The sequence below is a fragment of the Miniopterus schreibersii genome (genome assembly GCF_964146895.1).
Source record: "Miniopterus schreibersii genome assembly, chromosome: 4".
In the NCBI taxonomy this organism is placed as follows: Eukaryota; Metazoa; Chordata; class Mammalia; order Chiroptera; family Miniopteridae; genus Miniopterus; species Miniopterus schreibersii.
The window spans coordinates 87,073,812-87,217,990 of record NC_138105.1 but is presented as its reverse complement, the minus strand read 5'-3'; the positions used below and the strand labels follow the sequence as shown (position 1 = coordinate 87,217,990).

Sequence of the window (144,179 nt, the reverse complement as noted above, 5' to 3'; positions counted from 1 at the left end):
AGCAGAGAGCTGAGAAACATAGGATCCAGTTCAAGCGTTTACTCTACCTCTTCCTAGAGGGGTGCTTGAACCTGGGTTCTCCCTCAAAGAAACGAGCGGTAATCCTAAGAGTTTTGTGTACCCACTCCCAGCACACATATGCTTGGTCCTAACAGGGGGATGTGAAGGACACATGCACCCACATTCACACACACGCACCCACATGTGCACACACTCCTTCATACATGCACCCACATTCACACACACTCCTTCACACATGCACCCACATGCACACACACTTCTTCATACATGCCCCCACATGCACACACAGTCCTTCATACATGACCCCACATTCACACACACTCCTTCACACATGCCCCCATATTCACACACACATACTCCTTCATACATGCTCCCACATTCACACACACACACTCCTTCATACATGCTCCCACATTCATATACACTCCTTCACACATGCACCTACATTCACACATACCCCTTCATACATATACCCACACTCACACACCCTCCTTCACACATGCACCCACATGTGCACATACTCCTTCATATATACACCTACATTCACATACTCCTTCATATGTACATGTACCCATTCATACATATTCTTTCATACATGCACTCACATTCACACACACTCCTTCACACATGCTCCCACACTCCTTCATACATGCTCCCACTTTCACACATGCACCCACACTCACACACTCCTTCATACATGCACCCACATTCACACACACTCCTTCATATATGGCCCATATTCACACATGCTTCTTCATACATGTACCCACATGCGCACACACTCCATACATAGCAGCTTGAGGCTATCTGCTCTACATATCAGACTTCTGGGTAAGATCTTATTTGGTGTTTGGCCTAAAAAACAAAATTGGAAACTGCCAAGATAGATAGCATTGGAGTTCAGGCCAGCTCTAACTCTCGGATTCTTCCTTCCATACTGCCATTTGTGCGGAAGGCACTAGAAAAAACGGTGGCTATTGTGAGCACTGCAGAAGTGAACACGCAGTTATCAAGAGCTGCTGGAATTAAGCCTCTCTCTGCAAGATCCCTCACAACTCTGCACATGTTTAAGATTGAAGACGCGCAGCCTAGTTAGCAGAGAAAAATGAAAAATAAAATTGGCGTTGCCTTCAAATTGCATTCCCATTTGAAAATTTTACCACCGGCTTTTCTTCAGATGCGTTTGACATTTTATTTCCCCATTAAGGGCTAAGCTCAATAAAAATAAGAGAGAGAGAGAGGAGGAGAGAGAAAAAAATGAAAGAACCAAACGAGCAGCCATGTAGGAAGACAGAGAACAGCTTGATAAAGATCACGGGAGACCGCTGCCTCCAGAAAGTCAGGAGCCTTGCAATAAATAACCCTGTAGAACTCTAAAGAGGTTTGGAATGTTTAACTAGTTTTTAAACGTGAGCTAATACACATACACACAGCAGTCTAATATGCTTTAGCTTCATATCCTGAGCACAATAAAAACGTCCTATTATTGGTGTTCGCAACAATTTAACAGCTTGGATAGATTTTATTCCTTAGGGACAGAAGGCAGCTGCAATGCAAGGTTCAAGTTCCTGAAGTTCAGATAGTTTTAGGACATTAAAAAAGTTTCCCATAGGAAGAATTAATTTCTCTCCAGCGAAAAACAAGGAGTGAGAATTTCTTCAATTAATCCTGTATTTTGGACAGAGGCAATGGAAATTCTCAGTTTCATAGGTGACTTTGCGGAAAGGCTTCAACCAGCATTTTCCCAGGAGGCCGTAGGCGGGTCGGTTAGAAGCATATAAGCATGAAAACATGTAGGAAATTTGCATATCCAATGCACCAAATTTACAGAAACAAGGTCTACACAGTGGACTCTCGGGTTCACATTTTATTGCCGCTCCCTTGAAGTTAGTCAGTGTGGAAGTTCACGCATCCCTTCTTACTCAGCTGATATTACTGTCTTGGGTCCCTGAGGGGGGACATTACTTAATTCACGGAATCAGAGGTAGGATTACGAGATGTGAGAGCTGAAAGGGTTTTGTTCTCTGCCTCTCTGACATACAGAGTTAGGGACATGATGGCAAGGTCATCTGAGCTTTTCCTATGGCCCCTCGGAGCTGATGAACCAGTGGGAAAACATTGACCTAAAGCGGGAAAATGCACAGAAACCCACCGAAGACTCAGAGGATGGGATTTGGGGTCAAACAGGAATGTGTCTTTGTCCCAGCTCTGCTTCTCCCTCACTAAAACTTGGCAAGTTATTGAACTTTCGGAGGCTTTATTTTCTCATCTGTAAAATGGGGATTATATTAAAGACTGTTTCATAGGGTTTTTATAAAGGACATGCCTGTAAAGTGTTTACTGTAATGCTTAGACTTCATTCATTAGTGTTTTAGAATCATTAACTCATAATGGACCAAGTCTTTTTTTTTTTTTGCTGCATGACTTTGAAGTTTAATAGCATCGAAAGGTACCTACAGATAAAGAATGTCTCATAACGAAACGAACTCCCACAACAAAACCTTTCATGTTCCACATCGGCACAAAAACTAAGATTATTCATGGAGTCATATACCCTAAAGAAAAAACATAACTTTTCTGTAAACTAAGGTTATAGGCTATTAAATCGGTAGCCAGGTCACCAGCACACCCCCCCCCCAATATTCTTCAACAGTGAACTAAGGTCACCAGGCCTTTCTTTGCCACCTCTGAGCCCCCCAGTATTGTTCATGGTCATTATCTTTATCTGTACCCACTTTTTAAAAAGAACCACATGGTTCTGAGTCATTTCAGGAACAAGGGTACAATTAGGCATTATTTTCCCCCTTTCAGCTCTTCCCTGTGATAGAGAGGAAATAAAGAAGCAAAACTCAGCAGCTAGGAGGGGAGAGGATGTTGGACCCAGCCCTGGGCTGATTTTAATTTGAGGCATTTCAGCATGGTTATTTCTCAGAGTCACTGAGGACTAATGGTGCAATCCGACTTTGCCTGGATGAATTTCCCATGACAAACGATATTGGCTCATCATTTGTGGTCGTGACTGAGTGCCAGTATTTTTCTTCCGCCAAAGCTTGGGTAGGACAGCATGGAGCTCTTATGTTCCTTGGGACATTTGTTTCCAATTTTGCAAACACTGTGAATGTGCTTATTTTTGTAGCTCTGTTAGGAAAGTGCATGGCATTTAGTTTTTCTTGTTGGAGTTAATTATAAATCATTAGGGTTCCAGTGCCCACAACAAAGTCCTTGGACCTTGAAGCTCAATCACTGGTGATTGCAACAGTCCTGCCCACAGCCCCCCACCCCACCTCTTGCTAAATTCTCCATTCCTCGTTAGAAAGCAGGAGGAGGAGGGGGCGTTATTTTAAGATGTTTTTATTGGCTTCTAAATGTGAAGCTTTGGTTCCAAGGTCGTCTTTTTTCCCAGAGCAAGATAAACTTTTTTGGGTTGTAAATCATGGGACTTTTGCATCACTTGACAGGGTCCATGTTTAAAAGTCACTCTAATCGCCTCTCTGATGACTTAGGAAGCCGAGAGATTTGCCCACGCATCATGAAAAGGACCCTTTCAGTAGCACTGGGCCTAAGCCCAGATCTGTTGCTTTAAGACGATAAATCATTTCTAAGTTCACCCCCTCCCCGCTTCCATTCCCTGTTTTTAGAAAACAGCATTGTGACCTTAAGGATATCTTTAGGACAAGCCACTGGCAAGAGTGGGGGGCCCCTCCTCCACCTCTGAACTGACCCCCTCTTCCTGGCCCCAGCCAGGCACCCACATCCTTGGGCTGCCCCAAGTCCCCTGCTGTAAGTACCTGGCCCATCTCACTCTCCAGGGCAATACCCAAGTCCCAAGTGTTTCTCATTAAAATGTCCCTACCCTGATTGTCATTTTCCCATGGGTCTCTGTTTCCTGCTAAGCAAATGTATAATCTAATTTTTTAAAAAAACACCTGCATTCGTGTATCAATAAGTGCCGAATGGATAACACAGTGAGGAGGAGAGTTGTTTTCTGCCTTTTTTAAACTTCCAAACCCTCTCGTCATTCAAGGCCTTCTTTGGTTGAATCAGAGTGCTGACCTCCATCCCCAGCGCCGGAGCAGTACCCAGCAGGCTTGGAGAACTATTTGATGAATGAACGAGGGCCCATCCTACTGCTCGTCCTTCCTCTTCCTCCCTCCCCCACCCCCCAGCAGGTCCTGGGGAGGCCCTTGGAACATCCCACTCCGGAATGTCCCTCCCCTCCTCTTTACCCCAAGAATCCCCACAAGCTGGAGACACAATCATGACAGCCAGCTTGAGAGCAAAGACGTAGAGCTTAGAGATGGTCTTTGTGTGGCTTCCGCTCAAAAGCAGACTCCATAAGGATTTCAGGACACAGTCATGAAGGTGAGCCCAGGAGGCACTGTGAGGAAATGAGGGACCAAATAGGCAGAGAAGGGAGGAAAGCCAATTAAGGACTTCTTAATGTGCAGGTTCCCACTAAAGGCCAGTGGGGCCCCCGCCCCCTGGGAACCCTCCGAGAGGCTGTGTGAACACATCTCAGAAGGCCCAGCTGAAGAATGAGGGGCTCGGGCACCCGTCTTCCAGCTGCTGTCCCACATCAGTAGAAAGCCAGGAAGAGGTGTTAACTGTCCCGCGCTCCTGGCCGGCGCCCGTCGTCTCTGCAGTCAGAGCCCGTGCAGGCAGGAACACTGCTTACTCACTTCTGTGCTGCCAGCACCTACCACAAAGCCTGACATAGAAGGTGCTGAATAAATGTCTATAGTACGTGTCTTTGTAGCTTGAATTTAACGTAGCTTGACTGTGGATTGTACTCGTTTATGTGAATTAACTGAATTCTGCCTCCTGGCTTATTTTTACCTGTTTATACTTGGTCTACAAAGCTTCCTCTGTGGGTGGTGGGCGAGGCTGCTTCTCGTAGAATCTTGAGTCAGTAAAAACTCAGGTGAGAGGATCTCATCGAGTTTCATTAAAGGAAATTTGCTAAAGCTTCCTCCCTCTAACCTCCTTACTGTCAGGGCCCATTTATAAAGCGCAGGGTTACAACTATAAAAGACTTAATCAAGTTTCTGCTTTTCCTGAGGATGAAAATTGAGCTCCCTTATACAGTAAGCTGCACGATGTTATCACTGCCTATTCTGGGAAGCACAAGCCTCTTCCACTTAATGGCCAGCCTTTTCTCTGGATTTTATTTTCCTGGAGCCTTTCACGGCAGCAGGAAACAGCCATGGGGAGGGGAAAGGCAGACCAGCTGCCCCAGACATAGTGAGTGGAGGGAGAAGGGGCGGCAGAAATGGAGAAGAGCATGAGTCACTCTGAGGGGACCATTCTCTGATACTCTGCCACCTGTTTGGGTCAAGGTGAGTAACAGTAACTCGCTCGTACTAACTCAAGTAAAGGGTGGAGGTGGCTACTGTGAGGATCGAGAAAGGCCTTGTGAGAAAGCTGGAAAATCTGAACCACCAGGACTCAGGAGACAACACACAAAGCATCTTTGGGGTTTGGCCTTTTAACATCCCCCCCTTCGCTCTCCATTCCCTCTCTCTAACAACCAGTTTGTTTCTGCGCTCCTCTCTTCACACACTTCAGCATTTTAATTCTAGCTCCTACCACTAACTGAGAACTGGCTCTTTGTTTCTCAATTCCATAGCCCCAAAAGAGGAATCTGACCTGCCCTGTTTGAATTGGGACAAACTCCAATAGTAAGTCATAGGGTATTGATAAGCCTACAGACAGTGCTAACTTTGAGACAAGTTTGGACTCTGGCCCAACGGGTGTGGCAGGAATGAGAATGGAAGGAGAGAATTCCAGGCATAGAATGTAGACATGCCCACTCAGGTGAGGCTGAAGGCAGACTTTCCTAAGAAAGGAGTGTAGATGGCACAAATAACCCAAAATATTAACTGCCCTGCTCCTCTCCCAACAGGGGGCAGTGGATAGCTGGTGGTGGGAATTTAAATCTTTTTAAGACAGTTGTACGAGAGCCTCTCCCCTCCTGTTCCTGTGCAGGCTGACCACTTCCAACAACAAGCACCTGTGACTCTCCGCCTGGGGCTTTCGCTACTCATAGGTGCATGCTCAGGACAAGCCAGAGGAGCCTGCAGCTGATGGCACCAGAAGCAGCATTCAATCAATGACAAGTGGGAGTTGGTAAACGTGGCCTTCAAGTCTGAAGCATGTCCTACACTTTCTCCCAGGGGTCCAGACTGTTATTGAGCCACAGCTGCCCACAGAGCTGCTCAATAACATAAAATTTTCCAAACTAACAGCTGAACCAACACTTTCTCTAGATCTATGCTCCAGATCTTGTTCCTCTCTCTTTCATGGTCTCCTTGCTCCTAATCTGTGAAGCAATCGCCACAAAATACTTAGGGACAGCAAGACAATGGCAAGATTCACACAAATATCATTTCCTATATAGTAAGGTGGGCTTGCTCTGTGGATCGTTACACAAGTTAAGTGGTTAGCTCCCAGAGCTTCTGAACTTGTGGAACACATTGTCTCAGCAATAAAACAATCATTCATAACAGCTTAAGAAATGAACTGAGTGGGCCCGTCTTGGAAATCTGTCATAGTCGGAAAAAAGCAGTCAACAACCAAAAAAAAATTTAAAAACAACACAAGTTCTTCAAATGGAAAGGTATATGCTTTCCATGATTACAAACTCAACATCATAAAGATGTCAGTTCTGCCAAGTTAATATATAAATTTAATGCAATCCAAATAAAAATTATCAGCAGTATTTTTAATCTATTTTCATATGGAAAAACAAACAAGCAAAACCAGCCAGAAAAATCCTATTTAAAAAAAAGTAATGAAGGTAAATTAGCCCTGTCAGATGTTAAAATGTGATATAAAGCTACATTAATTAAAGCAACATAACACGGGCCCATAAATAGGCATTTCAATGGAATATTCCAGTAATAGACCCAAAAACATAAAGGAAATTAATATATGATAAAGATGTATTATTAAAGAAATGGTGTGTACGCAATGGGCAGCCATTTAGGAAAAAAAATTGATTCCATTCCTCTAAGATTAAAACAAAAGAAATTACAGATGGTGCAAACACTTTAATATAAAAACTGGAAACCACAAAATCATTAGGAAAAAATTGAAGACATTTTTGTACAATCTCAGAGTAGAGAAGGCCTTCTCAACCTATGTAAATCAGGAGTCATGGAAGAAAAAACTGTTAAATTTGACTACACGAAAACAAAAAAATTTTGCACAGCAGAAACCTATAAGCAAAGTCAAAGAATACATTTAAAATGGGATAGATCTGTGCAATTAATATCATAAATGGCTCAGTTCCCTAGCATGTAAAAATCTCCTCGAAATTACGCAAAATCAACAACTCAATATTTTTCAATAGACGTGCAAAGAATAGTAGACATACAGTCCATAGAAAAGGAAGTACAAATAGTCCTAAAATATGATTTGTTTCCATCATAAGTCTAAAGGGGGGGCACCTGTATGCCTCTCCTTTACTCTCACAATACTCTAATATACTTAACTTCTGACACCAGATCTGTTTGTTTCCCACACACCAAGCAATTCCTCAGCCCCAGCTGGGTGTCCTACAAAATAATTCAGTTCTAACACTTTCTACCTGGAGATATCATCAGATCCCACAAAGTAAGGGTTCAGTCCTACAAGACTTCAGATACCACCTCATCACTTCAGATGCCAATCACAAGTCCAGGTTGTCATCTGTGCTTCTGACCTACTGGCTGCAAACCAGAGGTTCTCATGACTCCCACCTTGGGTTGGATTAAACTGCTAGAGCAGCTCACGGAATTCAGTCAAACAGTTTACCTTCTACATTACCACTTTATTAATCCAAGGATGTAACTCAGGGACAGCCAGGGGGAAGAGATGCGTAGTGCAAAGCAGAGAAAAAGGAGTGTGGAGCATCCACGCTGTCTCTCCCAGCACCTCCATGTGCTCACCAACCCAGCTCTCCAAACCCATTTTGGGATTCAATTAAGGCATTATGATGGAGGTATGATTGATTGAGTCAACCTCTGAACCCTCTCCACTCCAAGGTGGGGTTGGGGGAAACGGAAAGTTCCAATGCTCTAATCCTGGTTGTTTTTCCTGGCAACTGGTCCCATCCATCCTTAGGGGCTTCCCAAAAGTCACCTCATTAGCATAAATTCAGGTGTGGTTGAAAGGGGTTTGTTATGAATATTGAAAGACACTTCTATCACTCAGGAAATTCCACTGGTTTTAGGAGCTCTGTGCCAGGCACCAGGGGCAAAAATCAAATATAGATTATATTATGCCCAATACCTAATAGTCAATCTTACTAATTATAAGTGCAATTAAAATTATAGTGAAATACCACTTTCACCTATCAAATTGGCCACAGGAATAAGCATGATATCACTTCCTGTTGGTGAGGATACTGGGGAACAGACAATCTCATACATTGCTAGTGAAGGGCAGTATCTACTGAAATTTTAAGTGCATGCACCCTTTAATCCATCAATTCCACTTTTGTGGCAATTCAGAACCCTCTGAATTTTGTGGGAGTCAGCAAACTTTTTCTATAAGGGGCCAAATAGTAAATATTTTAGTCTCTGGGCCACGTGGTCTTTGTTTCAACAACTCAACTCTGTGGCTATAGCATGAAATGAGCCAAAGATGTTAAATAAATATGGCTGTGTTCCAATAAAACTTTATTTACAAAACAGCTGTGGGGGGGATTTGGCCTTTGGGTCATACTTTGCCATCTCCTGCTCCAGGAGGCAGTAGGACACCCTCACTGTGGCAGAGACCACTGCTGTCCCCAAACCCCATTTCTTCCCCATAATACGAGATCTACAGCCAGGAAGGACTTGGATGCCCAATCAGGGACTGTATTTTTCAGCCCTCTTTGCAGTTTGATGGCCATGTAACTAAGCTCTCAATGATGTAAGCAGAAATTGTTTCCACCCTCTGGCTCATTTGCTGAAGCACGATTTCTTTAAGAAGAAATATTTAAGTGAAATAAGCCAGGCAGCGAAAGACAAATATCACATGATCTCGCTTATACGTGGAATCTAAAGAACTTAATAATCTGATGAATAGAATAGATGCAATGACATGGAAGCATAGATGAGACTGATGAATGTCAGAGGGATGGAGGAGGGCGGGTGGGTGGAGGGGGAGAGAGTAACCAAAGAATTTATGTGCGTATATGCAGAACCCAAGGACGCAGACAATGGTGGGGAGAGGGACTGGGGAGGGGGAAGGGACAGGGTGGAACGGGTCATTGGGGAGAAAAAGGGACATCTGTAATATTTTAAACAAAAATAAAATTAAAAAAAAAAAAAAGAAATATTTCTTATTCTCCCTCTTCTCACTGGCTGATGACAACGACCAGAATGATGTTAAAGCCATATACTGAAAATGGCAAAGCTGCCATCAGCCCTGAAATGCTGGATGTGGTAGAGTGGCCCACAGTTTCATACATAAGACAAATTATTCCAAACCTGGTCTGGGAAGAACATATTTGCTTTCACAACCTCTTTCTGAGAAGTTAGCATTCCTGATAAAATGCTTAAGCAATTTTCTGTGAACTTTAATGGGATTAAGGTTTGCTGTAGGAAACCAATTACCCACATGCCCAATTACCCACACACTCAGTTGCCAACTGTCAATCAAGGGTCTAGTGACCTTTAACCAGGCTTTCTTTTCTTTTTAGTCTAACAATGATTAACTGAATTCTTTCCAATCAAATGTCCCTGCCAAAAGTGAAATTGGGAAGTGGTCTTCTAGGGTCCATTTCCCTTCTGTGCATGATCATAATAAAACTTTGATGCATGCTCATAGCTAAATTGTCTGAAAGTTTCCTTTAACACTTGGAACACTCGCCTGATGCTGTAACATGAGTGAGAAATAAATTTTTCTTTGAGCCATTAAAGTTTGATCTCCAGTGCAGTTGCCTAATCTACCCTAATAAGTTCACACTTTATAAATTTGCTTAAATTTACTAAATGCTTACTTTGTACCAGAGATGATACTAAGCACTTTACATGCATCATGTGGCACTGAACTCTGTTTCTTCCCCAAAGTAAAGATCTGCAGCTAGAATTGGATGCCAGGCCAGGGACCACCACCACTAAGACACATTCCTGACTGCAAGGCTCAGCACAGTCGTCTTGGTTGGGGGAGATACAGAGAAAATGAAGCTCCTCTTAAACAGATATGACTCCCCTGGAGTATATCAGCATCACTGGGTCAGGACTGGTGGGGGAACTTTTTTAATGCTTTCCAAAAAGAGACATTTTTATAGGCTGAGGAGCACCACACGCTCTTCCAAGGCAAAGCTTGGAAGGTGCTCTTCAAGACTTGTATTCTAAGTACCCATTCCTTTGGGAGAGAGAAATCATCTCATATTGCCCCAAAAAAAACTGGCTCGGCTTTAAACCAACCTCAAATATAGGCATCACACGTTACATCACCATCATTCATTAACACCTTTCAAGTGTCACAGCAAGAGGGAGGGTGAAGAAATCCTGGACAGGGAGGGGATCTAGGACAGCGCTTCCAGGGACAATAATACTGGGTGTGGGAAGGGGGTTGCCAAGGGGCTGAGGAAAATGAACACACAACTTCCACTTGGTGCAGTGGAAAGACTCTCTTGAAGACAGGACCAGCAGGCAGCAGGGTCGTCAGTGAGGGACTGAGTGGTGCCTGGTGTTGGACTATGTAACCAACTCCTCATGTGCATCTTCCCATGTAGCAGAACCTCTTCATGGTTCACAGTCATTTTTGGAAGTAGGCAGGGTATATATACCTTATGTAACAATATGGAAGAAAAAATTGTCTTTACTCAGAAGGAGACCTCACCCACCCAAAAGTCATTTAATTGGATGAATAACTAAATTAAAAGCCTCGATGGTGGAAGAGGCCTCCAAGAGGTGCTTGATGACCACTATGGGGCTAATACCAGGGTTTGGTTTGGCTGAAGGGGGTCTATAAATTGGGGACACAAGCTAAATAGCCTGGATAATAAAGGAGTCGTAAGAGGCTGTTTGGAGTAAGAAAGGGGGGAAGGCAAGGTCGCTGGCAGAAGACAGAACAGGGCTGAGAGCTTTATGAGTTCTCTGTGTGGTCTGTGATGCAAGTCAGCTTCCTGTGTCCTTATGAAATCTTCAGTGAGACGTCCACTCTGGGTTCTGCGTTATGGAGCTGGGGTTCACCAAAAACCTCAGGGAATAGCATAAGCCCCAGCCATGCACAAGTGGTCTGCCACATCTGAGTTCCACTTAGGAATATTTAAAGAACCCGAGTTGTACAGGGCCCAATGCCTGGAGCCTGCTGCTTAATGCAGGGTTAAGGTTTGGAGATGGGATTTTTTAAATCGTTGTGAAAAGGTCTGGGTATTCAAAATACAGTGTTTTGTTGAGGCATCCTAATCAGCATTCTCCACTCAAAACCAGGTCCCTTCTTTCCAAAAATGAATGTGCCTAATCTTCAAGGCTAGGGGAACATAGTAGATATAATTTCCCCATTTTCAGGAGAGATGTCATTCTAGCAAGACTAGAGAACCCCCACCAAGGCCACTTTTCCTGATTATGGCACGAACCAGAGAACCTGGCTCTCCACTGAGAAAGAAACATAACCTATAGGGCTTGGGAACCACATCTGAGCCCAGAGATTCACGAAGCTAATTTCCTAAAATTAAATTCCACTTTCTTCTCGGTCAGAAGGCTGCAGAGATACCATTGGGTGGCACTATTGCTTATATTTTAAAATCTCTGGCTGTCAAGTGGAGTCACATTTCAGAGCCAGCAGTAGAAAGAAGAGCAGAGCTTTCTCCACCACATCGGAGAAGATAGCTTCCCACCGTCGCCAAGACAGTTCAGCTATAGGAGGTTCGACATAAGCAAAATATGACTTCTTTGAAAATAACACAACTCGCATAAAAGACACAGCCTACCAGACTCAATGAGCATTAGCAGCCCCGTTACCATTTTGGTGCAATTTGACATCCTAATGAGCTCTAGGCTGGGTGCAGGATGGACTGCCAGCAATTGCCACTCACTTCTGCCCAGGGCTAATGGGGGAAGGCACACTGTTTTGTGGCTTTTCCTTTCCGCAAACATGCTTAAGCCTCGGTCACTCGATTACCCCCATGACTCCTATAGCCATTTACAGTAACTTCTATTAAGGAAAGCTCCACCTCTTGCACTAATGGGAGCTTTGATGACCATCTCAAGGTCCCCAGCTACTATGTTTAGCTACTATCCCTGCTCAGACTTCCAAGACCTTTCTTAGCACTATAGAAAAATGGACCTTTGATGAGTGTAATGATTCTCATTACTCCTCCTAACACAACCACTTCACTAGCAGACGGAAATCGGCCTGGGTGACAGCCAGCAGATCAATGCTGGGGACAATTGTTACAGTTGTCACTGCCTGGCATGACACACGCAGTGAAATTTTATTCAACAGGGCGACCCTATATTAATTATATTTTTCATTGTTAATACTTTTTCACTGGTTTAAATAGCTCCTTCCATGGTGCTGCCCTAGAGTAAAGCCAGATATGTCCACTGCTAATTGCATTACAGTGAAAGAGTCCATTGTCGCAATGAATTAGATATGGCACCTTTTTTCAGTGTCACGGTCCCAGCTTATGACAGCCAGAAGGACAACAGGGGGGAGGAAGAACCAAAAGCATAACTCAAATGTAAAATGGGAGGGAAAAGATAATAAAGACAAAGTTTAATGCCATGGATATGACTGGTGGCGAGAGCCCTCCCCATTCAAGCCTGGCTTCTAGAAAAATGAGAAGAAAAAGCCCCAAGACAGAGGTTTTGAACAGAGTCTTCTCCTGGCTACTCAAAAGGTAGGGTCACAGAGCAGCAAGCAGCATGGCATCGCCTGAGAGCTTATCAGAAATGCAGAATCGCAGGCTCTAGCCGGACACGCTAGGTCACGTTCTGCACTTTAACGAACAGACAGGAGCTGGAGAAGGGCTGCTTAGCTCTCTGGGGTACGAGAAACAAGGGCGTCCTAGGGAGGGAGGGCCAGTTCTTACAGTTTGACTAGAATAAACCTAGTAGAAAAGGTTAAGAAAGAAAATAAAGTTTTGTTTTCAATATGTTACAGCACCTCTTGTTCGCGGATTTTGAGACGCAGTCAACTGGACAATGTGTTGACTTTGACAAGTCATTTTTAATGTCACTTTCTGCCTGTACTCCGGACACACCGTTTTCCAGTTGAAGTACTTGTAAGTTGAAATGTGACATAAAAATCTGTTTTATTGGCTACTCTGTCCTTTTACATGATGTTTTAAGTTCTATTGCTTTTAAATCTAGCCTGTTGTATCCATATCTCTTATCATTGTGATAGATATTAAATAAGTGAAATTTAAAATAGAATTTTCAAAATTGAAATCATAAAAATATAGGAACTCCATGAGAAAATACCTCAAAGCTCATGTAGAATTGGTGGATCTTCTTGTTCCTTTAAGGACCAATGCATGGCCTGGCCGGGTGTGGCTCAGCAGTTGAGCGTCGACCTAGGATCCAGGCGATCGGGGTTCGATTCCTGGTCAGGGCACATGCCCGGGTTGCGGGCTGCAGCCGATCAATGACTCTCTCATCACTGATGTTTCTATCTCTCTCTCTCCCTCTCCTTTTCTCTCTCTGAAATCAATAAAGATATATATATATATATATTAAAAAAAAAAAAAAAGGACCAATGTGTGATGCTCAGAGATGCTGCCTTTGTTGGCAAACCCTCTTCGTACGTGAAAGAAAAATCGGTAAGACTGTGAGCAAAGCAGTTACTATCTATACTTAAGTTCAGGGCTGATGCTCAGTGACACACACCAATAGAACCACACCAGTTGTTTACAGCTGGTGACCAATCTGATAGGTCAGTGCCTATGGTACCAACTGTTCAATATTTTAAATACCACCCCTTCCTATATTCTAGTTAGCGGCATAGACCCAAGAGTGTCCAGAGAGTGGAGAACCATGGTCATGCAACAAAGCACAGGGAAGAGAGTTCCCTTGCCCTTCATCAAGCACAAGCAGGACCCCCTTCCTTTCACATAGAGGCAGAGAGTAAGCAGAGTCTGGTTTGAGGACACCTGGCCCTGTTTTATTTGCCCTCTGTGTTATTTGAGTCCCCATCAAAATCTCCATTTTGAACCTACCTGTTCCCCTATTTACCAGAAGGGTTTTATTTATTTTATTTATTTATTTATTTATTTTATTTATTTATTTATTTATTTATTTTTATTATTTTTTTTTTTTTTACATATCTTTATTGATTTCAGAGAGAGGAAGGGAGAGGGGGAGAGAGAAACATCAGTGACGAGTCACTGATCGTCTGCCTCCTGCACACACCCCGCTGGGGATCGAGAAGCCCACAACCATGGCATGTGCCCTGACTGGGAATGGAACCCCAACCCCCTGGATCCTAGGTTGATGCTCAACCGCTGAGCCATGTTGGGCTGGGCGCAGGAAGGGTTTTAAATGATAAGAATAATAAGCATCAGAGAAGAATGAGAGGCCCAGATAAATCCGATCCATTCATTCACTCTCCTATATTTATTGGCCCTCCACTATGTGATAAGCAGGGTCCTAAGTGCTCTCAGTTAACAAAACAGACAAAATGACCTGCTTTCCTGGAGCTTACATTCTCCCCAGGGGAGACACAATGAGTAACAAGCATTAACAACAAATCACGTGGTGTTTTAGAGGGCAATAAGTGTTATGGAAAATAATAGGAAAGGCAGAGCAATGGGGGCAATGGAAAAGGCTTGCAGTTTAAAATGAGAAGGTGAAGGTGGGTCTCCTATGAGCAAAGGCTTGTAGGAAAAGGAGGAGACATGCAGGTTTCTGAGAGAGGCACCCCAGGCATGACTGGCGTTTTGAGGAAAAGAGGGGTAGTTTATGTGTCAGGAGCGGAACAATCAAGCAGAAAAGCGGAGGAAAATAAAGTCGGCCAGGTCAGGGGGCATGACCTAAGTAAGGCCTTCCAGAATTCTGTAAAAACTTAAGCTTTTACTCCGTCAGATGGGACGTTTTTGAACAGAAGAGTGGCATGGTCTAATGTGTTTCAACAGGATGGCTCTGGCTGCCATTTGAGAATAGGATAGTGAGTATTGTAATAATGCTGCAATGATGGTAGGGGTGCATATATTCTTTTGAATTAGTGTTTCGGGTTCCTTAGGAAATATATCCAGACGTGGGATCACTGGGTCAAAAGGCAGTTCCATTTTTAATTTTTTGAGGAAACTCCACGCTGCTTTCCACAGTGGCTGCACCAGTCTGCATTCCCACCAGCAGTGCACAAAGGTTCCCTTTCCACACTTGTTTGCTGATTTGTTGATGATATTCATTCTGACAGGTGTGAGGTGATACCTCATTGTGGTTTTAATTTGCATCTTTCTGATGATTAGTGACATTGAGCTTTTTTCCTATGTCTATTGGCCACCAGCATGTCCTCTTTGGAGAAGTCTATTCAGGTCCTTTGCCTATTTTTTAATTGGATTGTTTGTCTTCCTGGTGTTGAGTTGTATAAGTTCTTGATGCAGTGTGCAGATGATGGTTTATTGAGTTGCACATATGAAACCTGTATTTTTTTGCAAACAAATGTAACCCCAATAAATTCAATTAAAATAATAAAAAATTTAAAAATAAAATATAAATATATAAATTTAATTTCATTTAAAAATAGACTACTAGGGTAAAGCAACAATGGAAGCATGGAGACCAGTTGACAGGTTTCTGCAATACAGGTCAGTGGTGATAGGAGCTTGGACTAAGGGTAGCAGTGGAAGTGGTGAGAAGTGGTCAGATACTGGATATGTTTTGAAAGTAGTGCCAACAAGATTTGCTGATGCTTTGGATGTGGAGTGTGAGATTAAAAAAGAAAATAAATCAAGGATGATACCAAAGCAATTGGAAGACTGGGGAAGACGTGAGTGGACCAAGTTTGTGGGAGGGAGACCAAGAGCTCATTTTGAACATGTTGGGTTTAAGATTTCTCTTAGACAATGAGGTGAGGATTCCAGATACAGGAGTTCAAAGGTGGGCTGCTGAGTGAGAGGTACACATTTGAGCATTAAGAGCATTTGGAGGTGCTTAAAGCCATGAGATTGGACAAGAGCTCCTAGAGGAGGAATAGAGACTGATAAGAAGATCAAAAACTGAGCATGAGCCACCCCAATAAGAGGCTGGAGAAAGGGGGAGAACCACCAAGAAATGAAGAGCCAGCGGTGAGGCAGGAAAGCCAAGATCTGACCAAGCAGGACAAGTCATTCTATTGGTTCTTCTATGGCAAGATACAATTTTGAAGACTTAATCAGTGCAATGTTTTGTCTTATATTTGTTTCTCTTTGTCAGAGTGCGATGTTTTCCCTTTCATGACCCTTCTTCTGTTTAAACAAGACCTTGGTCTTCATTGTCTCCAGGAAGGTTAACACAAAAGAAACACAAAGAGAGATAAATGTTACCTTTAAGTTTCCAAAAGAGTCCCAACTTAAACCAGTGTTTTGCACAGAAAAACATTGCTTAGCTACTTTTTTATTGACACAATGGGGGGGGGGGGATACTTCTCTGGACACTGGGCATGGAGAAGCATTTTAAGGGATGCAAGAGATGCTTCTGAAGAGGTTCTACTCCCAGCTCTATCACTTCTTGGTGCATGACTTGGGGGAGGCAGTAAGTTTTATAAGCCTCAGTTTCCTCGTCTCTGGGAAGGAGCCCTGCATTTGGCTCCTCCCAGTGTTGTCCAAAAATGAAGGAATAATACACATACACACACATACCAGGTAAGTCCAGAAATTTGGAAGCAGTAAACACCTATATCCCACTTTATGTCTAGAATCCTGGAAGACTACAGTTTTACAGTATTCTGCATATCACCAGAGCATCAGAACAAAAGACTACAGGTAGCTGCAGGGGTGGTGTGGGAGGATAGATGAATTTTTTCATGGGACATAAGAATTAGGAAAGAGATAAAAGGATGCAGCAAATCTGAAGAGGCCTTGCAACAGGAATACGCGGCCATCATAGTAAAGTGTGGTATAAATAGTGGGTAGTCAGGATGGACTAAGTTGTGCTGCAATAACAAATAACCTTTCAAAAATATCAGTAGCTGAAAACAACAAGGGTGTATTCCATGCTCGTGTTACATGTACATCACAGGTAGACAGTAGAGCTCTGCTCAGTATAGTCCCTGAGGGACCCCAGGTGATAAAGTAACAGCCATCTTGAACACTGTCATTTGCTATGCAGAGAGAAAGACTTCTCAAAGGTGCCACACCAGTAACTAAGTGCTTAGTCTAGAAGTTACACCTGTCAGATACACAGAAATAGGCATATGACCCATCCGACCATAGGGGAACAAAAATATAATCCGCCCTGGACGGTATGGCTCAGTTGGTTGAGAATTGTCCCATACACCAAGAGGTCACCGGTTCAATTCCTAGTCAGGGCACGTGCCGGGGTTGTGGGCTTGATCCCCAGTAGAGGTCGTGCAAGAGGCAGCCAATGGATGTTTCTCTCTCTCCCTCTCCCTCCCTCTCTCTAAAGTATAATCCTACCTTGTGCCCAGAAAGTGTAGCCACTCTTGCTAATTTAATATATATCTGTGTATGTGGATATCCCATTTATTTTTATTAAAACGCTATCATATCACTCTCTCATTCATTCAATAAATATTTATCAAACATTTACTATATGTAGGAGCTGGAAATGAAACAGTGATGGGACAGATTCTTCCAAAGCATGCTTCATTCACAGTGAAGTGTTCCTATTTTCTTCTTGAAGATCTACATTTTTTTTTTTTAAGTGGCTTTCTGCTATCGCTTTAGGTATTGTACCATAATGTATTTAACTGCTCCCTTTTTGGCAGACCGTTACGTACAGATGAGATTTTGACAAACATCCTTTAAATGTATCCTATGAACACACAGTTTTCCTGATACATACTTTTTGCTGGGCATACACTTTCCTTGTGTCTCCTCAACACTTGGCATGGTATTTTACACACAATGCGTGTTTCAATAACATTTACTCAATAATCAGTCTCCACAACCATCCTACCTGATGGAGAACTCCTGAACTTTCAGCATGACTTTCTTTTAAGTTTCAATGAGAGACTGAATTCTTGAGTTTAAATATATAAACGTGTCTGAATTGAATTCTAAACCTTCCAAGTAGTAATTTGTTATTAAAATTGAGTAATTTTAATTACTCAAAAAGGACCAGTAGTTAGGTAAAAATGTATATGATGATCAGTATAACCATAAAATACCAATAAAGAGTTAAATTTTTAAGTTCTGAAAAATATATATATATATATATAAATATATAAACATTTAAAACTCTAATTCTGCTTTGTGAATATAAGTTATAATTCACTCTAGTTTATTAAAAGGCTGCTTTGGGGCTTTACCACCAGCAACTTGGTGTTTTTAATATGTTCTCATTATTAATAAAAATCTGTATATAAAGGAACAAATTTTCGAACTGGCTTTTGAAAGGGTCCCCAGAGAACTGCTGTGGATAGCTACTGACGTGAGGAAAACCCAGCATTTACCATGTGAAATTATCATCTGCATCCCCACGGGGACCCTTCCCAGAGGCTGCCTGGGGACCGGCGCCCACACTGCACTGTCACTGTGGCCAACAGCAGGGAAAAGTCTTCTGCTTCTTCTCCAGGCGGGACCATCTGATGTGGGTGCCAGTAAATGACAAATGAGCACAAAGGGTCTGTTTGTGTTGAATGGGATCAGCATGGGCTATCACCTAGCAAAGTCCTTATTAAATGTGCACTTTTTCTCTTTTTTTGAGGGGGGGGCATTTAATAACTAAGGGGAACCACGTACTTGCAGATGGTGAACAGAACTTCAGCAGCATGCAGCACCAAATATGGCTCTCACCCACCAGTTTGTAGAAAACAAGTCAGCGATAGCTGTGAGGGAGCAAGATTGTTGAACTTCAGAAAATTGGTAATTTGTGAATTTGGAGGACCAGAGGAACTTGTCCATATGTAACAATACAGCCCAGCCGGGCGTGGCTCAGAGATTGAGCATCAACCTAGGATCCAGGAGATTGCAGTTCGATTCCCGGTCAGAGCACATGCCCAGGTGGCCAGGCTTGATCCCCAGTCAGGGGCGTGCAAGAGGCAGCCAATCAATGACTCTCTCATCATTGTTGTTTCTATCTCTCTCTCCCTCTCCCTTCCTCTCTCTAAAAAAAAAAAAAAAAAAAAAAAAAAAAAAAAAAAAATCAATAAAAACATTTTTTTTTAATTAAAATATATAACAACAATACAGAAACTGGCAAGAGTTGCTTGGCATAAAAAGTTCAAATGTTAAGGGGAGAGAAATGAAACCTGTGAGTAGCTTAGAGCAGTGTTTCTCAACCTTTTTTTACTGCACCCCACAATATAAGAAATATATTTACACCATGACCCAGCCCAGACTCACATATACATACAGACACAGAACTGAAATGAAGATTTCATAAAATGGTACCATTACGATGTAATATTTTCTATCCCATTCCATTACAGTTTTGATGAGGTTTGTGGCCCACTAAATTGATTTCAGGACTCACTGGTTCTGGTTTATCATTACTAATGGTCATCAGCTACCCACTGAAATTACTTTAAAAATCACCTTCATGAAAGACAGGAAATATGGGCACATAATTGTCACATACCTCAAGTTTCAGAGTCACAAAGACCTGAGTTTTAGTCCCAGCTCTATCATCAGTGTATAACTTGGGAAGGACACTAAAGTTGTATAAGCCCCAATTTCCCCATCTGTGAAATGGGGATAACAACCATATCTATTATGTATATTAGGCTCTCAAATGATAGCTACCATCGCCAACATCAGGAGGAGGAGGGTGGTGATGTTCTCATTCACCTTGAAAAATGTCCCAGAGGTGGGTACATAATCCAGAGGAGAGCAAGCCCTACAAAATGCAGCAACCTTCTGTATAGGGATCATTTCATTTCTGAATTACACGGTCACCCAAATAAAGGCTTTCTAGAAAAATGTGGTCCTACGTTCCAAATCCAAGGCACGCTTTATAAGATAATTCTAAACAAGTACATACATATACAGGCTGTTCATAGCACCTCACAACAGCCAAAAGGAGAAAACAGCACAAATGACCATCAGCAGATGAATGGACAGACACACAAACACTCAGCACAGCATTATTTGGCCATAACGGGAGTAAAGTGCTAACAGATGCCACACCATGCACAAACCCCCATCCTTGCCAAGCGAAAGAAGCCAGACACAAAAAGTCAACTGTCGTATGATTTCATTTATATGAAGCACTTCAGAACAGGTAAAGCCCTAAAGACAGAATGCAGGTTGGCGGCTGCCAGGGGCTGCGGGGAGGGCAGAGAGGGATAGTCTGCTTCATGGGTAAAGGGTTTTACCTTGGCGTGAAGAAAATGTTTTGGAACTAGGCAGAGCTGGCAGTTGCACAGCATTATAAATGTACTGTTCTGAACGCCACTGAATTGTTTGCTTTAAAAAGGTTAATTTTATGATATTTGACTTTCCCCTCAATAAGTTATTATTCTTAAATGAGAATGCCTAACACGTAGGAAGAAACCCACTAATTATTAGTAAATTTTATTACCAGCCCCCTCTACATAAATATGTTATTATGACATTGTTATTCTTAAATGATTGGTCCAGTCCAAAGGCATTAAATCTGTCTTAAAAACATTCTGAGTTAAAAAAATAAATAAATAAATCACAGATTTTCCACAAGAGAAACAGAAGGCGGCATCTTAAGAAAGCAACATATTTAATAACACACTCAGCTCCCACAAGAGACACGCAAATAGTTGGAAGTGGGACCACCCAGCGAAACCTGAATGCAAAAACATGGCACAGACCTAAAGGGATAAAGTCAATATTCATGAATATTTTCTAAAGGCAAACTTATTTATTAACCCTGGAGGTGATGCCCATGTGGGGAGATTGCTCTCACAGGACCAAGACTAGTTCAACAAGCCGGAAGAGAAAAAAAGAGATTGAGAGAAAACAAAATAATCTTTTTAGATTTTTTTTATATTGAAATATATATATTTTTTTAATATGTTTTTATTGATGTTTAGAGAGAGGAAGGGAGAGGGAAAGAGAGAGAAAAACATCAGTCAGCTGCCTCCTGCACACGCCCTGCTGGGGATCAAGCCTGAAACCTGGGTATGTGCCCTGACCAGGAATCGAACCAGCAACCTCCTGGTGCATGGGACATCGCCCAACCACTGAGCCACACCAGCTGGGCAAGATTTTTTTATATTGAGATGTATTTGACATACAACATTTTGTAAGTTTAAGGGGTAGAACATATCGATTTGATACATTAATATTGCAACGTGATACGGTTGGCACTACAGCATCAGTTAACACCTCTACTGCATCATATCATTATCATTTCTTCCAGTGTTGGAAACAGCTAAGATGTAGTTTCTTAGCAAGTTTAATTTTATAATGGTTTTGTAGTCTATAATCACTGTACTGTGTATTAGGTCTCCAGGACTTATCTACTAGCTGCACAAAATAAAATGGAATAGGAGAAATGTGGCACCTTATATTTAGGTGGTTTTTTAAAAGGTATAAATGGGGTAAATCTGGGTTAGGAGCTATGCATTTAAAAAAAAAAAAAAAAAGTTAGGTTTCATTGACAGAGTACAGTGTCCATGTCTGAAGAAAGGAAGGTAACAGTGCTTCTGTAATCGCTGTACTGAATACCACAGTTTAAGAGAGACACTGATCCTCTGTAATATATTCAAAGGAGAACACACTAGGTTGGCAAGAGGTCTAGAAAAATATTCCAAGAAAAACTGGAAGGATTTTACCCTGGGGGTAGTGGGGAGAAGCAAAGAGAAACACAGTAAAAAGAAAATTGTAGACAGTCAAAATTACCCACAAAAAAAACTCTAAACCACCTACAGAATATACATATATACTTTTGTTCAGGTACACCGAAGCTTGAAAACGCCAAAGGGCATGAACAAATGGAAAGTGTCTGTGCAACTAAATGGGCTTCCAATCTTTAGGATAATTTATCAACTCCTAGAAGTGAATGGGAGGTTGTCTTAGTTTCCTAAGGCTGCTGGATCCAAGTACCACAAACTAGGGGGCTTAAAACAACAGAAATGTATTTCCCTACAGTCCTGGATGCAGACGTCTGAAATCAAGGAGTCAGCAAGGCCATGCTCTCTCTGAGCCTTTGGATAGAGACAGAATCCTTGCTTGTGTCTTCCTAGTTTCTGGCAGTAACATCAGTCCTTGGTGTTCCTTGGCCTGCAGCTGCATCCCTGGGATCTCTGCCTCTGTTGTCACATGGCACTCTCCCTGTGTGTCTCTGTCTTCCATGGCACTGTCCTTTTCTTATAAGAACGCCAGTGGTATTGGATCAGGGCCCAGCCTAATAATATCGCCTGAAGTTGATCACATCTGCAAAGATCCTGTTTCCAAGTAAGGTCACATTCACAGGCACCGGGAGTTAAGGCTTCAACATTATCTTTTTGGAGCACACAATTCAACCCACAACAGAGGAACACGTAGAATAGATTCTTTGCACAAAGTAACTTTGCACACAGCAAAGTGTCCGCCATTAGCTTTAATAGTAAACCCCTGTAACATCAACAGATGTTAACAGACATAGCTGTTGATATAATTAACATGTTACACTTCCATCTAAATTTTCCTTGTTGCAACCAATGTACATACTACAGGAAACTGAAAACTTTGAGTTTTTGGTATTCTAAATTGGTATTTTCTATGGTGATTTCTAAGTTGCTTTCTGTCCTTCTAAATTGGTATTTTCTATGGTGATTCCACTGACCAGCTTTGATCTCCTGCCCTCAGTCATCTTTTCTAGAGGTCAGGTTCTAAAGTCACATGCAAGTGAGATGGGACTGTCTTGGCCCCACTACTTAATAGCCACAGGCCTCAGTCATCTCATATATAAAATGGAGAAAATAGTACATGCCCTCTCCCAAGGTCATTGTGCATAAATGAGATAATACCTGTGAGAACTGAACTGACAACAAATGCTGGCCCCTTGCAAGTCCTCAACAACGGCAGCTATGTTCACTCTTGTTATTTAAACAGTGCAAGCTCTGTTGTGTGAAAAGAGGTCAAATAAATCCTGTCGTGAATTCTAGAGTGACTTTAATTAAATTCTTACTTACAGTAGTAACTAATGCAATTAGGATGAGCTGTAAGTGGTCCGGTCTGCTTTGCAAAACAGGGTTCCCCATTCATAGTGTAGACAGGGACTGTGTCCATCTGTCAGGGATGCCACAGGATGTTTGCCTCATCTGAACATAGGGGGGGTAACATCTACCACCCAGGGTTACTGAGAAGATTAAGAAAGTCACAAAGGAAAAAGCTGTGGCCTGCCACATAGCAAGGTCTTCAGAAGGTATTTTACTACTGGAATCACATCTGCTACTAAGCCATTGTTAGAGAAGATCCTTGTTGATCAGGACACTCCCTTCCAACTCTCAGCTGGCCCGGACATCATAGGAAGACCCATTGCTGAGTATATTACCCTAACGTTTATTGAATAAGAACATCTGCCTAGTAAACATTTCAGGAAGAAATCAATTCTGGGGGTCTAAGGGCTGAGATGTCGAAGACTCATAAAAATGTTTATTCTGGGATTTCATGGCAGCATTGTTTATAAAAAGTTAAGGCTGAAAAATAACTAAAACACGCAAAGTTAGGACTGAATGCAAAACAACAGTGCGTGACAAAGCGCAGGAGCTCCGGAGTCGGCCGGCTAGGTTCACAGCCCCACTCGGCCTCCGGCAGGTTAAACTCTCTCGGCCCACTTTCCTCCTATTCCTAGGGGGCTTGTAAGAATGACAGCACGTAAAACATCTAGCACGGCGCCCGGCATAGTGACAAGCCTTCGATGGTGATGATGACAACCACGACCACGACTATCATGATTGTGATGTCGGTGATGGTGGCGCCACCACCAGGAAAACTAATGCTGTAGCTCTTATCTTTTCATATGTAAAACTAATACATGTGGCTAAATGTTTTTAAGTAGGCCACACAGTGGAGAAATGACAACACCTGAAGCCTGTGATGACAGTTAGCACGACCAAATATCGTCATGTGCCTCCAGATGGGATGCACTGAGAGAGAGACCACATCATCCAAATAGAACTCCGGCCAGGAAGACAGAACCTGAGTGTAGTCAAGAGATAACATCAGATAAACCCAAATTAGGGACATTCTATAAAATAAATGGCTTTATTCTTTTGAAGTGTCCGTGTTATGAAAGGTAAAGAAAGGCTGAAGAAGAGACTAAAGAACACCCCAGGAACATGACAACTAAATGCTATATGTAATCCTTGGGCTAGAGGGGTGGGGGGAGATTATAAAAGACATTATTGGGACAATTGACAAATCCAGGATATGGACAAAAGATAAAAGTATTGTGTCCGTTAACTTTCCTGAATGTGATAACTGTCCTGTGACTATATAAGACAACATGTTTGTTTTTAGGAAATAGACATTGAAGAACAAAGAAGTAAAGGGGCCTAAGCTTTGCAGTCCACTGTCATATAACCCAAACAAGGAATAATTTTTATATATGTGTACATATATACACATACAGAGAACAAGAAAGAGAATGAAATATGAAAAAATGTTAAAAATTAGTGAATTTAAATAAAGGGTACTCGGGTATTATCTATACTAGCAACTTCCCTGTGAGTTTAAAATGATTTCTAAGTAAATAATGTTTTAAAAAATCTAGAGAAGGGAAAGTGATAGTAGCAGACATGAAACAAGATTGGCCATGAGCTGATCAGTGATGAATACATGGGGGTTCATTACACTCTTCTGCCTACTTTAGTATATATTTTACATTTTAAAGGCAAGTCATAAAGCACCAAGAATAAAACATTAGTTTTGTAAAATATGTGTGCTCACATGTGTGATTGTGGCACGTGTGTGCATATCTCTGTGCATGTATGATTATGGTGTATGTGTACATGTATGCATGCATGTGTGTGAGCAAGTGTATGCCCATATGTATGAGAGGCTATGTACCAAAGGGTCCAGGGTGCCTCTTTGCACCAAGGCCGTGCAGAATAGTGATGGAGAGCTTGGGCTTTTAGAGTCAGGCTACCTGAGCTCCAAATCCAACTCTTGCCCCTCTTAGGTGTAACTGGAATTTGATCTTGGGAAACTTACTTAACCCCAATGTTCCTCAGCTTCCCCATCTATACAATGGGAATGATTGTGGGAACTACCTACTGAGGTTATTAATGAAGCTTAAATATATTAATACATGTAAAGTGCTTAGAACAAAGCTTTGCACTGTTCTTATTTCTAGTAACATCATGGGTAATTTTTACTCTCTCCTTTACATTTTTCCTTATTGTCCAAAAGAGTTTTTTAGTGACTTTATAATCTGAAGGAAAAAAAACTTTATTTTAGCAAAATAAAGAAAGAGGAATTGGGAGGGAGAGAGGGGAAGACCTGCTCTCTAGGGCTAATTCTAGGTCCCCTACAGCTGAATTCTGTGCCTTTATTGGACCATTTTAATGGCTATTATTTGAAGAAGACTCAAGGGGATTTTTTTTCCTAAAAAAATAAAAAATTCTTTTGTAATACAAATGGTCTGTCTCCAGAGTATTTGTCCTGTAACTCGGGGATTGGAAATTTCTTAAAAGCAGGAAAAACATGAGTGCCCACCTAGATAATAGTAATCTTTTTTCTTTTCCTAACTTCAATTTTGATCATTTTTAAATATACAAAAGTTGAAGGAAAAAAAAATAGTAGGACCACCTCTGCAGCTGCCACTTTATTTCACTAATAATTAGCACTCTGCCAAGGCTGCTTTCTCTAACACACACAGATACACTTTCCTTCCCTTTTTTGCTGAACCCATCAAGTGGCAAACATCACCCTGCTTTGCCCCTAAGCACTTCAGTGTGATGACGCAGAAGAGATTCTTTCTAAAACAAAGTCAAGAAAGCAGCCAGGTCGGATCATGCTAAAAGGAGATAATATTACTGTTCCAACTAGAAATGACGAATGGAGTGATAAATTGTCGAGAAGCAGTACAGCTTGTGTTTTTAGGTGCCCTTTGCTGGGAATATAGTTCTTAAACATTTCTTCATATTGCTTTGATTACCCTTGTTATTACCGGATGACAGTAAATGCTGTCAAATCATTTTTATTTTTTTAAAAAAGGAGGGGCTGGCATTTTCCTAAATAATCACAATACTGTAAGATAATAGCAATTACATTCTCACACCACAGCAGCAAACATTGCCACACAACTATTTCTTCATCACACAAATACTGATTGAGGTCTTACTCTCAACCAGTCAGTGAACTAAACTGAAGATCACAGAGCAGGAGACCAACATTGTAACACGGTCACACTGATGGCTACAAACAATTACAAATGTGGCGAGTGTCATAAAGAAAAATGTGGCAGGGTATTTACTTCAAACTTACTCTGATTATCTGCTACTAATCATAGCAGTGGCTAGCACTGATGGTTGTATTACTTAGGTTTCCAGTAGCAAGTGACAGAAACCCAACTGAAACTAGGCTAAAAGAAAAAAAGGAATTTCTTAGCTCACTCTAGGGACACCCAGAAGCAGGAGCTTAGACGATGGCTTCCTTGGAAGGTCCAGGCCCACCTTCCTCTTCAGCGCTGATTTGATTCTCAGGCCTGTCTCCATGTGGCCAAAAAGATGGCCACTGACAAGCCAGTTGTATATATAAGGACCTATAAGATTCTAGGTCCAGCAGAAAGAAAATGCCCTCTCCCGACTCTTAGAGAAGACCTGGTTTGCCCAGTTTGTACTCTTCCTGAACCAATCCTTGAGGCCAAAAAAACAGAGTGCTCCCAATGGTCAGGCTGCCTGGGGGATGGGCAGGATTGATGCCATCCAAACTCTAAAGAATGGTTCTTTTTTTCATTGTTTTGTTTTTCTTAATCCCCTCCCAAGGATATTTTTCTATTCAATTTTAGAAAGAGTGGATGGGAGGGAGGCAGGGAGAGGGGGAAGAGGGAGAGAGAGAGAGAGAGAAACATCAATGTAAGAGAGACATATTGATTGGCTGCCTCCTGCATGCGCCCTGACCCAGGCTGCAGATTGAACCCGCAACCCAGGTATGTGCCCTTGACGGTGAACCAAACCCGTGACCTTTCAGTGTGCAGGCCCATGCTCTAACCACTGAGCCACGCTGGCCGGGGCTAAAGGATGGCTCTTGTACCATGTAAAAGGTGACCCCATGGCAGTGTCTGAAATTCTTCCCCTCACAGGTCCTGAAGGCCTTCATAATACAGGGCACGCAAGGAACCAGATGCGAGCAGGTGGGGGCCGGAGCAAAGGCTTCCAGATGCTCGCGCGGTCTATGTCTTAGCACGCTGAGTCCACCAGAGGTCAGGGCAGAGCACAAAGCAGGACGGTCCGAGCCGGCTCTGCAACCCTGCGCCAATCAGCAACTCTCACCAGCAGTCCCGGGCAACACGGAGGATGCCACCGTCAGAAACAAAACCCAGGCTGCTGCAAGGCCCATGTTTCCTTCAGAGCTTGCTTCCTAAGGGACAGGAGCAGACAGACTGAGGGAAGTGATTTTTAAAACACTGTATTCTGCAGCTGCACATTTCTGCTGAACAGACACAGTTACCAGGGCCCCAGAATCACACAAAGTGAGATACGAAATGTGCCGGTGGGAATGGACTAGAAACACAAAATTCTCGTCTCTTCCCCTCCTCACCTTCCGCCACCCTTCTGCCAGCTCACTGAGTCCGCCACACTGATTGCTTTTCTGCAGCTCCATCAGTGCCAAGCTGGTTCCTGCCTCAGAGCCTTTGCACATGTGGGACCCGCTGCTTGGAAAGCCCTTTTCCTAGATCTTTGCATATTGGGCTCCTTCCTGTCGAGGAGGTCCCACTGCACTTTCCGTGGAATAGGAAGATCACAAGCTCCATAGAACTCAACCAAATGACACGGACATCCAGCAGGGTGCTCGGCACAAACAGCTGTCAGTAAAAGCTGAACAGGGAATGGTGCCACTGCGCACGCAGAGCGCTGCAGGGCCGAGAGGGCTTCCTGCACGGAAGGTGGAGGTTTGCAAACTCCCACAGGGGTCTCTCAGCGTGGTTCACACATACCCAGCACCTCCATGGCCCTCAAAGCATTGCCTCTAAAATAACCAGAGGCTTAAGCTTTTAAAGACTGCCAGACTTTTAGGGCAGTGAAACTGCTCAATCTGATGCTATAGTGATAGACACGGGTCATTATACATTTGTCCAGACCCACAGGATGTACGACACCGAGAGTGGATCCTAATGTAAACTATGGACCGTGGGTGATGCGTCAGTGGAGGCTCATCTGTTGTAACAAATGTCCCACCGTGGTGGGGGATGTTGATAACGAAAGAGTCTGTGCACACGTAGGGTAGGGACCCAATCTCAGATGGACTAAGACAGGGTGGCTTCATTCACGTGCCTGGTGGTTGGCAGAACAGCTGATATAGGAGCCTCCTCTGGGCCTCTTTTCTTTGTTCCCTGTGTTTTCTCTTCTTCTGGTAGGCTGATCTGGGCTTCATCATGTGGTGGCAAAGGGGTCCTAGCAGCAAGCCAGGGCAAGCCCAATGCACGGTTTTCAGACCTCTGCCTGCATCACTTTTTTTTTTTTTTTTTTAATCCTGACCCAAGGGTGTTTTTTCCATTGCTTTTCTGAGAGAGTGGAAGGGAAGGGGGGGAGACAGAGAGACAGAGAGACAGAGAGAGAGAGACAGAGAGACAGAGAGAGAAAGAGACCAACGTGAGAGAGATACATCAATTGGTTGCCTCCCAACTGGGGCTAGGGGTTGAGCCTGCAACCGAGATATCTGCCCTTGGCTGGAGTCGAATTCTGCCTTCAGTCCGAGGGCCGTTGCTCTAACCACTAAGCAAAACCAGCTAGGGCTGCATCACATTTCTTAATGTTCCTTTGACCAAAGCAGGTCACATGGCCAAGCCCAGATTCAAGAGGTGGAGAAACAGACTCTTGACGGAAGGATAACAAAGTCATGTGACAAAGGAGCATGCACTCCGGGATGGTAGGAATTGGCAGCCACTTTACAATCTACCTAACTATAAATATTTAAGCAACAATGATGTGAATTCATATTCTAGGGAGTCAGTGACTGTAAATATATGACTTAAATAACACTTCTCATGGTAGCCCTCTGTAGTTTGATTCTTAAAGGAAAGCTTTTCCACCCATAGCAAGTTTATAGACAGGTCGATGATTTTGCTTTTCACAGAGCTCTCTTGTGTAAATCTCTTGTCCAAATGGGTCAACTGAGACAGTTCTATAAACATACTATTTATATCAATGCTTACCCATGAAACAGGCATTCCCTCCCCCAAACCCCACCCAGAGAAATTTGCCAGACATGGGGTGGGCATGTATGATTTGAAAACATTCAAATAAACCACACAATTTTATAGTTAGAAAAATGAAAAATATGTAACTATTTTTATAGTACAAATTACAGAACACATCATATAAAACAGAGACGTAGTTTTTAAAGCTTGAGAAACACCAAGCAAATACTGGAAGAATTCCAGTTTCAAGGATACCCTGAGCTTGGAGGAAGCTGTTTCTGTTCCAAAGAGACCCCATGGTCACAGTGTCCAGGCAGAGAGAGAACACCCCTGAAACAGGTTCTCATCCTGGATGAACCACCCCCTCCCTGGCTGCTTGGCACCCTGACAAGTGTTTTACATTCAAAAGGTCAAGCTCTGACTGAATCTGCCCAGAGCCTCCGGCGCAGGAGCCCTGCCGCTCACGCCTGGATGCCCAGGCCTGGTGTCTGTCCCTGCCCTGCCATTCTGACAGCTGTGGGAGAGGGAGCCAGGTTCCCGCCAGCCTGGGCTGTCAGGGCGTGTGATGGAAGCCCTTCTGCTGAAGGTCAGGCTCTCTCGCTCCAGGGAGACTTCCTTCCCTCTCTCTTTCAGCAGGTCGGTCTTAATAACAGTTTGTATCTTTCTGATACTTTATAGTGTCCAAAGCATTTTCCCTTTCACACTCTCATTAGACCCCCTTCTATAGGAGGAGGGAGTCAGACAAATTGTGAGTTTCCCTTTTGTAAGAACCAACAGGCCCAGGGAGGCCAGGCAGTTGAGAGTCGGGAGACAGTATGACACGTGGTTAGGAACCAAGGCTCCCGAGTTAGACTCCTGCCAGCTACCAACCAGGTAACCTTGGGCGAGTTACATAATCTCTCTCTGACTCAGGTTCCCTATGTAGAAAATAGAGATGATAATTTTCCTATTTAAAATAAGATTTCTGGCCCTAGCCGGTTTAGCTCAGTGGCTAGAGCATCGGCCCGCAAACTGAAGGATCTCAGGCTCGATTCGGGTCAAGGGCATGTACCTCGGTTGCAGGCTCCATCCCTGACCCCCGTTAGGGCGAGTGTGGGAGGCAACCAATCTATGCGTCTCTTTCACACCAATGTCTCTCTCTCTCTCTCTTTCTCTCTCCCTTCTACTCTCTCTGAAAAAAGCAATGGAAAAATATCCTTGGGTAAGGATTAAAAATAAATAAATAAGGTTTTTATAAGAACAAAGAATAATAAGATAAGCGAAATGCCTGGCACTTAACAGCAGCACCATAAACTGTTAATATGTTTGCATTCTTTGTTTTGCTCCTGTCATCCCGTAGCTAGTGAACAGCACATCGAAGGGCCTGGGAGCCATACCACCCACCTCTGTCTTTCAATAGGGAGAGCGGGGTTCTGGCCGCTCTGCCCCCCCAGGTGAGAAGCAGGCCGTCCCACAAAGTCGTCTAGAGGTCTCCATTAGACCCATCTTCCTAAAAGGAAACTTTTTTGTTTAATCTTCCCCCAAGGACATGCTTTCTTAATGATTTTTAGAGAGAGAGGAAGGGAGAAAGAGGGAGAGAGGAACACCAATGTGAGAGAGAAGCATCCATCTGTTGCTTCCCAACCAAGGATCCAACTGCAACCTAAGGACGGGCCTTGATGGGGAATTGAACCGGCAACCTTTTGCTGTGCAGGGTGACACTCCAACCAACGGAGCTACCGGGCCAGGGCTAAAAGAAAACTTTTTCTTACAGCTTTCTAAAACTTCAGGAAAAAAAAACAAAAAACAACCAGGACCTTGAACTCTTTTAATTACTTCCAAAACACACACACACACACACACACAATAGGTATTACCAAAAACCCGGTTTGTTCTCAGAATACTGTGAGCCTTTACCCCCAAAGCCTATTATTCTAATCCAGGAGAGTCGGTATTTCCAGGGAAAGCAGCTTTACTGATAATCAAAGTTCCGGTTTATAGCCAGGAGTTTCAACTGACCTTTCACCAAATTTGCTCAAAAATCACCACATTTTAATTGTCCAAGTTCCCTTTCCCTCCTTCACCCCTTGGTAATTACCAGTGCGTGTGCAGTCAGCAGGGAAAGGCTGTAATATCCGCGACAGCGAGAAGGGGCAAGACCGACAGTCCACGTGCATGACCCATTCATCAGGCTGCCGACCCCTGAGTACCCCGCAGTTGAATTTGCTCACATAAAGGAAATTAAAAATGTGTAGTTACAGGATGCAAAAACAAACCACCAAAAGCTTAGGAGGAGAGGGGAATTAAATTTCTAATGTAATAGCGATAATATAGAAAAATATCAAATGGGACAGAAAATGAAAAGAGAGGCAGAATCCCCAGGAAATACATTAAAACGGTGGCTGTGAAAGGCTAAGGGGACAGAGAGAGGACTCACATAGAAATCTACCTTCACTGCACTGTGTCTGACCAAAGAACAGTATAATGAATCTCTCACTACCATTAAATTAAACACAAATTGCTTTGTTTCTAATTAACATCTGCCCGAGTCAAAGATGATGTGTGAAAGTCTCCTTTTTTAATGCCTCTCCCATGCCACGGAAATATTATAACCAGAAAGAAAGATTATGGATGTTTTCCAATAGCTTCCTCTGAAACAGAGGCCAAGCCTTATAGAAGATGTATGTGAGAGTCATTTGAATTCTAAATGCATTTTCAAGGACTAGCTCCATTACAGTGCATAGCAAATGAATCCGTAATGAGGAGATATTCCAGACCAATTGTTTCCAAATTATGCTTTTAGATTACCTTCATTTCTCTTTTAAAAATATGCCTTGTTATTTTTAGCATAGCATAACATAAGAAACCCTTGACTTTCTTGGCATCAAATTCCATCTCCCATTTTGGTGGTTGGTCTCCCTTCTGCCTTTACATACCGGCCTGGCCACCCCGGACTTAGACCCTTGTCATTCCTCGTAAAATCCTACCGTCCTTCAAAGACCAGCTCAAATATCACCTGCTCTGTGGAGCCTTCGCCAGCACTCCCAGGTGGAGTGAGAAATCCCTCCTCGGTGCTCCCACCACCTACGTCTGTGCATCTATAGTTCTACAGGTGGTCCTCAGCAAGAATCTCCTCTTCCAATGCCTCAGCTCACCAGGTGAAGGGTATAGCCACAGTAATTGTATTAATAATCAAGTAACAGAAACCTATGGGAGCTGGCTTAAATTTAAAAGAGTGCGGAGGGGGAGTATATATTAGAAGCACATGGGGAGCTCATGGAATCCAAGCCAAGGCCCAGAAGAGACCAATATAAGGGGTGGAAAACCATCTGCACTCCAAGAGTCCATCACCAATTTATCCCTACATCTCATTGGCTCATTCATCACTACAGACTGACTTTTGTTATCAGTCTGCATAGCAAAAGAGGAGGGTGGTGGTGGAACCAATTTTTGCCCCCACAGAGCAGGAGTTCAGCCGTGCAAAAAGAATCCCTCATTGTCTCCCCTTTGGCCCCAGCTCCAAATTCCAGGGAAGGAACTGATTGCCCTGCTTGAGTCAGGTGTCCACAGTTATCCACTTTGCGAGGTTCAGACGGTCAGGGCTATGAGGTTTATGGGAGGGAGCAGGAATTTATTTTTTATTTTTTTCATTTTTCAATTACAGTTGATATGCCATATTATATTAGTTTAAGGTGTACAAAGGGTTATGTGGTTTAAACACAATTAGTGGGGACACGGAAAAGGGGGCAATAGAGAAGGGAGAACCCTTGTGAGCTAAGCAGACAGCACAAAGGGCGACTCCAACACAGGCATTTTACTGAACAGAAGGGATGGAGGGAGAAAGGAAGAAAGGAGAGAGGAAAAAATCCAAACACATTTGGACGGCTTCCCCTTGGTGATGCGTCAGACCAGAAGGGTGTCTACGAGATGCCCGCTCAGGCTCTCTGACATTGGCTCCCCCAATTTCATTCCTGCTTCTAATAGCAACAGGAAGAACTAACGTTTACTGATCTTCTAGGTGCCAGGTGCTGTCCTGAGTCCTTTACTTCTCTTAATTTATTCCATTATCATAGCAACCCTACAAGGCATGCCCTGTTAGCTCCATTCTCCATGTGGAGAAACTGGTGCCCAGAGAAGTCAAGAACTTGCCCAAGGTCACAGAGTTGATAGATGGGGGAGCCAGCCGTGGACCTGGGCAGTCCAACTCCACATGCACATTCCTGACTACCGATCCACGCTGCACTCTTTTCTACCAGGTGGATGCCGTTATTACCTATTTTAAGGATAAGGAGCCTGAGGCTTAAGGACAGTGAGTCCTGGCACAAAGTTCACACTTAATGGGAAGAGCTAGAAGGAAAGCTCTCTCTAACGCTGGCGCTCTTAAACACAACCCTTTCGTGCGCCCCCACATGTGGAGGACATGCAGTTACAGCGGGTGTGGCCCAGTCATTTAACCTCAGCTCTTCTCAGCTCTACCTTGTCGGGTATTTTAAGAACAAGGGTCAGTGAATCGCACACCTGTGGTGTCAACTCAGCAGCTCCTTAATCTTCTTGCCTCCCTTTAGTAGGGGAAAATTTCCTTTTTGTTCTTAGGAAAATTCCTTTGACTTCTTTAAATATTCTCTAAGCAGCAAACACAGATCTGTCGCTACCTCCCCATGTTGCTCAAGGGTTAAGTGAGAGTTCCCCTTTACCCACGGCGGATACATTCAAAGACCCCCAGTAGATGCCTGAAACCAAGAACAGTACCAAACTAAATACATACTGGTCTTCCCTATACATACATAGCTATGATCGTTTAATTTATAAATTAGGCACAGGAAGAGATTAACAATAATAAAATAGGACAATTATAACAATATACTGTGATAGAAATTATATGAATGTGGTCTCTCTCTCTCCTCTTGTGATGCGCTCACCTTCTTAGGGTGATGATGTGAGACGATGAAACGCCGACAGGAGGAGATGGAACGAGAAGCTGGAGCGAGGGGAAGGGCATTGTGACATGGCATTAGGTGACTGTAAGGGTAAGAAACACAAGCACCAGATACCACCGCAGTCCATCTGATATCCAAGAGGGCCACGAAGTGACTAACGGGTGGGAGCATCTACAGTGTAAAGACGGGGGAGAAAGGGATGATTCGCATGGGACTGTTCGAGGTTTCATCAGGCTACTCAGAAGAGTGCGTCATTTAAAACATGAGGTGTTTATTTCTGGAATCTCCTCTTTAATATTTCCAGACCGCAGTCCGCTGGCCTTACTTGGCCTTTTCTCTCTCCTTAGAGCGTGCACCCCTGGAGCCAGGAGAGATGTCTCCTGCAGAGCTGGAGAGGCATCTGGAGGCCTGGCTGGTGCCTGGCCCAGGTCAGGTGCTCTCACTCTGCGGCCTCCAAGCCGCCCCAGCCCTCACCAAGCAGAGCAGAAATGAGCTTTCTCCACCAAGCCCTGTTCAGAATACAGACTTGTGAGCAAAATAAGTGTTGTTGAGGGGTAAGTCATAAGTTTTCGGGGGGGTTATATGTAGCCAACACCACTGAAACAGGATGCAAAGCAATTGTCCCAATAAGCTATAGAGTCCTCACTGAGAAGAGAGTTAGGTTGGGCGGCCAGAGATGAAAACATGTACATACCAATATATCACTATGGAGGTTTATTCATCCGTGTCATTCATCCATCCACCCAACAAATATTTATGAAGTGTCTGCTTCGGTGCTAGCGATTCAGTGGCAAAGACAGAAATGATCTCTGCCTTGATGGAGCTTTCAGGCCCCTGTGGGTTGGACGCTGAAGGAGTAACTTATGACTGTCACAAAAGGGAGAGCCCAGGGTGCTTTGTCACATGTCTTTTCTGGAAATTTCTTAAAGATACATTCCCCTTAATTGGTAAGAGTCTTTTAGATTCTGGCGATGTTCCAGATATACAGCGGAGGGGGAATAAAAGTGAGATATCAATTTACAAGTTCAGCCAATGCAGGCTTCCTGGGTTACCAGGGTTTGCGGTGGCTGCTTTCAACTGTGGCTGTCAGCTGTCCTTTCTGCAGATTAAACATACATGGACAAGATGCTCATTGTATGCTTTTCCTGTGCCTACTCTGAAATTATTTATAATGATGAAACTAGAAGATCATCTTGTCCAAGAAACACTGCTCAGCAGAGTGGCCACAATTTGGTTGCACGTCGAAATTGCTCACAAGATCTATATTGGAAGCTAAAAGCTTTCTCATCAGGCTGCTGATAATGAAGTTTGCTAACCATTCTAGTGAATAAAGTAGAATTATGAAAACTGATTCAGTCTAATTACCAAAAGGTCGGGGTTTTCCCAATCTTCTCAAAATGTAGCCATTGAAGCGGCTTAAAAACTCGTTGTCCGGAATTTAAATTGCCCATTGCCAAGGCTCAGTGACCGCTCTAGGAATGAAGGGAAGTGCTTAAAATCTCCGGACTGTTTGATTACAGGTACCCCCAACCCCCGTTTGCTCGGTCATGTACAACTGTGCAATTAAAACAAACGGCGGTACATAAAAGGCTGACTGAGGCAGATTTGGCCTGCGGGCAGAGTGCCAGTCTGTTAGAAGGAAGTGCCAGGCCTAGTGGAGAAAATGAACAGAAAAGACAGGCCCCTAAGCAACATACCCCCTAGAAGCTTAGGGTCTAGTGGGGGAGAAAGACCAGTAAGTGTTCATCGATAGCACAGTAAGAGCTGTGTTGCAGGGGAGCTGCTCAGGGTGGTGTGGATCAGGCAAAGCTAACCTGAGACAGCAACCTCTGGGCGAAGGCTGCGTGGGAGTCAGCAGAGATGGGGGCATGAGCGGAAGACGAGAGCATGCTTCAGGCTGAGACACATCAGAGGCCCAGAATATTAGAACAAAAAAATTCAGAATGGTTGGAACATTAGGAGGACAAATGATGAGATGAGGCCGGGCAGGTAAGGAAATGGGTCCGTCTGGTCATGGAGAGCTTTATAAGCCATTTTAAAGAGACTCAGCTTTCTATTCCTTAAATTTTGTTTCTGACACAAAACAGACATGTTCAGCTAGCACCTCAAAAAAAATTTTTTTAACAGATTCCCTTTTATGAGGATCTCTAAAAATCAGATAAGTGAGAGAATCAGTTCTTCTCTAGTCTTAGGTCAAGAAGGCAAAGGATATGGAGTTGCGATTCCCATGCTCATATGTTTGTCTTCCAGAGACCCATCAGGAGCTGCTTGCTGCTTTCCCCACTCAGCCCTGACCCCCCCTGACCTCCAGGAGATCAGAGGGTGGGGCACGGAATGAAGTTGGAAAGCTTGCAAAATATCAGCCTCCATTCTTGAAAGAAAATTTTCCAGCCAAAAGGATAAGAATTACTGTTTCTGACAAGCGCAAGAGTAGGTAAATACTGAGAGGTTAGACGCGGCAGAGGTTTTCTTTTGAACGTAAGAAAGACTCCTTCCTGTGTAGAGCATTTATGCCAGATTTATCTGGGTCTCATTTATCTGACCCATTTATCTGGGTCTCAGAGAAGATCATGTTTCTTATAGTTTAGTACACAGCACATATGAATACACTACCATTACTTGGTTAGCAACCAATTTTGCTGTAGACACAGTGATGACACATCTGTAAGTTTACTAATAGGATGACCACCTCTCCTGAACTTTGCCCTGTTTGCAGAAATGGCTGAACCAAGGGTAGGGTGTCTCCTAGACTGAATGCTAGATGTGTGGCATACCCAGCGCTGGAGCCGGGGGTGAGAAAACAGAGATGAATTAAATATAAGTTATGGTCCATTGAAAGTCCAGGCACAGGCCTGATGGCCTGGGGCAGGCAGGGCTTCAGGAGTAAACACAATTCTGTATTCTGGAAAAACGTCACGCATCCCTGAACCACCCAGGCAAAACTCACAATAAAGAAACCCCTTAACTTAGGAGAGAAACAAGATGGCGCGTAGGGAACCGCTGCACCCGCCGCCTCCCGCAACCACATCAAAATTACAGCTAAAATACAGAACCACCATCACTCAGAGCCTCCTGGAATCAGGCTGCACAGAAGCCCCACAGCCAGGGAGCTGAGGAAGCACCAAGACGGTAGGAGGGGCGGAGACGCGGGTGGATCAGGGCTGGATTCCGGAGACGCGGCCGCAGGCCCACACCGGGTGCCGCAGGTTAAACCCAGGAGGACATCTCCCTGGTGGGGGTTTCCCAGAGCAGCAAGGGGTCCCCACCCCATAGCAGGCCCCCAGGCCAGGGCTCCAGGCCGGGAAGAGACGTCCCCACAGCTCCGGGCTGTGAAACCAGCGGGGACTGTCCCTGAGGGTCGCGGAGGCTGCGGGAGCCCCAGCAGCTCCCCTTAAGGGCCCGGCGCGGACTCACTCGGACGCTCCCTCTGAGCCCAGCGCCCGGAGCAGCCTGAAAGGACCCGGGACACTCGGGAGAACTAACCTGCCTGAGATCCGGGCGAGAGGCGGAGGGCGGCTTCCTCCCGGGCAGAGGGGCTGGCGGAGGCCATGGCTCCTGTGGCGAGTCCTCCCCGCACACGGCCGGCAGGCAGGCGCCATATTTGAATCGCCAGCACCTGACTCGCACCTTTGGCCCCGCCCCGTGATTCCCGGAGGCCCCGCCCTCCCCACCTGCAGCTCATCCGGGCCATTTCCAGGGGCTTTTCTGTGCAAGTGGCCTCTGGAGCCTCATGCTCAGGACTTTCCTAAAATCTCTCCAACAAGCAGCAGCTGCCCCATAAGGCTTGATAAGTGGCCCCAGGCCTGGCACTAGCGGCAGCTGCATTGGCTCATAGCTTGGCCTCTCCTGTGCAACGCCAAGCCCAGCACAAGTGGCAGCCAACTACAGTTTGCTGTGTAGCTCATGCTGGGTGGCCCTGGGCAAGGCACTGGCAGAGGCTGACTTTGAACCTCCCGGGAGGCCCCAGAGACAGTGCACCTGGTGGTCAGACTCAACCACGCTGGATTATAACCCTACCACATCCACTAGTGACATTCAAGGGGCGCATTTGGTGAACCAAAGCTCCACTGAAGTAAATCCTGCTCCATAGGGGTGTCTCCAGCACAGCAGCTCTTTGGCTGTAGTTGCAGCTGGTCCTTACAGCCGATTGGTCTGGGGGTCAATTCCCCCCAGTGACACCAACAGCAACCAAGGCTCAGCTACAACAGGACAGTGCATACAGTCCACACAGGGGAGCACCTGGAAGGCCCAGCTCAGGTGACTGGGGAGGCTGAGCCACTGGACCCTACAGGACACCTATTACACAAAGCCACTCTACAAATTCCAGGAGACACAGCAGCTCTACCTAATACACAGAAACAAACACCTGGAAGTAGCCAAAATGTGGAGGCAAAGAAACAGGTCACAAAGAAAGAACAGAAGAAATCTCTAGAACAGGAACTAAATGAAATAAAACCAAGCAACCTAACAGATACAGAGTTCAGAATTTGTTTATAAGGATGTTTAAGCATATTATTAGGGAAATAACTGAGAAAATTGATAACATAATAAAGTACCGATTTGAAATGAAGGCTACACAAACTGAAATGAAGAATAATTTACAGGGAATCAACAGTAGAGTAGAGGACGCTGAGAATCTAATCAGCAATTTGGGACATGAAGAAACAAAAAACACGCAACCAGAAGAGCAAAAAGAAAAAAGAATCCAGAAATATGAAGACAGTATAAGGAGCCTCTGGGACAACTTCAAGAGGCCCAACATTTGTATTATTGGGGTGCCAGAAGGGGAAGAAAGAAACCAAGAAATTGAAAACCTATTTGAAAAAATAATGACAGAAAACTTCCCCTACCTGGAAAAAGAAATAGACTTACAAGTCCAGGAAGCACAGAGGGTCCCAAACAAGAGGAACCCAAAGAGGCCCACAGCAAGACACATCATCATTAAAATGCCAAAGGTTAAAGACAAAGAGAGAATCTTAAAAGCAGCAAGAGAGAAGCAGTTAGTTACCTACAAGAGAGCACCCATACAACTGTCAGCTGATTTCTCAACAGAAACCATGCAGGCCAGAAGGGAGTGGCAAGAAATATTCAAAGTGATGAAAAACATGGAACTACAACCAAGATTGCTCTGCCCAGCAAAGCTATCAATTAGAATTGAAGGTCAGATAAAGAGCTTCACAGATAAGAAAAAGCTAAAGGAGTTCATCACCACCAGACCAGCACTACAGGAAAACTTGAAGGGTTTTCTTTAAGAAGAAGCTAATGGACAAAAGAACCTGATGAACTAAATAGATCCAGGGACATGCAACAGATGATCATATTTCAGAGGAAATAGGGAAGGGGGGTGGAGGGTGGGAAGAGATTAACCAAAGAAGTTATGTGTATATATGCATAACCCATGGACACAGTCAATAATGGGGTGAAGGCCTGGGGAGGGGGTGGGAGTGAAGTGGAGGGGGTCAATTGGGGGAGGAAATGGGACACTCAACAATAAAGATAAGTTAAAAATAATAATAATAATAATAAAACCCTTAACTTAAACTGACTAAACAAAAAGACAAGTATATTGTAGTTTCCTGTTGCTACTATAATACATTACCACAGCCCTGGCCAATGTGGCTCAGTTGGTTGTCCTGTGCACTGAAAGGTTGCTGATTTGATATCCTGGTCAGGGTACATGCCTGGGTTACAGGCTCCATCCCTGGTAGGAGGGAGCCAATAGATGTTTTACTCCTACATCAATGTTTCTCTGTCTCTATCTCTAAAAATCAATTTTTAAAATCTTTTAAAATAAATTACCACAAATTTAGTGGCTTAAAACTATGAAAATTTATTATTTTATAGTTCTAGTGATCAGAAGTCCAAAATGAGCCTTACAGGTGAAAATCAAGGTGTGAAGAAGGCTGCATGCCTTCTGGAGGCTCCAGAGGCGAATCCATTCCTGGCCTTTTCCAGCTTCTAGAGGCCACCCACACTCCTTGGCTCATGCCGCACCTCCTATCACTCTGCTGTGTTATCGCATCTTCTTTGTTGACTCTCCTACCTTCTTTCTCTTGTAATTACATTGGGCCCACCCAGATAATACAGGATAATCTCCCCATTTCAAAATCCTTAAACTTAGCCTCATCTCAAAGTCCCATTCTGCCATGTAAGGTAACACAGTCACAGGTTCCAGGGATTTGGACATGGGCATCTTTGGGGGGCCGTTATCCTGCCTACCCTAACAAGAAGAGAACAGTCTGTAAGATCTGAGGGCAAGACTCTGTCTGGTTTGTTCAGCACCATCCCCAGCACAGTACCTGGCTCATTGTCAGTACTCAGCCAACACCTGTTGAATAACTGAGTAAATGAATGAGCAAAAATAAAAGGTGTGCTTCTTCCTGCAATAAATCCTCCCATGAATAAGGTGTGGTCGGTTCCAAAATCTGCAATTTGCTGTCTTCTGAAAACGAAGGACTGAATGGGTACCAAGTTTCAGTTCGGGAAGATGAAAAAGTGCTGGAGTCAGGTGGTGGCGGTAGTTGCACAACAGTATTAATGTACTGAATGTCAGTGAATTGTGCATTTAAAAATGGTAAGTGTTGTGTACATTTTACCACAATAAAAGACTATGAAGGACTAATTGAAAGAGTCTGTAAGTCAAGAAAAAAATTATACAATGGCCCTTGGCCAAAACAATAACACAACTTAAACAGATATCCTTCTCGTAATAGTTCCCTGGGAGAAAGGTTTGGAATAGCCTGTCCTGGGGCTGAGTGTTCTTCTCATTGCTTGTTTCCCTCCTAAAGCATGAGAATTGATCAAGGTCATGTTCATTCAGCCAAAATGTGTTCATTATGCCGTTTAAGTTGCACTAACACAGGAGAGATCAAGCAGATTTCTACTGGGGCCTTTGGCTGGTTTATTTTCCTAAGCGCCTCTTCTCATCTGTCTGCATCATGGTTTCAGAGTCACACACACACACACACACACACACACACACTCTAACACACACACACACAAACTTATGCTCACACATGCACAAATGCGCACGCCTGGACACGAAGTCAGCATCCGCATGGTATCCAAATAGTCTATGAGTTCATAGATGATAAACCAGCCAGATCGCTCCAACGGGCTTCCCACGGACTCGACTATCAGGATGTACAGTGGATTTTTCACTTATTTATCGGATCACTTGGGAAAACTCTACACACAGCTTTAAACAGACCAAAGTAACAGGTAGGAACCAATTAGGGCCATTCTCTTCGTTGGGCTTGTTTCTGGTGCTAATCTGTGAGTAGAGGAGTCCAGCAGTGAGGAAGGTGAGCAACCCCGAGGTTTATGAGCAGGCCCCTAAGGTTTATGAGGCTTCTGCCAACGCCTTCGGCCCGCCGTCATTGCTCCTTCAGGGCTGGTGTCACACAGAGGACGGAGTCGTTTCCAGTGCTCTGGTCTAGTTCTCTCGGCATCAGGTGTGGAAGGAGGGGAAGAGCACAGAAAACGTGGGTCACCCTACGAAACCTGTAAGAGGGCTGTTTTTAAGTAACGTACACAGTATTACACAACAAAAATCGACAGAACAAAACCTGGAGCCCAAATCTGTCTTCCTCAAAGCCTGCCACATTTCTGCTACACCACACACTGAGTCAGCCCTGAGACTTCAGCAAATAGTGTGCAGCTCTTCCTCTCTCCTGGCCCCTTCCAGCAGCCACCTCTCTCGTGCTCTTGGGGGAGTCCAGTCCCTGCCACACACACCTATTAAGGAAGAAAGCGTTACGTGGAACAAACCTTCATGCCAGCTACACAGCTAGAATTTACCGGGTGCTTACTCTGCGGCCGGACCTGTGCTAAATGTCTTACCCATGTTACTGACGTGGAAAATCTTTTTCCTTAGCTATGATTGGTGACCCTGAGGTCTGAGAAGTCATTAGCAAAATCAGAGCCTGAATGTATGCCACCAGACTGCGTTCCAGGTCTTTCTGTTCCACCCCATGGCCTCTGGGGCATGACTCCGCCATCTTCTCTACTTTCGTGAATGTCAGTGAGTGGAGTACAATATTGATTTTGTCCTATAAACAACCCAGGCCACGGAGGGAGTGAAGACAGCAAAAGAGCAAGGAGCCCTAAGCCGAGGGAAGAAAGGGCGTTTCTATAAACGATGCCCTCTTACATGCTGCTTTCAAAGAAGTTCTTTATAGCAGCGAGGACTCTATGAAATACATTTGTGTTGGAAAGCCCAAGAACACATCAGCATATCTTCTGCGTTCTCTACGCTCTGGGTTGAAGGAGCCTGGTAGAAACTGTCCCTTCCAGCATGAAGCTAACCCTAGTCCTAGGAAATATGTAAGAAAAGGTGGGATCCAGAGCTGACCGACACAGCGTCACAAAGTCCTCTTGCTCCTTTAACCGCCATCCAGAAACATCTTGGGAAATTAGGCTAGATATTACTTAAGAGATTTGCTCACAAGAGGTTCATTATGTTTTCTGGTTTTTGGTTTTTTAAAAATATATCTTAATTGGTTTCAGAGAGAGGAAGGGAGAGGGAGAGAGAGCAATAGAAACATCAATGATGAGAGTCGTCATTGATCGGCTGCCTCCTGCATGCCCCCTGCTGGAGACCAAGCCCACAACCCCAACATGTGCCCTGACTGGGAAACAAACCGCGATCTCCTGGTCCATGCTCAACCGCTGAGCCACCCCGGCTGGGCAAGGATCATTATGTTTTAAATAAGGCTGGAGTAAAAATCCTCCTGTGAATGTAGCCTTCCCAGCTTAATGTTATTTCCTGTCTGGAGATCTCCAGGGCTGAGAGTGCTGACTCAGGAGCAATCCTTTGCAGACTCAGGGAGGGGTGTGGGGTGCAGGCAGAGGAGATTTTTATAGAGATTCTGCTCAAAATCAAGAGACGATTCAGGCCAGATCGGGATTTTTCTTTTCTTTTTCTCACAGTAAAGCCACCAGAGAGATTGCTGAAATCCTCCAGCCGGAAAAAAACGAAGGCTTGAAAGGATCGATCCTAAGCTCTTCACTTTTAGCTTTGTAAGAAGAAGCCTTGTTCCCTGAAGTTAAGCAGAGGAGCATGCTAATGCCACCCACCAGGGGTAAACAACCTTGATGGAAACCAGCGGGGCAAATGAGTGGGGAAGAGTATTTGTTCTTTGAAAGCGACAGAAAATCCCACCGTTGTGGGACAGGAGGTGTGGAGCCTGCAGCCCAGTACAGTGGAGGAAGCTACTCGTGGGTGAAATTCATACACAGAAAATCCCTCGGTGGACTGTGTGTACTTCCCAGGGAAGCCGGCGCCTGAGCTCGAGAAGAATCAGAGTCAGATGCAACTAAGCTGGTCAACAACATAGACTTGGTGCCTGTGGCTTGAGCTTGTAGAGTGCAAAGGGTTGAAGAGAAGGGTTGAATGTTCTGACAATCTCCTGGAGAGCTCGTTTCTGTTCTCTTGCTGGTCACAGCACGTGAACACCCCAAGCCGAGGGGTCCTAGTGGGATGTGCAAGGAAAATCCCACTTCACCTGACTGGCACCAGGCTCGGGTCAAATTGTGAAGCTAGCCGAAGCCTTGTGGTATGACTGGAAAGTAAACCACCTGTCCCCATCCTGTCCCTGCCACCGCTGTCATGGGGAATCAATCCTAGGCCTTATTGGTCTCCCCTGCTCAATGAGGGCTTTGATTCGGTCACCTCTAGCATGCACTGAAGCCTTCACAGTCTAGATTTCTAAATTTCTCTCCCGTCCCCTTTTATTTCCATCCACTTCAAGTCCCTCTCCCCCAGTTTTGTCACTTACCTACTACATTCTAAGGCATAAGACTGACGCATCTACTTCTGTAAGTGACAGTGTCTGTAAATATTATCTGATTTAAAACACACACACACACACACAAAGCCAAAAGGATAAAGGTACTAATATCTTCATTTAGCAGATACAGAATCTGAGACTCAGAGAGATTCAAGCACTTGCCTAAAATCAAAGCTCAAGAAGACTGTGGCTGGACTTGAACCCACGTCTGACACTGAAGCTCACATTCTCCTCGCCACACCCTGCAGTCTGCCTGTGGGCCTGGACCTCCTCTGAGTCCCATGGCAAATGGCTCTTCCGCTCTGCTTGAAACCCTATGGAGTGAGTCTCTGTTCTCCACTAAAACTGGCTTGTCCTATCTCCCATTTCCTCCAGCGCCTACCAGTATCGAACCAGTTTTCCTTCGGATAGAGGACTTTGTGCATATTACAATCCACTTATAAGAAAGAAGAAGACACCACCCTGGCTGGGTGGCTCAGCTGGTTGGAGTGTCGTCCTGTGCTCCAAAAGACTGTGGGTTCGATTCCCGGTCAGAGCACATACCTAGATTGTGGGTTCAGTCCCCAGGTAGGGGAAGGTATGGGCGGCAACCAATCAATGTTTCTCTCACATCAATGTTTCTCTCTCCTTATTTTTATTTTTTAAATATATCTTTATTGATTTCAGAGAGAGGAAGGGAGAGGGAGAGAGAGAGAGATAGAAACATCAATGATGAGAGAGTCATTGATCAAGCCCACAACCCAGGCATGTGCCCTGCCTGGGAATCGAACCCCGATCGCCTGGATCCTAGGTTGATGCTCAACCGCTGAGCCACGCCCGGCCGGGCTCTCTCTCTCTCTTTAAAAGAAATCAATAAAAACCTATCCTTGGGTGAGGATTTCAAAAAGAGAGAAAGAAACCAAAGGCAGAGGAGGCAGCTTGCTCAGCCTCAGAGCATTTATAGGTAAGGCCCAAGGACAGCCCATCCAAACCCACCACTTTTTAAGCTATCACATAAAGTCACTGACCACTAAAATATCACTGAATTATCTCTGATGAATGTGTTAATGCTCATGTGTAATTTTAAGAACTAAAATAAGGTGTTTTCTTTTGCAATAAAAAGAATACAAGTTTATCTTGAACAATCTGAAAGCTAATGAAAACAAAGAAGGAAAAGAAAAATAAATTCATAACTCACCAGGAGGAGAGCATGTTAATTTTATGAAATTTACTTCCAGTGGATTTTGTTTCTCTTTCTTTCCCTTGGCATCACTTCAATTTTATTTATTTTTAAAATAAGGTTTATTTTTTTCTGATTATAATAGTAGCATGCGGTCAACAATGAGATACCATACACCCATCAGAATGGCTAAAAAGTTTTTAAAAAACACACAACTGTAGAAAATATGGAAAACTTCAAAAGTTCAAAGAAAAACAAGTTCAAAAAAAACCACTACTGCTTGTCAATAATATTGAAAATAGTAGTAAATTGCTTTCCATTCCTTTTTCACATTTATGGGTGTGAGTGGGCGTTTTACAAAATTAGTACCAAGCAGATTTTTATCTTGCTATTATAAAGTAGCATTTTATCAATGGTACTTTCCTTGATCATTAAATATTCTTCAAAAATACTGTATTATAACTTATTTAAACATACGTCGAATATTTTAGGTTATCTTCCAGTGCTGTAAATAACACTTGATGAACATGCACAGGTAAGTACAAAGCGACCTAATGCTTTTACCAAAGGAAGTGTTTTTCAAGGCAGTGTGGCATTGTGACTTAAAGAGTGAGCATGGGCTTGCTGGTAGCTCAGCTGGTTGGAGCATCACCCCAGTACACCAAGGTTGTGTGTTTGATACCCTGTCGGGGAACATACAAGAAGCAACCAATGAATGCATAAATACGCGGAGTAACAAATCGAGGTCTCTCTTTCCCTCTCTCTCCCTTCCTCTCTCTTTCTCAAATCAATAAAAAATAAAATAAAGAGTGAGCATAAGTCCAACTCTACCACCTGCTACTACCCGATTACCTTGAGAAATTTACCACATCTCTCCAGATCTATTTCTTCTGTGCTCAGAGGTAGTACATGGAGGTACCTAGTACTGTGCCTGGCACGCAGCTCCCAGGCATGTGACTTGTGACTTGTGCACTATGGCAGCTAGTTATGGATATTTCCTGACAAAAGAAATACTCAGTGAGACACAGCAAGAACCATGCCTAATCTGACTTAGTGTCACCACATCTTGCACAGTTTCAATCACATGAGAGGTGTTCAATAAACATAAGCTGAATGAGTAACGAACGAATGTATCAACAAGAGGGTAGCTACCTAGCTTTAATACACCTAGGCATGGGGCCAGCCTCAACCTCCCTCGTAAGCTTTTCCTGCCCCTGTCCCTGTGGAACACATCTCCCCTTTGTTAGCTGAAATTACATGATATACCTCAACTGGGAGATCAGAGTTCAAAGTCTGGTTCTGTCTCTAACCGGCTGTGTGTCTCTGGACGAAGGCTTTGGTAACAACATGACCAGTATCCTGTTAGACTATGACAATAGTCTCCAGTGAGGGAGGGGTACAGAGCATGGCATGATGCCCCTGTTCAGATGAGGAAACTGAGGCCCAGAGAAGTAAAATGATTGGTCCAAATTCCCTCCTCCAGCCAGGGGGCAGTCAGGAGAATGACCTCTGCAGGCCCTTCCGGCTCTAAGGGTCTGGGACTGCAACGCTTCCTTCTGACCACTGCCTGATTGCAAATAGGTTCCCCCAGAGTACTGACCTTCATCCTACATCCCACTGTGAATTTTGACAGCAGAGGGGGCTGCTGAGCCAAACCGGGCTTTCTCCAAATACGGAAGAGGGGCCCTGGCAGCTGAGATGCCCCTTGCGTCCCTCATTCCATCCTGAGTTCCGCAAAGACTCTCGGGGCGCAGTGTTATGAAACACTGAGGGTCTGGAGTACAAAATACAACCCGCGAGGAACATGTGCTCTGGTCCTCACTCTGCCAACAACAACTTGTCACCCCAGGAAAGTCCCTTCAGCAAAATGTAAAGAAGTCCTAGCTCAGGGGTTCTCAAACCCAGTTGTACAGCAGAATCTCTCAGGCTGCTCGTAACATGCACAATCCGGGACCCCATCCCAAACCTATTAAATCAGAATCTCCAGGGGTGGAACCTGGACACCTATAATTTTACAGTTTAAGGTCCAGGGCTTCCGAATGCACACACATATTTGGGAGCCACTGAACTCGATAAAGTCAAAGGTCCTTCTTTTTCACTGTAAGACTGAAAGTTCAAAATGTGCCCACCTCTCTCCCGCTCCCATTAAACACTCCAGCTCTTATTTCTGATTTGGTAATTGGCTGCCTAGAGAACTGTCTTAAGGACGATTTAAGGCAGTGCTGTAGAGTGAAAATCGAACATGAGCCACAAGAGTGAGACACATAAAGACTTTTACATTTTCTAGAAGCCACTTTAAAAAAGTTAAAAGAAGCAGATAACATTAATTTTAATAGCATATTCAATATTATCGTTTCAACTTGTTGTCCATACCAAAAAAAATGGAGATATTTTACATTTTTTTCTTTCATGAGGTCTTCCTGCTAGCCACATTTCAAATTCTCACTGGTCACATGGGACCAGCGGTTACCCATATTACACAGAGGTGTTAAGCCACATCAACAGGAGACAGTGCAGTAATCAATTGCAGTGTCCACAATGAGCAGGGAATTGGAGGGGAGACACATACCCTATATAGTTGTCAACAATGGGTAGTGGGTGCCAAATGACCTAATTTCTAGTTCTCTGGAGGTCAGACAAAAAACAGAGGTGGAGGAAACAGGAAATCCACACCAGTTAGTGGTTAGGAGCCCTGCAACCAAGTGGAACAAACGTTAAAATAAGTAAGAAAAAGATTTAGCCAGAAGTGGGTAGAATAGGCCAAGTACCAGCACTTGAGAATATATTTTGTATTCATTCTACAAAAATAATCTTGACTCAGGGCCAGTACAGTGGGCGTACTGAAGGACCATTGATTAGTTTATAAGGCTCATTCACGGAGTGGCTGAATCTCCACCGTGAGAGACAGCCGGCTGATACACAGCAAAGAAGCGGGGAAGGGGGAGGGATTAAGAGGTACAAAGTGGTAGCTACACAACAGTCACGGGGATGAAAGTGCAGCATAGGGAATACACTCAATAATTTGTAATAACTATGTACGGTGCCAGGTGGGTACTGGGAATATCAGGGGGAACTCTTTGTAAAGCATATGATTGTCTAATCCACTATGCTGTACACCTGAAACTAATATAAAATAATATTGAATGTAAACTGCGATTGAAAAATAAAATTTAAATTAGAAAAAAAGTTTTTTTACAAAGAAGAAATGGGGCAGCGGAGGTACCTAGGCCATGAAAATAATAGTATAAGCAGTAACAATAATAGATCATATTTAAAATTTATGATTTTAAAAAGCACTTTACTACCCATTTTCTTGATTCCTTATGACGTAAGGGACAGGCAGGTGGGATGGTGCGCCGTTCAGACTGGGGAACTGAGGCTCAGAGAGGTGCGTGTGGGCCTCAGCCTCAGAGCCGGGGCGCGGCCAACATCGTTTCTGCGCAGGAAGCGCTCTGGGCCGCGTGGGAATTCAGCCTGGGCCTCACCATCTACCTGCCCGGTGCAGCTATAAATCTGGTTAACTCCCTTTTCAAAGGCCTTTCCCCTTCTAACAGATGCAGCGCCGGTTTGCTTCCTCCCCACCCCTCCTGGGGGTCTGCCTCTCCCCCGCGCCTCCGGCTGCCTCTAATCACCTGTCTCCCTGGAAGGTGGCAGTGCTTTTGCCTCGGGCAAGGAGGCCTTTTCTGCTGCACACGCGGAGCCGCCAGCCAGCTCCTAACGGGGGCGGCTCTTCCTCTGCTTTCTGAGTCCACATGACAACTTGCAAAGTCACTCGGGGAAGCTTGGAGGGTTTCAGGCAGGAAAGCGATGTGATGAGATGGGGCGGCGTGTAAGGCAGGTGAACAGCTGAAGTGGAAAGAGGGAGAACTGGGAAGAAAAGAGAGGAAAAAGGAATCATCATCATCATCATAGTCCATAATGGCTTTTCTGGTCATTCAGCTTTTCGCTTGCATCACTTGCTCGGGGAGGCCTTTCCTGTCCAAGCGACCTGCAGCAGCCCTCCCGTTGCTCTATGAGATCACACTCCTTTACTTGCTGTGTAGCACCTGTCACTCTCACACATTTTTGTTTATTACCTGTCCCTACCCCAGGTTGACTATAAGGTCTGGGAAAGCGCAAACTCTCTCTGTATTAGCCACAGTTCTATGCGCAGGTATTACAACCACACCTGGCCCATAATAAACACTCATTAAACATTAATTTAATGACTGAATGAGGGGCTGGGCTAAGTACTTAACCACTGTTTACAGATTATATCACTGAATCCTCACATCAGTCCAAGGAATTACATCTTGTCATCTGCGCTTTACAGGTTCTCATAATCTAAGTGTGAGGTGATAAGAGTTTGAAATCAGCAACTGTGAAGTCACCAGTGATTTCCAAATTCTCAAAACCAAATCCCTTTTCTCCACAAAACCTTTTCTCATTCATTCCAGCCTTGTTGCAACATTTGCATTTCTCCTAGGAAATCTCTTCCAGATTCCACTCATTGCAGCATTATTTCCAACAGCCGAGATATGGAAGCAACCACCTAAATGTCCATTGATAGACAAATGGATAATGGTACATATGTATAATGGAATATTACCCGGCCATAAAAAAGAATGAAATCTTACCATTTGCAACAACATGGGTGGACATAGAGGGTATTATGCTGAGTGAAGTAAGTCAGACAGAGAGACAAATACCATGTGATTTAACTTATATGTGGAGTTTAAAAAACAAAATAAACAAACAAAGCAGAAACAAACTCATGGATACAGAGAACAAACTGATGGTTGCCAGAGGGGAAGGAGGTTGTGAGAATGGGTGAAAAAGATGAAGGGATAAAGAAGTACAGGTAGCCAGTTATAAAAACAGTCATTCACCTGGCTGGGCGTGGCTCAGCAGTTGAGCTTGGACCTAGGATCCAGGAGATCACGATTCGATTCCTAGTCAGGGCACATGCCTGGGTGGAGGGTTTGATCCCCAGTGGGGGGCATGCAAGAGGCAGCAAATCAATGACTGTCTCTCATCATTGATGTTTCTATCTCTCTCCCTCTCCCTTCTTCTCTCTAAAATCAATAAAGATATATTTTTTAATAAAAATAAAAACAGTCACTCAAATATAAAGTACAGTGTAGGGAATATAGTCAATAATATTGTAATAATTATATATGGTGCCAGCTGGGTACTCCACTTCTGGTGGTATAAGTGTCTAATCACTATGTTGTAAACTAATATGATATTAAATGTCAACTGTAATTGAAAACTTTTTTTAAAATTCTAATTATATTTTACTGAAAAAGTACAGATAATATACATTTTCCTTTGCCCTATTTGCGTTTCCAGAATTGTGATATTTATTACTTTCGAAGTGTTTTTATTTTCGTCTCAAATATACCTTTATATTTGCTCATTAGAACGAAGTTAAATAATGAAGTTTAAAAGACAAAAATCTGTCCAATCCCCAGTTGGGGCACATATGGAAGGCAACCGATCGATGTTTCTCTCCTCTGTCTCTGTTTTCCTCTCTCTCTCCCTCCCCCTTCCTCTCTCTAAGCATGTCCTCCGGTGAAGATTAAAAAAAAAAAAAAATTTAAGAAGACAAAAAGCTACTCATCACCACCAGCATCAAATCCCAACCCCAAATTAACTCCATCATTAACACTTTGGTGTGGGGCTTTCCAGGCTTTTTTCCAGAAATAAACTAACATGAAGTGTGTGTGTGTGTGTGTGTGTACAAACATACACATATATAGGGGTTTTTTATTACCACTTCTGTGGAAAATTAAAAGTATATAGTTTTGGAGATTACTGAACAAACACTAATTCCCAGAAATGCACAATGCCGCTGTGCTCTACCAGTTAGAAAAGTAGCATATGTACGACTCGGGTCCAGTGCTTCCCTTGACTCCACCCCACATTAAACATAAGATTTCTGCCTGTGCACCCAAACCAATCAACTTGGCTGAATCAACTTGCAATAAATGCCTTTGAGTGCAAACACATATGGATATATTTGACCAGTATTTTTTTTTATTTAAATTCTTAGAAGTGAAATTGCTAGGTCAAAGGATATATGCATTTCAAGTGTTTATGGAGGAGTCCAAATTGTCCTCCGATGGTTATGCCAATTGACGCCCTTTTCTGTCTCTCTTCCTTATCAGCACTGAATATTATTTACCAACAAGATAAAGGGAAATAGCATCTGCTTCATTTTGTATATCTTTGATTATTGAAGTGCTCAAACCGTTCATATCTTTCACATGTCTAATGGGTTTATATTTCTCCTTGAGTTGCCTGTTTACATATCCCCTGCCTTTTTGCTGTAGAGCTGTTTGTCTTTTCCATGTTGATTTTAGGAGCTCTTTATCTTACGGGTCCATTTTAAGTAAATATTTGCAAATGTTTTTACTCAGCCTGTAGTTTACCTTTTAATTAGGCTTGTAGTGTTTGGCTTCTGCTTTATTTTGTTTCGGTTAGGCTCATATCAACTTATAAGAAAACATTTCAATGTAAGTGCCTGTAGACTTACTAACAATGTGATTCTCTCAGCGTAGGAATTGCCCACTTCTGGAAAAACCACCGATGTGTGGACGCTATTGATGGCAGGTCAGAAGCAAAGCTATCCTAAATGAAGCAAAGAATCATAGCTATTCTTCTGTTCTAAACATCCCAACTATCTTTTTTTTTTTTAATGCACAGGATCCTAATTCTGAATGTACAAACTCTCTTTGAATGTTTAACCAATGAACATTGTCTCAGAACTCTGATTGGAATTTCTTAGCGCCTGTTCAGCCAAGGGACACTAAAAATGAGGCACACGTGCCATTTTCACCACCACCGTCCCTTTTCCCCCGTGGTCATCATTACTAATTGATCACTCTTTCTTCCAGAGCCCAGATGTGGTCTAAAAAGTGTTCTCTATGCCAAACTCCAGGGAGCTGCTACCAAATCAATCAGAATTTGTGTATAAGATAAAACCTGTTTTTGCCACCGTGGTTCTAGTCCAACCTTCCATTTTTAAAGAAAGAAATGAAGGCCCAGGGTGGGAGTGCGACTTACATGAGAACATGTAGCAAATTAGTTACAGAATCAGAGCTCAGAACTAGCCTCCTGCATCCCAGTCCAATGTTCCTTCCACTGTACCACTGAGTCCTGCCTCTTCTGCCACCCCCAGAGAGAGCCCAGCATGGAGCATTTGGCGAAGACCCTTTCACAGAATGAAATACATATAGGGTGTCCCCAAAAATGTCTACACACACTTTGAAGAATCATAAAGGGGCAGTGTTTATTAAAATACATTTCATTTTCAAAATTGAGCTATCAGCTGTTAAAATATATGTACATTTTTTGGGACACCCTGTATATGTTTTGATCACACAACATCTGTGTCAGTAATATCCTTAAGGCTTAGAGCTGGGTTAAGAAGGAGACTAGCCGGGCAATCAACAACCTATAAGGGGCACTGGACACAGTGACCAAAGTGGGGACGTGGAGAGCTTGTCTCAGCAAGCGCTCCTGTGGAATGGGATGGAATAGCAAATCAGTCGCGTGTGGCCGTGTGGGGAGCAAGGGCGCCCGCAAGGAGCAGGCTCAGTACCAACAGAGGGGCTCTGAGTGGATGGTCTGATTAACCTTTGTTTTTCCAGGTTAAGCAATAACAAATCCTTGGGGACAATAAAGGAAATTCTGAAGGCTAGCAAAAGCTAGCCTCTTTTTCTGTCCTTCCCCCCATGCATGCCCCCCCAGACTAATACTGAACGTCAGTTTAAAGGGCCACGTATCACTGTCTGCCTGGAGCACCAAATCACTGATGTTCTGGATGCAACCACACGTCTCCAAGGAGCTTTGTGTACCCCCATCCTTCATCTTACCTAGTCTACGAAGGCCTCCCTGACTCCCGCCTGCCCGCACTTACCTGTTTCTCCCCTTGCTCTTTGTATCCTGCATCTTGGTGAGGCCCTGACACTGTGCCAGCTGCCTTCAGCAAGTATCTCTCTATGGAAGCGCAACCTGCCTCCTCTCCGCCAAGCACAGCTTGTGCCATTTCCTTATTTGTGTGCCGTGCAGCGCCCGGCTGACGCTGTCCCTGCTCAGAAAAGGTCCGTTGATTAAATGGCAAAAAGAAAGACTCTCAGTAACTTCGGGGCCTGACTTTCAAAGGGTCTGTGGAGGCCCTGGAAGCAGGCCGAGTTTCCTTTCCTCAAAGGCCTATCTGAGTGGGCGCTCTGCTTGCAGGGGCATGATTTTGACCTGCCTACGCTGGTTTTGGTGTTTGACTGACTCCCATTTTATCAGAGGAGCAATTTGTTTCTATTTGCTCTCCTGCCTAAGGCTAGCAGCAATCTGTGGGGGTGACCACAATGTAATTTATTGTATCCTCTATCATGAAGGCTGGAATTAGGGAAAGAGATGGGAAAGGAAGAAAGTGGGGCAGGAGTAAGGGCAGGTGGTTGAGGCGGTTGATAAGGGGGGCTCCCTGATGAAAGCAGATCTTTATCTAGAAGAGTGGTTCCCAACAAGGGAGGGATTCTGTCCCCCAAGCAGGTTGCCACATTAAATATAGTCCACCCAGTTAAATTTACACATTCTAAAATGTATTCATCGTTTCTCTGAAATTCTAACTTATATAGGCATCCTGTATTTTTATCTGCTAAATATGGCAATCCTGTCCCAGGGGACATGTGGCAATGTCTGAAGGCATTTTTTTTTTAAATATGTTTTTATTGATGTTTAGAGAGAGAAGAAGGAAAAGGGGGAGAGAGAGAGAAACATTGATGTGAGACAGAAACATCGATCGACTGCCTCCCATACACACCCTGAGTGGGGACTAAACCCATAACTTGGGCATGTGTCCTGACCTGGAATCAAACCAGTGACCTTTCTGTGCGCGGGACAGTGCTCAACCAACTGAGCCACACCAGCCAGGGCTGGAGGAATTTTTGATTGTCACAACTTGGGAGTTATTTAAAGGTAAGCTGAGACATATTAAAAATTTTAAGAGTTCGAGCAAAAATCAATTCAAATTGGGCAGTGCCAAGCAGGAAGCGTCGAGGAGTGCTCCTCCCGCTGGAGGTGGGGGCAAGACTTCTATAGAGAAGACGCAGGAGCAATACAAGGAAACTATTTGATTGGCTATAGCATGAGCAATTGACTTATTTACAAAAACCTAATTGGTTGTTTGTGATTGGTTGTCCTTTGTTTTTGTGTGTATGTTTTTATTGATTTTTTTTAGAGACGCTCAACCAACTGAGCCACACCGGCCAGGGCAGTTGTACTTTGGTTTTGATTTCTTAACCTTGAGGCATTTACAGGCTTAGGTTTTGGTTTACTTACATAGGTTGCTAAGGCATTAGAACCACCTTAGTACACTGTCCTCCTTGAATTAATTTAATAGGGTGCACTGGCACCTAGTAGGTAGAGGCCAGGGATGCTGCTAAATGTCCCACAAAGCTCAGGACCACCCTCCCACAGCAAGAATGATCTGGCCCAAATGTTGACGATGCCACTGCTGAGGAGCCCTGATGTAGAATAATAATTTTTATCTCTAAAAAGTACCTAGTATGGCTAAAATCGCACAGTAGGAAAATAGTACAAGTGTGTATGGGTAAGCATGTGTATTTCCCCCTAGAAAATTTGCTTGCGAAGTTTCTTTCCTTTAAATTTACAAGTTATGATGATCTGCAGTTCTATAATGTTGATTTCTCCAATTTCTCCCTGGGGAGATATGACAAAATTCAAATCACATTAGGAGAGAAAAATACTCTGAGGTATAAAGTGATTTTCTGCAATCTCACAGAGCCCTAAGGAAAATAGAATTAAAACTCACAGCTGCCAAACACATTGCTCATTCCACAAAGCCAGCCTGTCTGCACCTCTCCTGCTCAGCTCTCACCATGCTCAGAGAGGGCGATTGAGCTCAGAGAGGGCGATTGCAGCAGGTTTTAGTTTTCAAAAGATCAAAAGTTTTTGCAACTTATTAGCACCCAGAACGCAACAGCCTCCTTTAACCTTGAGATGCAAATAACCAAAAACTGTCAAGAGATCTGAAAGGCTGGAGGATTTGATGGAAGATCAAATTCCCAGCATTTCTAGGGCAATTAGCTTCCCATGCAAAGTCACTGGAAGGTCCTGCCTGCTCTTCATGGCAGTAAAGCTGTAATAAGACTCTGAGCTTTGTAAACTTGGACTAATTGGCCTGCACCCACCTGGCAGAGTTCATTATGGTTATCCCCATTTCTCAGAACACAGAAGGTGGGTAGCAACCTTCTTACTCCACCCCTACGAGGCACGAGCCTCTTTAATATTTCCCTCTTTGGATCACTCTGCATAAACTCCAGGTACTGAAGAAGGTTGGGATTGCTCTGCTAATTATTCATGCTAGCAGGAAGGAAAGATCTGGAACTAAGTCAAATCTCTATGCAGGTGCCTCGTAAAATTCCCCTTGGAGGTGAGCGCTGGCCTCAAAAAGGTTTAAAATGGTTCAACACTTTTATCTGATAGTTAAGGAAACCAGGGAGGAAGTTGCTGTCAATTACAGCAAGGACTTTGGAGCATGAACTGAATTGATTTTGAAAGATCTGATTGCGGAACCGTTTCCCTGGCATGGGCGGCCTCGGCTGGAGCCAAGGCTGACTTCTCCGGGCATGCTGTGGAGGGCGCGATCCGACCAGGTGGCCGCGTCCAGTTGGTGATTCTAATGCAGCCTGTTGTCACGATGGATTTTCTGCTGACAAATGTGCAGTTATGTCCTTTGTCGTTGCCTCGACTCTCCAAAGGGCAGCTCATCAGTTTCCTTCGGGGGCCATGGAATGGCCGGGGAGTCTTCCCCTGGGAGACCCTGCCTGACTGAGGAGGTTTATGACAACCCCAGACCCTCTTGGGCTTTCCCCTTGAAGTTTCCCTTCCTCTCGCACTGATGGAGGCTTTATGTTATGCAAGCTGGCAGCCTGCTTCCTCAAATCAGTCAAAGGACACTGGTCACAAAGACCTGCCAAAGATGCTGGTGGAAGGAATCCTTGTTGGCAGGACAGACTCCCAACAGAATAGCTCAGCAGGGGCTTCCTCACCCTGTGGCTTTCCGCTCACCTTGCATGGAAAAGGTAGGGCTAATAACAGGAGGCCCAGGTCCTACAAAGCTTTCTGCCCCCCCCCCCACCTCTCTGGGGTGCTTGTAACAGTAAGTGTGGTGGTTAAGAACAGGGCTCGAGTCTCTGCCATTTTACTAGCTCTGTAACCTTACACACGTTATTTTTTTAACTGCAGTTTCCTCATCTATAAATGTGAGACAATGATACTGAGACCACAAACCACTGGCACAAGGTACGGGCTCCGTAACTATGACCTTTATGAGGGTGGTGGAGGTAGTGTGGGCTTCCCCTGTCAATCAAAGTCGCAGGCCAATTCAAGCCCTCAGGCCCACTCTGTAACACCCATAAAAATGGAGAAATGAAAAAAGAAAACGTCATAAAAAAAAACTACAAACTCCAAGTTCCCTCTTGCTCTTGCTTGCCCTCTGTTGCATTCTAAAACCTTCCTCTGTCCCCACCCAGTCCCAGCGCCCTGCCATTGCCAGAAATCCACCCCACCCCACTGACCTTTACTCAGCACTCCCGCACGTACCCTGGCACACATTAAAATCCTGCTGCCCATTACATCAAAACGCCCACTATCTCAGTCGCCCCAGTCTCCTCTGCCATCACGGGTACACCCTGGGCCAGCCCTGGGCCCTGGCGGGTCACACAGCTACCTTCGAAGGGTGATCCGAGGACTGCCAGGAAAGCAGGCTTGTCCGAGGGCCTCCCCACACTGGTCTGCGCGGAGCCTTCCTCTTGTCCTTGCGGCCTGGACTGACCATCTGAGGCTTCCCGCTTGGGCTACATGGTCCCCACATGGGCGACGACAGACGCGTTCATTTATTACATGAGAAGTGAAGGAAAGCCACTTCCCTTACTCGGTGCCCCGTAAGTCTTCGGCTCACAACATTGATTTGATCCGTGCGTAGGGAAGGGAGCCAGTGAGAGAGCTGGGCCGCGGGATGGGAAGTTCTGATGGGCTCGTAGAGAAAACATTTTACAGCAAGAAAAACAGGCAGCTCTGAGGAACAAAATTATTGGGGGAAGAAGTGGGGCTTGATACCCCGAATTTAGAAGGTAAGATGGCCCGGACCGTAGGGCAGAGGCACATAGGAAAGTGGACTTCTCCCACCTGCCTTCCTGTCGCCCAGGTCTGCTCCCGCCCCCAGGCCACGGCTGTCCGGCTGGACGTGCAAGCCTACACACCGCGGCCTGCACAAGGAAGGGCGGGGACCTTCCAAACCTGAGTCTTCCGCTTCTGTCGTGAGCTTGGAAACTTCTGCAATCAAATTATGGAAGGCGGGAAGTTTGAGGGGAGAAGCCATTCCCTTCATAGGTGTACAGCGCAACAAACCTTCATTTGCAGGGTCTGTTAAGTAACTGACATTAAAAAAAAAGGGGGGGGAGGGGGGAAGGGCAGGGGAAGGTACTCCACGTACCTTCTAGCATGTCCCTGTGACGGGTGACTCTGTGTGGGAAAAGAACCCCAGGGTAGAAAGGCAATAATAAATGCAGACCAGAATGGCACAGACTCCTACAGGATCTCAGTTTATCAAGTCATTACTCCAGGTTACCGCAGCACTTGAAGCATCGCGTGTAATTGTTACTGACTTTCACAGATGCCATTAACATCTGGCGTCTAACTCCCCCATGCCTGCACCCCAAAAGTAAAAAGCAAGAGGACAGAGGATAGGCAGACATATTAGGATCATGACCCTCTCCCACCAAGTCTCAGTGATTTGAGAGATGACGTTTTCTTTTTCATTCCCATCACAGTCAGGTGTGGGATGATGTCACTCAGGTATCGAGGTCCTTCCAGTGGATTCTCTCTTTGGTCTAGACGGGGGAAGGAGGGAGCATAAAGGAGGCTTTCCTGGGCTTAACCAGCTTTGCCCAGAGATGACTTATATCGCTTCCAGTTACATCACACTGGTGGGAATTAGTCATGGGGCCCAGACTTAATGCAAGGAGCTGGAGAAGCAAAGTCCAGGGTGTGCAGAAGAGAAAATGGATTGGCAAGCACCTAGTTTCTACCATTAATTTTAGCATTTAGTCAGTTTCGCATTTGGTTTTCCCTTCATTCATATGGAAAATAATACAATAATTAATTAATAATAATACAAGAATAAACTCTGTGCTCCACGTACTCACAACTATAAACCTACTTTTGCCCCACCCTGTATATAATGCAGGCATGGCTGGGTTGAGCAAGACTCACATTCACATGAGCCAGAGACATCATCCTTCCCTAGGTGGCACTTCTTTGGTAGGTTTGCTGTCACTTGTTATTTGCTGACCAAGGCAGACATAGCTTATTAATCATGACAGCCTTTCCCATAACTCCAGTCACAGCACAGCCTCACAATCCTCAGTACAGAACTACAGGCAAGCAGGACCAATGCATCAGGGTCGACATGCAAAACCAAACCTATTTTCATCCTGGACTTTTTCCACTCCTTACATTGTATAGACAAGGAAACTGAAAGTTAGGGAAGTAGAATAACTTCATTCATTCATTGACAAAGTTATATTTTTTTCCCCTACTGTATACTAGGCATTTTGTTAAGCTCAGACAATGTTACTTCAAACAACATACAGGCCTGCCTTCATGAACTTCATGGAGAGCAGAAGTCAGATGAGAAGGCAGGTAATTATGATACAGTGTGATGAGTGCTAAGAAAGAGGGAAGGGCAGGATGCTGTGGAAGAACATGGCCCAGGCAGCTAACCTAGTCTTGATGAGGGTAAGGCAAATCGTGCTGGAGGAAGAACCGTCTATGCTAGTCATGAAAAATGAATGGACTTTAGCCCAGCAAAGAAGGAAACTGGAAAATAAGAACATTTCAGGCAGAGGAGCCAGCCTGTGCAAAGACCAAAAGGTGAAACTGAGGATGACATACAGAAAACTGCAGGAAGTTCAGCCTGACTGGAGCCCACAGTGCAGAGAGACAGAATTAAGGGTGCATCAATTAGCTATTGCTGTGTAACAAACTAATCCAAAACTCAGTGGCTTAAAACAATAAAGGCATTATTATTGTTCCTGAGCCTATGGGTCAGCTGAGCAGTTCTAGTCTCTGCTGGGCTCATTCACATTTCAACAGTCAGCTGAGAGCTGGGCAGGTAGCTCTCTTGCATGTGTCTGGGCATTAGCTAGCTGTAGACTGGTTTAGGACAGCCCTGGCTGTGACTGCTGGGCTTTCCTCCAAATAGTCTCTCATCCTCCAGCAGGCTAGCCTGGCCTTGTCCACATGGGGGTGGCAGGGCTCCAACAGAGAGAGCAGAAGCACTCCAGGCCTCAGAATTGCAGTGCCACTTCCAGTGCATTCAGTCAGCCAAAGCAAGTCACAGGGACAGCCCAGAGTCAAGAACTGAGGAAATACATTTCAACTCTTGATAGGAGAAGCTATAAAATCCTTTTTAAAAAATGTTTTAAATACGTTTTTATTGATATTAGAGAGAAGGGAAGGGAGAGGGAGAGAGAGAGGAAGGGAGAGGGAGAGAGAGAAACATTGATTGACTGCCTCCTGCACACACCCTACTAGGGATCCAGCCCACAATCTGTGCATGTGCCCTGACCCAGAACTGAACCGGTGACTTCTTTGTGCTCAACCAACTGAGCCACACCAGCCAGGACTACACAATCTTTTTTATAAAGTATGTAGATACAGGGAAGAAGAATTTAGACTTTTTTTTTTTTTAAATCAACCAGTCACTGAGGGAGAGCAGTGGCAAGAAGTAAACCTGCAAAGATAGGTCCAAAACATAAATTCTTGTTTTCCAAACTTATGTCTGTAGAGGCAATGCAGAGCCATGGAAGAGTGACATAGTCAGACATGATCTCTAGAAAGATGTTGCTTTAACCCAAAAGACTTGATAAAGGCTTGGATCGGGGCAGGAGAGATGGACTGTGCAAGAGCTAACTACAGGTACTACCGATTGGAGTGAAAAAGAGGGAAGCTAAGATGAAAGCCAGGTCTTCCACACCCCAATCTGATGTTATCACCGTTCTTCCCCCTGGACACAGTATTTTAAGATCAGGGATTTTTCCACCCCCTTCCTTACCAAGTTTCAGTGTTTCCTTGGCTGTTTTCTGAATCCATTACCAGGAAACAGGGACACCAAGGCCATTTCAAGAAATAAACCTCGTTGAGATATGAAGCCCTGCTTATCACACCTAACTGTCAGCAATAAAAAGCCTTAAGAGACAAGGAAATGACAACAGACCCTAATAACGGCATGTCTACCTGGTGTGGCTCGGAGAATCATTAACCATGGTTAGATGAAGAAATCATGGCTATTGCTTAACCAGGAGCATGCTTCTCAAAGTTGCTTATGTGAGAAGCAGCTCAGTTGCAAATCAGCACCTGCCATTAGGAGCACCCACCCTTTTGACTTTCTATGTAGGATTCATATTCGAAACCAGTTTGTTTTCTGTGCCCACAGCACCTTCATCCTTTGGCACGTCTCTCCCAGCCAGCAGTCTGCAGGCCTCAGCTCTAGCGAATGACTTCTCCAGAGCTCCTCACAAGTGAATCACGTGTATGCCAAATAAATATTGCCCATGTTTTGTCTGATCATTGCACACCCACCCTCCAAATCTGGTTACATCTACCTAATTGATTTTGCAGGTCATAGTGACTAATAGAAACTACTGTTTTTTGTAGTGATACTTGCCCCTAAGCTTTGTACACTGCACTTTCCTACCAAGGGGCTCAAAACACTTTGTGAACGTTGTTCCATTTAATATTACACCTTTGGAGCTAGGTAAGAATCATCTGTCACGTATGGGGGGATCCAGGGGGGTAGTCCATCTGCCAAGATGACCTGCAGAATCCCACCCGTCCCTGGTATTGCACTGCCTTTTGCAGCAATTCCCAACAAAAGGTGGAGTCTGTTTCCTCACCTCTTGAGCCTGGTTTAGCCTCATCACTTGCTTGAACCAACAGAATATGGCACAAGTGACACTAGGCAACTCAGTAGGCCTTGCAGCTTCTGTCGTGGCTCTCTTGGATCCGCTGCCATGTTACTCAATGACCGACAGCCTGCCACGCTAGCCTGCTGGAAGATTAAACAAGAGAGTGTGTACTGAGTCCCTGGCGCACAGTAGGTGTTACAGTAGATGTTTCCTGCCTCACTTTCCATGGTAATCAGTTTCTATCTAGGTAAGGCTAGACTTAAATGAGTCATTTTTGCACATTTCTTGTTAAGAATAGCAGAATAGTTTTCCCTCTTCCTTGATCAGAAATGTACTGGGAGCCTGGTGAGATGGTGGCCAGTTGAAGTGTCTCAAATACAATTATCATCTGGAGGATGGCCGCGGGGCTCTTCAAAAACACTGTGTCCCTTACTGAGAGAAAGGGTTCGCTTTGTAATCTGTTCTCAGGCAATGAGCACACAGAGTACTTTGAGTTCCGGATACTAAGTATAGTTCAAATATCCAACTCATTGGAGAGCGGAAAGGAAAATCACAGGTTTTACAACAAAGTCACTCTTCAGGTTCTCAGAATCGCTTGAAAAGACCGATTTTACTGTCTGCCTGCCAGAGCTGAGCTTTTTGTCCTGTGGCTGCTAACCACATAGGTCTTCGTGGGTCACCAAGGCCTCAGAAGCAGAGAGAATGGGCCGCTGGAGCAGGAAAAACCAGTTCAGCTGGTGGAGGGCAGCGCAGCAGGTGGCAACTTGCTCCTTCCTTGGAGTCCCCTGAGGTTTGCAAGGAGAAAGGTGTGGCGGGTGAACGGGGGCGTAGAGAGGGTGGCGTGGCCTTCCCTTGCCAAGACTGTGTGCGTCACTGCAAAAGTGGCCGCAGCAGAGGAGAAAACAGCCCAAAATCGGGACGGCCATTAATAGAAAAAATGGGGTGCCTGCTAAAACATCCTGACAGCCATCAGAAAATGCAATAAACCAGGGCCACCATCTTCCTAAAGCACCCATGCAAGACTGATGCATGCTCTTCTAGTCACGGGGACCATGCCAGCATATAGGGTTCTGTGGGTACTAGGGGCTGAGAGCAGAGAAGGAAGGGGGAAGTTGACACCAACCCCCCACCCCCACAATCAGGTGTTTTAGCTGGGGCGGTAGGGTGGGGTAGGATACTCTTGTGCCAAATGAGTTGACGCTTGCCAATACTTGCAATGAGTTGAAGTCTGTTTGAAAGTTATTTTAATGAGTAGAAACTGTGACTCAATACTCCAGATTTGAGCAGTGTCACATGTTTTTATGTTTCTAAACCACATAAAACCCACCTTCCAGGCCCATGCAGTGAGGTCAGTGAGAAGCCTAACAGCTGTCATTTGTGTAGGATCCTCTCTCTGTCTGATCTGAAGAAGGCTGTCATTACGGCGGCGGATCAGGAGAAGGAACCCAAACTCAAGCTTGCCTGAACGCAAAGTCACCTACACAACTTGTTCATGTTTTCTTTATTCAAGATAGTGTGGTCTCGGAGACAGTAAATTCCCAGGACGTCACCACCAAATGCTTACTCTTCAATATAATTACAATGTGATGCACACGAGGCAGCTATTTATTATGATCCCTTCTGACAATAATTATCATCATTATCCTGTATTACCATCTACCGGGAGCTTGTTTTGTAATAAGCACTATAGCAAGAACTGTACACGCATTACTTCACTTTAGCGTCACAACAATGCATAGAAGTGGGCATTATTTCCCCATTTTCCAGCTGTGAAAATTAAAGCTCAGAAACATTAAATTGCCCATCACCAGCTAATATGTTTAAGAAACAGAGTCAAGAACACGTCTGACTCGAAAGCCCAAGCTTTGAACCTCTATGATACACAGTCTTTCTACCACAGACAGGGTATGCCTGAGAGTGGCTTACTGAGGCCTCCGTGATCTGGCCCCTACCTACTCCCCAGACTTATGCACTGCTGTACATTACATTTCAGGCCCATCAAAGAACTTAAACTACCTAACACACCCTGCTCTTTTATACCTCGGAGCCTCAGTTCATGTGGGTCCCTCTGCTGGAACCACCTGCTCCCATCCCTTTGGCTCATCCATCTCATTCAGATCAGCTGAGATATGAGCTTCCTAAGAAACCTTCCCCAGTGTGTATAGTGCTTACATATATTTAAAACAGAATGTTATCTACTGGGGGGGAAGGAGGCAGGGTAATGGGGACAAGGTGAGAAACCAGACCTCTGAATATAATTTGATTTGTAGATTTGACTTTCAACCATATAAATGTTCAAATGATTAACTAACAAAAATAAAAATAAAAACACACCCTATGAAACAAAAAATAACAGTATATGGAAAGGAATTCTTTCACATGACATTAAAACATAGAAATTTGATTGTCTATGCCCAGTGGAGGGAAAGAACAGGAAAAACTATCTTAAACTACTTTTAAAATTTTTATTTATAGATTTGAGAGAGAGAGAAACATTAATTTGTTGTTCTACTCATTTATGCATTCATGGATTGCTTCTTGTGTGTGCCCTGACCAGAGATCAAACCTGCAACCTTGGTGTATTGGGACGGCGCTCTAACCAACTGAGCTACAGGCCAGGGCTATCCTAAACTATTTTTAGTAATCATATTGTTAGTAATATTGCTATTATTCTGAAACAATTATACTCAAAGTAAATAAAAATTAATGTCATTAAGAGCCAAGATTTTCAGAATAAGAGAAAAGAAATACAACTATAAAAACCAAAGACTTTAAGCAATACTCCATAATAATAATTTTTAAATTATGAACTCATAATGTCTTTTCAGTTTTAAATTTTTTTAAAGGAAGTCTTTATGAGTTCTGTCCACTGAGAAGTCCTAGAAGCAGTAATAAACCCAACAGTAATAAACACTGTTCATCTTCAGATCTTGGCCTCTAAATACCATTTCCTTGGAGAAATGGCTGACTCTAGATTGGGGCCAAAAATGTAGAAGATAGAATATCTTATAATAAAAGATGGATACTATCTTATATTATAAGATGGATATCTTATAATAAAAAGCGAGGAAGCAATAAAAGAAGTCCAGTGTTGTGTCAAAAGGAACCATAATGAAAAACCTCTCCCAGGCGAAAGCTGGGAGAACAGTTTTAATTGATTTTTAGAGAGAGAGGAAGGGAGAGGGAGAGAGAAATACCCATGTGAGAGTGAAACATCGATCAGCTGCCTCCTGCATGCCCCCTACTGGGGATCGAGCCCACCACCCTGGCATGCATGGACCCCCACCCAGATCAAACCACGTTTCGATGCACCGGAAGACGCCCAACCAACTGAGCCACATCAGCCAGGGTCAAAACTAGGATAATTTGAACAATAATAAGAATAACAACTGTCACTGAGTCAAACAAGTCAAATGTATTAAACTCCATGAGTTCATTAAAAACAATAACCACCAAAAAAATTACTTTTCCTGGCCAGTGTGGCTCAGTTGGTTGGAGCAATTGTCCTGTACACCAAAAGGTTGTGGGTTCGATTCCTGGTCAGGGTGCTCACCTGGTTGAATAAGAAGGAATAATAAGATTAGAACAAGGCCCTTTTTGCAAACCTCAAATGAAATAATAAATCTAGGAAATAATCATCAATGGAGGCTAATAGAGACAACCCCATGCACTGTGCCTCCTGCTGGGAATCCCCGGTACCATCATGTTAGTTTTCTGGGGATGCCAAACAAAGTACCACAGACTGATGGCTGAAACAACAGAAATTTATTTTCTCATAGTTCTGGAGACATATTTATGAGACATTCAAAAATCTAAACATCAACTAATTCTGATTTTTTTTTTTTTACAATATTAAGCAATTTTCTGGTTATGCTTTTAAAGCAGTCCTGACCTTTAGAGGTACATATTGAAATGTTTACAGGTAGTAGTATAACATCAGGAGTTTACTTTAAAATAAGCCTGTGGGGAAGAAGGCAGAGAGAGTAGAAACGAGACAAGAGTGGAAATGAGCCCGGCCAGGTGGCTCAGTTGGTGGAGTGTCATCCTGTGCACCGAAAGGCGCCCCCCTCCCTCCCTCTCTCTCTCTCCCCCTCTCTCTCCCCCTTCCTCTCTCTAAGCATGTCCTCAGGTGAGGATTAGAAATAAATAAATAAAATTTTTAAAAAGAGTGGCAATGAGTTAATCATTGTATCTGGGTGATGGGTACATTGGGCTTTATTATGCCATTCTCTCTTCCTCTATGGTTGAGATTGTTGTAATGAAAAGCCCAGTGTCAAGGGCAAAAGTACTGAGATGAAACTAGGGAAGATTAATGTGCTAAGGGGCATAATAGGAAATAAAATGTGTCTAACAAATAATCATACCTGCTCCCTGTAGAGCACCAACTACGTTCCAAGACAGGCCCTAGGCAACGTGATCCATCTTCTGTGTACTCACCAATCTCTACTGCTTTCCAAGTTTTTAACATTCCTGGAGTAGTGGGGAAATTGAGTCATTTTAGAAATAAGGAATCCAAGACTCAGAGATGCCTGACCCCACAAGCTTGCTAAGGACCTGAGACAAACCAGCACCCGGGACTTTGGTCTACACCTTGTGTGCCCTTTCCATGAGCTCGCTCTGACTCTGGAGTCAAAAGGGAAAGAAAGAAATGCAGAAACCTGAGTCAAGGGAGAGTGACCTCGATCTGGAAATGCACCTTCGGTTTTCTTTCTTTATTCTTAAGGAAACTTGTTTTAGGAGTTTACCTTGCTTTGGCCTCTATTAGGGCTCTTTATTTTTAAAAAAACACACACAACAAAAAACACTTACAATGGTACTTATCCAACAGAAGTTCTTGCAGTCCCATTTCTTCGGCAGGCTCACTTTTACAGTAATGAGACCAAAGCTTCTCTTTATCTCGGGATGTCATAGGCTGAGCAAGTGTGAAAGCAGCTGGGGCCCTGCGGAAAGTGTGTGCCGGGCTTTACCTTCTGTCCCCAGTTCCTAGGTGACCCTCATGGTAAAAGGAAACTCCTCTGATGTGACTCGCGTGCATGAAGTATCTCAGGTTAAAGGGCATCCGTCTTTTTCATTCGGAGAGTGTGTTTGGGTTCTGTTTTTAATTCTCACTACGCTCTTTTTAATAGCGTGGGGAAGCAGGCTCTGTTTGGGAAAGATTTCCATCGAGACAGATAAAATGAAAGTCCCAGCCCACAAAGTTGAGGGCTGGAGGGCCTGCGATGCTGCGGGCATTACTCAGGCTGGGGGACCGGCCGCCTCTCTGTCCGCCTAGATTTTCACCTGCCTCGTGGATACTAGGGAAAGAGTAGAGGGGGGCGGGCATTAACGGTCTGTCCCCTGCGGAGTCATCCTCTTTACACTGCTCCTTCAAGCTGCTGTTCTCTCACTGTTCCCCCCTCTGCCAGGGTGGAGGGAGGGGGCCGGGCAATGGGGGGGCCTTTACTTCCTTTTATGAATCTGTCTCAGGCCCAAAGAATCCAGGCTCAAAGAGGGGTGCAAAAGGGCCTTTGGGTCTGGCCTCTCATTCCCGAAAGGGCCGAAGCTTGCCTTTAAAGTGATTTGTAAATGAGCTTACGTAGAAACATCGGCCGACGGGACTGGAAGACACTGACGCCTGCCTTGCAGCTTAGGCTTGTACCGAGTCCCTGAGCTACAGCGTCGGTGGCACCCGCCTGTGCACCGTGTAATTACCCTGCGCAGAGCACACTGTTATTGCTTGTGTTTCTGTGTGTGTCACAAAGCATCAGTTTGTCACATGCAAGGGTTTAAAGCATACCCCGGTCCTTTGCAATCATATTTTGTAATTTCCTTATTTTTTTTTAATATACTGTTAGCCTCGGAAACTGGAAGTGGCCCTGCCTCTCCCGCTGTCTGAAGGGCCTTGAGAAGAGGAAGAGGCGGGGAAGCCGTGGTAACGACAGTCACCGCAACAGGCAACACGCACTGAGCGCTTTTCCATGCCAGACACTGCCAAGTGTCCTAATTTAATTCACATTAGTTATCACATTAATTAACATGTACGGATTCATTTAACTTTCACCTATGAGGTAGGTATTTTACAAGTAAGGAAACTGAGGCACAGGTGATAAGTAGCTGTGTATAAAACTTTACTCAAGGGTTGGGAGAAGCCAAAGGGAATTAGAGTGTGAGGGAAATGACATAAAACGGTTTGAAAACTTCCTGGTTAAAGGGAAAAGCACTTAAGAGGTTAAGTCCCTCAAAAAGGAAGGAAGCCCCCAGATCCTAGCCTTGTTTCCGGATCCTCATATTCTCATACGAGGGTAGCACCTGCCTCTCTGGAAGATTCCAGCCTTCCAAAGGCTGTTCTTGCTCCAGGCATCCCTCTCCCCCAACCAGGTGATGTGTTCACTGTAGGTAAAAAATCCCGGAGTCGGAGTTACTTAGTCTAGAATAACACTCAGGAACTTTGGGAGGGGCCGGTAATGGGGGAGGGGGTTGTTGGCATCCAAATGTCTGGCCCTCTTTGGTGTCTCTCTGACATGGTAGGCAAAAGTTAAAGATCTTTATTCTATCTCAGCCTGTCAGTAACTGCTGGATCTACTTGTATCTTCCAAAGATTAACATTGTCAGAGGAAGTGAAGTCTAAACCACCTCACAGGGATGCAGAGAACCATCCCTAAATGCTTTATAACTTGCGAATCTTTCTCAACAATGGGCTTGGTGCTTCGGTGATCTGATTCACTGTCTCCCTCCCCTCCAGTTGGGTTCCGTTGGGCAAACCACAGTCCTCCCAACAGCTGCCTGGGGTGAGCGGGAGGTGGGTGGGTGAGGGTCTGAAGGCTTAGGTCTTCCAGTTCCAACAATGGAAATTCCTCTACATTCTAAGTGACCAGTAAAGGACTGTGGTTGATATTCTTGGGTCACATCTTACCCCTGCACCGAAGTTATTTATAGAGAGCTCCTGAGGGCCCCGTTGTTATTAAACACTGTTATTAAACACTGCTTTCTTTGAGCCAAGTACCAGGGCCTGACCCTTACCGGGCTAAGAGATGGGAAATCTTATGTTAACGTTTTATTATGATCAACATTACTTGCGGCTGGCCTCAAGCAGAGGGATAGATTGGTACTATAAACAATTCAGAGGCAGTTTTTAGAATGAAAGCTCCATGAATTGCTTGTAATGCCCAGAATAACAAGTTAAGTTTTCCAAAGTACTTTGACACATACCACATTGTTTCAGTCTCACAATAACACAGAAAAGTCATTGGACTTGGCATTATTACCTACATTCAATAGACCAGGAAACTGAGACTTGGAGAGTTTAAGTGATTGGGCAAGGTCACCCAGCTAGCTAATTAATCACAGAGTAAAGCTTGCTTTTTGACATCCTGGCCCAACTCCTGCCAAAGTGTTGAAGTTTGACTTCCTTATATCCGTAAAGCATTTCACAGTTATTCCCCCTAATGTGTAGTTCTATAGTTTAATATTCGTGACGGTTAATTTTATGTGTCCACATGACTGGGCTGAGTGATGCCCAGGTCGCCCAGGTGCCAGGTAAAACACTGTTTCTGGGTGTGTCTATGAGGGTGTTTCCAGAAGAGATTATCCTTTGAATTGGTGAACTGGATAAAGCAGATGGCCCTCCCTAGTATGGGTGGGCATCATCCAATCAGTTGAGGGCCTGGACAGAACCAAAGGGTGGAGAAAAGGTGAATTCACTCCCTCTCCCTATGAGCTGGGACACCCATCTTCTGCCCTCAGACATCAGCATTCTTAGTTCTCTCTCTGGTCTTTGGACTTGGACTGGGACTTCCACCATTCCCTCTGCCAACTCCCTTGGTGGCTTCAGTGCTGTGTTAAGAATACAAATTTGAGATCCTGGAATGATCTCTGAAATAAAAGTGCATAAATGGGAGGAGACAAAGGTCCTTCATGTAAGCCAGGTGCCAGCAATAATTCTAATAATTATTACTGACATTAGGAATAACTTCTCAGAGCTGTCATCAATTGATTTTCAACATGGTACCAAAGCAATTAATTCATTGAGGAAAGAATAATCTTTTCAACAAATGGTGCCGGGGCAGCTGAATATCTACATGCAAAGAATAAAGGTGGGCCTCTACCTCACACCACTACAAAAATTAACTCAAAGTGGATCAAATGCCTGAATGTAAGAGCTGAAACTACACAACTACTAGAAGAAATATAGAGATAAATCTTTGTGACCTTGGATTAGGCAATAGTTTCTTAGATAAAACACCAAAAGCACAAGTAACCAAAGAAAAATAGATAAATTTTATCTAAATTAAAAAAAAAAATTGTGCTTCAAAGGATACCATTAAGAAAGTAAAAAGACAATCCACAGAATGGGAGAAAATACTTGCAAATCATTTATCAGATAGAGGACTTTTATCCAGAATATATAAAGAACTCTTACAACTCAACAATAAAGAGAGAAATAATTCAATTAAAATATGGGTAAAGGACTTAAAAGACAATTCTCAAAAAACCCAAAAAAAACCCCAAAACACTAATTGCAAACACTGCAAGCACATAAAAAGATGTTCAACATCATTAACCATCAGAGAAATACAAATCAAAACCACAATGAGGTCCCACTTCATACCTACACGGATGTCTACATCAAGCGCTAACAAGGATGTGGAAAAATCGTGCCCTTCGAGCACGCAGGTAAAAATATGAAATGGTGCAGCCACTCTGTTGGAAAACACTCTGGCAGTTCCTCTAAAAGTTAACCATAGAATTACCATATGACCCAGTAATTCCATTCCCAGGTATACACTCGAGAGAACTGAAAACATCTGTCTACACAAAAGTTTATATACAAATGCCCACAGCAGCATTATTCAAAGTCGCCAAAAAGTAGAAGGAATGTACATCATTCAAATGTACATCAACTGGTGCATGGATAGACAAAGTATGGTAAATCCGTACAATGAATAATGCTCAGCCATAAAAGAGAAATGAATTACTGATGTCGCTACAAATAGATGACCCTTGAAACACCATGCTTACTGTAAGACGCCAGATGCAAAAGGCCACACAGCGTCTGGTTCCACTTATATGAAGTGTCCACAACAGGCAAATCCATGGAGATAGAAAGCACATTAGTGGTTGCCAGGGGCTGGGAGGAGAGGGGAAAGGAAAGTAGCTGCTAAAGAATTCGGGTTTGGGGGGAGAGGACGATGATGTCCTGGCATTAGCGGGATGGTTGCGTACCTTGTGAATCTACTAAAATCACTGAATTCACACTATAAAAGAGCAAATGTTATGGTATGTGTATCATATTGCTCTTTTTTAGAAAAAAAATAACCCCCAGCTTCTCACGGTTGCTACATTAAAGGAAACAAATAAATCGCTTAATTCAGTGCCCCTCAGCCCATCATCAGGGAGCCAAGCGAGACAAGAAGGATGCTCAGAAAACCCAGTGAGGGAGCTCAGACTGGCTGTCCCGACTCTGAAGCATTCTGGTTGCACGCCGTGAAGGCCCCACAGAACCTGCATTCACGCTTTACGCCGTGACTAGGCCCAAAGTAAAACTGTGGCCTAAGGACCAAGCTGTTCTCGTTCCCATTAACCTCCATCTTGCCATCTTTCAGGTGCTCCCTCTGTGGTATTAGGAAGAAAGAAAGTCAAGCTTATTATAAAAGTCAAACTCAATTCAACTCAACACATGGTATCGAGCACTTGGGAGAGGCCAGGCGCTTGCTAGACCCAGGGAACTAGCTGTGATCAGGATGGACAGTCCCCTCCCTAGATGAAACTTATAGTTCAATATGATCAATGGGTGATAAAAGATATGCTGGTTCTTCTTCAAGGGCTAACCTATCCCCAATTCATTTGATGGGCTTTTCTGACCTTCTGCATTCTGGGGAGCTGGGGTTGGCTTCTGTGAACTGCATCACCCGGGCTCCCTTGTAATGGCAGGAAATTAGGCAGCAGGAAAAGAGAGATCAGGGTATTTCTTCTGCTGTTCTCTCCCGGCCTCAGCACCACAGTTCTGGCAGCGGACAGACCTTCCTCCATAGCACCAGATCTCACTGGAAATTCTATTTTCTCCCACTGTCCTTTCATACTGAGGCACATGTGGTAGATTATCTGCCAAGACGGCTACAATGATTCATCTGAACGGTATATGCACATGCCGCTCCTGCCCTGAAAGGTAGTACCTATTTCGATCCCCTTGAAGCTGCACTTGCCTTGTGCCTTGCTTTGACCAGCAGCCCGTGGCAATGGCGCTGCTCCGTCGGCTCTGTGACAAGTCCTTAAGGGGTCCAGCCGCTTCCACTTTGACTTTCTTGGGGTCTAGCCCCCTCTGAAGTGCTCAGGCTGATTAAATAACGAGAGACCACATGGAGAGAAAGAGAGAGAAGCCCGCCCCACCCCTCGCCATCCCAGCCACCCTGGCCGAGGCGCCAGATGTGTGAGGAAGCCCATTTTTGGATCTCCACCCAGCTCCCCTTGGGTTGCCACAGCAGACTCCACAAAGTACAGAGCGGAGAGGAGCCATTTCCACCAAGCCCTGACCAGACTGAGGAACTGGGAGCATATAAATGGGGGTGCTTTTCTAAGTCACTAAGTTTTGGGGCAGTTTGTTACACAACAACAGAAACCGATGGCAGTGGCTCCTCATCAGTGCTAGTCCCCCTTGCCTGGACAACCGTACTGACATCTTTAACCCTGACCTTGGCTCCGCAAATGGTCAGTTCACTTCACTCTCTTCATCTAACCCCCTTTGGGTGCTGTTTTCTGCTTTGAGTTCTGCTTAATATTACAAGTAAATACATAAAAAAGACAACCACAGTTTCTGGTTGGTACATGATGAAAATGAGCAGGCTGCTATGATAGGGAATGGCAGAGTCGGGACTTCTTCCTATTAGGCTGAACATTTGAAGTCAAAGAAAGAAAAAAAAAAGAGAACAGTTCCCTCCGTGCCGTGCCCGCCTTGCATCTCCCAAGATACTTGGAAGTTCGATTTTGAGGGGTGTGAGCCACACTGACCAAGAAGAAACAGGGCTGAAAGATGGGAGAGATGTTAGAAGAGACTTTGGTAGAAGGTATGAGAGCATAGGTTTACCTCAGAAGTACTTGGAAATTAAGGAAACATATTTTTATCAATCCCATTGGCAAAAATTCAAAAGAGCAATAGCTTCTAGAGCTGGTGAGGATGGGATGTGACAAAAATGGGCTTTTCAAGGTGTTGCTTGGTGAGAGTGAGAACTGCTATAATCTCTTTGGTATACAATCTGCCAATATCCAATTAAATAAAAAACACATATCCTTCCCTGTTCCCACTTTTGAGAATCTAAACACCATATGTAAAGATAGATGTACAAAGATCTGTTTTATTGCAACACTGTTTGCAGTAGCAAAACCATAAAATAGCAACAACCTAACTACCCATCAACAGGAAAATGGTTCAATAAACTATGGTGCGTTTCTGTTAAGGAATTACACCCATATTAAAAAGGAATGAGTTAGGTCTGTATTTACTGAACTAGGGGGCTATCCATGATATTATTATTAAGCAGATATTTTTAAAAGTAAGCCTCATGTACAAGCACGATCTTAAAGTAAAACCTACAAAAGTGCACATGCATTTGTTTATATTTGTAAGAGACGGAGAGGGTGTGGGAAAGTACAAGCCAAGCTTTTAACAGGATTACCATCGTGGGATGAAAATAAATACAAATGGTTTAACTTTTCTTTATGCATTTTGGATTGTTTCAATTGTTAAAATGAGAGTATATTACTTTTATTTTTAATTCTCCTGTTCCCACCCCTCCTTCCACCTCAAGCAACAATGGCTCTAATTTATTTCACCTTAGGTTAATTTTGCCTGTCCTAGAAATGTATGTAAATGGAGTCATAACCTTTTGTGCCTGGCTTCTCTTGTTCACTACTACATTTACGAGATTCATCCAGGTTGTTGCATGTATTACTGCTTCATTCCTTTTTATTGCTGAGACATATTTCATTCAAACAATGTTCCACGATTTGTTTGACCACATCCTGCTGATGGACATTTGGGTTGTTTCTAGATTTTGGCTATTGTGAATAAAGGTGCTATGCACATTCTTGCACAAGAATTTTGACACAGATTTCCAACTGAATTTATGGGTCAAAGGGCAGATATGCAAATATATACGGGCATATTTTACTTTTGTAATAAAAAAAAAAAAAAACCCTTTCAAAGAAAAAATGTTTAAGAAAGAGAATGAATCTGTATTTAAGAAGACAGTAACACTTGCTTTCTGCTCCTCCGGTCCCTCCCCTCTCAATAGGTATTTGGGTCTGTCAGATCTTAGGCTTCCCAGGCCAAGTCAGCAACCCACCACTTTTTCAAGGTGAATCATCAAAGATGGGGAAATTCTAACGTCCTACCTCTAAGGAGGAACTAGATTTAGATATCACCCACCAGAAGCCATAAGACTCAAGCGATAATTCAAGAGAACTGCTAACACACAGGAAAAGCAGCTTCCACAGACAGAAACTGCTTGCAGACAAAACTCATGACACTCCTTTTCGATAATAACCATCTGTCACCAGAGTAGATACTTAGCATTGAAAAGAAGAAGAGAGTGGGTTCCGAAAGTACTCAAAGCAACCCGTCAAGAAAGAGGGTAGCAGAAGTAACCTCACCGCAAGGGAAGGTTTATAAATAAATTGTGAAGCAAACCTTGGTAAATTCCAAATCTAAACTGGAAGTCCCAGATGCTATGAAAATCCAATCAATATCACAAAGACCTATTCTTAGGAAAGGCTGGCTGGAATATACATATATTTTTCTTTCCTTCCCTTCTGTCAATGAGAGACTTTAGGGGTACCTACTAGGCCCATGGCCCACCACCCCCCTTTTTTCTCAGAACTAGCCTGAGTCCTAACCCACAGGAGGGCAACACTATCAGTCTTTCTTCTAGGATACAGCTGTTTGGAGCAGGGATGGACCCCTGATAAGTCAAGTCTGGGTTCTAAGTGCCATGGGAAGCCATTGAAGTACTCTGTGCAAGTAGTCACATGGTCCCCTTTATGACTCAGAAAGATCTTGGAGGAAGGAATTAGGAAGCACTTCAGATGAGAGGTGATGATGGTTGATAATGGAGGAAAGCAGTAGGTGTCCTCAAGCTCTACAAGCCAGGGAGAGGAACACGGGTTTCCGAAGGAGCCTGAAACGCTGGAAGAACTGGAAGAGAGGGGAGGTCATGAAAGCTAAGACAGCAGGGAGCTGTGAGAGGGAAGGAGTGGCCCGCGGCTTGGGGAGAAACGAACAGGAGCCTGTTGGTGAAGACCACCTTCTGCAAGGGGAGCAGAGAAGTGGGAGAAGCATGTCCTGGAAGAAGATGAAGGGTCAAGGAAGCGACTACAGTGTGTTCATAGCTCCTTGTTGCACTTCAGATAAAAACCTAAGAGGCAATGTCCTTAGCTGGATGCCTCGGATCAGGCAGGGTCCCAGCAGCAAACACTGGTCCGCTCAGAGTTGAGCTGAAGAGAGCAGAACAAGGCGAGGAAACCAATGACGGTCTGGGAAGCACCCAGGGGTCAGCATCAGGGTAGGGAGCCCCAGCCACGGAAGGCAGCCTCCCCCCCCCCACACACACACACACACCAGCAGTGGCCGCAGGGGGATTCGGTGCAGAACCACGCTCCTGAAGCAGGGAGGCGGGAAAGAAATCTCACGACTTGTCTCTCCTCCATCTACTGATCCCACCTCCCAGCACTGACTGAAGCCCACAGGAAGCCAGAAGCCATGAGAATGCAGATAATGGGGTCCACAGAGGTCAGGAGGGAACAGAGCAAGGCTCAGCTCCCCGGCTCGGCTCCAACTATTCTCCCCCTCTCCCTCCAGCCTCACTGGGCTTCCTTTATGTCCTGGAACATGCTGAGCTGTAGCCTATCTCAGGCCTTGGCACAGGCTGTCTTCTCTATCTGGAATGCTCTTTCCCTCTCCACCTCATTAACTCGAAATTATCTTTCTGCCTTCACCTTAAATGTCACTTTCCCAGAGAGGCCTTTCCTGGCCCTTGCTCCTCAGGCCCAGTGAAACGCCACTGTTATATTCTCTCATAGCACCCTGTTCTTCCACTGCATTCATTACATTTGCAGGGATAGATTTATCAGGGTGCTATTTGTTTAAAATCCATTCCCTTCCTCAGACTGTAAACTTCATGAGAACAGGAATTGTGTCTGTTTTTCACGTATACTTTTTGGCAATGGGGTAAGCGCCCAAATACATATTTATTGAAAGATTTGATGCACCTGTTCTAACACCCTCTCCCACGTTGCCTAGGATCTCTGCATATGAACAGTTTAACAATGATACTAGCTCTTAATAGGTCCTTGTTACATGTCAAGCACTGTGCTAGATAGTTAATGTACGTCACCTTACTCACTCCTCACAGCCCTATAAATCAGGGACTTTTATCAGCCTTATTTTCTTAAAAGAGGTGCAAAGGCCTGCGAGATCCAGTAACTTAGTCAAGGCCACACAGCTATACGGTGTGAACCAAGGTCCTGATGATAAGACAGCCGATGCTCTGAACTCTCCCCCACACAGTGCTGCCTCCTTAAATATCTCGTTGTAGTTTTTATTTGTCTATTTATATGTCTCTCTTCCATAGCAGACTGTAAGCTTCTTGGGTAACAACAGTTTTAGTCATTTATTTAACTCCACTGCACATTGCAGATCGCATAAACATTGAATGTTGACTCCTTCACACCAGGAAAGCACGCCTTGTGCTGACTGACCACCCTCCCCTAAGTCTTCAGCCACATTAATTGTGTTTATTAAAGGGCAGAGGTCTGTCCATCAGGCTCTTTTAATGCCCACTGCCGTGAGCTTTCCCTCTAGAGCACAATTCTCTTAATGAATTGATAGAATTCAAAGACCAGCAGAGCCTCTATGTGAACTCTGGACACCTGGGGGCTTTCCCAAGACTCTTGACCTTATCCAGAAAGACCCTGCCTCAGAAACCAGCCAGCCCATCCTCCCTGACATCCACCCCATTCGTTCCTGAATGTGACTTGACAATGCAGGGTCAGTTCCCACAGTCACACGCTGCCTCATTGCTTCATTGACGGCACCTTGGCTTCCCGTGAATAGTTTCAGAGGCCTAGACACTAGGAGCAGCGTGTCCACTCTGGGCTCGCCTGTGGCCAGGAAACAGAAGGACAAAGCATCCCAGGAGGCAGGGAAATGATTCCAAGGGTACTTCTGCCTCCCTCTCACCTCCTGCCAGCACCTGCACATTCCTGCAGGAGGACTGCAAATGTGTTAGCCCTTTAGAGCACCCAGCAGGCTTTCTGAATAGGCCCACCTGAGCCCTGCTGACAGCCCTGAAAGGAGACGGAAACTCAGCCAAGAAGAGCCCGACTGCCAGGGGAACAGAGCCAGCGAGGGAGGGCACGCCCTGCCGCCCACTTACCTGCTGCACAGCACTGCAGTGCCACTCAGCTCCTTCCTTCCTCGTGGCTCCCTTTTCTTTTCTGTTATTGCCCATATAAACTTTTCTCTTCTGCTCTCTCCAGCCCAACTTTTGTGGAATTTGGGCCTTAAAAATAAAAGGTATAGTGTTAAGCAAAAAGGACCTTGTGTCATCCTATCCAGAGCATCCCCAACCTGCCAAAATCACTTAAGAGGTTGTTTTAAAAAATAAAATAAAATAATAAAATACTGATTCCTTGCCCCCACCTGAGCCCTGCAGTAGGAAACAACTGTTGTTTTCATCTGCCAAGGTGTGGCTTTCTTCCACTTTCCCGCTCCCTGTGGTTCTCCTAAAGCTACCGAGTCGGTAACCAGGCCTCCTAGAGGTGATAGGCCCGTAGGCAGGCACCTGATCAAAAGCGGGCCAACCACAGTCATTCCCTGTGACAGTTGACTCAGTGGATGAAAGCGAGGGATCTTTTCCCACAGGGTTGCCTAATTGGAAAAATGGTACCTATTCCCCACAAGGTGGTGTCCCTATTACCTGCCAACTAGGAGAAACCTATCTGCAATAAGGAAAAATGAGAATTAGACAGTTCCGACAACATTTGCTAAGTTCCTGAGGCAAATTCCATCTCTGAATTCTCCCCTTCCCCTTTGTCAATAAACTCCTTTGCTCTGCTTAAAGCTGGTTTTTGTTTCTGTCACTTGTGGCCAAAAGTATAGGGGATAATATACCTACTGAATCAAGAGCTCAAGGGTTAGGACAAGATCATCTGAAAATTTTAAGGGTGTCCAAGAATTTCTGATGTATGGTGGGGTTTAGGATACTCCGAAAGACCAAAACTCTCAGTTTATAAGAAAAAAGCTAAGATGCACATAAGAAAAGAGGTTTGATATTAATAATGAGGTAGAATTTAGTGAGCACTTACTATATGTAAGACCCAATGAGGAGTTATATATATTATTTCATTTGATTCTCAGCATATCGCTTTGAGCTTACTATGTCTACGAAATCTATTTATTTGTTTATTATTCGTTTTATCTATATTGTAAATTTCATCTATAAATTGTATATCCACCACCTAGCACAGCCCCCTGGAACATAGTAAGAGCTTACTAAATATTTGTTGAATATTGACTACATTTTACAGACTGACACGATTACTATTATTATTATTAGAAGGAGGTGTAGGAGTTGGAGGAGCAGTATCACTACCATTTACTGAATGTTTATTTTGTGTTAGGTACTGTTCTGAATTCTTTTTAAACATTACCTTATTTAATTGTCTAAAAAAGCCTTTCAGGTAGGTTTCTAGTATTCCCCATTATGACGAGAAAACAGCCGCAGAGAGGACGAATCATTTTCCCAAGGTCAAGCAACTAGTCAGTAGCAAAATTAAAACTGAAACTCAGAATCTGGCTGCAGAGTCCTAGTTCACAACCACTATGCTTTGCTGGTTTAATGAACTTATCCAGAATGACCAAGCTACTGAATAGCAGATGTTATTTGGGCCTAGGTTGGTCTGAGTCCAGAATCTGCACTCGTTAACCACTGCCTTATACTTCCTCTCTGGGATTAATTGTCTGGCAGTTCATGATAGTCCACATATATGGTTCCCCTAGGGTTATGCGATATATAATCTGCATGTATCGTGTGGCAACCATCTTATTATGATTAGAAACTGAGTGCCCTGACTTTTAGAGAATATAAGCAATAATATAAATGGAGCCACTTTAAAATGGAGCCGGAGCTGCCATACCAGAGGAACTGCCTTGCATGCCTTATACCTCAAACCTTGGAATGTTAAAAACAGGGCAAAAATCACCTTTGGGCTGGGCCTAAACAACCTGGTTCCCCAAATAACGATTTCAAAAGCTAACAAGAGGCCAGTTGTCGTGACTACTGGACTGAAAATTCAAAACATTGTTTAGAATTAATATCACTCTGTTATTTTATGAGCACCGAGAGAAATGCCTTCCTTCTGTTGATGTACTTGTCTGATTTTCCCTTCTTATAAATACCCATTGCCTTTGTCTATTAATCAGAACATTATTTAGACTCCTGCCTGAATGAATGATTTACAGCTAGCTATTCTTTGATCTCAAATAAACACTTGTTTGCCTTTCACTTTGAAAGGCCTTTTTATTTTTAGGTTAGCAAGAGGAGCAGTCAGGTGTGATAAAAAAAAAACAAGATTCATTGTGCCAAATACTGAAACCAAGTTACGACTGCTTGCCTGTTGTGTCAGTTTGGGTACTGACGGGAGCAGAAGCCAAGGTGGAAGTAGAAGTATGAGATTTATTGAGGGAAACACCTATGAAGGATTAAGGGAAAAGGGAACAAGAGTATGTGGGGAGAGCCTCAGGCCACAAGGAAGTTCTGGCACTTGTCAAGGGAGAAAGAGAAGGCAGGAAGACAGGGTAGGAAGAGGGTCCCTCCAGTTGCAGGGAAGCTCTGAGGAAATCTGGGCCAGGTTGATGGGGAGTCCAGGACAATGCTTGCTTAATAGGAGTCTGGCCTTGGGCAGAAATGGTCCAGCTCCAGCACACCTTGCTCAGTCATTGCCTGGGAGTAGCCCAGTGAGCGCTTGGCCTTGGTGTAAATGCTTCGGCCAATTCCCAAGGAGTGGCTGCTGGGAGCTGCTGGCCATCCACACTCCTCACACCAGTTCTCTTGAAGAGCCATCTGGGCGGTGCCTTCCCAGGCCTGCCACACCTGTGTGCCCTGAAGTAAACTCCCTAGAAGGAAACACCAAGGTGCCAAACACATGAGATCAGCAGTCAGTGTCTATAACTGCCCCTCATATGTAAATAATGCAGCCCAGTGCATTTGTTTTCAAGCCCTGCAGTTGGCTTGGCCTTACTAAAAAAGTGTCAGCTCATTGAGTGAAAAATATGTTTTCCTGAAGAGGGATGGGTAGGGCATTTTCTCAGTTTTTCTACCATGGACACATTTAAATTGCCACAAAGAAGTTCCTATGGAAACTGCTCCCAAACTTGTAAGATAAAAGGTAAAAATGGAACACTTTGTTGACATACAAATGATTAGTTTTGTGACCATTTTTAACACTCCCTTTGTCTGGTTCTTCTGAGTCCATTAGGGGCTCTCTTGAATCAAAGGTGGACAGGCAGGTTTTTGGGTGTTACATGATAGACTGCCCTCAGTAACTGTGAAAAATCCACAAGTGACAACCCTGGAATAAGTCTAGACACTTCCAAACTTGGTGTTGGAACAAGCAAAGTAGACAATGACATTGTACGTTCTGGGTAAATCTGGTGAAGCTGACTGGGAATTGCTATGAACAGGCAGACAGGCCCAGAGCTGGGAAGGTGGTTATTTTTACACCCTGCCCATTCTGCTAGAGTACCCTGGACCCGACTGTTTGAAGGTTAACTTGCTGAGCTCTTCTTTATGCAAAGTGGTTTCTCTTACCTCCTCCTGCCACATTCTATTCTTTGAATCTTGGGCTGGGCAGTCCTTTCAACAGGAAACACAAACTTTTCATTTAGAAGTCCAGCTTTTCTACCTATCTCTGCTCTTCTTTACCTGCCTCTCCCACCCAACTCTCCGCCTCACTGCGTCTGCCCAAGCGCTCCTGTCTTGACAAAGCTTAGACCTCGTTTTGTCCTGATTTCTGCTTTTTGCGCTTTTCTGCCTGGCCATTCTTTCAACTTGCTTCTCTCAGGCCTTAATCCCAAAGCTTTATTGAAAACCTTTTCAAAGCTGTTTCCAGTAATTAAGTGGATGCAACAAGTTGAGGTGGCTTGACCTGAGGAGCCAGGGGTCAGAGGTCCTGGGTTCTTCATTTGGGATCCTTGTTACTTAGCTTTCTGACCAGCAGCACTTCACGCCTCCTTTGGGAATCAGTCTGTTCCCTTCACCAGGAATTACTTTATTGCAGGTCTTTCTTTCACCGCCAGCTCCTTTTAATCATTCGAGCTTCAGCTTGAGTTCCTCATAGAGGCTCTGAATACTCCCTGATGCTATTTTCCTCTAAAATTCTCTGAAACATTCTTCCTCAGGCACTTTCTCTCTGCAACTGTCCTAAAGTTTCCTTGATTATTTTGTTTCCGCCAAAGACCATTAAGACCCAAGAGAGCTGGGGCTTGTGGGGCTCGTCCCCCACCGTGTTCTCCACTCCTGGCACATGCATGCTCAATAAACATGTGCAGAATGAAAAGGACTGGACATTCTAAGCAGTTGGGCCAAATGCTTACAGCTTTTGGTTGTTTACAGCTTTAAGATGAACACTGTCAAAAATATGTAAATGGAAGACGAAGTGGCAGCAAGCCTCGCAGTGACGCCGACTGCGGTGTGCGTGTGCTCGCGCCGCGGGGACGGGGCCGGGCCGGCCGGGTCCCGGCGTGGACACGGCTGTTCCCACCGCCGGCCATGGAGCGCGAACTGAGCTCCTGCGCTTCATAATAAAGCACCTAACAAGGACGTCAGGCAGCTGGCGAAATGTGAATCCACCGTATCCTAGAATTCGCGCAGCGGTTTCCGAGCACAGCCTCTGCCCTCACGGGGGAACTGAGGCCGGGCAGGCAGCGCGGCTGCGCCCCGGGGCCGCGACCCCGCTCAGCTCCGCGCGCTCGGGGAAGCACCGCAGCTCACGGCGGAGCCGCGGTCCCGCCGCCGGTGCGTGGAGGACGGGAGAGATTCCCCGGCCCCCCCCCCCCCCCGCCGGAGTTCCCGGCTCTGCGGGGGAGGGAGGGAGGGAGGGAGGGGTGCGGCGGCCCGGGCAGTTCGCGAGCGCTCGCAGCCCCTCAGCACTTCCCCTCTCAGTCTGAAGCTCCGCGCGGCACGCTGAGAACTACTAGTCCCGGCGTGCCCCGCGCGCGCGGCGGAACCTCGGGCACTTCCGCTCCACGCAGCGCCCGGGCCCCGCGTCTCGACGTGTCACCGGCGGCGCCGCGGCTGTGCCAGAGAAGGAGCCGCCTGGGGGAGTTCGGGGCGGCGGGCGGCGGCGGTACCCGGCCTGGATCTGCCCCGGCGCGGAAGTGTTCCGGGGTCCTTGCGGAGCAGGAGAGGGAGGCGCGGCCCGGCCCGCGCGGGGCACGATGTTGAACATGTGGAAGGTGCGGGAGCTGGTGGACAAAGCGTGAGTATCGGGGCAGTTGTGGCCGAGGCCCACGCGGGGGAGGGGAGAGGGGTGAGGGGACCCGGCCCTGCGCTCGGGCGGCCCGCGTCACGCCCCCCGGCCCGGCCAGGCCATCATGGCGGCGGCCGGCTCGCTCCCCGGCCCGAGCCTCGGCCCGATCGGCGGGGCCGGGAAGGGACTTTCCTCGTATCAAACATCCCCTTAGCCCCGTGGCTCCCGTGCAGGCCTCCCTCGCTCCGTCCCGCCCCCACCCCTGGGCACCAGCCCCCGGGTCGGGGCCAGGGGCGGGGTTGCCCGGCGCTGGGTCACCGCCCCGGCGGACCGGCCTGGCCCCGGCCGTGCGCTGCGCCTCGGGGCCGAGCGCCGGCCCCCGTGTCCCCCGGGGTGAGGCGGGGTAGCTCCTCTCCCTGCGGGCCCTCGACGCCTCCGGGCCCGCCGTGGGGCCGGCGGGAGGCGTAACAAGTGGCCTTGTGGCCGGGCTGCAGTTCACCGAGGGGAGACTCGCTCTTCGCTCCTCTAGCCCTAGTGAAAGTAGATCCCGTAAATTCCTGTGGTTCTTTCACTGTTGCCTTTAACGCTACACCTCATTTTCGGAGGGCCCCTTGTTTCATTAGGTTTAATTAGCAAGTCATTAAGAAATTTCCCCTAACGAAGAAAACAACCCACCCAGATTTATATCCTGTTGATCTGCTTTAACTTCCCTGGCAGGTTAAATGACTAATACGTAGTTGATTTCCTTTAAGACTAAGTGATAACTTTAATGTTACTGCGCTAAGAGAACTTGAACACTTACATCGAATGTATCAGATATAACAGTGGTTAAGTCAGGTCTTCCAGGCAGGAAATAGAGTTTAAGAATTTAACCACTCTCTTCCTTTTGGGTTTAGTGAGTATGCAATATGCATTAAGTGTGGTGACAGAAACAGTTCATTTGTGCCTGCATCCCACCTAAAATTAGGAAATGTAGGTGGCAAACTGTTAGGCTTTCTTGACTTCAGAAAAAAATAATTCACGTTGGCTTGGATAATGCATCAGATGGAACTTAGAGCTTGACCATATTTTCAAATTTTCTGTGCTACCAAGAAGGCAATAGAGCGCCTAAGGAGCCTAGGTTTCAAGAGCTGGTTCAAGTGCTGTAACCCTGACACGTTAATTCACCTCAAGTGCCCCAGTGTTCTCAGGTGCAGTATGAAAATGATAGACACTTACCTTAGAATGCTAGAATTAAGGGCTAAGAGCTTAGATAACACAATATGTTTAGATCAGTATACTTCTGATAACTGTAGCAAGTGTTCTGCGTTGAGAGTGAGATAAACTTCATTAAGAGAAGCCTCATGTTTGAAAGGTCATTTGCTTTAATAATTTTTCCTTTATCAACTATTCATTTGACCATTAAACCCTCAGACATTTATTTTGGGCTTATTTTGCTATTTATATACTCTGTTTTTGCTTTCCAAAGATAAAATACTGTTTCTTTTCCAGATCCAGATTCATTGATTGCTTTTCATATGTAGTATAAAGACTAGGGTACTAGCTTAAACAGTTTTTAAAAGCCCAAAAGTTTCTAAGCAGGACAGCATAAGAAAACCTCTAAGAAACACCTTCTTATCTTAGCGGACTAAATTTATGGTGCTCAAAAAATTTGAAGAGGCTGTACATTTTTCAGGAGACAGCAATCAAGGCAACATTCCTGCTGCTGGTGTTCCTTTCATTGCTTGTCTTCATCATCTCTGTTACTAATCTTCTAGTGCTTTAGGTTAAATTTGCCACGTACGTAGTTACCAATGATCTGACGGAAGAGCTGTTGTTGAAGAGTAACTCCTACCTTTGTACCACTCAATTTAGAATGGAGACTTAAGTTATTCAGGAATTTGTAAGAATGTTACTTACCACCAAGGACTCCTGAAAGTTTCGTGTGTGTCTGACATGTGATGTTAAGATTAGGACGTAGTTATTTTATTGATGAATACTTGGGATTTAATTTTCATTGTTCGCTGGCAGGAGAGAAGAAATTCTTCCCCAGAAATGTAAGCATCTTACAGAACCAGTACCTGTGGCACTGTGTCCAGTTAGACTGTTCACCTTAAAATGCTACTAATGGGGGTGAAGTGGATCCATAGAATGGCTGCTCTGATTAGCAAGGGGATAGATGATCAGAAAACTTGCAAATGAGGAAACAATGAAATGATTAAGGACTGCTCTGAGAACTTTAATAGAATGAGGACTTTTATGACAAAAAAGACCCTGGTTTGTGTTTTGGGGTACTTGGTTCAGCTTCTGACACTGCCTTTTAGAGGCAGAATCACATGACTCTCCATATGTTGGTTTCCTTATTGGCAAAATGAGGGATTGGGCTATATAGTAGGACTTTTTCCAACTTTACTGGCTATTTAGAGACATGAATTTCCACCAGGGGGAAAAATTGGAACTAGTATTTCATAATAGTAGATAATTTTTTGAAAGTCATTATATTATCCTCCAGAGACAGTTTTGGCTAAAAAAAGGACATTTTTTAAAAGAGTGGTAATCAATAAATGTATTTAAATGCTTTATGCAATAAATAAGTGCAACCCATGACTCAGGAAAACTAGGACTTTTATTTAGTATATCCCTACTCAATGAGGTTTACTTCAGGAAGAGAAATGTACTCTTTAAAAATAGTTCCCTACCCTGCCGGGTGTGGCTCAGCGGTTGAGCATTGACCTAGGATCCAGGCGATCGGGGTTCGATTCCCGGTCAGGGCACATGCCTGGGTTGTGGGCTCAATCAATGACTCTCTCATCATTGATGTTCCTATCTCTCTCTCTCCCTCCCTCTCCTTTCCTCTCTCTGAAATCAATAAAGATATATTAAAAAAAAAAAAAAAAAAAGTTCCCTGGAGCTACTGTTTGATCCAGTATGGTAGCAGTTCTTAACTATAATGATATATTTCAAATACTCGCTTTTGAGAACTTTAAGACTTCCGGAGGGTGGGGAGATATTTTCCACACTTGTGGCACCTCCTGGTGGTATTAAATAGCTCTGTTTTGCAGAACTTTGTGGAACTGAGGAAGAGCAGATAGCCATAGGTCAGCCAGAGCTGGGAGTACCAGTTTCCTCCCACATGTACTCAAGTTGCACAAAAGGCAGCTGTGGCAGGAAAGGATAAGTGGTACCACTCCCACCAACTAGGACTAGCTTGACCATTGCTATCCTATAACCTGCCTCCCTTTATTTGAGGCTTTAATAAATTGGATACTTTTATATTTTGCCACGCCATACAGGATATAAATTGAAAGTTGCTGCAGTTCTGTTACATTTCTTCCTCCAAATTTTGGAAACAGGGTGACGTGGTGTAGTGGTAGATAAAAACTGCTACTTATCATTCAGGCCTGGCTAATCCTCCTCTTTCATCTCAGGGGGTAATAGTAATTAATGGTACATCTGTTTCATCAGTGGCTCTTACTTTTTTTATGATAGTGGTTCAAAAACAGCGCTGGCCAAGGTCCTAAGGCAGCTGCTACAGACAGTCCATTTTAAGTTACTCTCCTAAGCATAGTTTGCACTTTCCACCAGTAAGTTGATTTTTGTTGGTGTTATGTGTATGTTTTCATTTCCTAAATGTTAAATAATGTAACAGAGTTATAGAAACTACTGTTCTTATCAGGCTGACCCCAGAGGGAGAACCCTTTGCTTTTATAGAAAATAGTTCATTCAATTATTTCAACAGATAGTATTTTTTTATTGGATTAGTACTGTATTTTGTGAACTTGCAAAGTAAAATATCTGCCTTAAAGAAACTTGCCCCTACAAATGTGCCACACCTTGAACTTATCATTGGTTTTACTTTTCTTTCAGTTTCCCCTCTTATTTTTCCTATCTTACCAGTAAATCTGTTCAGTTTGCTTCTTAGAACTTGAAAGCAAAGATGATTGTCAGCTTTCTGTCTTCCCATATCAACTTTTCTTTGAACCAGTTGTAAATAATTGTTATTGCTGAAACAGTAAATTATCCTTCCTCTCTTCTAGTAACTGGACAGAAGTAGATAATACGTATTTAATTACAAAGAAAGATGAGTTTAATTTCTCTTCTGCCAGCATTTCTTAGGGGTGATTTTCTGTAGCTTAATTTATTTAGTACAACTATCAAGATACTTTTAAAAAGCACTTTACTGCCTCATGTTTTCCTTAACCCCCGTTTGTGTTAGTTTACAGGCAGTTTTTCATATGTTTACTGATACATCCACTAAAAATACTTGCCTTTCTTAAGTACTTCTTACTAGTACTCCTAGTTTTTACTAGGAGTATAGTATAGCTCTCCAGTTAAAACTTTTTCTATGCTCTTGTGTTATCTTCTTATTTCCAATGTTTAATTTCCTTTAAGAAGAATATAGGCAGCTTAAATAACTTTCTTTAACCTTGAAGGAATTTTATTGTTTTGTCTTTTATATTTAGATCTAGACTTCAGATCTAGTTGGAATTTATATATTTGTTAGTTTTTATTATGCAAAATTTCAAAAATATCAGAAAATGGAGGGACTGTCTGTGACACAGAGTAGCTTCAGCAGTTGGTCAGCCTTACTTCACCTGTACTTCTGCCCAACACGCCCACTCCCTGTTATCCTGAAGCGAACCCCAGACACCATATCCACTCATCTATAAAGATAGCAGTCTCTGAAAGGTAAGGAGTCATCTTTTTTTTCAATCATAACCACAATACCATTATAAAATCTTTAAAAATGATGATTATTTAATATCAAATGTCCAGTCAGTATTCATTTCTTAACTGCCTCATAATTCCTTTTCGATGTTTCTGGCTAGTGGATATACCTCTTGATTCTCTGATCTATACATTCAACCTCTACTTTTTTCCCCATGCAGTTTATTTGGTGAAGAAACATGGTTATTTTCATTTCCCTCAGCCTGGATTTTGCTAATTGGACCCCCATGGGGTTATTTAAATGTTTCTAGTATTTGCTGTAAATTGGTAATTGTATCTAGTCATTCTGATCAAATTTGAGTTCTAATTTTTGGAAAGCAAACTACCTCATAGATTCAAAGTACATTTTTAGTATTATGAGTCTTATGTACAGAGCTAACTCTGTAGTCTCAGCTGACACTACTTAACATTCTAGAAGAACATATTTGACTGTTTACCCTTTTTTTTAAGGTGTCACTTCATGTAAGCGTTCCTTGTTTAGCCTAATTATGTGTTTATCCATCTATGGTTTTTCTTTTTTAAATACATCTTTATTGATTTCAGAGAGAGGAAGGGAGAGGGAGAGAGAGAGAAACATCAGTGATGAGAGTCATTGATCGGCCTCCTCCTGCACGCCCCCCTCCTGCACGCCCCCAACTGGGGATCGAGCCACAACCCAGGCATGTGCCCTGACCGGGAATCGAACTGCAATCTCCTGGATCCTAGGTCAATGCTCAACCGCTGAGCCACGCCTGGCCAGGCCATCTACGTATTTTTATACTAATTTGCTAGCCATACCTCTTCTCCTACTATTCATACGTACCCCAGGTGGTATGTAATGGATCTGGGAAGTGGTTTGTGATTCAGAGATCAGAACTGGATTGAAATCATACTAAGAAACAGCAGTGGAATGGTGTCTCTAAACTTCTTATCTGTAAAATGGAGATATTTATTTTACATTGTTCTTGTGAGGATTAAGTGCATGTGAAACACTTGGCGTAGTACTGGAAGTGCGTAATAACTGTGCCTTAATCCAGGGACCCTTATATTTTCAGTGGGTGCTCTTCACTTTAGACATCTTAACCTACATATAGGAGACTCATATAAGTATCTTTATTGTGTGTGCCTCGTGGTTGTGTTTACAGAATTGTAAATGCTTTTACTTTAACATTGTAAAGCACATTACAGAAATAACTCTTTTGAAAGTCAAGTTGAGGAATAAAGTCCTTGGAAAGACATATTGCTCCACCTGCTCATTTTTGTTCAGTTTGTTTTGTATTTCCTCAAGATTTTAAAGATACTGCTAATGTAAACATTTTTTAAATGTAAAGATTTATTTTTTTGACAAGAAATTGAAGTTGACATTTATCCTTAAAGAGACTGAATAATATCAAGAAAAAGAACCCTCTAAAATATGATATCAAACTCATGATCTCTGACATAGATGAGCAGTATATACAAGGAAAGCTTACTGCGGAAAGGGCTTTCTAGTTTTTCAGCCCAGTCTAAAAACCGGCAACAAATTCTTTTGGCTTACCAGAGCCCTTCAGCCTGAAAATTAAATACAGGTAAAAGAACATGGCATATTCCCATGTTGGAACCAATTTATAGCTACTTATGACTTGTGGCTAGATTTAGCTAATGAATTATTAAATATGAGTGATTTTGTTACTGTACAGCAATAGATAGGCATGTTTTATACTTAAGAAAAGTTGAATTAGCCAATTATTTTAGAATGTCCCCTCTCATATGAATTTTGTTTAGTTTCTAAATGCTTAGGAGAGTCTTTAATTCTAATATAAATAATTTTTATAACTTCCATACAAACTGACCATTATGTGATAAATGTGTATGCATGCTTTTAAAATGTTTCACTCAAAAATTCTCATCCAGCCCAGCCAGGCGTGGCTCAGTGGTTGAGCATCCACCTGGGATCCAGGTGATCAGGGTTTGATTCCCGGTCAGGCCACATGCCCGGGTTGTGGGCTTGATCCCCAGCAGGGGACGTGCAGGAGGCAGCCAATCAATGACGACTCTCTCATCATTGATGTTTCTATCTATCTCCCTCTCTTTTCCTCTCTCAGAAATCAATAAAGATATATTTTTAAAAATTCTCATCCAGATAGCCTTATTTTTTTTAGTAGAAAAATGACATGTATTGAAAATTCTGCTGATTTTCTTTGCCGTTTGTTCTCATGCATTTATGAAAATCATTAAAGAACAATGCAGATAAATGTACTGAACTTTTTTCTGTTTTTCTTATATTCATTCTTCAGTTGTCATTTTTTAAAGTGACTTAAAATTGTCTGATTAAAACTGTGTTTTATTTGCAGTTTAACCACCATGGTTAAATAATATCCTTAGTTTGATGTGTTCGGCTTATAGTTAGAAGCTTGGTACTAAATGGGCTTTCGAGGTATGACTCGTTTCTCATGAAGCTAAATAAAAATGTTGACCCTATAATCTGCTCTCCACACAGTAACCAGAGTGATTCTTTAAAAATATTGTCCCATCTGTTCAGAACACTTCCAGTCTCTTCTCATCTCCGTGCTTCCAGCCTTTACATGATCGGGCTCTCTGCTGCTCCCTCGGACCTCATCTACCACCACCCCAGGCCAGTGCCCTGTTCCTGCGTAAAGTAGCCTGACTCATTTACATAGAGTCCCCTGCTGTTTGGGGAATGTAAGCTTGTAGAGGGCAGGACCTTTGTTTTGTTCCTGCTCTATTACTCCATACACAGTGTATGACATGTAGTAGGTGCTCAATAAATATTTTTGAATGGGTATGTTAAGTTTGGTAAATTGATTTATATTACCAAGGAAGTCTTCTTTTAAGTCCAGATATTTCTAATAAAGGCTAATAGTTATGCCCTGGCCAGTGTGGCTCGGTTGGGCATCATGCCGTGCACTGAAGGGTTGCTGGTTCGATTCCCAATCAGGGCACATGCTTGGGTGCAGGCTCTTTCCCCAGTAGGAGTCATACAGGAGGCAGCCAATCAGTGTTTTACTCTTGCATCCATGTTTTTCTCTGCCCCTTTCCCTTCCTCTCTCTCTAAACATTAATAAAAATACTTTTTTTTAAAAGAAGAAAAAGCTAATAGTTATCGAGCATTTGCCATATCCCAAGAACAGGGGTGACAACATTATTATCTTCAATTTATTAATGAGGAAACAGGCCACAGAGAAGTCCAAGAACTTGCCCAAAGTAACTTATCTAGAGAATAGAATCTGGGTTTAAATCTAGACTTGCTTTCAGAACATATATTTACAGTTTGGGCTAACTTTTAAAGGACATTATTTAAACAAAAAATTGTTGTATTCACTATAATAAAGGTGAATGTCTAGTGTATACCTTATGTAAGTTAAAAATTACTTGGAAAAAATTATGATACTTAAGTTTTTGAACCAAATTCAGTGAGAAATGTTTATTCTTTTTTCCCCTTTTATGTATCTGCCATAAAAACTTTTCTGGCCTCTTGCAGTACTCTGAATAATGTTTGTAAGTTGGAAGCCCTCAACAAAAAGGAGGCAAACATGTAGGTGAAAAAGAAAATCTTAACTGTTGTAACAAAGATACTCACTGTAATTAATCCTAAAAAAAAAAGTTGTAATATTCATGAGCTGTATTATTTGCTTCAGAATTAGTAGTCCTCTGTAACCAGCTTTCACAACGTTAATAAGTTTCATGTAATCCTGTGGTCTTTATATGGTGGTTAGTTTGCTGTGCCTGTAATGCTATGTCATATTAATCGGTGATTTATATACAACTTTTTCCAATTTTACTTATGTTCAAATTGGATAATTTAGGAATAATTTTTCTTAGTCCATTATGTACCTATCTGAGTAGTATATTTTTGGCATAGATTATAAATATTTAAATGTTACACAGTAGCTGAATTACTGACATCCTTACTAATCTTGCCCATACCTTATAAGGGCGCTTTAGCGAGTGCTTATTAAATACTCCCCGTGAGCCCTATGGAGTACTGTAAGATGAGAGACCGACCTATGGTTCCAGTGGCAGCTTGTAATGCTGTCAAGCACATGAAAAGCACTTGAACAAGAGAGAATGCTATGTGATGGTGTGGTATCTGAATTTGGGGTAAAGGGTGTAAATACTGTAGAAATTTAGAGAATAGAAAGAATTAAGACTGAGCAAAAGCTTCATGAAGAAGTAGATCCTGGTCTTTTTAAAACTGTACACTTGCTGAAAGGAAGGTGAGGGCAAGTAAAGTATCAAACACGGAGTGAAAAATCTGACACAGGTCATACGATGTAGGCTCGCTCACTGATAAGAGCCTGTTCCCAAATGTTTCCAAGCAACAGGTAAACATCAGTGAATACTGCCTGAGAAACTGTTCTATCGGGAAAGGAAGTTCCCCTTCTATACCAGTCCGATAGTTCAAATGGAATAAATTGAAGTAGAGATGTTTGTTGGGGTTTTGTTTGTTTTTTTTAGAGCTTGAGGGGGAATAAATTACAAAGCTTTCAAAATTTTAGGAGTGAGGTTCTGGAAACATTTTTTCCTTTCAGAAAAGTTGAGTCCAGTTTTTGGAATTTGTAAATGCATTTGTGTAAATCTAAATTTAGTCAATCATGGGTGAAAAATGAAAAAACACAAAACTATTACTACTGGCTCATTTTAAACAAAATATCCAGTATTTGAGTTTACATAGAGGTAATTTTACAGACTTACTCAAAGTGCAGGGTTTTTTCACTTTTATCATTCTGTCGATAGGATTTTTTAGTTACATATTTTCTGTTAAGTGTTTGATATTTGGCTATGTATCTGAATTTAATCAGAAGTGAGAAAAATATGTAAATGATGTAATCAAACTATACAGTGTAAAGTATTTGTGTCTACAAATATCTAATTTTCACATATTGTCTCAGTGCAGGATATGTCGTCATTTTATCATTCTCTTAGAAGGATTTTATGCTTTTTTTTTTTTAAGGTTAACCAATTTCAGTACTTCTAGATTTTTTCCTTGAAGGAGTCATTTAATAATGCATTTAATAAAACTACCTTAATAAGGTAATTTAAATAGAGTGTTGCATATTTTAAAAGATAATTTGTTATGAGTATGTCCAAGCTGAGCAAAAATCTTTGGGTTTCAATTTTATTTTTAAATGAAGGGTAGGGAAGGGAAATTGGAGGGGAGGAGACATAAGTAAAAAGACTTTGTCCACTTCTGCTGTACAAAATAGAGATAAGGTCTACCCTCCAAGACACTCAAGAGAATTAACGAGTTAATATATTTTGAATGTTTACCATTGTGTTCTCAATAAATTCTTATTCTTTGCTTTTGTTTTGGTTATTTAGTTTTGTCATTGTGAGAAAGCTTTAAAAATCTGTAACCCAAAATTAAAAGATATAGATGAACAAAGACTGTTATTTCTTAGATGAGTTCTGTTTTTAGTGGCTATTTCATCATACCTGTAAAAACTAGAATTGGGATCTATAATGTAGATAAAACTCTTATGCGGTACTCACTTTTAATACCTTGGTTATTTGATCTGCTTGTCCCTTGGATATTTGATCTGCTTGTGGAGCCAGTTTAACACAGGATACTCTTGACAAGAAGAACACCACACTGTTCTTTCTTAAAAAAAAAAAGGATTTATTAAAAAAAGTAAATAACCTGTTCAAGTGGCCTTAAGCTACTGTCAGCAATAGGAAAGGTGGTTTCACAATTAAACTTACACATAAAACAATGTGAGTCTGAAGCTGCTTTAAATACAGAGTAAGAGTGTTTTGGGTTGTTAAATAGGAATAAAATTCCCATTTTTAAAAACAGGCCTTGGGAGCTTAGGCTTTTAAAATTTATTAGAAAGTGCATTTGAGGAACTTGCACTTGAATTGATAATGTGTACCACAGGATATCCAGTTGAATTTGTAATGCCTGAAATTTGCAAAACAACTTTTAAATATTTTACACTAAATATTTGGCTAAAAGTTTTCTAGCAAGTGGAAATTGGGGCCCTAGTTATGTAGAGTAATAAATATGCTGTTGTTATTATATCTAAATATAACATTTTGCTACTTTTTATTAACTTGTCATTAAATATGGTTACATGAAAACTTTGTAACTAGAACTATCTTAAGAGCTTCATTGAGGATGTTTTTGGCCTATTTATTAGTTGAGTAAAGTGTTTAACCTTTATGATTTTTTTACTCATAAGTACTTAGGACTGCTGAATTTGTGAACATGGTTTTGGGGGGGGGGGTGTCCTAAAACAATAAGATTTGCATAACCTATCCAGTAATTCCTCCTATCTGTGGGGTATATATTCCGAGACCCTCAGTGGATGCCTGAAACCATGGATAGTACCCAACCTTTATATACTATGTACAAAATACAGTACAAAGTACTGTATTCTTGTGATGATACAATGCCTATGTGATGAGATGGCGTGAGATGGGTGACGTAGGCACTGTCACAGAGCATTGGGCTGCTATAAAGGTTACTTGAACACAAGCACTGATAACCGAGATGGCTACTAAGTGACTAAAGGGTGGGAAGCATATACAATGTGGATACAGTGGACAAAGAGATGATTCACGTCCCAGGCTGGACAGGGCTGGACAGCGGAAGATTTCATCACATTACTCAGAACAGTGTACAATTTAAAACTTATGAAATGTTTATTTCTGGAGTTTTCCATTTAATATTTTTGGGCCATGGTTGACCACAGGTAACTGAAAACACAGAAAGCAAAGCTGTGGATAAGTTCCTTTAACGATATCTTAAATGTAAAATAAAATGACATTAATTATAAAAATCAGGTAAGCCTAAATTTCACATTAAAACTTATGCATTCTGTATTTAAAAGCATAACGTTCACTCTGCATTTGAACTCTTCGATGCTTTAATGAAGGAATGATTGCACTTGAGAAAGTTAGTTGTTGCCTAATTTGACACTAAAATAAATGTTCTCCAAATTGTAGAATCAAGAAGATGACAGTTCAAAATGAAAAGGAAATAAACCAACTACTCCTTTTCATGAAGTTTGACTTTGTTCCAAGCTATATGTATTTCTTAAGCAGATTTTTTTTTTAATTTTTTTATTGAGGTAAGAGTCACATAACATGAAATTGATCATTTTAAATTATTGAATTCAGTGGCATTGAGTCTATCTCACTATGCAAAGAGGTTTTAAAATAACTTTATTTGAAATTAGAGTTTTAAAAAGAGTGATGGGAAAACCTGTATACTCTTTATCTAGATTCATCAATTTTTAAGATTTTGCTGTATCTGTCACTCTCTTTTTCCCCTCCACTCTTTATGTTTGTCTGTCTACACACACACACACACACACACACTCTCTTCTGATCCATTTAAAAGTTGGTTACATACTCCCTTTGCCTCAAGACTTCTATGTGCACTTTCTAAGAACAAGGATTATTCCTTTAGCATAGCTACAGTATAGTTATCAGATTCAGAAAATTTAACACTGGAACAGTGACTTTATCTCTGTAGTCCATATTCTGGTTTTGTCACTTGTTCCACTTTAGTTCAGGATTTTTGTCCAGGGTCATGTATGTATTTAATTGTCATGATTATTTAGTCTCTTTTAATGAAGAGTTCCTTAACCTTTTTAAAAATCTTTCGTAACATTGGTATTTTTGAAGATTACAGGCCAGTTATTTTATAGAATATTCCTCCATTTAGGTTTAACTGATGTTTCTCAGCTTATGTATTCTGAGCTAGAACGTTATATTAAGTAGTGTTGTGTTCTTTTCCAGAAGAAAACAATGTCTGTGTTTCCCTTCTTAGTAATTTTAATTTCGATCACTCAGTCAGGGTGTTACATAGTCAAAGTCCCCTGCACTGCTTACTTAATGTTTTCTCTTTGTAGCTGATAAGCAGTCTGTTGGGAGATACTCAGACCTCTCCTAATCAAAATCCCCCCCAGATTTAGTCTCTACTGGCGTTTCTTGCTTGAGCTAATCTTCACTGTTATGGTTATAAATGGTGGTTCCCCAGGTCTAAACAGAGTTTATCCAACAGGTATTTTCTCTGTAAGGCTCATCACAGCCTCCTTATGCTTAGGAACACTAGACAGCACTTCGGCACTAGGGTTGGGGCCAACAGTGAAATCACCAACAAAAAGCACAATGCAAAAAACATGGCACTAACTAGACCAGGGAAGGGCACTTGTTCACAATACGAACTGAAAGGCAGCGGCAAGCATCACCTTTGTGATCCCACCTCACCTGGGCATGTGCATGAGGAACAGCTCAGATTTTCCACTGCTCTGCACTTGTTCACAGTGACCATGAAAGCACTGTGAGTATTAACTTCAGAGCACTGTATTAATTTGGGGTTACAAATACATTTTAGTGAGCAAGCAAATTTGCAAGTCTGGAATGAAATTTAAAAGTTTTTTAAACCCAGTGGGAAAAAAGGTATAAAAAGTAAAACAGATGAGACCTAAGATAGAAAACTTAAGATCAGTAAAGATCAAAGAGGTTTTTAAAAAATATGAAAAATAGATGTGAAGGAAGATAAAAAGCAGAAAGCCAGCCAACAGGTAAGAGTTTAAAGACATAAAAATAAAAGATTAAAAGAAAGACTGTTAGGTAAAAAGGAGGGGAGGGAGGGGGAAGGGAAGAAAATAAAGAAAATACAGGGTGTGGCAAAAGTAGGTTTACAGTTTTGAGTACTTGAAAGTTTATTCTTGTATTATCATTTATTTATTATTGCATTATTTTCCATATAAACAACTGTAAGCCTTCCCTTTTTTATAAACTCTCACCTGAGAATATGTTTATTGATTTTAGGGAGAGAGAAACATCGACTGTTTGCCTCTCACATGCACCCCAACCAGGGATTGTACCACAACCCAGGAATGTGCCCTGACCAGAAATCAAACCTGCAACCTTTCAGTTTAATAGGACTATGCTCCAGCCAACTGAGCCACACTGGTGAGGGTTGTGAACCTACTTTTTCCCATCCTGTATATTAACAGCAGAAATGGTGAAATGAAATGTATACACTGACCTTTTCGAAGTTTGAGGGGGAAAAAGGCAATTTTAAAAAATTGTATGTATACCAAAGTGGGTTTCTTGGGATGCTTAAAAAAAAGCTCCAGGGAAAGGGTGTGTTGTTCCCAAAGTTTGAGAGACTCACAATGCACATTAGAATCATAAAGTCTCTGAGAAGTGTTGCAGAAATACAATTGCCTTTGTTTTTCCGTAACATTCCCCAGATCTCACCATGGAATCCTTTTCTCGCATGATACCTATTAATATCTCCCAGAGTATTTTTCACAAAATGCTAGAGTACTGTTTGAGAAGAAAATAATGAAAATCTTAAAAGTTATATAGAGGTACATGATAGAAAAAAAGAAAAAAATCAGTTGGGGATAGAAAACAGTTTGGCTTGGGGCTGGCATTCCTAGGGAACAGTCTTCTGTTGAGGCAGCACTGTTTTGCCACTAGCCAAGGGGCAGAGAGCAACTTGACACTACCTTCTGGCCCTTCGTCCAAAGTTGTCTTGTCAGAAAGCTTTTTATCTGTGCAGACAGGGCACTGATAGAACACACGGGCTGCTGAGCCAGGGAGTAGAAGCTGATCCTCAGCAGAATTAAATCAGCCCAGCCATGGGACACTTCCCAAGCAAGTCAAGAGAAGTTTTATATACAAGTGCTGTTTTCTTTTTTTTTTTTTAATAATTTTTTCATAGTGCAAATAAAATTTTAAACAAAGGTGCCCCCCACACTCTCATGGTTTTTGTTAAGGCTTTGTCCATACGCACATGTGCTTTTATATAGTTGATAGTGGTTAGTGTTCATACAATTTTGTTGTGTGAGCTCTTTTTCTATAACCATGAAAGGAAAAGAATTTCCTAGTGGTGGCTGCCTCTGCCTGTTCACTTGCTGCAATGTTCAAGCACCACTCCTGCCACATTTTGGAAACAGCTTTCATCCTGCTTCCCTGAACCACACAACTCAGTCTTCTCTTTTGCCAACCATAGAACACTCTGCCCCCTCCCCCAATCTTATTGCCACCAGAAGGCCTCTCTGAAAAATAAGTCCTTAGCTTATGTTGAGACAGCTTCTTTGTGAGCCTGTCATCTGCTGCCCAGGTCATGATAGCAGCAGGACCTGTCTGTGCTAGAGGGGAGTGGAAGGACTCCCATGTAAACCATCACCACCCTTGGACATCCAGACGTTTCCTAGTATAATGATTTGTGTTCTTGCAGATGAAACAGTACAGAAACTGGGTATCATGGTCCTTGTAAAGCCTTTTGTTCAGCCAGATACCTCATGGAGTAAGTTACATAGACCTTATTTTTGGCATTTTGAAAGTTCAGAATTCTTTTTGAAAGTACAATTCCTAAACTGTAAATACAAAATTCATGCTAGATAATAGCATCAGGCTTTGTTTTTGCTAATTTGCTTCAGTATGTGGGACCCCAGTAGTGTTGATATCAGTGAGTGAGTTTAGTGAATCTGAAAAAGTTAGTTTTATCACATGATATCAGATTACCCCTAAGACAGAAATTGCTGCTTAATGTAAAATAAAATCCTAGCTCACAATCTTTGGTGTGCTAAGGTTAAGGAGAGTGAACTTTAAAATACAAATTCTATTAAGCATAAAATAGCAGTTCTGTTCTGGGGCTTATATTAATAGATGCTTGTTCTGTCTCTTAGTGATACTTATTTCTAGCTCTTTGGGCATTTCTTAGTAATAAAATTATTTCTGCCTTGCTCTATAGTTATGGCTTCAAAATCTTCATTTTGGTTTCTATACTGTGGGTCAGATAGGCTGCTAGTTACTATAACTGTAAAGTTCTGCCACAGTGAATGAGCTGTGGGTAAGTAGTATTATGCCAGTCTACTCTAAGGGGCCATATGTGTGCTAAATGCTTTACACATATCATTTCCTTTAATCTGTGTAGTAATACATAGGAACTACCTTTCAGAAGAAGAAACTGAGACATTTGTCTAGGGATCAGAGGCAAGATTTAGGCCCTATTAATTTCTTAATAAATTATTGATCAATAATATGTATATTAATTAGCTTTTACACAAAATTAGCCATAAAAGGTGAAACAGATTATGAAAATACATAAATGTGCAATATTTTCCTCTGGTATAGCCTTGGGTTTTAGAACAGTTCCTGGAGTCGAGGACCATTTTAATTTCTGAAAATGGGCTGCTATGAAATGGGTTATTTTACTTGGTATTGCTAACCACTGAAGTTGTAAGGAAAGGGAAATAGTTGTACAGTTTCTTCCTCCCACGGGTCATAATTTAGTTGTGGACACGAGGATGTTTTTCTTGGCTTATCTCATTCATATCGTTTTCCTTGCACATCTGTTACATAAATTCTAAAACTATTTTATTGAAAAGTTGCCAGTTTAAGTCACATTTAATAGTGATCAAGAGGTTCATACCTTTTGGAAAAAGAATTAAATGACAGACTTTGAGGGGCAGAAATCCAACTACCATCCTGGTTTAAGCTTTTTTTTTTGTTTTGGATCAGTTTCGATATTTTTTGAGGCACTGGAATAATTATATGTGGTTTCTAGTGTTTCCCAGAAGGCTTCATGTTGGACTATAAACATTTAATGACATTTTATGTAAAATGAGGTATTTTAGTCACTGCTTCTATAAGTGTTTATCTTCTCAGTGATCAATTTACACATACATTCTAGATGGAATATAGATTGCCATTTGGAACTAAATTTGGGGTGTTGACTTCTTTAATGATTATTCATTTTATGTAATCCTTCCTGACCTTTATTCTATATAAACCATAAAATAATGACTTTCTGTGTTTTCTTGGGAAATAAATTAATAAGATTTATTCTGTTAGGACAACTTTGTACTTAAATGATGAACATATCAGTTTTTGTGAATCTCAGAATTTTTAGATATGTCTGGTTACTTTGGGCCCGTGCAAACTGGTACTGAGTCAGTACTGGAAAATTTCCTGGAATGTTAGGTGAACTCTTATGTAAGCAAGGGACTGAATATTTATTTCTTTAATGTACACTTTGAAATTGTGAGGATTTGGAATGCTGGTTTTTAAGCTTGAAATATTTAGATAAAAGATATCATTTGGAATACTGATAATCTCTAAAGGGTATTTTTTGAGATTACTTTCTAAGAGAAAGTATGCTATAAATCAGTTAATATTAGTTACTAATAAAAATTCTTAGATTAATCTTTTTATGTTATATTTCCTATGAAACTGTTCTCCTTTCCAAAATACAGTAGGTTCTTGTTAGATTTTTCTGTTCAAAGTTTTGACTTTTTAAAGCAGATCTAGAAGGTTTATTAAAGAAAATAATATATGATTTTGTTATGATTCAGATCTGACATGCGTGTGTGGGAACAGGCCACCCAGCTAAGGTAGTCACTGGCATCCACCTCACAGCTTTATTGGGCCCCAGCTCTGGGGCTGGGGAGAGAATTTGCTCCTTTGTGGAAAACAAATCCAAGAAAGCCAACCTCCAGCGCTGGCAGTGAGCCTGGCGGTGCCTGGGAAGGTGACTCACAGGTAGAGAATAGCAGCTTTCATGCCCTGAGAGGAGCATCAGGTCTGGTGGTACCTTGGGTTAACGACACAGTCAGATCTATACAAAGTCAGTAAAAATTTATGAAAAGTGTTCTGCCGTGCAAAAGTTCCTACCTAAAAATAAAACTTGTTGAATCTAAACATTGGTTACCCTGAGCTGAGTAAGTCTAGTACACACAGGATACTTTAATTCTTGATCGGATCTGGGAGATTCGAGTCTGTACAAACATTTTCATAATTTTGAAGATGCACAAAGGTGTTTAGCTAGTCTTTCAAGAATGTCAGGTTTATTTTTAGTGCTTTTTTCCTACCTGCAGAGTAGTGTTTGGTGTTTAATTTGCTCTTCATCACCCACCCCCCCCAAAAGCCCTGCATAATACGTACTTGTATAGAAAAGAGTTTTATAGAATTTATCTTTCCATTTTATCTGTAAGTAACACAAGTGCAGGCTAAAATTTTGAGTTAAGATTACAGGAATATTGAGCCATATCAGGTCAACAATGTTCAGTAATAGGAAAACATCTGGGAAGATTCAGGTTCTGTAGTGTACTTCTCCATCCCCATGATAAGACTGGACTGCACTGTTACTGAAGTTGAAGGCCATCATTGGTCTGAGTGTATCAAAGAATTCGGTAGTAGAATTAACGTGAGAATGACTTTTGGCTTAGAAAAGAGTACACAGCCCTTCAGCTTAAAACAATTTGGTATTTAACAGTTAACATCAGCTAGTAGTAATTTTCTATTGTCTTACATCATACTGGGAGGGAACAATTGAAGTGGTGTTTTGAACATTAATACAATATTTTCTGTGGTTTTAATGTCATATAGGCAGGCAGCTTGAGTTTGGGCTTAGGCAGTTCTTCTGTCTGTATCATGTTTTTGCAATGTGTTAGGTATCCAGGTATAGTGTCTAAATTGATCTCTGAGTATCTAAACTTATTCTTGAGCTTCAAAAAGGTCTATGGGACTCCCCTCCTCCCTCAACAAAACCTGGCAGTAACCTGCTCTACAGTATTTATTTGTGTTTTGTTTTGTTTTTGTGACTGATAGCTAAAAGATGAGCTATAAAATTCAGTACAAATTCTTGGTAGTTACTTTAAAAAGCAAAAGTTTCCTGTTTCAGCATTTAGCATTTTAATGTTCGCTTTTGAAAAGTAAAGAGGAAAACAGGAGGTGCATAATCCTCTGTGTAAGTAGGTGAAGTCCAATAATATGCACATGAGCTTCCCACATGTAGGATATATGACTTTCAAGTAATCAGGTAACTCTTCTGAAATCGTGATACTGCAGAAGAATGGATAAGACAGCCTCGGACTTTAGATATCTTTAATTTCAGTTTTTCCCTATTCAAACAGTTATTTTCTTTACCCTGCTTTTAAGAGCAAGGGGGTACATTGGTTTCCTCCTTTTCAATTGGATAGTTTGTGTTTAATATTTACTAAAACGAAAGAAAATGTAATTTCCATGATTCAGAATATATTTTATTTTTTAGGTCTTTTTAAACATTAAATCAGCATTTAGTATTTTTAGTAGCCGTTTGTGATGTCATCTTATATATTCATTAGTAGGCTTTTCCATTTAGGTCAGATGATATTACTGATTCTCTGATCCTAGGGCATAGTGGCATAATAGAAAATGGACTTTGGAATTAGAAAACCTAGCAAAGTTTGAACATCTATTGCCATTTACCAATCATGTGATCCTGAGTGAGTTTCTTAACTTCTATACTAAGGAAGTTAATAAAGAGGAATTGCTTTTAAATACATTTTTCTTCTCTCCTCACTTTTTTTTTTTTTTAAGGTCGAGGGAGCTGAGGAAGCACTGTAGTTGCTATTAAATATAGTATTTTCCTTCTCTCCTCACTTTTTTAAGTAGAGGGGGCTGAGGAAGCAGGTAGTTTTATTCCTTGTATTAGCATGGTAGCAATTTTATAACTAAGCTACTATGTAATCAAATACGATAACATTTTCTTTAGTAGCATTGATTCTTCTATTGAACCACTGCTTGTGTTAAGACATTTTCCATTGCTTTGTGTTTCATTTTCAGATCAAGAAAATACTTTTCTCTTGATGGATAGCAAATATCCAGCCAAGAGGATGAATCAGTTTTTCCACCTCCCTCACACCATTTCTATACAGCCTCAAATTTTCTGCTAACAACAAAAATTATGTTTGTTAAATTTGGGAATACTAGAGTTCTTCGTTGTTGACCATAAATTTGATACTTCTTCACAGACTATAATAACATAACTAGGTTTTAAAATATGAGTATTGAATCTGTAATATGTTCAGCTTGCAGGTAAGGGTAACATGGTGAAGACATTTCCTGATGAAAAATGAATATCACATGGTCCATTATCAAGCTTTTAGAGCAGGTTTTTTTTCTTTTCTTTAATGTTTCTTTATTGTTGAGAGTATTACAGATGTCCCCTTTTTATCCCCAAATCCACCCCACCCCCACGCCTTCCCCATACCATTGTCTGTGTCCATGGGTTATGCTTATAAACATAAGTTTTTGATTAATCTCTCCCCACCCACACCACCCTCGCCTCCTTCCCTCTGAGATCTCTCAATCTGTTCATTAGAGCAGGTATTTTTAAAACTACTTCCCTAATGTTTGAGCTAGAAAGATTTTTTTTTTTTTAATACAGGGTGTCCCAAAAAAATTTATGCACACTTTAACAGCTGGTAGCTCTATTTTGAAAATGAAATTTATTTTGATAAACACTGCCTTTATAATTACTCAAAGTGTGTATATGCATTTTTGGGGGGACACCCTAATAACAAATTTTCCTGGCTTGAGTGACTTGTAACCTCAGAAAACTTTCTTAATTGTTCATTTTATGGATGTTTTATTATTTTTTAAAAGGTATTTTTTAAGATTGGTACTTTACAGGGAGCATAATTTTACCTAAGTCATAAAAGGATCACCTGAAATCTTTGTCGCACTGAGAGTAAAAGGTAACTTTTATTTAAAGGTAACTTTTAAATACAGGTTTTATTGTCAGGAATCCTTCTTCCCTAATATATAGTTTTAAAAATCATTTTAATTTCAGTATTAGGCACTTAAATTATTTCCTGTGGTTTTACACACATAGAACTTGGTTGGTATACATATTTTAGTATATATATATATATATTTAGTTACTAGTTTGCTGCACTTACTAGCCTGACAAAACAAAACATTGGAAGTATAAATAACACTCATGCTCTGTCATGATGCTTACTTCCCTTTACATAAAGTGTAGCTTATGATGCTATAGTACTTGATTTACATTTTTTAATGACATTTAATAATTTTCCTTTGCAATATAATATTCATAGGGGAAATTTTGGAAAATTCAGCAAAGTTATAAGAGAAACATACTGTTATTTAAAACCATTACTTTGAACTGTCTCTGTCTCTTGCTGCCTGTTTTCTGTTTCTCTGACCCTCTGTGTCTTAAGTGTGGATGTAAGTATGCATGTACTCGATAAAATACAAGTTTAACGATCTAAGAGAAAATACTGCTATTTTCCTGACCTTGGAGTGAATGAAGTATTTCTAATAAGTTTAAAACAAAAAGAAGAAACCATATTAAAAATACAGACCCATTTGACTCCATCTTTAAAAAAGTAAAATTAAAAAGGCAATCTGGGAAAAATACTTCTTTCTTCATCGTTTCCATTTCCTTATGCCTTTGTTAGCAGTTAGGACTGGATTACGCTTACACTTGACCTTTCCTCATGTGTATAGTTTTGTTTTAGGAAAACATATTCTTGAACTTTTGACAGGGAAAAATATAAGCGATTATACAAGTGTTTTCTTGTCAGTCATTTCACTGATTATTCTTAATACAGATTAGAGCTTCAACCATCGGTAAGGAAAAGCCCATTTTAGCTTTTATTTTCAACCAATTTTTGCCTCTAAAACCTGGACTCGAGCTGTTATCAAGTAAAATAACTTGATATTTCATTATTAGTGAGTGGTGCAATAAGCAGAAAATGGGGAATAAAGAGGAGGGCCAAAGTGAACATTAATAATTTAATTTACAGATTGAGTAATCAGCCCTCAGCTAGTCGTGCATTTTCTGTGTTCACACAGCCACGGAAGCATGTGTGTAGAGCTTGAGGGTGGCAGGTCCTAGCAGTTGGCGCTGGGCTGTCGGGAGTTAGCCCACTGGGGACTCTTAGCGTGGTCCTACCTGTTTACTAGGGTGTTGTGAGGAGCCAGTGTGAAACTAAAAACTGTGGAAACAATTAATAGTTTTACAAATATAAGCAATAATGATTTTAATTGTGGATTTTATCCTTGTAAAAAGCAATTCTTCAATATTGCTTTAAGGTAAAATCTTCAGAACATAATCAACTTCTTATATTCTTTACTGGTAATTTCCTATAATTTTGTTTGCAGAATAGATCCTAGACCTTTGTCTGAATTTTGTGTATAAAAAAACTGATGAGAGAGCCCCCTCTAGTGTCTGAAATATCTATTTTAAAACATTTGTGTCAATCATGGGAAGTTTAGGAATTAAATTATCTGCCTTTTCCTTTCACATCTGGACATAATTTTTTTTTACTTTTTGGAGGGAGGGAGGGTTTTTCCTTCTTTAAAAAGGTCACTGGAATTATAGGTAGGGTGTGGATTGAGGGCAGTAGAAAACATGGGAAAGGAAGGATCAAAATGCCATTTCTACCTTTTTAGAAATAATTATTTTTGAATGACCTGGGATAATACCAAACTGTACAGTGTTGTTTTTAGTTTACATTTGTTTCTGAATTGAGTGAGGTTTAAAAATACTTTGTTTTGGAATTCTTTATGCGATCAGACTTCATTTTAAGAGAGTTCTTTCCAGTTTCTGAAAGCAAGTTTTATTGGAAAATGTCTTTAAAATAGCCTGATTCTCTTCATGGAAGTGTTCTGACTTTGTTAATTTTTTTTATTATTGTTGCTATATCTTTCTGTGGATATACTTTATAACAATATTGTGAGTCTGTTCTAATGGCAAGTTGTCATTTTACACAGTTCCATTGTTTTCAAACCTAGGAAAAAAAGAGATTCTTAAATTACTGGCTCTTTGCCAGTTCTCCCTAAGCACACAGAACTCAAACACACAGGCCTTCGGCTAAGAACTTTTTGAAGGGTTACAGAAACAGGACCTTTCTCATCTGACCCATGGGCTTTTGTAGCTTGAACAAGGAAAGTAGTGTTCTGAAAGCAACAGCATGTATGAAAGCTCTAGTGAAAATATTTCATGCATATGGACTAAGAGATTAACTTCTTTCATCTTGTTCTCCAACAAATTAAACAATGCAAACAGATTTCAAGTGCATTCTTGGTAATGAAATGCTTGGATGAATTATAATCCTAATTGCTATTGTTCATTCCCACAGCTGCATTTTGACACTTTTAACTGCCTAAGCCACACATTCTTCAGCCACTAGGACAAACAAAAGCATTCTGAAATCCATCATTTTGAGGCATCTTAAATTGCAAATCTGTCGTTGGCTGCCTTGATTTTATTTTGGTCCCATTGTTGAAAAAAAAAATGTGATTATTCCTTTATACATAAAATTATTGTCAATAGAATCATTAGTGGATTTTTTGAAAATTCACTCATTAAAAAGGAGACAGTGGAGATTATGCATTTATTTTAATCCCAGGGAAATAATTTATATTTATTTTATCAAACTAGTTGATATTTTAGGAGACAGTTTTCTCCAAGATTTGAAAGAAAATAATAGTGTTTTGCTTTTCTTCCTTAGTAGAACAGTATTCTGAATGTAAATCTAGAAGTCAGATTTATTCTGTGACTTGGCAATTCATAATTAATATGCGTAATGGTTCCTTTAAAATTTGACCCAAAACTGTTTTATAACTAGTCTGTTCCTTCAAGGTAAAGAAACTGAAGTGTTTCCAGTAAATCTGCAATTTATATTTCTTTGTTTGAGAAAGAGATTTGAGTGCCAATTTTAACCAAACCTTTCTTATTTTAAAAGCAAAATTTGTTGATGACTGTGAAACTATTCCGCAAAAGTTGGATCTCTCTAAGTAAGAGTTACCAGTTCAATTTTCTTACTGTCTCTAAGACTTAATCTTAAGTGGGAGATTTGAATTACCATGTTCACTGGCATCTGTTGCAACAATTGTTTAGTAACAGTTGGAGCTGTAGATGTCGATTTAATGCTAGTGTATAGTATGTCACATTTTCAAAGTACTTCTTTATTCCTCAGAATGCCTTTGAATTCCCAACTCCATAAAAGCACGTGGAGTTGTTTTAAACTCAAACAGTTTTGCCATCTCATGTTTTAAATTTAAGGTACTCTTCTTAAAGTTAATCCTTTTTAATAAAAATTCTTAATATTTAAAAATTCGAATAGGTGATTATTGTCTCTAAGAATAAAAAAATAATAGCTGACATATTGAGCACTTCCTATATGTCAGACACTGTGCTACTAAGTGCCATTCGATATGCTGCCCTTCGAGTTAGTGTTCTTCTTCTCTATTCGCATTTTACATTTGAGGAAGCTGAGTTTGAGAGAATTAAAATAGTTTTGTCAAAGGTTACAAAGTAAGTGATTGGAGTCAGATCTTTCTGACTCCTAGAAGCCATGTTCTTGATGCTGCTGAAGTCTTAAGTGAAAGTTAAATTGTGTTATCATATAATCTCCTGATGGAATATCATGTAGCCATTAAAAGTGAGGGTTACAGTGACTATATAGTGAGTTTAAAAATGTATATGGTACAATAAGTGAAAAAGACTAAGGGATTCTGACAATGAAATGTTCAGAGTGGTTCTAAACATTTTTGGAGTGTTATCTTTTATTTGTCATTGCTTTTTAACAATATTAAATAATGTTCAGCTATTATAGAATTTTGCCAATTTACAGAATTTCTGTAAGCTGGAAGCTTAAGACTGCATGTAAACCAGGTTTGGTCAGGGAACTGACAACTTTAGTTTATAGTAAACTCTAGCATGTTCAATTTTCTTTTTAATTTGACTCCAAACCATTTTTTACTGGACTTATGCCAGCTCTGATATAATCTATTATCAGTATTCTTGAAGAGTAATGGAATAGTAAAATCTTCTTAAAGATAACTTAAATATGTTATATAGTGTCCTTAGGGTAGCTTGTGCACAGAAGATATTTTCTGTTCCATCCTGTAGAGATACCTCATTAGGACACTCAGTAGTGTCAGTATTAAGTTTTCATGTGTTTCTCAGTTTTGATGCTAATCTTTGTGCATATGTGCGTGCATTTTTTTTCCTTTGCAGCACCAATGTGGTTATGAATTATTCAGAGATCGAGTCTAAGGTTCGAGAAGCAACGAATGATGATCCTTGGGGACCTTCTGGGCAGCTCATGGGAGAGATTGCCAAGTAAGTGATAATTTGACTCAGTAGTGCAGAAAGGATCCAAGTATCTTTACACAGAAATGTGAAATTTGCTTTTAGTTTTAAATCATTTAGTTGCCAGAGAGAAATTTTGCATAATCATTCAAATATTAATGGAGGAAGTTTTTTTTACACAGGGTCCATTTCTCTTAAAAATTAGCTCAAAAAAAAAAATTTTTTCAATGAAGTTTAGAGACTTACTATAGCTTACCATGTAAAATTTTGACAAATGTAATATGTTGTTGTTGTTATTATTTCCTCGATATTATACAAAATATAGGAAAAACATTTTTAAGGAAGCATATCATTACTTTTTTTGAATTAAGCTTATTAATTTTTTTAAGCTCTTTAGGAAAACATAGTAACTTAGAACAAGCCTGCCATCTACTGTCAAAAATAACATATTGCAAGGAAAATTATTCTCTTTTCAGGGCTACGTTTATGTATGAACAGTTTCCAGAACTTATGAATATGCTTTGGTCACGAATGTTAAAAGACAACAAAAAAAATTGGAGAAGAGTTTATAAGGTATGGGCATTAGTTTGTTTTTATTATTTAACATGTTGAAATTCTTGAAATTTTAAGGCATACATTCATACGGGATTATAAAGGACATTAAATCCTAGAATATCCTAAAACAGGTAAAAGATGTAGATTTGGTTTGTGTTCTGTTTTTAGTTACCATGAATAACTATACTTAAAATGTTTAAAATTAATACTTTTCCTAAATGTTGAATATTTTTATTGGTTAACATTTTTCCAAATAAAAACATATTTATGCATATCAGAAGTAATCAATCTATAGTAGTATGCATATTTAGTGTATGAACAATTAAGATGAAAACTATATTCTAATATGGTTTGTCATCTCTGCATAAAATTTTGCCTAATTTATAACAGTATTATTACAGTATTCTGCACCAAAAAATTAGTTTAAAATAAAGTTAGAGAATCTGTTCTGATCTCCCAATATAATGTAGAATATTAAGACAAGGTAGTCATCTCTTCTTCTATTCCCACTGTATTTCCTTGCTACTCGGAATAAGTTCTAATATGCATTCCAAAATGGGGTATAATATTTGTATGTGAAACTTTGAAAACAACATTTCTGGTTTTTGGGATTGAAAAATCAGTGTTTTATTTAGTTACATGTTTTGTATGTTGTTTGTTTCTGAAAACATTCACTGTCATTTCCTCAGCTTATACAGTAGTTGTGATGAAATAGTTGAAATTTCTTTAAATTAAATTTTTTTAAACTAGAGTGAAAAAATAATCCTAGGGTAAACTACTTTTAAGGGGGGAACATCTGTAATACTCTCAACAATAAAGAAAAAAGAACACATACACAAAATAAATAAAAAATAAACAAAGAATAGTTCCTGGTAGGGTGAGGGTTTTTACCACTCAATTTTGCCAACCTAACTAAATTTTTATAGATCTTATCATCTCTATATGAGGTTTGTTCCAAGCACAGTTAAGTTCAAAATGCACTGTCCACTGATGGTTGTGTAATTGTGCAGCATTCCCCACTATCTAATACCAGAACACTTTCATCACCTCAGAACGAAACCTCATAAATGTTTTTTTCCCTTTATTTGTTGGCAGTGAGTATTTGAAACAAAAGCCACATCATTAACCCCCCAAATTAAATTTTATCTGTGGAAAATGCTGTGGGATCTTATAATTACCAAGTAGTAGTTCTCTTTAACGTACACTTTAACAGTTCACAGTTCCGTAATGCCCAGATGAAAAGTAAAAACAGCCAGCTTTCTGAAAACTTAGTAATCATTTATATCATACAGTCAAGTATTTCTTAACATCAGAATTATATTTTTAATCTTCTGAAACATGGAATCCAGTGAACAGTGCTTGGTATAAGGGGAACTTCAAATTGATAATGTAAGTTTTAGACTGTATGTAGATTAATATACGGAAGAGTTTCCTCCTCCCCCTACCACCCCAAAGATTATTTATTTGCTAATGTTGGGATTGTTTTTTTTTAACCATTTACCAAAGCTTTACTACTATTTATTTTGTTAAATCATTTGGTGCTTTGTATTTTTACAGTCCTTGCTGCTCCTGGCTTACCTCATAAGGAATGGATCAGAGCGTGTTGTTACAAGTGCCAGAGAACACATTTATGATTTGCGATCCCTGGAAAATTACCACTTTGTAGGTGAGCAATAGAAAAACCTTATAAGCAAATTAAAACAGTAGTTGGAGTTGTCAGTCACCTGAACCAGCTTAGAAGCTTCTCCGCTCTAATTAGAATGTGACTGTTGCTGGTTGTGTGACGAGTGCAGAATCCAAGACGTGGGGCCCTAGAGTATTAATTAGTGAAGACAAGAACTTGCAGAAAAGACTGGCTAATAACAACAGAACCAACACAACATGAGTGTTCGGGTTTATATTAAAATATGCACTGGAGACTGGTCCCCTGTGGTGTCCATAAAGGAATAGCTTTAATCATATGGGAAGAAAAGGTTAGAGCTCCAAAACACACACATCTGTTTGAAGCTGGGGTTTTTTTTCCTCCCACCAAATAATATTTACTGTGCAGAGGCAGCAAGGCCAGAGTGTGTTTTGAATGGGAAAGAGGGTATAGCTTGAACCACATTTCATTTTGTAGTGTACCCCAGTTGAAAGCACTTTAAAAATGCAGGTTTTCAGCTATACTAAATTCCCGTAATTAGTGTTTCCAAACTTGTATTGGGAAAACCAAGGCATATGGGTGCCTTTCAGTCATTAAATGCGAGTTTTAATGACCGAAATGAGTTTTGTTTTTTGTTCTGTTAAAATACCATTGAAAAAGAAAATAGCATTTGTGGACATAAGTCCATTTCATATGGTCATTAGTAATCCTCCTTAGTGGGTCTCTAATTGATCTTGCATAGCACTGCTACTTATGGTCCTTTATAGTTCACCTTTACAGGCTCTTACAAACCAAAATTGCATCTCAGGCCTTAGAATTTGCTGATGAGGAAGTGACAAATTTTAACAGTACAATTTGCCTCTTTTTATTATTTTAAAATATTGAAGTTGGTTTCTTATGTTAAAATTTTCATGCCTGTTTTTTGTGTTAAAGGGTTTGATACAGATTAACTGAATTCTTAAGGTTTTGTTTCTCCCTTACCATCCTCACAGATGAGCATGGCAAGGATCAAGGTATAAATATTCGCCAGAAGGTGAAAGAATTGGTTGAATTTGCTCAGGATGACGACAGGCTTCGTGAAGAGCGAAAGAAAGCAAAGAAGAACAAAGACAAATATGTTGGGGTTTCCTCAGACAGTGTTGGAGGATTCAGATACAGTGAGTATCAAAACCAGACTGGCTCCTAACCATCAGTCTTGGGTGAATTTTAAGAATCATTGAAATATGAAAGACCAAAATGCTATTTTTTTACCTTTATCCTCAACCAAGGACATGTTTATTGATTTTAGAGAGGAAGGGAGGAAGTGGGGGCCGGGAGGCATCAGCCTGTTGCCGTCCTGTATGCGCTCCAACTGGGGTTTGAACCCCCAACCTTGGTATGTGCCCTGACCCGGGATCGAACCCGCAACCTCTTGGTGTAGGAGACGATGCTCCAACCAACTGAGCCACCCGGCCAGGGCTCCCACGTTTATTTTTAATGTGGTGACATAATTTGCTTAAAATAGATCATGAGGTGCTTGGAACAGATACAGAAAATAGCTCTCTTCCATAGCATGTCTCTTTGGACTCATTCTAGAGCTCTGGCCATCCCCTGGTCACTTTGTGTACACACAGGCCAGTGCTGTGTATACTAGCAAGCTGCATATTGGGGCTCTCCGACTCCCCCACCCATATCTGAGTTTGTTTATATTTGGATTGTACTGAGAACTCATCATTGGAACTGTGGGAAAGCCTTCAATTTCTTATCATTATTACCTATGAAATAATATTTTCACTCCTTTGCTTTGCTTTCTTTCCCACAAAGAAAAAATCCTGCTAATTAGCTGTTAGAGGATGTTTCTAAAAGCAGAAAAATGTCTTTTACATCTCAGCATCACATAAAAGTGAATTTTTGAATTGGGCAAAAATATTTATATTAAATAAATCATGTAAATATGTTTTGGAGTTTTTATTTGTTTAAGAAGATAAGTTTTTGGATTATTTGCCCAAGTAGTTATTTTATTCAAAGTAGCTGGAGCAATTTAATGTGTTTTTTAGTAGAAATTGCTATTGGCAACTCATTTCCTCATTCTACTTTCTGATAATCCTCTTTTTGACCAGCACAATATATAATTAGGTAAATTTAGAAGGTTGAATAAGTTCTCCGAACCAGTCACAGTGAACTAATAATTACAGTATCTGCAGTAGAGACAGAGTTGAACATCCAGTGTTTGTGTTGCATTCTTTTACAAATTATTGTCCGTAATGTATCTGATTCAGAGACTTAACTAATTAACTTTAACTATATATTTTATTCATTTTCACATCAGATAATGGCTTGCCAATATCCAGTATCTGTGGCACAGATTTAGTATGATATCTACCACACTAATCAGTTTAGTTTTCATACACTTTCATTTTTCTGGTAAATTTTTCTTTCCCCCAAAGTCTGGTTTATCACATTGCCATTGAAATGTGTGCATTATTGGAAAACCACCATTTTTATAAAACCATCCTGGTTTAAATTTTATCTAATAAACTTTACTTTTTCACGTTCTGTTTAAGTTGGTGGTCACTTTGAGATTTAGTAGACATATTTTAAAATCCTCTAGCTCTTACAGAAAATTTTGACTTTGCAGTTTTAGCCGGCAGTTCAGTAAAATGGTTTTATTCAATCTCCAAAAGACATGTATGCCATCAGAACTTGTTAACCAAAGTTTAAAACAAAAGCTCTGAGCCACACTGGATTATTTTATTTCTCATTGCCCTTCCCCTTTCTCTCCATCCTGCCTTAATTTTCAATATTTTCTTCTTTTTAACCTTATGTGATTTTTCTGTACCTTCTGTCTAGCCTCTTAAGTTGAGTTTGGATATGGACAGGGAAATGGAAAAGTTCCCTTTAATGCCTATAATTCCTTTCTCTCCTTTGGACCCCAAGGTCAAAGAGTAAAACAAATCTTGATGTTTTGGGGGTTTTTTGTTCATTGCCATGATCTATGCACTTCACTCACAAATTCACACTGAGGCTCCCTAGGTTTTGCCAGTCCCAGCATATGTTTGCTGTGAACTGCTTGAGCATATTTCATTATTCCAGCCTGTGTAGCTTTTGGTAGTTAGAATATTCTTTTCTTTTTACCGTAATTAAAAGACGCTTTCTCATGTTGTGAAGTCCATTGAGTTATCTAGTTTGATACTAAGGAATGACATTTATGAGTCTTTACAGCACATTTGGGACATGTAGCATTCAAAATGGTGTTTCCTATAGTTTGTGTTTTAAGAGCCTTTGCTGTCCAGTACTTTTCTAATAATTGAAAAATCCTTATGAGACAGGAATGAAATATAACTCATTACATGACTTTTATAAAAACAAAAGGATTTCCATTTCTTCTTTGCGTATATAGCCTGTGGTGGTCCTTGTGTTTTTCTCTACTCCTTTCAGCAGTCTTTAAGAACTTCCTGACAATGCTGTGCTATGCATTAAGGTTGTGTAAGTTTTCATAAATAAAAGCTTTTGAATCTGCATTCCTGCCACTTAATGACTGGCACTACATGCTGTGCCTTGCTGTAATTGTGTTGATTCAGCACTGTGGGAGCTTTCTGTTTTCCTTTGAAAACTATTTTATTATGAGGAAAAGCTTCAGAAATAAAAACTGTAGACACCTTTTGAACTTAATGTCCTTAGAGTTGCTTCTCTTTTAAATGCTTTATATAGGTGAAAGATACGATCCTGAGCCCAAATCAAAATGGGATGAGGAGTGGGATAAAAACAAAAGTGCTTTTCCATTCAGTGATAAATTAGGTGAACTGAGTGATAAAATTGGAAGCACAATTGATGACACCATCAGCAAGTTCCGGAGGAAAGACAGAGAAGACTCTCCAGAAAGATGCAGGTATTAACACTTTGTATTCTGGGTTTCTGGGAGAGGGTGCTAAAGTTATGCAGCTGGTTTTGTTTTGGGTGTTATCATTATTTGAGGTTCAGCTTTTTTTCCTTTTTTTTTTTTTAGATTTTATTTTTTAGATTCCCAGAAAAATTGTTCATGAAGTACAGAGTTGTCATATTAACACACACAAAATTTCTCCTGTTATTAACATCATGCGTTAATATGGTTCACTTATTAACAATTGATAACCAATATTGATATATTACTAAGTAAGTCTGTTGTTTGCATTAGGGTTCACTGTGTTGTGCAGTTGACAGATACATAATATCCACCATTATAGAACCATATAGGACAGTTACACTGCCTTAAAAATGCCCTGTGCAAAAATCTGGAATGACCTATGAATCTGCATGTCATCCTTGTGCATGGGTCATGCTAACCTTTTAAGCTGTATTGTTCCAGTATTACTATGTTTGTTGCTGGTAACTGACCGTGCAACTGGTTTTAAAATGCTAGATCAAACATTATTTGAAATTAGTCCTGACATACTTATCATGTTGTCCGTGTCCATTTATTTCTAAAGTTATCACATTTCCTATATGTTTTTATTCAGGCTATTTATTGTCCTTTTTTTCCCCCAATAAGAACTTCCAAAGCTTATTTTTCATTTGGGCATCAGATTGAAATTTAACTCCTCCTGTGACATTTCATTATGATTCTGTGCCAGTGTGTACCAAAAAAAGAAAATCCGAATGGATTTTTGGACTAAATGTTTTTGAGTATAGACCTGTATTTTCATAAACTACATTTTCTAATGGTAGAACATTTTTATTTCATTTTATATAGAATACTTGGAATAGCATTCATTTTTATTCTACCGACCAATATAGCTATAACCTAGTTTTTCTGCCACTTAAAAGAGCAATGTATGTAGCACTTCTTTTGCAAAGCAAGTTTTACAAGACTTTTGTCATTTGTGCCTCATAATATTTCTACTAGATAGGCTAGAGAAAGGGTTTTACCATTATTGTATAGAAGTAAAACCTGAGGCCCATTCAGGCTGTGTGGAACTTGCCTAAATTAACAATGAGTGAGGGAAGCCTTCAAGTGAGCTCTTGTGACTAAGTACTGTCTCTTTTTTTTCTTAAAAAATATTAATAATTCAGACTTACGGGTTATCGAAAGAAAATGTAAAAATATATATATAATTTTTAAACTATTTAGATTTTTAAATATTTGTTTAGTGTCTTTTTAGTGTTTCCTTATGTATTAAATCCCTGAAATTCCTGTCTTTTTCAAGACTATTTCTGGAATATGATCTTTGAAGAGCTAGAATTTATTTTTAGTCCTTTGAATACATATATCTATTTTATAACTACATCTTTAACTCTTATACTGAAATAGTATGTATATGGAAATAAACACTAAACTTTGGGAAAAGGTGCCTACTTCAAATATTCTATGCAGTTTTTCTCTCATTAATGGTCTTGTGGCTTGCATGTTTACATTTTTGTTTTGGTTTAGAAAACATAGTGGCCATATATTCTGTTGCTATTTCCTAGAGAAGTGTGGGAATCAGGTAGATAGGCGGGTTAGACATCTCGTTCTTATGTTGTTACTTTCCTTTCCCTTCCAGGCTCAGTTTCTTTCTGTAATTTTGTCTTCTTTTTTTTCTTCTTTTTCTACTTCGATTTTTTTCCCCTATGTTGACTCTAAGACAGGATCTGCTAGAGTTCCTAAATCTTTTATATAGAGTATTCAAGTTTAAGAGTGAAAACACAGTGTGTTTTATTTATCATAGTAACTAAAGGGCACACCAGGGATTTTACATCTTGGAGTATCTGTGAGGGAAGAGTAGATTTTTGGACAGAGTTGCATGTGACCTCTCTGGCATGTTACCAGAGTCTCAGACTTCTTGGTTCATTATTAGATTCAGGGATTCTTGAACCTAGATCAGATATGAGGCTTCCATTTCATTGTTTGCTAGTCAGGTTTATATTATCAACTTGTAAAGGAGTTACCTTGTATTGAAATAAAATTGGACATCAGAAAGGTTAAGAAATTTCTGTTTTACTTATGGGACTGATGGTGGGAATCTTCAGGTCATTTGTGCTGAGAAATTACATAGTGACAAGGACTTTTAAACAATCAGAATTTGTAGATTCCCTGAAATGCTTACCAGGTAAAAACAAATTTAATTCCTTTGCCGTGTGTGGGAGGCCATTCTTCTTGATCCTTTTGATTTATACAGATTTGGAATGAAACCATTCCAGTGTGTTTATATTTAAATAGAAATTACTTTAGATTAGTCTGATTTAAATTGCATCAGTAATAATAATCATAGTTTTAAAGAGAATTTTAGGTATTTTATTTAAGAATATTTTAAAATTAATATTTATAAACCATCTACTCTAAAGTTAAGTAATATAGGTAATGGAACATATTTCAGGTAATTTCTCTCTGTGTCCTACTTGCACCAAAACAAAACAAAAACCAATGCTTTATTACTGGAGAACAGACTAGCACTGGCATTTATAAATTTTTTCTTTTGCACTGTTAAAAAAAATTTTTTTTTTGACTCTCACTGAAAAATTGTTTCAGAACATTTTAAATATATTTTTTCTGTAAAGCAGTGTAAGAGTTTGATATGCTGATACTATTGTAAAAAAGAGCACAGTTGTTGTAAAGTGTATTACCTTATAGGTTTCTGTATTTATACATTAGTGTTTAATCATTTTAATTCAAATATCATATTTAAAAGGTATCCATTGAAATTGGAATATTTTTTTATGTATTACATTAGTATATGAGAGTCAGTGACAGTATTATGTTACATAAATGGAACTGTAGTTCCATACAGTTTATTTCAAGAAAATGGTCATCACATGCAGATGTTGGAGCTCCTAGGGTCTCCTCTGTTAATTCTGATATGGTGATAATTCTGTTATTTTTAATTAAGCTTTAAATCTGTAATAAATAAGCACTGGAATTATTTCCAACATTTTTTATTTGTACACATTTATGTAAATACCTCTTTGTAGCAGTGTTTTAGACTTACCTAGGGAATTTGTCGGCTTCCCACTTTTGCTCCCCAGCACACACACGTCATTATTCAGGTAGCTTAGGTAGCATTCTGTTGATCCCTGTCAAATAGTCAAAGTGTGGAATTTTAGAGTTACTGTATTTGAAATTCTCTAGCTCAAATCACTGAGGACTCCATTTAAAAATAATCCCTAGTCTTATTATTTTGCTTTATTTTTAATATCTTTTAGCGACAGTGATGAGGAAAAAAAAGCAAGAAGAGGCAGATCTCCCAAAGGTGAATTCAAAGATGAAGAGGAGACTGTGACGACAAAGCATATCCACATCACACAAGCCACAGAGACCACCACAACCAGGCACAAGCGCACAGCAAACCCTTCCAAAACCATTGATCTTGGAGCGGCAGCACATTACACAGGGGACAAAGCAAGTCCGGATCAGAATGCTTCGATTCATACGCCTCAGTCTTCAGTTAAGGTGGGAATGGCACAAATTTACACTTTATACACAGTTTCATTCTTATAAATTACTTTTAGAATTACTGCATTAGTAGGCTTGGGCATTTCCAGGCAATCATATTAATTATAGATCATCTGACATGTATTACTCAGAGTCATTAATAATAAGAAATCTCTTGGGAGGAAGAAAGCGGTCCAATTCCTGAATGAATGTCTGCACTTTCTCTGAAAGTAGAAATAACACTCTTGGTTCATTTGGGAAAGGTTGTGAATCAGAGTATAGTACATCTGTTTCCTTCTAGACACACCTCTGGTTACCAAGTACAACGAGATTCACGAAGGAAAACATGGGAATATTTGGAAGTTGTAAGACATGACAAAAGAGGACCAAGTGGATATATTGGGGAAATGGTCTCATTTAATAGAGATGGCGCCTATAAAGGGAAGCTGATTTGCTTGGTGTTCACTACTGATCCATAGCAGCACTGACTCTTGTACCTTCCTCACTTGTTTTTCATTCACCACAGCAATGGAAGTCCACCTACTAGATACTTGGCCACAGGCTAGTCTTTTGGATAGAAATCTGCCAAAGAGGGAGATTTGTCCCAAAAGGCTAAATTGTTCTGTCACTCCCCCTACTAGTGTTTGCTCATCTTGTGTCTTTGCATCAGAAGTAGCTAAAGCTAGGGAAAACATTTTTCTAAAGTATCCTGCAAATAATAGGTGACTAAAAATAAAGCCTGTCCAACTTACTGTTAAGAACAAGTACTGTGTCAACTTTTGCCAAATATCTTCTGGTGTATAATTTCACCCATATTTGCTTTTTTTTTAGTTTGATGAAAACCTAATAATTAGGTTTATAATTGAACTTTAATTGTAGTTAGAGAGGGAAGTGCTGTGAATTCTTCCTGGTCTTAGATTTCCCCTGTTGTGGATATAGTTATCTTACTGATGATGGCTGTACAGGATCTGGTAAATAGTCATAATTAAAACCCAAATACATGATGGCTGTTATGTGAAGAATTCGTTAAGGTTGCATGAAGAAAATTATCCCAACTCTATATTTTAACAGTAAATTGGACTTGTATTTTAAAGGACTTTAAATATCGATTTGTAGTACAGCCTGAATATGTCACTCTGCCATAAATAGTTCATATTTTTATTTTGTTTTCACTACAAGAAAAGTTTAGAAGGTCAAAGGTCTTGAAAAGTTTCTCAACTGTTGCAGATCTCTTTCAATCTCAAGGCCTTTTTGAACCATGATTTAGTATTTTAATCTTCAAAGCTCAAATTAACAAGTTAGCCTAGGAACTCAATGTTTCCCTATTGCCTAACAATTCTGTTCTCATGTAGCGTGTACGTATTGAATGTACAGCATATGCTTCAGAGTGCTCGGCACTATGGGGAAGAGAAAACTCATATTACAATTCCAGACCCACAGTTTAGTTTGGGAACTAAATATCAAATAATTAGATGTCAAGGCATATCGAACAACATGGAATTGTACTGACTTAGATGGTATGCAAACAGTAAGTGTTGCTAAAGTTCATAGAATCATAGAATTTTAGAGACAGATAGGATCTTGGCCTCTAACCCAGTATATCTCAGACATTGTTAAGCATTGGAATTATTGAAGGAGCTTTGTAAACTGTACAGGCCAAGATTCCACCTGGGCAGTTATGACTCATAATGTTGTGATGAGACTGGGCATATGTATTTTTTAATGCTTCTCATGATTCTGATACATAGCATTAAGATTTGAGTGGAAGGTATGTGCTCCAGAGTGAAAAGCAGTAAGAAAAAATGAGTTAGCGAAAAAAAGAGTGGGGATGTTACAGATTTTACAGTGCTGGGAATAGAATTACTTAAATATACTATCCATAAGGATTTCAGAGTCACATCTGTTTTTTCAGAAAACTAAATATACCCCTATTAAGATAATTACAGGTATCTGTGTCTAAGTTGGAAATTAGAGTAGAGCAGATTTAGAAAAAACAGTCGAAATTTGTTCTCTAAGTTTATTAATTCTTTGTGTGTTTTCAGACTTCGGTGCCTAGCAGCAAGTCATCTGGTGACCTTGTTGATCTGTTTGATGGCCCCAGCCAATCAACAGGTAAGCTTCCCCATTAGCTTTTTCTCTTTTAGTAACCTTGGTTTAAGAGTAATTTTTTAAAATGTCAAATAAAAGGTGGAGTGAAAACTAAAATTTTTTGCCGTGGATTTATTTTTAATATGAAATTAGTGAGCCTTGACCATTATTTAGGGGGGATTATCCAGGAAGAAGGGTGCTTAAATATTTGACCAATAATTCAGTAATCCTTAATTTCTTTAGCACTGAGTATTTGGGGTCCTTTGCTTTCTCTATAAACAAAATGTACTGCTCTGCTTGTGTTACTGTCTTTTGCTAAAGATTCTAATTCTGGTTTTCAGCATCAGCCATGCCTAGAGTTCAACAAGCATTTGTTGAACCAGACACAGGTCCAGGTGTTGGAGGTATAATGCTTAGTAAAACGGAGTTCTTGCCCTCATGGGAAAGTCAAGCGGTGGAAGTACAGCAATCATTAATCAAGAGTCAAAAGTGTTTTCTTACTTAAAAACATGCAGAGTGCTTTTGAGGAAAGGAACATTCTATGAAAGTAACTACCAGCCTGACGTATTTTAAGGGGGCTGCAGCAAAAGAATAGTTTGCCAAGATTTTCTCAAGATAGGATTAGTGATTTGTTCAATTTGATTACCACTATATGCTAGATTTTGAGTAATTTCCTATGAATTATTTTAAAGAAAATTGATGTTTTAGGTTACATTCAGTGATAATGGAGTTCTAATGAACTCCCATGCTACAAGTCAAACAGCTTAAGAAATAAAACTTCTCTTTAAAGACAGTCCCAACCTGTTTCAAGTTCATTTCATATTAAATTGTAGATGGCAAGATTGGTATATAAGTAATATGCAAAGTAAGTGTACTGTCCCTAGTTGTGTGTAATGATTTTTTAAAACTGTGTTAAAATTTACATTAGTGCCCTGATGGCGTGGCTCAGAGGTTGAGCATCGACCTAGGATCCAGGAGATCGTGGTTCGATTCCTTGTCAGGGTACATGCCCGGGTTGCGGGCTGGATCCCCAGTGGGGGGTGTGCAGGAGGTAGCTGATCACTGACTCATCATTGATGTTTCTATCTCTCTCCCTCTCCCTTCCTCTCTCTGAAATCAATAAAGATTTTTTTTTTTAAACTTTACTTTCACGTCTAAGTGGAAGTCTGTGATGGAAATCACTTCATTAATAGTTAGTGTAGCACATGTAATTAATATAAAGTCTCCTGTTATTTTCGTCTCCTTGCCTGCTATCATAAAGTTCTTGGATTGGGAGTGAACCTCATCGGGTATATGGTTCAACCTAGTTTCTGAAATTCTTTAATTCCCATCCCCTTTTTTTCTGTAACTGTAAAATGTCCCTAAAATTATTCTTTAAACTCTATTTAACTGTCATGCACAAGGTTACAAACAACTACATTAGTTTTTTAACAATTTATGTGCTTTTCGTATGTTTAAGATTTTAACTGTAGTATTAACTGGCAGTTAGCATGTATTCCCATAATACAGACGTAGGGTCATAGAATATCAACTGGGACTTCCTGGCACGAAATATTAAAGGGCCCCTTTTGTGCATCTGTGGAAAGTTTTAATGGAGCAGTCAGAGAAGAAATAACTAGGAAGGGCAAGATGAGTGAATGTAACTTCTTTCCTCCATGATTTCAAGATTGCTTTGAACAGAGGATCATTAAATACCAACATGCTTCCTTTGCTTGGCAAGAAGCCTTTGAGTGATTTTTCTTCTCCAGTGCAAACAGTAGATTGATTAAATAGAAATAGCAATTAATATTAATACAGTAATTGAGACGAACCTTGGGAGGTCTCTTGCCTTAATGTTTATCTTAATATTCTCTTAAAAAACAGCTGAATGTGGGAAGTCATATCCTATTTGAAACAGTATGTTTAACCAGTTTGTGCAGACTCCTCCAATCAGTACATAAATTTTGTTACCCAAAATCTCTAAATGTTTTAGTAATACATTTGAAATTGAATTCAGCAGTGAAAAAACTGGACATTAAATCTTTAGCACCTACACACATGAGAAAATCGAAGAATCTACCATGTTAGCCTTGCTCTTCGGTAGGCCATTGGGTGTCATTTACCAGATGGGCCTGTGCTTCTAATGGAACCATCGTGCACATAATATGGACACGAACCATAAACCTAAGCAGATATGGCATCTGTACTGCTCGCCAGATAAATATCTCCTCTGGGAAAATGTTTAGATTTTCTTTTTTTATATATGTTATATCCTTTTTGTTAGCAGCTTCAAAAATAATATGTGTGGTAAAATCATTGTAGAATATTTACCAGTTTTCAAAATATACATGTTAAACCCATTTATCAAGGTTTACTTGAGACTGTCTGGATAAATGTCCCACTGTGGTGGTGATGTTTTAAAATCTGTACTCAAATGGTATTTTGATGGCTTTTACATGTAGGACATTTCTAAGTAAACATTTTTAAATGAATAATATTTTCAAGTTTTTATAAAATAAGCCAATTACAAATAGAATGCCCCAAACTATTCCATTTCATTTTTAAGTATATCTCACTTTAAAAGCCCATGTTATCTCCTTTGTCCCTTTGTAAATAAGGAATTTAGGTCATGGTTAACATACTATTAAACAGGTTATTTCTAGTACAATAAATTATGTTGAAGAGAAAATACACCATAGTGGGTAGACACTACATGACTTGCATATGTTTTTATTTCTTTTTTTAAATTAAAAATTTTTAAAGATTAAGGTATATCAAATCCAAAATGCTTATTACATTTACATTTGAACTCACTGCCTGTAACCAGTAATCACTAAAGTTTGTTGAGGATATTTATATGAACATGAATCACTTTGTTACATCCTTAATACATCAACTTATACATTAGAATTTCCTGGAAGTTGTCGCTAGTTTAATCCAAGTTTACAAAAATAAAACGTTTAATATATTCTCTTTTCACTAAAACAGTAATGCTCATTCTAGCAATTTGATGGAAAACAAGTGAGTCACAAGTTAGATGCATAAAATTAACTACTAATTTTGGTGACTATTCCTTCTTAAAATGCATTTTCTGTGTGTTCATTCAGTGTATTTTAGTATTTACTGTGTGGCACATCTTTTCAGGCTTCTATTAAGGATTTTTTTGTTTTTATTTTTTCGTAAACTAAACTACTCTTCAACCAGAATCTCATGGCCATTTCCTTACAGATCAATCATAACTCGTTCATTCATGTCTGTGTCCATGTTTTAAATTGGGGCGTTTATTCTTACTGGCGTTTTAAAGAACTTCTTACATATATTAATTATTTGTGATATATTTACACTTTTTGTCATTTTAAAAACTTTTGTGTTAGAATTCTTTATGCAGAAGTTTGTTTTTCTAATGTGATCTAGATTAAATTTTTTGTTGAAGCAAATTTCCATTTGTAGTTCAGCTATATTTTTTCTGTTCACAGTATTGCTTTGGAAAATGCATGTTCCCAGCTGGTGATTGTAAATAACCTCCTTGCTGCCCTGAAAAGGCAGATGGAAATGGTTCATTTATAATGACAGCTCTCATGTGGGAATCTTGAAGGATAGCTCTTGCTGTGAAATTTAGCAGTCTTCCACATGCAGCAATTTTTGGTAGACTTTTATTTAAATTCCCTTAGATAGAAGTTATCTGGGGAAATGCTTAAGTATAGAAAATTTCTGTTGAACTTAAGGCATCAGTATGAATAACATCTTGCATATAGGTATGGAATAGTCCCTTCTAGGAAAAAGAATTTTCCTAAGTGAAATAAAGAGATTTTTAAATTTTAAGGTAGTTTTCAGAGCTGAAGATCACATTGTGTGAAATACAAGTAGAAGCATAATCTGTGGCACTTCAGAAGATGAGAAAAAAGTTAAGTTATCTTTAAGGAAGGGTAGCTTCTGTTTAGTGTGTGCTTTTTTTTTCTTTTTTCTTTTTAAATTTTTGTTTATTGATTTTTAGAGAGAAAAAACACATTGATTTGTCATTCCTCTTATTTATGCATTCATTGGTTTAGTTTTCTATGTGCCCTGACTGGGGGTCAAACCCACAACCTTGGCATATTGGGATAACACTGGAACCACCTTAGCTACCCAGCCAGGCCACGTTCCCATTCGCTACTCCCAGTGTTCTTAAATTAGTCCTGTTGAAATCAAACTCCCTGGTAGTATAGATGGAGAGGAGTAATATTTGCTGTAGATATGCTATGAACTTAGTATAATTTCATTTTAGGTGTTAGAAGGTAGGACAATAGAATAACCAAGGTAGGTAATTACCTAAAATACTACATTCAGGATATGACACAAAGAAATGCCTTAACCTAGTTGGAAGCTGTAATCCACAGCACTCAGTGCTTTTATCTGCAGCATGAATTTTCTTCGTAGTCCAGACTGAATGGGATCTGCAAGTTCCTAACTCGTTTGGCAGAAGTTGCATACTGATGCTTGCATGGAGGAATTAAAGTAGTTCCCCATTTTCAAATCCCGTAATATTAGAGTAAATGGTTAACTATCATTTTGTTACCTAACAGTATACTTTGATCAATATTTTGGACATGAAGAAACATTACAGAAGACAGCTTATGAATATTAAGCAGCAACTGTTCGCAACACTCATTTCCCTGCTATTTTTTATTAATATATGTGCCTGTTTAAGGAGTTAAAAATATAGGTCATTGATCTTTTGTGCCCCTCATCACATTTTATCATGATGTATGTACCTATAAAGAAGAGAAGAACAAACCACTGTGATATTATCCTTTGGACAAAGCAAAAGTAGATGTACAAGCTGTAGTGTTGATAGGAGTGGAGAACCTTAGCCTTGGTGGGAGGGGGGTTAGGTTAGTTCATGCTGAGTGAGGGTATATGTGAATATATGCATCTTTAATGAGGTGAAAGAATGAAGAATTAGTTATGCCTGCTGATAGTTGACTACAGTAAATGTGCATTAAAAAGAAATAATAAATACACATGTACCAGAAACTGATTTGTTCCTTTTATTACTGCTGGCCATTTATTAAGAAGGGGAGATGGTTCTAGTTTAATTAACCCAGTTGAGTGTAGCAGATGGGGCAGAATGTCTTGCAGCGATAAGACAATTCAGAAATGGCACCAGATGTTGGAAGCTGTCCCTGGTGGTGTTTGAGTGCAGCCCAGATGTTCGAGTCCCACCTGGCTAGTTTCTAAGCACTGCAGGCTAAGCAGCTGTGATGTAACCTATATAATGTTCACATAACACTAAAAGCACCATAATTGAACTGCTGCTCTAACTTCTAGGATTGTGACTCTTAAGAAGTGAAATCTTTAAGGACAAACAAAAATAAGGACAACTATTTAAGGTTTTAGATCCTTTGGCTGTTGCTATTTAATTGATAATTGGAGAGAAATGGAATATTAAAATTTAATGTAATGTTACTGTTCAAATTGTAGATAAAAGGAAATATCCTTACCCAAGTAGTATTTACAAATAAGAATGAATTTGTATGAGAATGTGATCTTATACACACAGAGATTGATTTGGTTTTCACCCCTTGAATACCACTTTAGAAGTAGCAAAGAGCTGTTACTTTTTTCATGTAATAAAAGTGCAAATATTTGCTTGCTCGTGGAATAAACTAAGTTTTTTCCCTTTTATTTTTAAAAATTTCAAACCTACATAAAATTTGCCGTAGTTTCTTTCTCTCTCTTTAGTTCTTTTTGTTGTTTTATTGTGTACCATTTGTTTACTGTGTTCTATGTGAGAGAAAATTGCAAACATGATATTTTGCCCCTAAAATGCTTTGGCACTTACCTTCTTACAAGGGAATTCTCCTTTATAATCACAATATAATTATTATACTTGGGAAATTTAACATTTAAACAGTATTATTGTCTAATAACATACAGACTATAAACATACAGACCATATTCAAATTTCCCTGGTGTCTCAGTTATGTTATTTCAGGATAGCACTTTTTTAAGAAATTCAGAGTCCAATCAAGGATCATGCATTTCACTTACCTGTCATGTTTCTTTAGGCTCCTTTAATTTAGAGCAGCCCCAGTGTTTTTTGTCTTTTATGATGTCTACATTTTCTGAAGTCTTATGAGTTTTTACAGAATGTCCTCAATTTGTATTTGTCTGATTCATTCTTCATCATTAGATTCGGGTTTAACATTTTGGAAGGAATTTCTAAATGGGTGACAATCGCCTTTTCAATTCCTTACATTATTGGGCCCATGAATATTATTTTGTCATATTAAGTTTGATCACTTATTTAAGTGGTTATCCATCCAATTTCTCCATTGTAAAAGTAGCTTTACCCCTTTGTATTTACTAAGTAGTCTGTAGGGTGATATTTCAAGATTATGTGAACTATCTTATTTCCCAGCAACATTTTACCCAGGTTTTAGCATCCATTGAAGATTCTTACAAAAAGCATAATTGGCTGGATAAATTGCATGCCTATGTTATGTTCGTGAAATGTGAGGGATAACTTTAACCACAGTTGTAGTGTAGATTATCCTACTAGATACAGAACTGAGGAATGTAAGAGTCTGTGGTAGCTTAAAGGGAACATGACATGAAAACCTAGATCAACAAACTAGCTTTTATGATGGGTCTGGGCCCTCTGATAGTGGGTATTTTTTAATTGTGGTGCAAAAATGGCTTCCTGAAATTACTGTCAGTTTTTCTGTGGTTCCAACAGTTTAACTTCTTCCTCATACTAAATTTCTAGGAGGATCAGCTGATTTATTTGGTGGATTTGCTGACTTTGGCTCATCTGCTGCATCAGGCAATTTCCCTTCCCAAGGTATGATCCAATTTGATTGATCAGAAATCTAGGGGCAGTGAAAAGGTTATCAAAACAAAACAACTCCGCCCTGGCCTGTTTGGTCCTGGGTTCAATTCCGGCCAAGGGCACGTACCTTGGTTGCAGGCTCGTGCCGAGGTGCATGAGGGAGGCAGTCAGTCCATGTGTCTCTCTCACAGCGATGTTTCTCTCTTTCCCTTCCACTCTCTGAAAAGCAATGGAAAAAATATCCTCAGTGAGGATTAAAAACAAACAAAAAACCCTCCCTCCCTCCAACATCAGCTCCTTTTGCCCATTTTTCCCTCACCTGTAGAATTTATTCAAAGGTATATTATTGGGCCAGTGTCTTAATTGTGCCAGATGAATTAATTTGGTTACAAACCACTCAGGTACACCTAAATAAAATTGTTCTTACTCATAAGTAACTCCTATTTAGTTTTTTTTTTTTTGGTTGGGGTGTGTAGGGAGTACGAATAAGCATAAATCTCATTTTAGCAGCAAGGGTATTGTGGTTTATGTTTAGCTTATGATTTTCATGAGTGAAATTCAGGGACCTTAGGTTTGAGCAGACTATCTTACTAAAATCCATTTTTTTTGTAATTTGGATATCTTAAGAGCATTTCTATGAAAAATAACCAAACTTCATTTTGACACATCCTTAATGAGCAGTTGAGAACATCAGGCAAAAATTCCTCACTCCATGTTAGGTTAGAAGTAAAAAAATGCCCTAGACTTACTGTGGTGATTGTTTCACAATAAATTCAAATATCGAATCATTATGTTGTATACTTAAAACGAATATAATGTTATATGTCAATTATACCTCAATTTTTAAAAAGGCAAAAAAAAATAATAATAAGCCAACATCCAAACAGAATTTACGTTTAAACATCAAGGAGTAAGGTGAATGGCTTGTCTTTTTTTTCCCTTTTTTAATTAATATAAACTTGTATTCTGTTTGACGTTGGCCTTCTTTTTTTTTGCCTTTTTAAAAATTGAGGTATAAGTGATTTTTAAAAATGAGCTAACATGAGGTGAGACAGGGAGGAAAGATGTAATTTAACTGAATTAGTCTTTTTACTCATTTCAAGTAGAGTTATCTATTAAGTGGGTTAAAATTTGTATTTAGTGTGGTTTAGGTTTGTAAGGATTTAGGAAGAAAGAGGCATAGATTTTAACGTGGTTTGGAGTTATTTTGACAGCCTACTTGTGTATATTTCAAGTATTTCCCAGAAACCAGAGTTGTGGAGTAATTTAACTGCTTCTTTTAGAAGTGTAGTTATGACTTCTATGTAGTTTTAACTGCTTCTTTAACCCACTTAATAGATAACTCTACTTGAAATGAGTAAAAAGACTAATTCAGTTAAATTACATCTTTCCTCCCTGTCTCACCTCATGTTAGCTCATTTTTAAAAATCATTTATACCTCAATTTTTAAAAAGGCAAAAAAAAAAAGAAGGCCAACTTCTTTAGGCAAATCAAAGTGGAAGATAAACATTGCCCTAATTTTACAGATTGCCTGTGTAATTCTCAAAGTTCTTATGTATAAAAGTTGCCTACTATGCAAATCATTCAGGTGTTAATGTTGCTAAGTGATACATCTCTTCATCTGTATGAATGTGATTAATATAACTTGATCACCATTACGCAAGGGGCTGAAATGGTTGCAGCAATGATTAATCATTTCTGAACAATATATGCCACACTAGAAATATCTTCCATCCATGATTAATCATCTCAGATAAAGTTTTCAGATGGGGCAACACACTTTGCCCCAGTTTCCTTTTTATTTCTGCTTTATATATCAAGCAAATAGAAAATCAGCATAAAGTGTACCTTTATCCAACAATCTTCCTTAAATTAGTTTAAATTGTTTAATATATACAACTAGTTGTAAACTCTTTAATTCAGTCTCTTTTGTAAAGATCAGAGACATGTTTTAGTAAAAACCTGAGGTGATGAATGATTAGCCCAGTTCTTGTATTAATTTGTTGGTAGAGCTTAGGGTTTCTAAGTAAATTATTTTCTCTTTTGAACGTGCTTACATTTTAATATGGTAATAAAGAATATAATATTAAAGACTTAATATTGTTCTTTTGCTGTTTAGCATAATGAGACACAGTATTGTAGTGGTTGGTTACCTTTTCACCTAGGCAAAATTTATTTCCAACTTGTAAGTGAACATGGAGTGCAAAGAGATTGTTAATTACCTTGGAAATGCATACAATTTACTTTCAGATGACAGGTTATATGTAGCTCTTTCTTCACCTTTGTTTTTCAGCTTCCATTAATTCATATTTTTCTATTTGTCCCTTTCTTAAAGAAAGGTTTATGTACTTAGAATTGTGTTTTAAAGTATCACTTGCCTTTATACCTGTGTTCAAAAATAGTTAAGATTATGTATGAAGAATATATAAAGCTTGACTTAAACTTTTATATGGCATACCTGAAGGAATGAGAGTGTGATGTCTTGCTCTCTCATCTTTTCACAATTATCCCAAAGTAAAAATAACAAACCTTAAATGGCACTTACTATATATTAAATTATTTAATCTTCACAACCTAGATTTTTTTTTTTTTTTTTTTTAAGTGAGGCACAGGATGGTTAAGTAGCTTGCCCAGGGTTTCACAGCTATTAAGTTACAAAATCCATACTCTTAAACACCAGTCTTTTAATTAACCTGTTACCAATTTTTATATTATTGAATGCTTTAAATCTTAAACTTGCTGTAATTATACTTTGGAGTGTAGTGATAGTTACCTTTCTTTTTTAAATATTAGCATGAGTTCCCCTCTTAAGACTATACCCCCACTTTTTATTTAAATAAATAGAGTGGAACAGTCCTATTTGAAGCAAGCAATGTACCGAGGTCATATATATCATGGCTGTCTATAGCCCTTGTATTATCAATGGGGCATGGTCAAATGGGTGAGAACCTCTTACCAAATTTATTAACCCTACTTTCAATTTTTTTTTTCTCCTTTTCTGCTTTTGTTTCATAAGTTTAAGAATTTGGGTTTTATTTACATGATACGGTATATATTGTAGTTTGATTTCTCTTTGAACCTTTCCAAATAACAAATGAATAAAGTGAGTTGGATTCTCTGATTTTACTGAGTATCTCCTTGCATGAGGATTCTGGATCTCCTGGCAAAAAGTTTAACCAGTTTGGAGTTTTTGTCTTGCTTTTTGGGGTCTCAAGCTAGTTCATATTTGTTTAGCTGGAACCATATTTGATATGCAAACTTATGTTGAAGGGAAGTTTTGATTATACTTTCTATGTGTCATCCCAGACCTGCTAAGAGATGGATTTTACTTTGTGGGAGTTTTATTTTTTCTTTGTCACCTTGTTAACACTCGTGGAATATTCATGAGAAAGAATGATGTCCAGATGGAGATGGTACCTGCAGATGTTAATCTGGATGGACACAGATCAGCTCTAATTTGTTTCAGTTTGTAGATTGTTATATTTGTACTATGCACTTCAGACAGTTTCTTACCCTTACCGTTCTCTTTCTCAGTAACTGCAACTAGTGGGAATGGAGAGTTTGGTGACTGGAGTGCCTTCAACCAAGCCCCATCAGGCCCTGTTGCTTCCAGTGGTGAGCTCTTCGGCAGTGCCTCACAGCCAGCTGTAGAACTTGCCAGCGGCTCACAGCCAGTTTTAGGCCCATTTCCAGCTGCCTCAAATTCTTCAGACCTGTTCGATCTTATGGGCTCATCCCAGGCAACCATGACATCTTCCCAGAGTATGAATTTCTCTATGATGAGCACTAATACTGTAGGGCTGGGTTTGCCCATGTCAAGATCACAGGTGAGTTGTCTGCCTCTCTTGGAAATTGTGATTCATAATCTTTGAGATGCTCTAATCTAGTGGTAGATTAGCATAAAACAAAAATAAGCAAGCTATGAGTAGATAGCTTTTGCACATTGCATTTATCTTAACACACTTTCCCCTGGTATAGTCATTTGAGTTCTAGAGCGCAAGCCTTCCCACTCATCTTGTAGTCTGTGCAAAGCCAAGCATGGTGCCTTGCACAGCAGCAGCACTTGCTGAAAAATTATTGAATTAATTTTAAAAATGGTATTTAATAGTTTTTAAAAATTGTTTTTAAAAAGAAGGAATAGATAACAAGCATACCTTACAGGTATTGCAGGTCTGGTTCCAGACCACCACAACAAAGTGAATATTACAGTAAAGCAAGTCATGAATTTTTGGTTTTCCAGTACACTTAAGTTATGTTTGTACTATATTGTAGTCTATTAAGTATGCATTAGCACAATCTCTAAAAAAAATGTATATATCTTAATCTAAAAATACTTTATTGCTAAAAAATGCTAACCATTGCCTAAGCCTTCATTCAACGAGTCATAATCTTTTTGCTGACAGAGAGTCTTGCCTCAGCATCGATGAAAACGCAGTATCTGCAAAGTGCAATAAAAAGAGGTATACCTGTATTGGCTTCACCCATGGCCAGCATTCACTCAGTAAAATCTCTGGTCGTGTTCTTCAAGCCTCACTTACTAGTTGCAGTCATTGTTAATAAAGAAAATCATTCCCTGAAAAATGAACAGCGTTGTTCCATGTTCTGGACCTGCTCTATGTTGTATAATGTTTATATAGGCTTTTCTTTCAACTCTTATTTTCATAAAGGGAAATTAAAATTGGGAGCTTTTGAATATACTTTTTTATAGTATATTCAATCTAAATTACCGAATACTAGCTTAGAATTTGAAGAAGTGTAGGGTTTGTAGGGTTGGAGTATTATATGTCTGAGTTGTACCAGGAACTTAATATATTTATTTATTTTAAATATATTTTTACTGATTTCAGAGAGAGGAAGGGGGAGAGAGATAGAAACATCAATGACGGGACAGTCATCATTGATCGGCTGCCTCCTGCATGCCCCCTTCTGGGGATCGAGCCCACAACCTGGGCATGTTCCCTGATGGGGAATCGCACTGTCATCTCCTGGATCAAAGGTTGACGCTCAACCGCTGAGCCACGCCCGCCAGGCAGGAAGTTACTATTTTTGATTGGAAGTTACTATTTTTGATTTGTGTATGATTCTAATGACTCATTTTAATGTGTAGATTCTCCTCTTTGGGGTGTAGGATGAAGGAAGAGAAGAAAGAAGCAGAAGGTGACTGCTCTTTATAATAGAAATTAGATCTAACGTTAAGAAAATGGACATGAAAGCCACACCAGTACTATTAAATTGAACTGTGCACCATTGAAGCAAGCCCAAGCCAGTTTATTTTCGAGTTTCTTTTATATGATCTAAGCATAAAGCCAATCTCATTTGCAACCTTAGTTACAACTGTGTTGTGACTCTTTCCATCTTTAATTATTCTTCCTATTGCTATTCCGTCCCTCTTTTATGTTCTTTTCACAGTTATCCTTAGTAACTAACAGGCACCTCTGCTGCTTTCTCCCAGATTTCTTCTTTCTCTTGAATTGGTCCACTTATATCAAGCTCCACTAGTGTTGCTCACTTTAGTCAATAGACATGGATAGGGAGCAGGGAAATAGCGTGATATATATATGAAATACAATTTGCTGTTTTGATTTTGCTTTTTATAACATGAGAAATCATATCCTGAATTCCATTTTGTAAGAATAAATATTCTACTTGTATATTTCCTTAAAGCTATACTAACCTGAAGTTGGTAGTTGCCTTGGGATGGGGGCTTCTAGACTTTGCATAATGGGAAGATAATTGTTAGTGTAAATATGTTCTCTGTTTCCACCCCAAACATGATTTGGACTTCTAACTTTTGAGAAGTTAGTGATTCAGGATATTGAACACCTTAGCACAGAACATTTGTGGTTCTTTTTAGTTTCAAGAGTTTATTACAAAGTTTAGTATATATTTGGAGTTACTGTGATCAAACTGCCATCTGATATCTTTGTAGAGTGGATACTTAATTTTTAGAGCATTTTTCTATTTTCCAGCCTTTGCAAAATGTTAGCACAGTGCTGCAGAAGCCTAATCCTCTCTATAATCAGAATACAGATATGGTCCAGAAGTCAGTCAGCAAAACCCTGCCCTCTACTTGGTCTGACCCCAGTGTGAACATCAGCCTAGACAACTTACTACCTGGTATGCAGCCTTCCAAACCCCAGCAGCCATCACTCAATACAATGATTCAACAACAGAGTAAGTTGCTGAGAGACTTGCCATTGCTTTGTGTGCATAAAATCTTTTGCCCTTATGCCAGGATTGCTTCAAGCTCTGAATAAAAATATATAACACAAACTGTACTAAAGACAACTGTGTGCTCACTTAAGATTTTTTCAAATAATACTTGTTATTCCTCCTGTCACATTGAATTACTTTGTATTCTACTCTTGACATGATAACACTGTATTGTGAGTTTTGGGAGCCTTATCACTAAAATAAAAATATTTGTGGTAGAAAATTTTTCAATATATGCAAATATGACAAGGATGCAAACATCATTTGCACTCCATAATCCAGGGAATAATCACCATTAATTCATATTTTTTCTCTTTTCTGACTACAGGAGTGGGCAAAAATAAGTTTACAGTTTGTATGGAAAAACACATGCAGGTTATGATTATAGTGATACAATATGGAAAAACATATGCAGGTTATGATTATGTTTCATGTACTCAAACTGTAAACCTACTTTTGGTCACCCCTGTATTTTTAATACTTGAGATCATTCTGTCTATATTTTGTTTCTTGCAGTTCTCATTCAACATTAAATTATCATTTTTTTCTGTGTTGAATATTCTTAAGAAAAAATTATTTTTAGATCTTTATAGCTATCCATCCTACCAGTTTACAGTTCCTCTATTATTGGTTATTTCAGTTGTTTCCAGCTTTTTGCTATTAAAAGAACTCCATAATTTTATTTTATTTATTTATTTTTTAAATCTTTATTGATTTCAGAGAGAGGAAGGGAGAGGGAGAGAGAGAGAAACATCAGTGATGAGAGAGTCATTGATCAGCTGCCTCCTGCACACCCCCTACTGGGGATTGAGCCTGAAACCTGGGCATGTGCCCTACTGGGAAACTAACTGCGACCTCCTGGTTCATAGGTTGATGCTCAACCGCTGAGCCACGCTGGCCGGGCCATAATTTTATTTGTATAATTCTTTGTGCTTGTGATTTTCCCCCCCTTAATATTCTAAAAATAGAGTGAGTCAAAGGATTTAAACTTTAAGACTTTTGATAAAAATAGCTCTTGACCATTTGTTAGGTTGGATTGCACAATAGATTTTGTAGGAGTGATTTTATAGTGCCTCATGTTTTCCCCCAGCCCACTCTTACTGTTTCCGCATCTTTGGGAAGCCAGAGCTAACAGCCGCTGAATATTTCTCAAGAGTAAACAATGCAAGTTAATTGACTTCTCTTGTAAAATCACTAAAAGAATTTTATTGGAGCTTATAGGTAATGATGGTCAGGAAGATTGTATTATTTTTCTGCTCTATGAACCTAAGAATTCAGTGTGGTAAAGTTCTTTTGTCTCTTTTCTTCTGGTAGATATGCAACAGCCTATGAATTTGATGACTCAAAGTTTTGGAGCTGTGAACCTCAGTTCTCCATCAAACATGCTTCCTGTCCGGCCCCAAACTAACCCCTTGATGGGGGGACCGATGCCTATGAGCATGCCCAATGTGATGACTGGCACCATGGGAATGGCCCCTCTTGGAAATAATCCGATGATGAGCCCAAGCATGATGGGCATGAACATGAACATAGGGATGTCAACTGCTGGGATGGGCCTGACGGGCACAGTGGGAATGGGCATGCCCAACTTAGCCATGACTTCTGGAACTGTGCAACCCAAGCAAGATGCCTTTGCAAATTTCGCCAACTTTAGCAAGTAAGAGATTGTAAAGGAGCAGATTGAATGAAGGATTTTTAGTGGTGCAGATAGGTGATGTTGGGATGGAAAATGCTAATCAATTCCCCTCTTATCAGTTAATTAAAATAAACCTATATAAAGAACCAAAAAGGATGTTTTATAATAGTGAAATATCTAGTATTTCAGATGGCCAGGCAAGGGCACTTCAGATGAGGCAGTCAAAATCATTTTTCCCAGTGAGATTGACCAATGGGGTAGTGAGACCATTGAAAGAAAGCCTTTATAAATTGAAGAGCCCGTTTTAACATCATTTGTGGGAGGACTGCAATAGGGCTGAATAAATATGTTTGAATCTCTACTTTTATACTTTTATTTTCCTGAGGAACTTGATTTTTCTGTCCCTTAATCACCTTGTCATAATTGGATCTGTTCCTTTTACTACCACTCTTGAGCCCATATATGAAATCATTAAAGTTGGATGATCAGTTTTTTATAAAAAAATATATTTTTATCCAAAAAAGGCATACATATGTGATTATGGCTAAATCAAAGGTAACTGGAATGTATATACTTTTGCTAATGTTCCAGCAACACTGCTATTATACTATCCAAATTTTTATTGTAACAAAACCTCTTTAAGTAATTGGTGATACCTATGGGACTTTCCCCATATCTTCTGCTATAATTATCCTCTGCAGAACTAGGAAAAAATTTTTTTCAGGACTGCTCTATGGTTTCCTTTAAGAGAAAAAAAACGAAACAAAACATCTCCAGTATTTTTGCTTGTTTTTAGCAGTCATTATTTACAATTTGCAGTGATTAACTTGGCAAGGCTTCCTTCCGTGTTTGTCCCTGTAGCCACCATTTAACAGCAAGAGTCAAAAGAGAAAAATATTTATTTTTATTTTTTTGATGTCTTCAAAAAATTGGAAAGGTAAAAATCCATTAGGACCTTAAGTTAAATATAAATGTTGGAACTCAACAATGTTGGCTTTTAGATTTTATACAGTGTTTGTTTTGTTTTGGTTTCAACTGTATATAATAAGGCATTAGCAATATGGTTCCAATAGAGAGAAGTTAAATATATATTATTAAAGGAGACCTGTAGCAGTCAAAGATTTTATTGATTTAATGACAAATAAAGGAAATTAATTAAAATGTTTTTGTTTTCCTGCTGTAATTCTGCATTAAGCTCACATGAGAAATCATGATTCTAGAGTTTGGAATGCAAAATTGTTTCACCCTCAAGTTGGGAATATTTTAAAAAATAAATACTATAATATAGGTATCAAATCATTACCTCCCACTTTGTGTTGAAATTTTTTTATGAAATTGATAAACCTTGTTTCCATTGTAGTCATAATGTTCTGTTATATATAACATTAAAATGTTCGTTAAAATCAATGTTGAACTGCTTTTTCTTTCATTCTGTTAGACATTTGAGACTGTTTGGGGGAAAAATAATTATAATTTGGGCAAAGTAATTTTTATAAATAATTTAAAATTATTTAATGACTTCTCTATTTTTCTTATCAGACTCTACTGTTAGGAATTAAAAATGAAGCAGCAAAGATACCCTGACCCGCTCCATTCTTGCTAATGTTCCATCTGCAACGTTTCTAATTAGGCAGAAATTCATGTACTTCTGCTAAGTGGTAATGAAAAGTGATTCATTTGCTGAATAAGAGATGAGAGAGTGTAATTAGCTGACTGCGGTTTTTAATCTTTCAACAATTCAATGTGTTTAAATTAGTTTCAAAGAATAGGAGCTTTCAAGTGTGGTTACTTCAGAGTAGTCAAGCCAGGCTGGTGGCAGTATGGAGAGTTATCTTCACTGATATTTAAAACCCATCATCTTAAATGACTTTTCTATAAATTGAGAGTTATAGCATCACCTTTTATATGGTTCTTGGAGGAAATAAATATTTTGTTTCTAAACTTTTGTGTTAAAAATTTTTTTTTCTAATAAAATTAATATTTATTTCTAAAGCATTTTCTGTACTATGCCTTCTTCCTATGTTGTGTCTGTGGACAGAAGGAAGCTCCCATCTCAGTCATTACACCTCAGCATACAGTTTGATATCTTACCAGTATGTTTTGTTTCAGAGCCAATGAAAGAGGAAAACATAAGACTTGCCTCATTGGAGGTTCATCCAATTTAATGATTTATCTCTGAAGAGGTTACTAAGTGATACTTCAAAGAAAAGTTCTAATATCCCCAAATTACTTGAAGTTGGCAAGAAAATACTCTTCTTTAATAATCTCCTATTGGACCCCCTTTTGCCCATCCTACGCCTTTTCCTTTTCAGCAGCTTCTCTGCTGTATCTGTTTTCCATATGCCTAATATTTGTGGAGGGGGGTGGAGGGTGAAATGGTTACTGTTCTAGCAATTTACATATGAGGAGTGAATCCCCACTGCCACTCCAGATCCATTTTCACTTCTCTGATACGATCTTCAGGAACCATAAATGAATACAGTGTTCCTGTAAGGTATTTTGAATGTTTCCTTTATTATTCAACATAAACTGCCTGAATGATACCCATTATGCTATTGCTTTTGGGGTAGTCACTAATAAGTTGAGACCTATAATTACTTATATTTGGAGGGAAGGGTTAATACTTCTTTTCTTCTTAAATATTTATGAAACACATTAGCAAAATAAAGCTGACTGTCCTTACGAGCACACCTTATGGTAAATAGGCTTCTGAAATAAACTGGCTTTGTGTTTCAGCTCTCCTGGGAGACAGCATCGCATGAGCTTGGACTTGGAAGCAAACAGATCTAATCCCATTTCAACCACTCACTGTCTGGGTGACACCTGATCAATTAACCTGGCTTCTTTGGGCCCTAATACATTTTTTTTTTCCCTATGAACTTAAAATCTGGAAGTGTTGGATAATTAAATAAAATGATGAGTGAAATCTACCAGTACTGACATATATGTGCTTTAAATGTTTCTCTGCCTCCCATTTTTTTATGTAAACGCACTTACATATCAAAAACTTTCTATGTGGCAGTCACTGTACTAAAAACTTCATGTGTGTGTCATTTAATCTATATAGCAAACCCCAAAATTCATATTCCTGTTTTATTCCTAAAAGTATGTAGTGAAGAAAGCCTGAGAGATTGTTCTACTAAATTGATTTCTAATGAGGATTTTCCTATATGCCTGAATTTAATTCCACTTTCTTTTTTAACAATTTCCTTTAGAAAAGGAAATTGTAAATGAGCTGTTTTGTGGATGTATTGAGTCACTTCTACTTACCACATTAGTGCAGATGTGAGGGAGAGAACTACAAAAGTGAGCTCCTGGTGTGAGATTTGCCACACAACCCTCAGAATGATCTCAGCTTTTAGAAGCAGTAGAGAGCTCAATTTTTCTATTGACTTCTTGCAGTTTCATTAACTAAGATCTTTCTGTCCTTCTAATACCCAGATAAGCAATCAAATAAAAAGACTGAAAGAGGAAAGTCTATCCATGAAAGGATTTCTGGTTTACTTTTAACTTGTTATGACCTTAATTCTGTGTCTTCCTCTTTAATACTGGCAGTCTTGCTAATGCAGTGTCTGGCACCCTTTATTTACCCTGTGCTGCTTATGGGAGGTTTGGGGGGGGCGGCGGTCAGCATGAAGCCAATTCAGACACTTAGCTTCCCAGGGATTTGAAAGTCCTGATGGGCAAACAGGGATTTCATTTGTGACTCTTTAAAATAATTGTCATTACTTTAAGTGAGTCCTGGGCCATGAAACCCTACCTTTTCCCCATTTGACTTTTCTTAACTGTACAGTACATCTTGCAGCTGTGTTCTTTAAAGACTGAGCACACTCTTCATTTTATAATGAGATAAGAGGGCCCAGAGTCAGTATATGGAGCAGTTAGGTCTCTGAACCCTGTTTACACCCTTAAAAATTATTAAGGACCCCAAAGAGCTTTTGCTTACATGGGTCATATATATTGATATTCAAAATAAAAATTGAGAAACTTTAAAAATACTGATTTTACAGTAACAAACCCTTTCCTGTCAAATTACAATTTCATAAAACGTTAATATTTACCAGAATAAAAATTTGTGAAGAGTGACATTGTTTTTACATTTTTGAAAGTCTCTTCATTACCTGGCTTAATGTAGTTGGATTCTCAATCTGTTTCTGCATTCAGTCTGCTGTGCTGTGTTGTTTCGTGGAAGTATATGGGAAAAGTCCAGCCTTGGACACATGGTTGGTACCTGGCAGGTCCCCTGGATGGGTCTCAGGCTCCCCAGTCGTCCTCAAGCCCCACCTGGGGAACTGTAGCCATCTCGAATTAACAGATGAGATTATTTCCTAGTAACTATGTATCCATTTACTTGATTTAGTCCGTTTATAAGGTGATCTACTTGATGTACAAAGAATTTAGTTTTCCCTTTCACTTCAGTCACAAGCTAAAGGCCTGTCACATGAAATTGCTCTCTGGATAACTGAATATTAAAAATTGGTGACACCATAGCTTTTGCTCAGTTTTTCAGATTATTTCTTCCGAAACAGAGCACATTTAAAAACGAGTAAGTATATTTCTTACCCACTTGGGATTTTTTAGAAAAACAGGCTGAGAGGGTGGGTGTTGAGGGCGTGGTGAGCCTCTTTTTCTGCCCTTCAAGAAGAGGGAGTAAAAGGGGTTGAACCTGAAGGCCTCGCAGGCAGCCTTGCATTCTGTGTTCCCGGGCAGGTTTCACAGAGGATATGGCTATAGGAAGAGTACTCCCACATTCATAATGTTCCCTGTGAATCCTAGATAGATTTGATCCTCAAGACTGGAGGAACCCAGCCAGGTTTCCATCCATTTCATGAAATGGCAGGAGCCAGCTCTGCTGGGCACTTCACATGCTCCCTTCATTCTCAGCCTATGGAACGGCGACCTCCCTCTTACAGAAACAGAACAGGCGTGTCAGAAATGAAACAGCCAAAGGTGGCTTTGCAAAGATTGCTGTGCAGGGTCCCCAAACTGGAGACTGTTGATTTCCAGTAACTCACCCCCAATGTCAGCCTTCAGTAAGAATGTTTGGCAGAGTTTTTACAAGGGAAAAGAGGAAGGAAATCCTAGGCAGAATTCCCTCTCATCCCAGCAGAGCTTTGTTTTGGAAACTAGTGCACAGAATCAACAGAATTGTGGGCGCAGAATCAACTTTTATTAATGAGATGTTGAAGATGTGCTCTTTTGTGTCTGGTAATTTATATACCTGTTTTATTAAACTGAATTTTCTAAAATGCAGCTAAAATATTGGGCTGTAGAATGGCTTCCAGTATTTCTAGGTATTTTTCATATTTTCAATTGTCAATCATAAAATATCCAGGAAAACAATACTAAAACAGTCATGATAAAAATGTAAAAACTGCAAACTCTCCCAGCTATGAAGTGAGACTGCCATATGGTAACGGGCCACTAAACCAGAGGACCACTACCCAAGTTTCTTCCGTATGTTCACTCATACTGACTGCGGTCCTACTGCCCATAGCACCTCGAGGACCGCGGTGCTATGAACCACGGCGACCGCGACAGAAACCCGTAAGATCACCACGTGGAAGTGTGCGCATCTGTAAGTGTTCTGAGGAGATAATTGAGTTGCTGTCACACAGGAACAGGAGAGACTAATCTAGACAGGGTAACACCGAGAAGAGAGCTTCACGCAGAGATGGGAAGAATGAGGAAGGGGAGCCAGCCACGTGAACTACACGTGCAAACCCAAATGGGTGTGGCTGGAGCTCGATGAAAAAGGGTAGGCCTGAGAAGATAGGCAAGATGATGATAATATAATTGGTGTCTAGGGTGCTGAAATAAGTACTTTGCTCTCCTCAAAAGTTCCTCAGAGGGGGACTGTGACCACCAGAGATGGTATATTCTGAAGGCTCCATTTGCTTTCATTGCCATGGTTGTCAGAGCACTCCCTGCGAAAAAGGGACTTAGACTTTAGAAAACTTGAAGGGAGCCCGGCCGGGCGTGGCTCAGCGGTTGAGCATCGGCCTAGGATCCAGGTGATCAGGGTTCGATTCCCGGTCAGGGCACATGCCCGGGTTGCGGGCTCGATGCTCAGTCGGGGGCGTGTAGGAGGCAGCCGAACAATGACTCTCTCATCGCTGATGTTTCTCTCTCTCTCTTCCTCTCCTTTCCTCTCTCTGAAATCAATAAAAATTTTTTTTTTTAAAAAAAAAACTTGAATGGAAAATTGTATGACAGTAGTATTTAACTGTCAATTAATACTGAAATGCATTAATAGTTCAGTTATATATAAAAAAGATGAATTTTTATATCTAAGGGGCCATTTATAAATACAAATCGAGTATTTCAAACAGTGATAACATGTATTTGCATCGTGTAGTTTACAGAATGGATTCACACTCATTTCCTCCCAGATCATCATCACGGCCCTAAGCGAAGGAGGTAGAACAGTTAGTATCCCCTTGTTGCAGATGAGAAAACAGACTCCTAAAGGTCAAGTAGTGAAGCCAGGGCTCCTAGGACAGGTCTTTGGAATCCAAATCCTGTTTCATTCCACTATCCCTCCATACTCCTCTATTAACATTTCAGATCTTTTCATTTACATGCCATTCAGATAAACTCAGCTTTTTCTTGCTTATCCCTGATCTCAGACCATGTTGTCCCAGATGCCATGTAGCACTCCACACGTAGCAGACAGCTAGTAAATGGTTGCTAAATATGTTTTTTAAGTAAGCACTGAATGTTTATAAACTCTATTTGCATTTTCTAAAGGTCACCAACAGGAGGTGAGCCACGGAACAAATAAAAACGGATCTCTTTTGTTTCTTTTGCAGAAATGGTGATATGATTTAGAATAAGATGTTAACCAAATCTCGAAAGCAAAAAATTTCACCTGATTTGGAATAGTATAACTCACAGGCTCCCCTAGGGATCAGAGACGTTAAGAGTCAGCCACAGTAAAGGCGACGGCCTTGGACTGCTTGCTTAAGGAAACCATCAAAAAGTGCAATGTAATGCTCACTAAAGATTGTGTGCTCTTGGCAAATTTTTATTTGATCCTGAGATTCTTGCATTTGAGGAATAGATTTGAGATGCCCACCAAACAAAAGTAGAAGTGAAATTTCTAGATTTAAGTTATTCTCAAGGGAATACTATTTGAATTGATGTCTTTAGAAAGGGGTTTAAAAGGGTATTTAGAAATACCTGGCAATTTGAAAACCCTAATATGACTGCCAGTAGTCAAACTGTCTTATTTTTGATAAGGAAAAATGCTAACTTTAGTGAAAGATATAAGATGAAGTTTGAAGCATAAGTTACATGAAGAACCATTTTTCAAGCCATCTTTTATGGGAAAGTCACAAGATTAGATAAAAGAAATACTAAAGTATTTTTACTTTTAATTTACTAGGTTTATTAGTGTTATCCTTCGGACCTAATTCCTATAATGAACCAAGGAAAGGATACTGTCGCTGAAAATTTTCCAGTTAAGAATGTTTCACATACTTTTAATTCCTCCAATATGGACGTGTGTGTATGTATGTTTCCATACGTACACTCCCTGTCTCTCTCTACAAATATATAATAAAGGTTGGCTCTTAAATACTGTCTCTTTACCAAAATTTTTAGGTGTCCCAAGAGTTCTGAGATTTAAATGATAAAAAGGGCGCCATAAGGTACCGCTTTAGTAATTAACTGGTTCTTTAATAAGGCCTCAATTACTTTGTTTCATGATAAGGAAAAAAAAATGTTCCAAGACAGAGTTACATTCGACATCTGGGAACCTCCTAACAGCTGGCTACCTAATGAATATGCATCTGCTTAAGAGGCTGTAGACCATTAATAAACCAATAGATGTAAAGCAGAAACAATCTCTGTCAGCTTCAAATGAGAGCGGATGCAATGTGCTGTGAAGTATCACTGTCACATTGAATCGAGTTTGGTAGGTTAACAGTCAGCTGTTACCTACTTGTGTCTTTGTAGCTCTACACTTCTGCTAACACTCCTTCCAAATGTGCCGCCACGTTTCTGAGCTGCTTTCTCCTGATCGCCTGGTTTGAGGCTGACAATGTCTGTGTTTCAAAATGTCTTCCACTTTGTTCCACTAAACCGTATGTTTGCCAAGACTCTTTGAAACAAAGGAGTTATCTCCAGATGGAAAGGCAGAAGATATCAGGATCAAGTTGGTACCAGATGGACTTCCAGGGAATGGGAAAATATTTAGAATGAAATTTCTGTGTCTGCAGATAACTTGGGAATTGTCGGGTCCTTTTGAGGGAGCCCCTCATTCCCCATGCGGGCAGTGATTCAGGCGCTGATAACTGGTCCGAATGAGACTCTCAAGTAAGTTGGACACAGGGACCTCGATCAGACTCCAACCTGAGAATTATGGTTGTTTTTGAAAGAACTCTTAGCATCAAATACATATGTAAAACCCTGTAATCTCAGTTGTGTGACTCCTTTATTAAATAAAACATCACCTTGAATTTCTACACAGATATTTATGCCTTATTTGTAGGGATGTAAGATCCATTTTCCCCAAAAACTATATAAAAATTACCACCACAACTACTACTTCATCTAACAATACAGATGGAAAAGCAAAGCTTCCAAAGATGGGTTGGCTCAGTGACAGAGGAAGTGGTTTTGTAGGGAAGGACAGGTTGTACCGTTCATATAAATATGACAATACTGTATACCACAATCCAGTAGGAAACCATATATTTGAATATGCAATAATATACTCTAACCTTGACTGTGTGGGGAAACATTTGAAGGAATTCCAATGCCATACTCAGGCAGGCACTATCAGGCAGAAACAATCATATTTGTATCATTTGAAGTACAAGTATGATGAAAAAATAAATTTTCTGTTTTAAGAAAAAAAAAATTCTTAAATTGTGATGCATCTTGTATATATACCTGCATATCTTAGACGCTAGCAAATAAATGGCTCTAACTCAAGTGATGTAAATAATTATACTCACCCCTCATAACAACTTCCTTTTGTTATTCAATTCTATTTTTTCCCTTTATCTCACCACTTTCTAAAACTATTTGGGGAAGATGATAGGTCCAGTTGGTTTGAGTTGGGAGTGCAATCTGAGATGAGGGTGTTTTCCTCTGTCGAGGTTGTATGTTATATTTTTATTGTTATATGGCAAATACAAGTGGGTCACAGGCCCCACACTGGGGATTTTTCCCTGGGCTTCCCATAGGAGGTACATCCTCAGAATTCTGCCATCAGTGCTGAGGTTCATAAAATTCTTCAATAATGTTAAGTCATTATTTAAATTCCTGTTAGTTGTAGCCTCATAATTCCATATTTTATATTTAAATGGATTTTTAAATTCATTGTTGAATGGTAAAAAAACATTTCAAAACTTTTGAAAAGATGTCTGCACCAGTTTACATCCCCACCAACAGTGCACAAGGATTTCCTTTTCTCCACCAATACCATCCTCACCGGCACTTGGTTATCTCTTGTCTTTTTGATGACAGTCATCCTAACAGGTACAAGGTGATATCTCACTGTGCGTGTTATTTTTAATGTAATAATTACACACTTAATTTTTAAAATTTCTATTTACAATAAATAAGGGTGGCTTTCCATTTATGGTAGCTATATAAAGGATCTTTTTAAATATATTAATTTAAGTGAAAATGAGAAAATTTAAAGAAAAGTACTTCTAAAAGAACAATGCCATGGTACTCTGACAGGGCAGAAACTGCGATGGTAACAAAAGAAAGGCAGCACTGGGGGAAGTGCTGATATTTCAGATGACTGCCCGTCTCTGAGAAAGCCTGGACCAGTGATCCCGAGAAGCTCCAGGGAAGGGCAAAGACCAGAATGTTCTGTTGAATGCATTTTCCATCCAGAATCTTATATAAGAAATGCCCAAAATGCTCTTAAGTTGCCCCTAGCAGTAAATCTGTTCATCGTCAACACAGAGCAGGTTTCTGCAAGAAACGGTGTTTACCTCAGGTTACCTCGACTCTTCAGAGCAGTGATCTTCATCGGTCAGTCACACAGGCCCTGGAAGAACGCCAGAGGGCCCGCCACGGTATGAAGAAGATGGAGCAGCCACTTGTATTTATTTGATCTAAGATACAGAGAAATGAATTTTACCAATGATTAATATACAGAATGACAGTAGAATAGATATTTTTATAAATATACACATTTGTGATGGGACACTAAGCACCATTTTATGGATAGGATGTGCAATGAAAAATGTTTGGCTACTACCAGGTGTGAGAAAGGAGTGATTAAGTCCTAGGACATATGCTAACCACTACGGGTGTGTCTGTGGACCATTTTCTCTGGGCGCACTTGCTCTCTCTCACCCTCTCTAGAGAGGGCAGAAGACCCTAAAGAATCCACTCCTGAGCAAAAGATGTAAAGGTTCATAGGCTGTTTTTTACAGTTGTGTTTTGTGTGTTTTTTTATATTCTCACCTGAGGATATTTTTTCCATTGCTTTTTCAGAGAGAGTAGAAGGGAAAGAGGGAGAGAGACAGAAACATTGATGTGAGAGAGACACATCAGTTGGCTGCCTCCCGCATTTGCCCTGACCTGGGCCAGGGATTGAGTGTGCAACTGAGGTACAATGTGCCCTTGGCCGGAATTGAACCCGGGGCCCTTCCGTCAGCAGGCCAATGCTCTAACCACTGAGCAAAACCGGCTAGGGCTTTACAGTCCTTTGCAGACCTCAAAACCCAACCATCCTGCCCAGCTGGCATGCTTTAGTGATTGAGCATCAACCTAGGATCCAGGAGATTGTGGTTTGATTCCCTGTCAGGGCACATGCCCGGGTTGCGGGCTCGATCCCCAGTAGGGGGTGTGCAGGAGGCAGCCGATCAATGACTCTCTCATCATTGATGTTTCTATCTCTCTCTCCCTCTCCCTTCCTCTCTCTGAAATCAATAAAGACATATTAAAACAAACAAACAAACAAACAAAAAACAACCATCTTGCTCCAGTTCCAAATTTTAAAAAGGAAAGAAGACTCAGGCCACAAATGGACTATGCTCCCAAATTTGTTAGCATTATTAATTTTTCTAGGAAAATGGTTTACAATAATTCATTTTCTTAGAAAAGATCCATGTAATACTCAATGTGGCAGAAACAGACAAATGCAATGACAATTTACAGGTTATAGTGCTGTTCCAATGCTAGTGATTCAAAGGAAAAAAACTGAATAAGAATAATTTATTTTGTTAGAGAAATATATTTAGATAGAGAAATCCATGGGAATGAGAAATAAAGGCTTTGGTGAAGACTCTGAAAAAACCTTCTAGCCTGCTTCGAGGACCTGAGAGATGCACAGAACTAGCTTTTTCTTGTCCAGGTTCACTGCAAAGCTCACAGCTCTTCTCTTCCTTAATACTCGAGTACCACTAGTACACTCCTTTCATTTACATTCCTAATTGAGGTCCACTTTGGGCCGCTGAAGAGGGAAATGTTCACTTGGCTCTGATGGAACTTCACCCACCAAAGTAGTTATCCATTAATGTAGGGGTCTGCTTATATTTAACCTTTACTTGTCTCACTTGAAAAGAATGTTCTTGACACACCTCTCAGAGATAACTCAGCATGGGGTGGGAGTGGGTATACATTGGGACCCACAAATGTAAAAAAAATGCCCCAATAGTCCACCAGATA

General features: G+C 40.8%; 1 protein-coding gene across 4 annotated transcripts; it reads left to right on the top strand.

Annotated features, from left to right (window-relative positions):
* The first annotated feature begins 81,464 nt into the window (after positions 1–81,464).
* Positions 81,465–133,946, top strand: CLINT1 (clathrin interactor 1). 4 transcript variants are annotated; one of them, XM_081135063.1, is made up of 12 exons: positions 81,465–81,714; positions 106,178–106,282; positions 106,729–106,825; positions 108,365–108,473; positions 109,442–109,606; positions 112,140–112,317; positions 115,584–115,830; positions 117,855–117,924; positions 124,628–124,702; positions 128,225–128,517; positions 130,714–130,864; positions 132,218–133,946. In XM_081135063.1, exons 1-12 carry the CDS (start codon positions 81,674–81,676, stop codon positions 132,562–132,564), a joined length of 1,878 nt encoding a protein of 625 aa, XP_080991189.1. In that variant the 5' UTR covers positions 81,465–81,673; the 3' UTR covers positions 132,565–133,946. The 4 variants fall into 4 exon arrangements, with proteins under 4 accessions (XP_080991189.1, XP_080991188.1, XP_080991191.1 ...); XM_081135062.1 differs by having other exon boundaries at positions 130,660–130,864; XM_081135065.1 differs by lacking the exon at positions 124,628–124,702.
* The last annotated feature ends 10,233 nt before the right edge of the window (positions 133,947–144,179 follow it).

What these genes read in the sequence shown, in the direction of transcription:
- CLINT1 (XM_081135062.1), top strand. Translation starts at nt 81,674, where the DNA reads ATGTTGAACATGTGGAAGGTGCGGGAGCTGGTGGACAAAGC. An exon ending in GGAAAATTACCACTTTGTAG is followed by an intron (nt 108,474 to 109,441) that starts GTGAGCAATAGA and finishes CCATCCTCACAG; the next exon opens with ATGAGCATGGCAAGGATCAA. An exon ending in TGGCCCCAGCCAATCAACAG is followed by an intron (nt 117,925 to 124,627) that starts GTAAGCTTCCCC and finishes CTAAATTTCTAG; the next exon opens with GAGGATCAGCTGATTTATTT.